The sequence below is a fragment of the Arvicola amphibius genome, chromosome 10 (assembly GCF_903992535.2).
Source record: "Arvicola amphibius chromosome 10, mArvAmp1.2, whole genome shotgun sequence".
Taxonomy (NCBI): Eukaryota; Metazoa; Chordata; class Mammalia; order Rodentia; family Cricetidae; genus Arvicola; species Arvicola amphibius.
Window position 1 is genome coordinate 120,824,757 of NC_052056.1, and position 131,120 is coordinate 120,955,876.

The 131,120-nt window shown below is 53.0% G+C and overlaps 2 protein-coding genes and 1 long non-coding RNA gene across 4 annotated transcripts; 1 reads left to right on the forward strand and 2 right to left on the reverse strand.

Annotated features, from left to right (window-relative positions):
• Positions 1-1,001: 1,001 nt before the first annotated feature.
• Trpv4 (transient receptor potential cation channel subfamily V member 4) lies at positions 1,002-38,006 on the forward strand. Of its 2 annotated transcripts, none has more exons than XR_005287181.1 (16): positions 1,002-1,081; positions 14,903-15,318; positions 18,957-19,129; positions 24,268-24,420; positions 25,300-25,440; positions 26,130-26,428; positions 28,509-28,688; positions 28,939-29,097; positions 29,340-29,432; positions 29,889-29,962; positions 30,977-31,142; positions 31,347-31,413; positions 32,777-33,093; positions 34,944-35,071; positions 36,668-36,868; positions 37,351-37,488. XR_005287181.1 is itself a non-coding variant. In XM_038345888.1 (16 exons), exons 2-16 carry the CDS (start codon positions 14,933-14,935, stop codon positions 37,506-37,508), a joined length of 2,616 nt encoding a protein of 871 aa, XP_038201816.1. In that variant the 5' UTR covers positions 1,002-1,081; positions 14,903-14,932; the 3' UTR covers positions 37,509-38,006. The 2 variants fall into 2 exon arrangements, 1 of the variants encoding a protein (XP_038201816.1); XM_038345888.1 differs by having other exon boundaries at positions 36,747-36,868; positions 37,351-38,006.
• A 12,023-nt stretch (positions 38,007-50,029) lies between these two features.
• On the reverse strand, positions 50,030-95,900 carry Fam222a (family with sequence similarity 222 member A). The gene is made up of 3 exons (XM_038346242.1): positions 94,917-95,900; positions 69,020-69,147; positions 50,030-52,486 (listed from the first exon to the last, which is right to left on the reverse strand). Exons 2-3 carry the CDS (start codon positions 69,099-69,101, stop codon positions 51,210-51,212), a joined length of 1,359 nt encoding a protein of 452 aa, XP_038202170.1. The 5' UTR covers positions 69,102-69,147; positions 94,917-95,900; the 3' UTR covers positions 50,030-51,209.
• A 412-nt stretch (positions 95,901-96,312) lies between these two features.
• On the reverse strand, positions 96,313-97,775 carry LOC119825186. Its single transcript, XR_005287185.1, has 2 exons — positions 97,617-97,775; positions 96,313-97,179 (listed from the first exon to the last, which is right to left on the reverse strand). It is a non-coding gene; the product is annotated as an uncharacterized LOC119825186 (long non-coding RNA).
• Positions 97,776-131,120: the final 33,345 nt, after the last annotated feature.

Below are 131,120 nucleotides of genomic sequence, written 5' to 3' on the forward strand. Positions count from 1 at the left end.
ACCTGGAGCTCCATATGGGGGCTCTTGCCTAATCCCTCGCAGAGCAAGAATTTTTAACCAGGTGTCCACATAACTGTCAATCACCAGCCTCTTAGCCCAAGCCAGGTATCTCTTGAATGGAAGCCTCAGTTTCTGAGTCTGCAAGATGGGTTTGGTGAGCACAGCTACTGCTGAAAAGGTAAGTCAGCCTCTTGGGTCCCTCCTCGGGTTCAGCCCCAACTTCAGGTGCGACAGGCCTCAGCGGCAGACTTCCTGTCAGGGAGGTAAGGGGTAGCGTGCACACCCCTCACCACGGCCAGACAGCTGCCAGTTCACTCTGCTGGAGACCAAGGCCACCCAGAGAGCGATATTCTTTCCCCACCCTGAGGCAGCAGCCTGTGGAGGCCCACCCTTCTCTCTGGGCCTGGTTCCCTCCTGTAAGTGGGCCCAGCGCTGCTCACCTCAGGCCCAGCTAACTAGTGAGTTAATTATTAAGACTTATTTCTGAAGTTTTTTTGCCATGTTGCTTCTCTTTAGGCTCCTCCTGTCCTTCTCTCACCCTGCCCCCCCCCCGCCCCCCGCCAGTTGTTTGCCCCTGAGTGCTGTGCTGTGTCCAGGCTGAGCAAGGCCCTTCCTTATGCTCTCCAGGGCAGTCCCCTCAGCTGAAGAAAAGTAAACATGATGAGAGTGACCGGTGTTTGGGGCTCTATGACGACCTGGTGCCACCAGAGCTTTCAGAGCGGGGACAATGAGGCACAGACAGGAAGAATCTGCAGAGGGTCGTGGCTTGGTAGTAGAGTGTGTGAAGGTAGCAGGGAGTCCTCGACAGTGCGGGTGCCTCCAGGGCTTTTCTACCAGCCGTGATGGACGTGAGCTGCCGGCCAAGCGGACTCCGGGGCTGGGCAGGCGATGGCCCGGGCGCAGGGACCAGTGATGAATGGAAGAGCGAGGCACCGAGCCAGGTGCCTGCGCACAGACCGGGGAGGACCCTGGGGTGGGCGGGCGCGGGTGGGCGGGACCACGCGGGGCGGCGCGGCCGAAGCGCAGCAGGAGGAGAACGCGGCGCGATCAGGAAGCAGCCGCGCTGCGCCCTCGTCCCGAGGTGAGTGGAACGGCTCCGGGGAAGGGGTCCGCGAGGTCCCGGCGCCCCCGAGCCGACGGGGACTAAGACTCGCTGTCTCCGCTGCGCGCGGGAAGCGAGAGGCGCCGCCACTTTGAGTGTCACCTGTGGATTATTGGGCGCCGACATGGGCCTGAGGGGTGCATATCTAGGTCACCTAGACCCAAGTCCCCAAACCGAAGGCCAGGCAGGGCCGTCACCTGCCCGGGACCAGCCCCACCTAGGGCTCATGGCAGGGATGGGCGCGGGCGGAGGGAGCTGTGAGCTGGCAGCTTCTCGGACCGCTTCTCGGAGTTTCAGAAAGATGGCTCAGCTTGGGAGGCTGCAAATCTTTTACCCTAGCTTCACCCTGGAGACCCGTGGCGCCTTCAGGGACAGAGAGAGACCTCCACACTCCCAACTTGGCTGAAAATACAACCTCAGACCCCCTTGAGGCTGTCTTCCCGTCCAGAGGGGCCCAGCCTAGCCATCCTCTTGTGCAGAAGAAAAACCCCAGGCTTGGGGTAAGGATGGAACCAAGTGGATCCAAACCTTTCCCCAGCAGGCTCTGCACAACGGAGCTGGGGCTGTGAAGTGGGGGTGGGGGTGGGGGGAAGTCTGACTCTTCTGCTGGCGGCTGGGGTAGGGGGTGGCATGAACCTTGAACTTCTAAGCACATGTCACGTGCGAGCTTTGTTTGGGGAGGTAAGAAACCCTGGCAGAGCTGAGTCCAGCTGCCTTGGCTGTTCGCCATGTGGGGATAGCTCTCCATGTGGGGACAGCTGCCCAAGGTGAGATGCCTGCCAGGCCCAGGCCCTGCCATCGCCAGTTTAGGAGCCCATCCTGGGTGGACTCTGGGCATGCTCTGCCCTCTTCTGCGGTGTGACCTTGGCCTAGTCCCCTAGCTGCCTGAGCCTTGGTTCTTCCTTGTTAATACAGTCACTGGGAAAGCACTCCAGGGCTGTTGTGGGGACAGAGGCCCTGGAGGAGTTTGCCCCACGGCCACAGTGGTTTGATGTTGGCCATTCCCTCTCTACTTGCCTTAGCAGAGGATCAGGAAGAAGCCATTTTCTTCATTCCTCCTGCTCTGCTGTGGAGAATGTGGGAACCTGAAGACGGCAGACCCCTCCTTTTTGCCTTATCTTTTAAGTCTCTGGGAGAGAGTGCTCCCCACAACTGGCAAACATCCCACTTGCTTTGCTCTGGCTCACTTTGAAGCCACTTGGGATGGTGTCTTTACATGGGTTCCTGTGAGTCCTGAAAAGGTATCTAGGTTTCTGCAGAAATCCAGAAAATGGCCAGGAAAGAAGGGATCGTCCTCTCTCCTGGGCCCCACCAACGCCCCTGTCCCCAGGGTACTCTGGAAGCTCGGTACCCATGGGTGCTGGCACTCAGGTACCTCAGCTTGGCCTAGCTGTAGCCGGAGGGGTGTGAACAGAGCTCACCTGCCCCATCCTCCTTCCTCATGTAGTGGTGGCTTCCAGGTGGGTACCCTGGTGCACCTGGGAGGGCTCAGAGGATGCACACTGGCAGTGGGTGTTGTTAAATGAAGAAGGAAAGGCTGGAGAGAGGAGGGCAGACCCAGACGATGTGAGGATGCCTTTGATCAAGGTAGTGACTGGGCCACACCTTAAAGAATAAATGCAGAACCAGAGGGGAGGGCGTTTGGAGGGACTGGTGCTAGCTAAGACATGTCTCATGTGCTACCCACTGCAGGTGTCGGTGTGTGGATCAGAGAGACTTCCATTTGGCCAGGGTGTGTGAGCCAGGCCAAGCCAATTTAGAAGTCCTGAAAGTTGGCGTGAGGGGTCCTGCTGTGTTCATTTGGTGTAGAAAAATCCCTTTAGCTGCAGACAGAGTGGAAATGATTTCAGGGCTGGCTTGGGAAGTCCGTGGGTAAGCAGGCTGGGGAAATCTGGTAGTCTTCAGAAACCCAGGGCCTCGCTGAGCTGAACCCTGACCCTGAGGAGATGCTGTCAAGAGGACCTTAGTGAGTGGGGCCCACGAGACTGGGCATCCTTACCTCTCACGGGCCCTGGCCCTGCTCTCTGCCTCGGGTTCTCCTGGTTTGACTTTGGGAAGACAGTCTAGTCTGTCTCCAGCAGGACCTGGGAGATGGTTCCTGCCTGTGACCAGATCTAGTGTCTGAGAGAACATTTGTTTCACACCACAGGTCCTCTAGAATGTTCCACATCGCTGACTCGGAGCACCTGTTAAAGATTAATTCTGCTCCCTGCAGATACTCGTGGTCCTGGTCCCTGTAGCTGCTGCTGTGAACTCTGGGTACAGGGTCAGTCTACCTGGGTCTGCAGGGTGAAGTCATTTCCCTTAGAGTTAGTCAGCTCACAAGAAACCTAAGTCTCAACTGTCCTTATTAATCCCTGCGACGGCCAATCCCTATTTGTTGGGACCTTCTCCAGGGATGATCTGAGAGTTGAGGAAGAGGTCCTACAGCCATAGGGGAGGCTGGATTGCTTCTCAATCCCTAACCCTGCTGCTTTCTGCTGGGGGTTTGGGAAAGTCGCCAGGTGTTTCCAAGCCTGTTTTCTTACCTGTGAAAGGGGCTCGCTCTCAGGTTCACTCTGCCAGGCCAGCCTAAGACCCACAGGCGGGCCCTGAAAACTCTTGGTCGCCTTCCTCACCCAGTGTCTTCCAGCCTGTCTAGGGCATGTTTCCTGGCATTCTGGGAGCCCTCGATGCCAGGCAGCAGGCAAAGCTAGACCTGTGTTGAATGACTGATGGAGACTTCCAGCCACGCAGCAGTGCTGGGCAGTAGCTGAGGGCCAGGAACCCTCAACTTTCTTGCTCTCCTGGCTTAATGTTTAGAAGCCAGGTTTGAGCTCCAGCTCCTCCAGCCTCAGTTTCCCCATCTGCACATTGGAGCAAGCACTCCCATGTGGGACATTAGAGCATGTGCCTTGTTGAGTCTCTGTGGATGTACTCCAGCTCAGTCACCATCTGTCACCTGGCCACTTCTTACAGCCTCATTCCCCCTGGAGACACACCTTACATCTGAGGACACTGAGTCTCAGAAAGGGAGAAAGCCATCTCTGCAGAGACAGCTGGCTCCTGGCAGTGCTGGAAGCCAGCATCTGGTAACTCTGTCCCCTTGCTGTCCCCTCTTGAGTTTGACCAGTTCCCAATCTCTGCTGTCAGCTCACACAGCCCTGCTGTGTGACTCCAGGAAGTGGCGTCACCTCTCTGTTCCCAGAGCTGCCACCCAGGAATTGCTCTAGATCAGAGTTCTGTCAGCATGAGAGAGACTTGTGTGACTCTGGCTGCCACCCCTGTCCTAGCCCAGCTTCCCCACCTTGGATGCCCTTGGGTCCTGTGAGCTGGACATTAGGCCACTTGGTCTTGTAAGTTGGCCACGCAGGAAGGCCAGGCCCTGCCTTTCTCTGTGACTCTTACTTCCGTCCCACCCTCGAGCTCATTCCTGACCGTGGCTTCCCCTTTCTGTCCCAGGCCCTGGCCACTCCTAGCTGTGTGAGCCCAGGGACGTCACCCCACCTCTCTGCTTATGTTCCCTCAATAGTAAGGGAGGGTCCCACACCACCAGGGCAGGCACACAGGAAATCTCCTCAGATCTGCTCCAGATGAGGTCAGGGGGTTGGAGCAGCCCCAGGAGGTGGAGTGGGGAGTGGGCAGCCAGGCAGTGGGAATTGGTGTTTTCCTTAGGTAGTGAGTAAGGCTGTCTCCCCCACCCACTGTCCTGCCTGCCCTGTACAAAGGGCTCCTCAGTCCCCCGGGCGACTGTTTTTCCTGAGGGTGGAGTGGCCTGGGGCCCACGCGGTTGACCAAGGAGATGACTGCCTATGGGCAGGTCTGTGTGCGTGCGTGCGTGCGTGCGTGTGTGTGCGCACGCGCGTTCATGTGTGCGTGCGTGTGTGTATGTGTGTGTGTGTGTGTGTGCGCACGCGCGTTCATGTGTGCGTGCGTGTGTGTATGTGTGTGTGTGTGTGTGTGTGTGTTTGTGATGGACCCATGGCCCTGGGGAGACTGGTAGGTGAGTAGCAGTAATGATCATGGAAGTAATTCTTCTAGGTAGGGAGCCCATTGGCCTGGCTCCTTCCTGTGTTGCCTTGACACAGAGTAGGGTTTGAGAATGCTTATGAACTGGGAACGGGAGGAAGGGAAGGACAGACATGTCAGCACCGTGAGGGCCATCGGAACCCCATTTGAATATAAACTCTGACCCTGAGAGCCAGGGGACATGGGGGAGTGTCCTGTCTAACTGAGCCTCAGTTCCCTTCTCTACAAAGTCACTCAGGATAAGTATCACACTATGGGAATGCTGGATCTCATATGTCAGACAGCCCTGTATACAGAAGGTGCTCAATAAACTACCTGTTTGTGGGTGAGAAAGTAGAAGTTGGGTAAGTAGTCACTTGGGTAGAGGCTCTGCTGTGGAGATCAGTTGTCCCTAAGAAGAATGACTAATGTCTCTGACTCCATCCATTGTGGCACCCCAGGGATGCCACAGCAGGTGGAGAGGTGGTGCCATCTAGCAGGGGCACACAGTTCCTTAGCTCTAGAGCCAAACTGCAGGCTCCAAGGCTGTCAGTTCTTCACTACCCATGATGCCAGCTGCCAGGGCATCACTGGGGGTAGGGGCTGGCCCTTGGAAGGAGAGCATCCTGACCTCACACACTGTGAGCTCGGCTGTATATGTCTGGGTGTCTCCAAGACTCTGGTGTGACATGGGAATAGGATAGTGGTACCTAGCTTGAGGAGTTAGGATGTAGATCAGAATTTGGGTAAAACATTCGTGTAAGACATTTAATGCTGGCTCTGTGGGTGGGGTTTCCAGTGAGCCTCCACCGTGATTCCAAGTAGAATCTCTGGAGATGACCCAGGCAGGGTCTTGATTGGATTTGTGCCTTGGGGTCCCTTCCTACCAAGCCCCATTGCCACAGGGCTGCTTTTCTGTCTATTCAGGACTTTGTAAGAAATTGGGGGAGCTCAGTCTCCCAGCTGAGAGCTGGGTGCTCTCTCTCCTGATTTCCTTCCAGAGGTCATGAGAGTGTGCAGTAGGCATTGAGAAAACCCTTTCCGAAGGTGAGATCACTAACCCAAAGGAGCCCTGGCATCGGAGCCAAGAAGTCTGGAGTCCAGTGCCCACCATGTCTCTGGGCTCCCTCCCTGCCGTGAGTTGAAGGGAGCTTAGGCACAAGGACACAGATAACCATTACTGATCACCGCTTTGTGTCAGAACTGAAATGATAGCACTTAATCCTCGCAGCAACCCTTGTGATGGGAGCTGTTACCTTTGCAGTGCTGGGGGTAAAACCCGGGGCCTGGCACATGCCAATCAAGTGCCCTGAACCACAGGTACATCCCCTATCTCTTTGAGATAGGATCTTCTTCACTCGGCTCAGGTTGGCCTTAGTCTAAGGATCCTCCTGCCTCACTCCCGGGTGCTGGGATTATGAGTGAATGCTACCACACCCCACTGTATAATTGAAAGCAGGAACGTAATGCACCAAATAATTATGGAACAATGATAGGCGCAATTGCCGCTAAGAGGCAGTGCGTTTTACCCCCATTTTACAGGTAAGAAAACCAGAGCTCGGACAGGAGTGCCTTTGCCAGCGACAGGAGAAATGCAGGATAGACTGGGCAACATTTTGAGGCTATAAAACCCTCTCCAGGGTTGTTTGTGGCTGGGACTACCCCCAGGACAGGAGCTGGCTGGGGAGAAGGAAGCCCAGGTTTTTAAACCCCTGCTCTTCCTGATCTAGAACCTGGCGTTGGTGGACCATGGAGAACACAGAGCCTTCCCGTCTCTGTGCCCCAGGCTCAGTGGTGCAGAGGTTTTATACGTGTCTGGTCCTCCACAGTGCAGAGAGGGACCTGAGGCTGGGGGAGGGCAGGGACTATCAGAGTCACTGAACTTGGATGGGTCCCTCGGGTCTGATAGGTCTAATCACATAGCACCCACTGGGCCTTTAAAGATGTTCAGCTCAGTGGGTTTCTAGTGTTGCTAACTGGATGAACGTCACCACTAGCTCCGGAGTGTGCCATCACCCTACAAGGAAATGGAGTCCCACAGGATGTGGCCTTAGTGTCCGAACCATATCTTTCCACCAATCCACGTGGCTTCTAGTCAGGCCAGCCCTCCAGAGCTGGGTCTCCTGGAGATGCCCCCATCCCAAAGAGTTCCTAGGGCAGTTTCTGTGGCACAAGCCAGCCCTCCAAGGCTTTTGAAAGCCTGAGCAGCTGCTGTAGCCACGGCAGCCTTGCCCTCTGTGGGGCCAGTGAGTCACCCAGCCTTGTCGCGCTTGGATGGTGTGAGCGTCAAGGGGGACACCCTCCAGGTGGAGGGACCCTGCAGGACACTGGGGCTCTGTCTGCTCTGGACAGACAGCCACTGTACAGCAACCAGGAAGTGGGCTGGGCTGAGACAGACTAGGTAAATACAGGCAGGGAGGGCCCTTCATGGTGTGATGTACCCCGCTGCCGTCTGCCAGGGGCTTGGGAAGCTGTGGGCAGCCACAGCCTGGCAGGCAGCAGGTCTTACTCTGCCAAGCTCCTGTTAGTTGCTCCTAGTGGCAGCCGTTCTGCAGAGGCTGCTGGAGTCCACCAGGCAGCAGGGCCCGTCCACTCATCCTTCCTCCACATTTATGCTCTCCTGCCTCCATTCCCCGCCTGTCCATCTGTATCCTCGTTATAGCAATGGCAGGAGGGTGGTGACCCTGAGGGCTCACGTGCCAGCCTGGCCTTCTCCAGCATACCCTGGCTGCGCTTAACTCACTGCGTGTCACCTAACTCCTGCGACAGTGCTCTGGTGAGGATCCTCCCTCCCTCCCCCCGTCGGCACCATTCACCCACAACCCAGGTACTATCTCAGGGTCTGCATGCTTCTTCCCCAGCCCTTTCACCTGAGTCCCCTTATCCTTGTAAAATAACTTGTTAAAGGCCCAGGCCTGGCTGGGAAAATGGCTCAGTGGATAGAGTGCTTGCCTGGCCTGGCTACGGAAAGCCCTGGCTTTAATCCCTAACACTGCATACACTGGACATGGAGTGCAAGCCTGTAACTCCAGCACCGAGGAGGTGGAGAGACAGGAGGATCAGAAGTTGAAGGCTGTTCTTGGATACTCAGCAAAGCCAGGGCCAGTTTGGGATGCATGAGACCCTGTCTCAAAAACAAAATCCAGCTCCCGTGCCTGTGCATTGCTCTGCTTCCCCCTCTAGGAGCCAGGAAGCAGCGATGCCACTTCTGGGCCTTAGCTTCCTCATCTAGAAGACGGGGTCAGAGCTGGTGTTTTGTCTAGTATCTGCTAACCTTAGAGTCCCATCCTCCCAGCCCCTTCCCCTCCCCCCCAGGACTGAACCCCATAGCTGGCATTCGTGGTCATGTGTGGTTGTTCATTTTTGTTTTTACTCTTGGTCAGCCACTCAGCTCCCAAATAATCACACATGGAGACTTTTTCCTGCTTAGGAACGTCTGGCCTTAGCTTGGCTTGTTTCTAGCCAGCTTTTCTTAGTTTAAATTATCCCATCTAGGTCAGGCAGTGGTGGCACACACATTTAATCGTAGCACTCGAAGGTAGAGGGAGGCGGATCTCTGTGAGTTTGAGGCCAGCCTGGTCTACACAGCTAGTTTCATGACGGCCAGGACTACACAGAGAAACCCTGTCCCAAAAAACAAAACAAAAATTATCCCATCTACCTTTTTCCTCTGTATAGTTTTTCTTTCCTTCTTATTCTGTGTCTGGCTGGTCCCTTCATTTGTCACTCCTCTCTCTCTCTCTCTCTCTCTCTCTCTCTCTCTCTCTCTCTCTCTTTCTCTCTCTCTCTCTCTCTCTCTCTCTCTCTTTCTCTCTCTCGATTTACTGATTTATTATGTATACAGTATTCTAGATCTCATTACAGATGGTTATGAGCCACCATGTGGTTGCTGGGAATTGAACTCAGGACCTCTGGAAGAACAATCAGTGCTCTTAACAGCTGAGTCATCTCTCCAGCCCCCAATCTTCTCTTTTTCTTCTTCTGTTTATTTTCTCTGCATGCCAGCCCCGCCCATCCTTTCTCCTGCCTCGCTATTGACCATTCGGCTCTTTATTAGACCATCAGGTTCACAGAGTTAGACAAATGCAGCATAAAAGAATGCAAAACATCTTTGCACAATTAAACAAATGTTCCACAGCATAAACGAATGTAATCTTCAACTAATATTCCACAACAGTCAGGATTATTTGAGGGTTCCCACAGGAGTCAGGATTCCCACAGATTGGCCGAGGAGCCCCAGGATAGAAAGGAAGAAGCATACAAGGTTTGTCTGAGATTCCAGGGTCTGTCTTCTGCCTGTGTAGCCCCGATCAACACTCACTCACCCCTGCTCCTTGCCCTGCATTTTCCGAATTCTGCCTTCTCTCCCATCTTAGGTAGAGGCTCTGGTCCAGACACCCTGCCTCTCCAGCAGCCTGCCCCCAGGACTCTGCTCCCTTGCCCAGCAGGCCCCTCGGGTCCCTGGTGGGGTGGAAATGAAGCTTTGGCAGATGTCCCACTATGTCCCACATGGTGTTAAATCCTAGAGGAACGGTGGCACCAGATGACTCCCTTCCTCAAGGGCTGGGTTCTGAAGGGAAAGAGGAGAGAAAGGAAAAGGTGATACCCACTGATTCTGCACAGGATGCCACCTGTCACACCCAGTGTGATATAAGGAGCTCATTTAGACCAAGGAAGGTTTCAGAGCGGTGATCTTTACTTATTTTTAAAACTCTCTCCCTCTCCCCCTCTCTCGCTGGGTGGTGGTGGTGCACACCTTTAATCCCAGCACTCGGTAGGCAGAGGCAGGTGACTCTCTGTGAGTTCGAGGCCAGCCTGGTCTACAAAGTGAGTTCCAGGACAGCCAGGGCTACACAGAGAAACCCTGTCTTGGAAAACCAAACAGTAACAACAAAAACCCCTTTCATTTATTTTAGTGTGTATGGCTATTCTACCTTAATGTATATCTGTGCACCACATGTGTGCCCAGTGCCCATGGAGGCCAGAGAGGGCAGCTAATCCCCTGGGACTGAAATTACAGTTGTGAGCTGCTATGGGGGGGCTGGGAATTGAACCTGGATCCCCTAGAAGAACAGCTGTCCCTGCAGTCCCCCCCCCCCCACCTCATGCTTTTGAGACAGGGTCTCAGTAAGCAGAACTGGAACTCACTGTGTGGACCAGGCTGGCCTGGAACTCACAAAGATCCCCTCTGGCTTCTTCCTCCTGAGTGCTGGGATTAAAGGCATGCGCTATCACCTTGTGTTCTTTCAAGAGGAGACTGAGGGGGTGGTGGTGGCTCAGGATCAGCACCACCGTGATGTTCAAGGCCCTGGGCTCCTGCCCTAGCACTGGAGGGAGAATAAATAAATGGGAAATGTTGATCTGAGAGTGAGCAGGAGCCATGGCAGACACATCAAACAAATGGCTGAGACAAAGGCCACCAGCCTTTACACCCACACTGGGGTCTCCTGTCCTTCATCCCTTTTCGTCTTCCCTAGAACAGCACATGCAGCTAACAGTTGCCCATTTGGAATGTGTTTATCCAAAAGGAAGGACGTAAGAGAAAGCAGCCCCCTGCCACCATCCCCAGGAGCAGAGATGCCCAGCACGCCCAAACCTGCCCCCGGATTTAAGCAGCTTTCCTGGCTCACATAATCAGGTCGGCATCTGGTAGAGTCGTGCCAAGGTTTCCACGAGGCAAGGCAAAGCCCTGGGATGATGAAGCCAGCCCCCACTTCCACCCTGTGTGAGCAGAGAAGACAGCGGCCCTTGAGCCCTCTGGCCACACTGCATCCTGGGATCTCAGTACTGGGCATCCTTGGTGTAGTCTGCTGTCTCCTGAAGCTTCTTTGCTTCTTCAGTCAGGTGCCAACTCACCTGGAAACCTCTGCTGTTGAGCTAATGCTGAAACCAAGTCTTCAGAGACCATGAGCCTCATAGGGCCTAGAACCAATCCTCAGAAAGTATGATGTCAATTTGCACACTTCCTCCACGCCCACTGTCCAAGGGGCCATGACCTCAGAGTGTATCATCTGGGGCCATGTTCCCAATGTCTAGGCCTCTCTGCACAGGCAGGAAGTAGGGGGATCTTGGCTGGGACCTGGATCCCACGTGGATCCCACAACCACCGCCCGGCTCCTTGGGCCACTCTTGAGCACCTGTGAACTATACAGCTTTCAACACCACTGGCCAGCTCTGCTGGTCTGTCAGTGTGTTGTTCCCCAAGGAGGGATTGCTTCCAGATCTGCTCACATTGGGATCCCCAATCAGACACAGGCCTGGCGCACAGTGGGTGTTCAGGAGGGTTTATAGCATGTGGACAGGCTTGTGATACTATCACTGGGCCTTGAGAGTTGTACCCTTCCTGAATCCATTCTGTCGAAACTGTCATTTGGGGGCGGAGAGGGGGAATGCTAGTTGGCCACATAAATTGTTGAAGTGGGTATCACTATGTACCCCAGGCTAGCCTTGAGTGTGGGCATCACCATGCCTGGCTTCGATGTATAGATTTTGTTTTCCTTATGTTTATCTGAGTCAGGGTTTGTTCTTAAATTCACTGTGTAGCAGAGGATGACTTTGAACTCTTGACATTCCCCCCATCCACCTCCCAAATACTGGGATTATAGACATGCAATACCATGTCTGACTGATATGTAGATTAACAACAACAAAAAAAAACACAATAAGGACCCTTGGGACTGAAATGTGCAGCCAGCACTAAGTGGTTGGTTGTGTAAGGGTGTCTGTCCTGTCCTTGAGTGCACACTGTCCCATATGTACGGCGGAGATCCCCTCCTTTAAGGACATCAGCAAACCATGCTGGCACGAAGGGACGGAAGGCCCGTGCTTGTTCCAGCATGGCACGTGTGCGAACATGGAGGAAGAAACAGAACATAGGAGAGAGGCCCCACCCCCAACCCCCCACTCCCGCCTCTGCTGCTGGGCCTGCCCTGCTTGGCTGGCAGAGGCTTGGAATGTGTAATAACAGCCTTCAGGGCAAATTAGAACAGGGAGTGAACTCTTCCTGGCCACAGAGAAAGAACCCAGCAGCATGAGGGGAAGGAAGGCTCTGTGTGTGTGTGTGTGTGTGTGTGTGTGTGTCTGTGTGTGTGTATGTGTGTGTGTCATCCTGGGTGACTGAGGGGAGAAGGATCCTCTCAGGGACCCTTTCCAAAGTCATTTGCTCCCTGGATGGCCTTCTTTCTCCTCAGCCATAAAATGAGAAAAGTTTTGTTTATCAGGGTCCTGGGGGTCTGAGTGAGGGAAATGCTGGAGGGGCGTGGCCAACTTTCCCAGGGGTGCCACAGTGGGGAAGGGGGAGTGTGGAATACAGCCCCGGACTGTGTCACATCCTGACAAGGAGCGGCATCATCAGGGTGGTCGGTGTCCTAGAGACACATGGCCTACTTCCTGTCACAGCCTATACCTCCCTTCCACAGGTAGAGAATGTGAAACTAGGGGGATTAGAGGATGATAAGCCCTCCCTCCCTGAGTGTCCAGGAAGCTCTACTGCCATGTTATTGGGGCTTACCTCCCTCTGCTCTTCAGGTAAACTCGGGCTGAGGAAGCAGAGTTCTGCAACCCGCTCTTACAGATCTTGGCTTTGCCACTAACCTATGTGGCCTCAGGCAACTTACTTCATGTCTCTGAACCTCAGTGTGTTTCCTCATCCATAACAGGATAATTGTAACAGTGCCCCCCTACGCGGTACCGCTTCTCAGCCTCCGCCCTGTTGGCTTTGGGGCCGGCTTTTCTGCAGTGTTGCCCTGGCACTGAATGAGGGTTCATGGCATCCTGGCCTTGACCCACTAGTAGTCCGTGGCTCACTCCCTGTACAGGAGGACAACCACATATGTCATCGAACATAGTCCTATGTTCCTGGTCTGTCATTTCAGGAGGCTTGGATGAGGGCACGTGTGGGAGACACTTAGACTCCGTATTCCCAATGACGATGGTTGATTTTGTAATCATTTCAAGGTGATCCAAGCTAATCATGATCCTTGTGGACATGCCAACATCATGTAACTGGACCAGGGCTGGCTAACTCCAGGTGTCCTGACTTGGGGTCTCCCCAGGAACTTGGATGCTGTCTGGTTGGGGCTCTGTAGAGGAAGAGATGAGACTTGGTGGCATGGTCACAGGGCTGCCCTAGCCAGGGGTGTAATGATCAGTAATGTTGATGGTTGATGGCACATGGCTGGCATTGCTTCTCACCTGACTTTAAGCAGCAGTCCCCTTAACACCCCTCCCCCGCCGTGCCCTCACCTACTCTCTGTTCCTGCAGAGCAGAGACCAAAGTCACAAGGCTCTATCACAGGGAGATGGCAGGACTTGTGGCCTCAGAGGCCTAGCTCTGAGTGATGCTTTGCATACATGGGAGACCCCACGAGGAGGCATGGTCACCCTAGTTTTACAGGTGAGAAACCAAAGCCCAGAGAGAGAGAGAGAAAGTCGAGTAGACTCGACCTCATTCCTCCTGCTGTAGGTGTGAAGAAGCTGCCATTGTGCCCATTATCCAGAGGGGAACACAGAGGCTCTGGCCCTCCAGTGACCTGCCCACGGGCACACTCTGGGTAAAAAAGCAAAGCTGACATTAGAACCAAGCCTGAGTGAATCCAAAGTCCAGCTTCTTTCTTCCTGCTGGCGTCAAGAGAGACGCCAGCCCCTGCCAGACATTCCTCCCCTCTACGTGCCCGGCTTTGCCCACACAGGAGGCCCCTTGCCATGTTCCCACCTGGGCAAACCTCTCCTGGCAATTGCAAAGCAAACACGATGGGCATCAGTTTGCTGCCCTTCTTAGTGTGGGGTCTAAGGACACACACACAAACTCCTGTACTCAACTGGCAAGAGAAAGATTCTAGGATACCCAGGTCCTAGCTGTAGGGAGCCCTGCCCTGCTGGCTCTAAGCGAGCTCACATTGGGCCTGAGAATTGGAAAGTCTTGTCTTCACAAGCCGTGTGTCTGCCCCGTGGAAGCCTCACTTTCTTCATTTGAGAAATGGGTACAAAGGACACCTTTGTCTCTGGTCTTTCATCCTGTGGAGACGCAGGATGGGTCTCTTCCCTGCCTGGGTGTCATGACCTGGCAGTTAATCTAGGAAAGAAAAGGAGAGAGAGAGAGAGAGAGAGAGAGAGAGAGAGAGAGAGAGAGAGAGCGCGCGCACACGTCTAAGGGATAGGGCAGACTTCTCAGAGGAGGGGACAGTTGGGTACACAGGTAGGCAGGAGCCCGTCAGGCTGAGGGGAGGAGCAATACTTAGCCCCAACATCAATTTAAATCTGGGAGCCTCCAAATACAGACCCATAGGAGGGGTCACAATGATGCTGGAGAGGCTGCAGGGACCACTACCCTGTGCAGTAGGTCCACATGGCTCCTCAGAGCACCTACTGACCAAGGCGGTGCTTCTAGACACACAGGGCACTGTCCCATGTCTTCTCTGCTTCCCTGTGAAGCTTGTGTCCCCCAGCTCACAGATGAGGAAGCTGAGGCTGTGAAATAAATGTTGATTGACTTAGTGTCGCACGGGCCAAAGGGGTCAGAATCCAGGCTTTGAAGTGACTCTTAGCCCTTCTTATCCAGCTAGTGTCTAGGATAACTGAGCTGGAGGCCAATGCATGTCTCTAGATTCTCAAAGAGGCCCCTGTAATGGCTCCTGCCTGGGGCTGGCCGCTGACCACATCTGGGAGTGGCCACCTCAGCCCCTGTCATTACAACGGTGGCTTTGAAGTTACTGGCAGCAGTGCTGTTTGCCCACGTGGGAGGGGGCTTCCTGGACCTCCACTATTGGCTGGGCTTTGCCTGACCCCCTTTTATCTCCCCCCTCCCCCCCACAGGCTGAACAGTGAAACAGACCTGGGACCAGCATGGCGGATCCTGGTGACAGCCCCCGTGTGGCACCTGGGGAGGTGACTGAGCCCCCTGGAGATGAGAGTGGCACCTCTGGTGGGGAGGCCTTCCCCCTCTCCTCCCTGGCCAATCTGTTTGAGGGGGAGGAAGGCTCCTCTTCGCTCTCACCGACTGATGCTAGCCGCCCTGCTGGCCCGGGTGACGGGCGTCCGAACCTGCGAATGAAGTTCCAAGGTGCTTTCCGCAAGGGGGTTCCCAACCCCATTGACCTGCTGGAGTCCACCCTGTACGAGTCCTCGGTGGTACCCGGGCCCAAGAAAGCACCCATGGACTCCTTGTTCGACTACGGCACTTACCGTCACCACCCCAGTGACAACAAGCGGTGGAGGAGGAAGGCCATAGAGTGAGTACTCCTGGCTGCCTGGTGGGGAGTCCCCCTGTACTGAATCCATCACCCACCCACCCACCCACCCATCGGTCCACCTACCCATGCATGCATGCATCCACCCACCCACTCATCCACCTACCCACCCACTCACCCATCCGTCCATCCACCCACTGTCGTCCGTCCATCCAGCCAGCCACCCCATCACCCAACCACCCACCAGTCTGTCCATCCATCCATCCATCCATCCATCCACCCATCCACCCACCCACCCACCCATCCACCTATCCATCCATCTACCCACCCACCCATCCATCCATCCACCCACCCACCCACCCATCCACCCCCCGTCTGTCTGTCCATCCACTCACCCACCCACTTACCCCTTCCTCCATCATTCCCCATGCATCTGTTTGCCCATCTCTCTGTTCCTCTGTTCATTCATCCTCCAACCGTACACTGGCACATCTGTCTTTCTACCTCCTCTCCATTACCCACTTCACCAATCCACCCATTCCTCATCTACCCATCCTTCTACCTATCCACCATCTCTCCATCTGTCCACCTATCCGTATATACATACATTTATCTACTCCCTTATATAACTACCTATGCCTGTCTGTCACTTCACATCTCTCTCTCTCTCTTTTTAATGTAACACTGGCTGTCCTGGAACACACTCTGTAGACCAAGCTGCCTTTGAACTCTCAGAGATCCTCCTGCCTCTGCCTCCCGAGTGCTGGGATTAAAGCCGTGGCCACCATACCCTATATTTCATTAGCCTTTTCGTCCACCAACCCATCTGTCCACTTGTCTGTCCACCACCACACCCAATAGTGCACTTGTTCATTGTTACCCACGTATGGATTGGCAGGAGGTCTGTCCACCCATGCAGCCATTTCTGCTTCACCGTCATCCAAATGCCCGTCCCTGCTTGTCCAGTCTGTGCACCTATAATCCACTCACTCAGATGCATATATCTCTCGTCATCAATCTATCTGTCCACATGCACACCCAGTTTCCTGTCCATCCGCCATTCGCTTCAAAATGTCTCTAGGACCTCCAGCCATCCAGCTGCCACTTCAGAAATCATTCATTCATTACATTTCTTTTGTTTGTTTGGTTGGTTTTTAGGTTTTTTTTTTTTTTTTTTTTTTTCGAGACAGGGTTTATCTGTGTAGGTTTGGAGCCTGTCCTGGAACTCGCTCTGTTTGAGGCTGGCCTCAAACTCACAGAGATTCACCTGTCTCTGCCTCCCGAGTGCTGGGTTAAAGGCGTGTGCTACTACTGCCTGGCTTCATTACATTTATCTTTTTTTTTCTTTTTTGAGACACGACACTGTGTGCAGCTCCGACTGGCCTTTCTCACGGTTCTCTTGTCTCGGCTTCTTGACTCAGGGTTACAGGTGTGTGGCACCACTCCACACTCGTTCACTAAAGGTTTGATGGCTGCCTGCTTCTTCTCCCTTCCTCCTTCTTCCTCTTTGCAAACCACCAGTTTGCTCACCCAGCTCCATTTTCCACTCATTCACACATCCACCTTCCCATTCATTCCCATCCGCCCATCACCCATCCCCAGCTGGTGTGCAAGCCCTCTGTCCCTGACCTTTAGGCTCTTAGCAGGCACTTCCCCAGGCTTGACCCCAGACTTGGACATCAGCCCTTTTCCTTCCAGGAAACCCCTCAGGGCCTCTGTGTGTGTCCTTGAATGCCCCTCTGAAGTCTAGAGAGGCCTGGAGCTGGGGTCCTCTAGCCCTTGCTGACGAAAGACTGGCTGCCATGCAGAATGGAGCCAGCTCGCCTTCTCCATCCTTGCGCAGCCGAGAGCTGGCTCTTAGTATCTGTGGACTCTCTGGTGTTTCTTGAGCACCACAACTGCCCAGAAGTGGAATTGGCTGATCCCCAGCTCCTTCAGTGAGTCAGACCAGATCCAGCCCCTAACTCAGAAGCACAGTCAACTTCAGGGTGGGTGGGGCAATGGCGGGTGAAGAAACTTGAAAATACATGATTCTAGATGGGAGGTGCTAAGGTTGGGCAGGGACCGGGGACAGGAGAGGTGGTTCTAGAAGACTTCTAGAACAGAAAGGTGGCATCTAGACAGTATACCCACACGGCTAGGAGGATGCCCCGGTCCTGGCTCTGTGAACAAGGCTGCACTTCATAAGGTCCCAAGTCCATGACTAGCACCCCCTTTCCCATGGCTCCTTTGGGCCCTGAGCAGAGAATTGAAGGAGAGAGAGACTGCCTGGCCCAGGCCTGCCTCTTCTAGCCCCAGGTGACTGCTCCCTGCCTTTCTCTTCTCCCTTCCTGGCCCTCTGCTTCCATCCCCCCCCCCCCCCCCGTCTTCTTACTCACATTCTCTCTATTGCATCCCATCTGTTCAGGGCTGGGCTGGATGGGAACACAGCAGAGCAAGGATCTCTGCCCTCATAGTGTCCAGGCTAGCCCTTTCTCTCCTAGAACTTAGCGCACAACCATTGCCCATTTAATGTTTGCCAAATGACTAAATGAGTGTCTTCATTTTCCTTAGCCCTCTCTGGGTCTTATCATCCTTCTGCCTGCCTCTGTAGCTCAGCCCTCTCCTATGAACATACAGACGACAGACACACGGCCCTCAGGAACGAGGGTGGCTGTAGCTAACATGGATTGCGTGTTTACTGTGTCATGGGTGCTGGACTAAGCCCCTGAGGTGATGACATGAGGGAGGGAGGGAGGAGATGCGCTCCTTCTCTTTTACTTTGTTCCTCCCCTGCTTTCTTCCTGTCTGTATCTACCGTAGACAGTGTTCCTCAAGGGCCAGGCAGTAGGTGCAGCCTTGCATGCTTCCATCCCCAGCCCTGGCTTCCATCCTCAGCTCTACAGAAACCAGGCATGGTGGCACACGCCTGTGGTCCCAGCACACAAGGACAAAGGCAGGAGATTCAAGATCAAGCTGGGCTGCGTCTCTCTCACAAAGCCAGCCTGAGCTACATGAGATCCTCCTCTTTTCCTCCCTCCCTCCTTCCCTCCCTTTTTCTCCCCCCTCCCTCCCTCTCCCCCTCCCTCTCTCCTCCTCCTTCCCTCTCCCCCTCCCTCTCCTTTTATCTCTCTCTCCCTTTGTGCCCTCTCTCTTCTCTCTCTCCCCACCCCCCACAGTGTTCAGTATTCAATAAATGACCGATGGATGGATGAGTAGGTGGAGGGAAATGCGAGTGAGAATGTGAGAGGAGGGGAGGATGGTGGACAAGTGGTGAGGTAGGATAGATGGGAAGCTAGATGAGTGGATGGATGGATGGATGGATGGATGGATGATGGATGGATGGATGGGTGGGTGGGTGGGTGGGTGGGCGGGTGGGTGGGCGGGTGGATGGGTGGGTGGGTGGGTGGGTGGATGGATGGACGGGTGGGTGGATGGATGGATGGGTGGGTGGATGGAGGGAGAGAGGGTGGGTAGATGAGTGGGCAACAGGATGAGCAGGCTTGTGTGATTTTCCTTCTGTTTTTCCACTCAACACACGGTAGGCCTGTTTATCCTTTCCCAGGTAAAGCAATTCTATATGGTTCTTCAGTTTGGTCTTCCCCTTGGGTTTCATCTTCCCCCCAGCCTCTGGCTCCTTAAGGAGGAGGCAGGGCAGGCAGAGGATAAACTCCTGGTGTCCTTCTTTCTCCCTCTTCTAGGAAGCAGCCACAGAGCCCCAAGGCTCCTGCACCCCAACCACCCCCCATCCTCAAAGTCTTCAACCGGCCCATCCTCTTTGACATTGTGTCCCGGGGCTCCACTGCTGACCTGGATGGACTGCTTTCTTTCTTACTGACCCACAAGAAGCGCCTAACTGATGAGGAGTTCCGGGGTGAGCTGCCCTGGTGGGCATAGCATTGCGGGGGCGGGGGGCGGGGTAGAGGGGTTAACTGCTCGGCTTTGGGCAATGCCTTTCCCCTTTCGCAGCTCTCTTTGGACCCCAAACATCAGCAGATCATTGGGCAGAGTCTGGGTACATCCTTTACCACATTACCAAACCTCTCTGGGTCTTGACCACTATGAATATTCATTCCTGTAGAAGAATGTTTACAGAGTTTAACCATGGAGACTCTAACACAATTCTACACTAACCATGGTGCCGTGGCTTCTCCATGGCATGGCTGAGTGTGCTAAACACAGGCAGCCAGGATCCCATGTCCCCAGGGGTAAGGGTTGGAGGTTAGCAGGGTGGTGGGTTAGGGTTCCTGCTTATATGTCTAGAGATCTGTCTCACCCTTGTAAGACCCTTCCCTGACCTGACTCCCTGGGCTATCCCCCCCCCCAGCCCAACTTTCCCTCTGCAGGGCCCGTTTGTCCTATTCACCCTCAGATCCCTGTGGACCCCATGTCTTTGCAGCTACCCTGGCCTCACCTGTAACCAGGCACGTGACCAGATGCCACCATGTGCTGGTACAAGGTCACTAGAGAGGACTGGCCAGAGGACCCCACGAGTCATTGCGAAGTGTGGTCCTTGCCCCAAAGCGGTGCCCAGTCTCAGCAAGTCTGACCTGGTTGGCTTGGAACTCAAGTCTGGGAAAGTTTGGAGAGGTGGTCACCAGAGATCCCCTTTGTTTCTGATACTTCAGAGTAAACTCGGTGCCAAAGAAGATGACCAAGGCTGGGGGTCACTTTACCCAGAGTTCTTCAGGCTGTTCTTTCTTTCTTTTTCTTTCTCTTTTACTGTTATAATTTACTTTTATCAACCTGATTTTTTTTTGGGGGGGGGTGGTTTTGAGACAGGGTTTCTCTGAGTAACAGCTCCGACTGTCCTGGAACTCACTGTATAGATCAGGTTAGTCTTGAGCCCACAGCAATCTGATTTTTAAATAAATTATTTATTTTATTATATTTTCTAAGACAGGTTTCTTCTTTTAATCTTTTTTTTTTAAAATATTTATTTATTATGTATACAATAGTCTGAATATGTGTGTATGTATGCAGGCCAGAAGAGGGCACCATACCCCACTACAGATGGTTGTGAGCCACCATGTGGTTGCTGGGAATTGAACTCAGGACCTCCGGAAGAGCAGGCAATGCTCTTAACCTCTGAGCCATCTCTCCAGCTCTTCTTTTAATCTTTTTAAAACATGTATTTATGTATATGGTGTGCTATCTGCATGTACACCTGCAGGCCAGAAGAGGGCATCAGATCCCATTATAGAGCTGAGTCACAATGTGGTTGCTGGAAATTGAACTCAGGACCTCTGGAAGAGTTGCCAATGCTCTTAACTGCTATGGCATCTCTCCAGCCCCTGGACCTGATTTTTACAAGGTCACAGTTCCCTTCAGATCTTTGTGTCTGTCCATTGCGAACTACTGGGTTCTACAGTGATGCCCGATCCTGTGGTAGGTGCCGGCTTGGAGTTGTGAGAGGCCATGGAGTATGTTGGTGGCACCTATCGGCCACATATCCCTCTCCTGTGCACCCCACACGTCAGGCAAAGGGAATGTTCTATGAACAGATCTGGTGCAAGGCCACTGTCCAGGGCTTTGGGTAGGACAGAGTTCCAAGGAGCTGGTCCTCCAAGCTTGTGATTTCCTCTGGGCTTGGGACTGAGATGGGGGACTCTTAGCCCAGATTGAAACCTCTAGACAGTATCAGTGTGGATTTGGGTGGGGACTTGGCCTGGCCTGAGGTTGTAGTGTTGAGGACAGGGGACACCAGCAGAGCTTTCGGGCTCTCTTAAGGACAAACTCTGTCTAGGGTTTTGGTACTGGCTTTTGTATTCATCGTTCATGGTCCACAGCAGCGCCCCCAGATTGTTCAAGCTTCAGGCGTCACAAAACCTGGCTCCTCCTCTGCGTGTTTTTCTGGCTGGAAGCTGATGAGCTCATTCGATTTTCAGAGTGGCATCTCTGTCCCCACGCCCTGCCCCCAATTTGGGTAGTTTCACAATCTCCTGTTTGTCAGTGGGCAATTTAAGGTTCCTGGCTCCAGCATGCGCCATAGTCAGAGCGTCCACCTGGTGGTCATCTGAGGAATTGCTTCTCTAGCAGGGCTTAGACTTGGATTCTCCATAACCACAGGAGAAGTATGTAGAAGCCCAGTCCCAGGACCTAGTTCCCATTGCCCTTGTGCCAGCTGTGATTGGGGATTACTTGAGGTGCCTGGGTGGTTCCTTTAGTGGGTTCTTACTGATTCAGCAAGATGCCATCCGGCAGCGATGAAGACGGAGGTAGAGAGGTGAGGGCTAGGGGTAGAGTGGGGCTGAAATGAGGAATCGAGGAGCAAGGCAGATAACAGCCCTGGTCTCAGGTGGCTCTCGGGCTTCCAGGTGGGACAGCCACAGAAATAAGTACCCGGTTAAAACCGTAAAAATGTCTCTACAGGAGGCTGTACTGGAATATTAGAGCTAGCGAGGGGAAACTCAGGAGGGTTTCCTGGAGGAGGTGAACCCCTGAACGAAGTCTGAATGAGTTGCACCAGCTGTGTAAAGGGAGGGAGGAGCATTTCAGAGTAGGGGGCAGTGAAGTGATGGTCAATACAAAGACCCGGTGGCTCACCAGGATCTCTGGGGTGACAAGTAGGTGAAGGAGGACCTCAGAGGCTGGTCACACCAAGGGAGTATCTTGGGCTTGTGAGAGGCAGTGCCTGGTTCTGGTGATGGAAGCAGAGATGACACTCAAAGGGTGTGAGAAAAAATAGGTAAAATAGACACAGTGGGGCAGGTGTGGGGGAGAAGGGAGGTGCTGAGGATCTCGACTGGATGCATTCTCAGAGACTGGGACTCTAGGGCTGGGGCGGGACCTGGGTTGCCATGGAGAGCTGGTGGTTGCCTGGTGATGCTGATAAAACAGGGGATCGACACTACCCTTAGGCCAGAGATGGGGGGGGGGTACATCTGCACAGCCCCCAGGGCTTTGGCCAGCATTCAGGGCAGCCCCTACTGGATGCCCGTGGGAAGCTGTAATCACTGATGCATTTGACAAACAGCTAGCTGGTGTTATTCGTGGTCAGCTGCCCAGGTGACAGGAGAGAGCAGCTGGAGAGAAAGGCTGTCAGGTAGCTCAGTCCTGGGGTCGGGCTGGAAGTTTCCCAGGCTTCCAGCTCATCCTCCAGCTGGGGAGGTGGCCCTACACTCTTTCCCATAGGAGACCAAGTGCAGCATAAGTTATGTACGGAGGGCTCATTGCTACCCGGGGTCCTGCTAATCACAATGTTGGCTGATTCATTGGTGTTCCTTTTATTGCCATCAAACTAGAGGGGAAGCCAAGACTTCCACTCTGAGGTGCCAGCCTGCAGAGCTGGCCCTCATCCCATGCTGTCGCACCTTGAATCCATTTTCCAGGCCTGATTTGGTGGTAGGGTGGAGGGGGGGATTTGCTTTTTATGATTGTCTGGAGAAAGATGCTAGTTCCTACAGCCAAACACATCACAGTGAGGGACAGAAACTTGGAATAGGGTGTTGGTGATGCAGGGGGAGGTGACAGGCACCTGGCAGACTCAGACCCCCAAAGATGTTGGACAGTTACGGAAAACGTTTATGCTTAACTGCATCTGTGGGACCCCCATCTGTGGGACCCCCAACACTCCATCTCTCTTAAGACGTCACTTCCTCTGCATATTCCGTCCACACTTTTGGGAACATTGTGACTCTTCCCTTCCCTCTTGGACACTAGTGTAAATGCTCTGCAGGACAGGAAACCCACGGGTGGGCTCGTGCTGTTTGGTATGTCCTGCTTTCAGAGCTGATTGAAGGGGAGACACTCGGTAGTGTAAGTACCTGCTGTGCAGACAAGAGCCTGGGTTCAGATCTCTAGAATCCTAGGAAAGAGCCGGGCAAGATGGTGTATCTGGGATCCCAGCTCTGGGGAGGGGGGAAGGGGCAGATTCTCCAGATCCAGCCTCCCTGATGGTCCAGTGGAGACCCTGCCTCAGAAGTAGGTGGAGAGCGATGGTGGGAGCACCCAGTGCCGACCTCTGGTCACCGTGCAGGTGGGAGCACCCAGTGCCGACCTCTGGCCACTGTGCAGGTGGGAGCACCCTGTGCCGACCTCTGGTCACCGTGCAGGTGGAAGTACATGTATACTTAGAAATGAAGGGGGAGGGGAACAGGGGGATGGAGAGAGGCTCTGCTGGGTCCTGTGGTGAAGCTGGATGGTTGGAGCTGGTGACTCACGCCTTTAATCCCAGCAATCAGGAGGCTGAAGCAGGCAGTCCTCTCATTTCAAAGCCAGCCTGTTCTATGTAGTGAGTTCCAGGATAGCCTGAGCTATATAGTGAGGCCCTGCCTCAAAACAACAACAAAAACCAACAAAAAGATGGATGGCTGACTTTTTTTTAACACACACACACACATACACACACACACACTCCTATACAGGCAGAGTCTCTCTGTATCCCCACCTGGTTGGTCTTTAGCTCTCTGTTTTCAAAGCCCTTTCCAACATTTCCTCTGTGGACTGGGGAGATTTCTCAGTGGTTAGAGCACTCGCTGCTCCTGCAGAGGACCTGGGTTCGGTTCCCAGCACCCACATGGTGCCTCACAACCATCTGTAACTTCAGTTTTAGGAGCTCTGATCGACCATCCATGGGTACTGCATGTACACGGTGCACAGACATACATGCAGGCAACACACCCATATTCATAAAATAAAAAATTAAATATTTCCCTCAAGTGCAGGGTACAGTGGCACACACCTGTAATCCAGCACTCTGGAAGTTGAGGCAAGAAGATGGAGAATTCAAGACCAGCCTGAGCTTCATAATGAGACCCTGCGTCAAAGAGAAATCTCCCCAAACATGATTAAGTCCACGCCAGTCTATAGGCTGTGGCCTGCTGTATGTCAGTGTGTATCTATTGCCGTAAGTTCATGGGCACCCTGAGCGCCATGAGAGACGGCACTGTGTCCCCATCAGGCAAGCAGAAGGCGTCTCAGAGGCATGGCACAGCTAGGCCCCGGATCCTGCTCCTGCCCCAGATTCACAGCCAGGCTCTGAGCCTTTTCCTCCCCCTCCCCCACCCCCAGAGCCATCCACTGGGAAGACCTGCCTGCCCAAGGCGCTGCTGAACCTGAGCAATGGCCGCAATGACACCATCCCAGTGTTGCTGGACATCGCTGAGCGGACGGGCAACATGCGCGAGTTCATCAACTCACCCTTCAGGGACATCTACTACCGAGGTGGGTCCACCTGGGCAGTGTCCGCCCCGTGCCGTCACTGAACGGACAAGGGAATGACGAGTGAAGGGCAGCAGCCAGCCCCTTGCCCTTTGCTATCTGGATTTCAGATTGAGAGAGTCTGAGTCTTCGGGATGCAGTACCCCATTGCTAACTGATGCCCATTATCTAGGAAACTGAGCCCTAGAGGCTATGGGGTTGGACACTCAGGCCACCGGAGGCTCCACAGTGTGCCATGTTGAGCCAGAGGTTTTAGGAGGCAAAGGTGTCATGCGCATAAATTCCCTGCTCCCCAATTCTGAGAGCCTAGGAACAAAAGCTGATGTTTTACTAAGATTGCAAAATGTCAGCAAAGTCTGTGAAGTTCATGGGGTCGGGGTAAGCGGGCCGGATAACCTATCCCTGCTCTGACCTCCAGGGTTGATTTGGCTAACCCAGTGGCTGGATGAGCATTCCCTTCTTCCCCCACTATGCCATGGGCATCTTTCCCTGGTGGTGTACCCCATCACTGGCCCTTGAGAAGCTTATACTCCTGCTAGTCTGATAGAACCCACAAAGACCGTGCATTTTACAGCAAGCAGTCAAAATTCTGAGGCGCAGAGGGCATCGTGCTCTCCAGGATTAGAGTTTGTGTCTCTGAGTTTTTGCCCCTGGAGCCCACAAATCATTTTTCCTGTGATCCTAAAAGTCTGCTTTAGCATACAGCAGGCACTGCTGGCCGTCATGCACCCCAAATCCCACGACAGCCTTTCCGTGATTGCTGGCCAAGGCTTGGCCTTGAGGTCCCTAGCCCAGTTTCCACACCTGGTAGTCCACTCTGTAGCCCTCAGCAGGCATGGCTGGATCCCTGCCATGCCAGAGCCTGGCTACCTTTCTCCCCAGGTCAGACTTCCCTGCATATCGCTATTGAACGGCGCTGCAAACACTATGTGGAGCTGCTGGTGGCCCAGGGAGCCGATGTGCATGCCCAGGCCCGAGGGCGCTTCTTCCAGCCCAAGGATGAGGGTGGCTACTTCTACTTTGGTGAGCAGTGGTGACTGAGGGTGGGAGACCGGGGACAGGTTGGCGTCTGCAGCTCTGGTGATTCTCCACACACTCAGAGCTGGGCTCTCACAGGTCCTGGCCCGCCCTGTGGTGTACATCCCTCAGGATCCTGCTCAGTGAGACCATGCCTCAGAGTGGGAACTCTGCAGAGTGTTCAGACAGGACCTAGGTTCAAATCCTCACCTTGCTTCCCCCTGGGCACGTGACTAACTGCATGAAACCCAGTTTTCCCGTCCATAGCTTCAGATCATTGAATGCTGAGGACTGTGGCGGGCTGTCAGTACCAGCACCCTAATATGCAAGCATCTTTTGGTCTAACTAACACCATGCGATGAGTGGGGTCTCACAGTCCAGAATGCCACCATATTGCCACAATTAAACCAATGAAATACTCTGAACATCACCCTGCTAACGCCATACATGACATGGGACTCAGAGCCAAAATTCCACAAAAATCCTGCCACCAGGAGTCCAGACCCACACAGCTTCCAGATTGCATGGGCCATGTCCCCAGATAGCCAACCCCCAACTTTCCTGCAGCCACCATGAGAAGCCCCAGGCCCACACAGTTGTGTGGAGCGGGTGGTGGCATCTGTCCCCATCCCTAGTGTGGCAGGCAAAGCCCTACCTTGGTCCCCTGTATTGACCCTCAGTTTCCTTGGCCCCAGGGGAGCTGCCCTTGTCCCTGGCAGCCTGCACCAACCAGCCACACATCGTCAACTACTTAACGGAGAACCCACACAAGAAAGCAGACATGAGGCGGCAGGACTCGCGCGGCAACACGGTGCTGCACGCGTTGGTGGCCATCGCCGACAACACCCGCGAGAACACCAAGTTTGTCACCAAGATGTACGACCTGTTACTTCTCAAGTGTTCCCGCCTCTTCCCTGACAGCAACCTGGAGACCGTGCTCAACAACGACGGCCTTTCGCCCCTCATGATGGCTGCCAAGACGGGCAAGATCGGAGTGAGTGAGCCCCCCCCCCCCCCCCCCGAGCTACTACTGGCATTCATGACCCCCATACCCATCTCTGCAGGCCCACTCCAGGAAGTAGGCAAGGCGCCTCCAGAACTTGATATGGCTCCTAACATCCAGTCAGGCTCCTCAGCTTTATCTAGACCCACTAAGTCATCCCCACTGGTTGCTCCTTGCCCCAGCCCTGTCAGGCAGGAAAGTCACTGTTGTAAACTGAGTCCCAGCCTCTGCCTTCCTTCAGCTGGGCCCTCTCTCTCACAGCACCCTGGAGAGAGAGTCCTAGCCTCGGCACTATGGATGCTGTGTGTGAGGTTGGCCTGTGCCCTCTTGTGTGTTGTGGGTCATCCTGGTGTTGATCCGCTGATGGTACTAGCACCCCCCTGCCATGCACTGTGACAGTCAGACGTGTCTGTGGACACTGCTGGACTGTCCCTTGGGAGGCGCCATTGCCCTGATTGAGAGCCAGGCCAGAGTAGCTTGCAGTTAGGAACCAAGCTGTGGTTTTCAGTGCTTCCCGGGGCCTCTGTGTGCCTCGGTTTCCTTTTCTGCTGGAGTGTTGCTATGACCGTTCAAAGAGGTGAAGCACATGCAGCTTTTAGTGAAGAACTGGGGGTGGCAAGTGCTCAGAAAGCCGGATAGGACTAACCACGGGGCAGCCTGTAACGCCAGTGACTTGGGAGGCTGTGGCAGAAGAATCAGAAGTTCAAGACCAGCCTTGGTACAGAACAAGTTCAAGGACAACTTGGGTAACTTAGGGAGGCTGGGTCTCAAAATAAAAAGGACGGTTGGGAAAATAACTCAGTGGTAGAAGTCTTGCCTAGCACATGTAAGGCACGGGGTTCTACCCCGGCATTGAAATCTGTCTGCCTGCCTGTCTGTCTGTCTGTCTGTCTGTCTGTCTATCTACTTGCTTATCTGTCATCGGTCATCTGTTAACTATGTCTCTATTGATCATCTGCCTATCATATATATATATATATATATATATATATATATATATCAACCATTTGTCTCTATCATCTATTACCTATGTCTCAATACATCAGCCATTTATCTCTCTGTATGTCTATCCATGATGATTTATCAGTCATCTCTCTACCATTGTCTCAGTTAGAGTTTGTATTGCTGTGAAGAGACACCATGACCACGGCAACTTTTGAAAAGGAAAGCCTTGAGTTAGGTGGCTTACATTTTCAGAGGTTTTGTTCCTTGTCCTCACTGTGTGACATGGTGGCGTGCAGGCAGACACGGTGCTGAAGAAGTAACCGAGTGTCCTACATCTTGACTTGCAGGCAACAGGAAGTGATCTATATCACTGGGCATGGCTTGAGCATGTATGAGTCTTCAAAGCCCGCCCCCACAGTGACACTTCCTTCAACAAGGCCACACCTCCTGGTAGTGACACTGCCTTTGGGAGCCATTTTTTTCCAAACCACCACAGTCATCTATGTCTCTATCAATCATCTACCACCTGTCAATCTATCGATCATCTATCACCTGTCAGTCTATTGATCATCTATCACCTGTCAATCTATCAATCATCTATCACCTGTCAATCTATCGATCATCTACCACCTGTCAGTCTATCGATCATCTACCACCTGTCAATCTATCAATCATCTACCACCTGTCAATCTATCGATCATCTACCACCTGTCAATCTATCAATCATCTATCACCTGTCAATCTATCAATCATCTACCACCTGTCAATCTATCAATCATCTACCACCTGTCAATCTATCAGTCATCTACCACCTGTTAATCTATCAATCATCTGTCACCTGTCAATCTATCAATCATTGTCTATCATGTTTAACATCTGTCTGTATATACCAGTCATCTGTCTTCTATATGTTTAGCTATCATCTATGTCTCTATCAAATGTCTGTCTACTATTTATTATCACTCTATCATCTATCTATCAGCTATCTCCCTATTATCTATCATGAATCTGTCTATCTATGTCTCTGTGTATCAATCACCTATTACCTATCATATATGTCAGGCAATCTATCATACATGTCTCTACCAGTCATCTGTCTGTCTGACAGCAAATGTCCCCTCTGTAGGTTTTTCAGCACATTATCCGGCGGGAGGTGACAGATGAAGACACGCGTCACCTGTCTCGCAAGTTCAAGGACTGGGCCTACGGGCCTGTGTATTCTTCACTCTACGACCTGTCCTCCCTGGATACGTGCGGGGAGGAGGTGTCCGTGCTGGAGATCCTGGTGTACAACAGCAAGATCGAGGTGGGTGCCGGGGCTGGGAGGGAGGCCAGGATCAGGGGTGCCGGATAGACGTTCTGTAAGGAATGTCTGATTCTCTGGTGCTATAGAATATGAAGGAAGGGTAAGTTGAGGCAGACTGTGCAGAACCTTGAGTGCTGAGGCCACCGGACTTCCTGTAGCTGGAGAATGGCTTAGGGGAGGTGAGGATGGGGGAAAGCCTGCCTGAATCCCCACCCTAGAAAGGCAGCCATGCCACCTCTGCCTTTCACAGAACCGCCACGAGATGCTGGCTGTGGAGCCCATCAACGAACTGCTGAGGGACAAGTGGCGCAAGTTCGGGGCCGTGTCCTTCTACATCAACGTGGTCTCCTACCTGAGTGCCATGGTCATCTTCACCCTCACGGCCTACTACCAGCCACTGGAAGGCACAGTGAGTGCTTGCTCGGGGGCCGACGGGCAGGAGCTGCCCAGGACAAGCCTCAGTGGAGGGGACTGAGGAAGGCTTGTGTGGGGAGGAAGATGTCCAGGCACTGAGGTGGCTCTGAGCCTGGAGGGGACTCTGGGGGAGATGGGAGAGGAAGATGCTGAGGACCCAGATGTTTGGGGTGGGGGAGCATCTGGATGGGGCCAGATGTTGAGAGCAGATGAGGACCTGCTGCACCCCCCTCCCAGCCACCCTACCCTTACCGCACCACCGTGGACTACCTGAGGCTGGCTGGTGAGATCATCACGCTCTTCACAGGAGTCCTGTTCTTCTTCACCAGTGTGAGTGGCCTGCCCAGTCCTTTCCCTCCTCCTCTCCCTCCTCTTCTCTAAATCCTCCTTTCCCTCCTCTTCTCCCTCCTCCTCTCCCTCCTCCTTTCCCTCCTCCTCCTCCCTCCTCTTCTCTAAATCCTCCTTTCCCTCCTTCCTCCTCCTTTCCCTCCTCCTCTCCCTCCTCCTCTCCTTCCTCTTCTCCCTCCCCTTCTCTCTCCTCCTCTCCCTGCTCCTCCTCTCCCTCCTCTTCTCTAAATCCTCCTTTCCCTCCTCCCTCCTCCTTTCCCTCCACTTCTCCCTCCTCCTTTCCCTCCTCCTCCAACCTAGGTTTTCTTTTCTCTCTTTCCTCCTTCAGCAGCTGAGCCCATGGTCTCCTTCCTTCACTCTGCCTCCTTCTCTGCTATCTCTTCCTCCCCTCATTCCTTCTGGCTCTACTCCTGTCACTGGCTGTTTCTTCTCTTCCAGATCAAAGACTTGTTCATGAAGAAATGCCCTGGAGTGAATTCTCTCTTCGTTGATGGCTCCTTCCAGTTGCTCTAGTGAGTAGAGCTGCCAGGGCAGAAGCTTCTGGGTGAGGATGTTCATCCACACAGTGGGGAGAAGTGACACTATCAGGAGTGATTTGTCCAGCAAGATGGCTGTATTCAAAAGGCTGGGCAAGACCAGGGCTTTACTATACCATGGAGAGAAAGCATTTTGACCTCTTATTCCAGTAATTGAATGCTAGTGTCTGCTGGTGTTAAGAATTGTAATACTGTCTCTGTTTAGTAGGGAGAAGTATTGCAATTGATTAGTGATGTCTGCCCACGTCATAACGTATGAAGATCACTGTATGTGTGCTACATCTTTTCCATTTCCTTTAGAATTAGAAAACAATAACATTTAGCCATGAAATCTCCACAGAACTTGGGATCAATCAATCAATCTTTCTTCTTTTTAAAATCATTTTTTAAATTATTTCATGTGTGCACACATGGACACACGTGTGCATGTGTGTGCACATATGCACACATACACAGACAGGAGTCAGAGGGGCACCAGATCACCTGGAGCTGGAGTTAAAGGCAGTATGAGCTGCCTGATCTAGGGGCTGTCAATGAAACTCAGGTCCTCTGTAAGAACAGTATGTGCTCTTAACCCCTGAGCCATCGCTTCAGACCTCTGAGTCTTTGTTAACAATTCCAAAGGCATGCCTTTGGGGTCCTGTAGGACCTCAGAGCCAATGTATCAAGCCATATGGTGGCGTTTTATGCCTTTAATTACAGCACTCAGGAGGCAGAGGCAGGCAGATCTCAGGGAGTTCTAGGCCAGCCTGGTCTACAGAGTGAGTTCCAGGACAGCCAGGGCTACATAATAGAAAGACCCTGTCTCAGGGAAGAAAAATCAAGCTGTATGGTTAACTGAATGCCAAGATGATAGGTACCCCTGTACTCTGTTGGGGTCTTGAAGCCATTGGGACTTCTCAGTGCCCCGAAGGGCTTGAGAGTGAGTCCCCTCCTCAGTCTCATTGTCCCCTCCCTGTTTCTGCCTCTCCCCACCTCACCACCCTGTAGCTTCATCTACTCCGTGTTGGTGGTCCTCTCTGCAGCCCTCTACCTGGCTGGGATCGAGGCCTACCTGGCTGTGATGGTCTTTGCTCTGACTCTGGGCTGGATGAATGCCCTCTACTTCACCCGAGGGCTGAAGCTGACAGGCACCTACAGCATCATGATCCAGAAGGTTTGGGCAGGGATCCTCTGCAGTCACAGCGTGCCTGTTCTGTGGCCCATAGACCTGAGGACAGGGCACTTGGGGACAGTGGGCCTGCTCCAGCCTAGGCCGGGACAGAGTGGGGTTTGTAGAAAGAGGTGGCACAGGGGAGTGGAGGGTCGAGAACCCCGTGTGTGCCCTTTCTTTTACAACATCCCACCCCTCCCTGGTTAGATCCTCTTCAAAGATCTCTTCCGGTTCCTGCTGGTCTACCTGCTCTTCATGATCGGCTATGCTTCAGGTGAGTGTGGGGGTGAGGGGATTAGGCCTATAAGGGAAACCATCATAGTTGAGGGCAAGAGGTGTCCCTGCTTGAGATCCCTGTGTGTGGCCAAGGTCAGCCAAGCTGCATTCTCCCCTATCAGCAAAAGCCTTCATCATCCCGGTACAGATGAGCAGTCTCAGGCCAGAGAAGCCACATAAACTACATGTGTTCAAAAACTACAAAATGCAGGGCCGGCGAGTGGGCAAAAGGGCTGTCATGCCCGACGACCTGAGTTTGATCCATGGACCCACAGAGTGGAAGGAAGCACTTGAATTCCGGCCGTCGTCCTCTCACCCCCACGTGTGCCATGGCATGTGGATGCCCTGCCCCCCACATAGGCACACCCAAATAAATGAGTGTAATGAAACCTTTTTTAAAGCCAGTAACTGCGGAAGTGGCTACCTCTGTGAGCAAACTAGAGCTGAAACTGAGAGGTCAGGTTAGGGTAGACTAGGTCATAGGCCATATATGGCACAAACAGCACACATTCTCATGCTACTCGTGTTTGTGCCCAAAGCAGACATGGCTAATGGATCACAGAGTGGTTTTTCTGTTGTGCCTAGATCAGGTCTCAGAACCCTTCACACACACTGTTTGAGCATCCGGCTACATAGTTTGATTGCTTTGGTCTGTGAGTTGCAGAGTGTTGGCCACACGCTTGAGATAAAGGCAGTGTGGCTTCCTGCGGCCTGCTGAATGTAGGGCCGCAGCTTCCCTGCCCTGGCTGGCTTAAGGGTAGCATAGCTGGTTGCTGTTAAACCCCCAGAGCTCCATCTGGGCTTAGCAGGTAAAGATGGCACCAAAAACAACTTGGGATATGTGCAGGCGTAAGGACCATTACAGAGTAGAGCCCCTGGAACAATGAGACAGGTGTGATCAGCCTTGGGCTTCACTTCTGGGTGGCGTGGAGGGGAAAGAGCGGCCTGTGTGGAGTCTGTCCCTAGGAATGCTTTCAAATTTGCAAGTGACAGGCTACACAGGGCTTCTAGGGACAGATGGTGTTGGGCCACCCCGTCCTAGGTGCTGTAGGATGTAGCTGCATCCCTGACTCCACCACTCAATGCCAGCATAGCCACCCTCCCATCTCTTGTAACTACGGATGATCCTGTCTCCAGAAGTTGCCAAATGTGCCCCGAGAGAAAATGAGGGAGGGTGGGTAGCTCCAGACTCCATTCTGAAAACCCCTAACTCCTCGGAGTTTGGGGGTGAGAGAGGTGCCCCCAAGGCTCCACATGTGTTTGCTGACTTGGCTTCCTACTGGCTGACCTGATGCTAGTGCTTGCCCCCCCCCATCTCTCCGGTGGGGATCCCCTCTCATTCCTGCGTGTCCCTCCCACAGCTCTGGTCACCCTCCTGAATCCGTGCACCAACATGAAGGTGTGTGACGAGGACCAGAGCAACTGCACGGTGCCCACATACCCCGCGTGCCGCGACAGCGAGACCTTCAGTGCCTTCCTGCTGGACCTCTTCAAACTCACCATCGGCATGGGCGACCTGGAGATGCTGAGCAGCGCCAAGTACCCCGTGGTCTTCATCCTCCTGCTCGTCACGTACATCATCCTCACCTTCGTGCTTCTGCTAAACATGCTGATCGCCCTCATGGGCGAGACGGTGGGCCAGGTGTCCAAGGAGAGCAAGCACATCTGGAAGCTGCAGGTGAGATGGGCACAGACGTTCCTCACCTCCCATACATGCACAGGCAGGTAGGGCCACTGCCCGTGTCTTAGAATTGCTTTGTTTTTCCCCTCTGTTTAGTTCTCTCCATTGCAACTGTGGTCCAGCTCAAGGGACCCAGCTGGCTTCATTCAGCATGATGTCACGACTTCTGCCAGCCACAGGGCATGCTCAGAGAGTCCCCTCCATTTTCAGTCCATTTTCAGTCAGGAATATAAATTCCTGGAGCAGAGCCACTTATAAAGACTAAAGGTTCATTTGGCTCATAGTTTTGGAGGCTGGGAAGTTCAAGTATGGTGCTGTATCTGCCAAGAGCATCATCCTGCTGTGGTGGAGGGCTGGTCTCACAGCTTGAGTCTCTTCCGGTACTGCCCCATGGGAGCTCTACCTAGGCTACATCTGATCTTAAATGTTGACTGCAATGAGTCAAACCCCATCAACATAGGAATTCCTGAGGGATACATTGAAGCCACAACAGACAGCAGGGGCATTTTAACAGGTTTGTGCTGAGCCTGTGCCAAGCCTTGATTCAAAAGATAGCTCAGGGTAAAGTGTTTGCCGTACAAAAAAAAAACTAAAGGACCTGAAGTCAGATCCCCAACCCATTTTGTAAAGCTGGATATGGGAGCACTATAATCCTGTGCTTCCATCGCAAGATGGGAGGCTGGGGTGGGAAAATCCCTGGAGGCAGGCTAGCTAGCCTGGGATGCAAGCAGCAGACAAGAGAACCTGTCTCAAACAAGATGGGAGCCAATGCAGCACCATAGGTCCTTTGACATGACATGCGGTCATGCCTTGGCACACTTGTGCCCGCACCCCATCCACATGAACCAAGTGGTCATGGCGCCCCCTTGTGGAGGACTCAGCATTCTCCTGGGGGCTTTTCTCTGCTCACATGAAAATCCTGGCCCCTCTGCTCAGGGATGGAAAAGCCTGCAGCTGGAGAGCTGTTCCCTGGTGGGGTTCTTTGGGATTCTAGAAATCAGGGACTTGGGCCATGCGCATCCACAAACCTGGAAAATCACAGTGACTATTAAGGTCACCCTCAACCCGGTCACCCTTCAGGTCTAAGTGTGAGAGACTCCGTATGTCTCTGCTCCTAGCTTTTCTGTGTGGCCGCTTCTCTGAGCCCAGGTCTCCCTAGACCACCTTATTTTCATGTAAAAGTGAAGCAGCCCTCCCCCACCCCCTTAAACCTCAGCTCCTGTCCCTTCTGTGAAGGTCTGGGGCCCAGGCATGGCAGCCCTCCTCCCTGCCTGGCAGTCCTGGGTGAGCAGGAGATACCGCACCTACAGGAGAGGCCCCTGCTACTCCCCAGACCTCAGAGAGTAGCCACTGCTGCTGTGACATGGGCATAGTCCGGGCCGCTCTGCCCTGGGCTATTTGCTCTGTTCTCCCACAGGGAAAATGGGTTTATGGAGGTGTTCTAGGTAGGAGGCGTCTGAGGCTGACGCTCTGCCCACCTACCTCAGCCATTCAGAAGAACTTTGTTTCAGCTGGGCGATGGTGGCACATGCCTTTAAGCGAATCCCAGCAGGCAGAGGTAGGCAGATCTCTGAGTCAGAGGCCAGCCTGGTCTACAGAGTGAGTTCCGGGACAGCCAGGGCCACACAGAGAAATCCTGCCTCAACAACAATAATAACAACAACAAAGAACCGTTGTTTAAAAATCATGCACAGTGGCCAGCCTTAGCTACACAGGGAGTTTGAGGCTAGCTTGGGCTACATGAGGCCTGTCCTAAAGAAAAAAGGAGTTTATTTGGCTCATGGTTGCTGTGAACCAGGCACCTGCTGGGGAAGTTTACCCACGCACCCGTGTCCTTCCTTCGGCAGTGGGCCACCACGATCCTGGATATTGAGCGTTCCTTCCCCGTGTTCCTGAGAAAGGCATTCCGCTCCGGAGAGATGGTGACTGTAGGCAAGAGCTCAGACGGCACTCCAGACCGCAGATGGTGCTTCAGGTGAGGCTGGGAGAGATGGCCCCAGAGGAGCCGGTCCCATGTGCTTCTGGGTTTCCAACCAATTGCACCCTGAGGCTCTGAGGTTCTAGAATTCAGTCCTTCAGGGGGGTCTTGTTCTCTCAGCCTAAGTTCATTCGACTGTGAGGTGGGCACAGTGGGGCACCGCCTCCTTGGGCACCTAGAACTTCCAGCTGGCATCCTGTACATGTTGGGATGTTCGTATGCCCAGAGACTCCATGGCGCCCCCCTGGGGGGGTGCTGGCGGAAATAGAAGGGGCTCATCCAGGTGCATTATGCTCTGTCTGCTGCCTGTGGATGAGGTTGTGTTGTGTCTGAAATGGGGAGGCTGAGGGAGCATCAGCTTGGGGGCTTAGGACCCCCAACTCATCTGTAGAGTGACCCATATTTCTGATGCCTTTACTCGGTTAGAAGGTAAAGTAGCACAGAGGCTTGCACGCTCCCGGGAGGGAGGCCCCGTCAGTTTGTTCATCTGTGGGATGGGGTGTAACAGCGCCCCCTCCAGAGGTCTAGAACCGGAGCTCTGACGGGTTTTGTAATCTTCGGAAGAGAAACCCCACGTCACACGCCTCGTCAGTTAAAAGTAACTGCAAATGCATCTCCCTTGCTGGGTCTCATATGGAGCCATTACTCCACAAATAGAGGCTGTGGGAAAAATAACAAGAAATAACTTCGAAAAACACAACTTACCCTGGGCCAGTTTGTTTCAAGAGACTATCACCAGACTTTACTGATGTCCTAATCAAAGGAGGAAACTGTGTCAAGGAATGAATAGAGAGAGTATGGTATAGCCATACAAAGGAATATTATTTGGCCGTCAAAAAGACTGAAGTTCTAATCCATGCCACAGCATGGATGAACCTTAAAGGCAGTGCTAATCAGTGGTTCCCAGCCTTCCTGACGCTACGACCCTCATGTCGCGCTGACCCAACCATAAAACTATTTTCCTTGCTACTTCATAACTGTAATTTTGCTACTGTTATGAATCATAACGTGGATATTTGATTTTGTGACGCCCCAAAGAGGTCACGACCCACAGGTTGAGAACCACTTCCTAAATGGAAGCAGCCAGATGTAAAAGACCATGAGGCCTAGGGTTCCGTTTATATTTCTAGAAATTTCTAGGACAAGCAAACCGTAGTGATGAAAGGCCACAGGAGCAGGGAGGGGGAAATAGGGAGCGTGAGTGCTGAGGAGTCTGGGAAATTGGTGACAGCTGCCCAGCCCTGCGGATACAGGCGACAGAGCTATGGGCTAGAAAGGGACTGGAGGGGGGCATGCTGGGAAGTGCTAGATCAGGGAGGTGACACGGGGTCGGGGACAGGAAACAGTATTGCAGGCTATGGTGATATTTTGTTTATGATCTAACAAATAAAGCTTGCCTGAAGATCAGAGTGCAAAGCTAGCCTCTGCAGTCAGCCATTCGGGCCATGCAGTGGCGGCGCACACCTTTAATCCCAGCACTAGAGAGGAATATAAAGTGGGATTATACAGGAACTCGCTCTCTTTTCAGCCTGAAGATTTCGTAGAGGTAAGAGCTCTCTAGTGGTTTGACTGCTTTGCTTTTCTGATCTTCAGGTTAAACCCCAATATCTGTCTCTGGGTTTTTATTATTCGCGCAACAGCAGGCTCCCCCCAAACTGCTTCTCTCTGCCAGGGTGGACGAGGTGAACTGGTCTCACTGGAACCAGAACCTGGGCATCATTAACGAGGACCCAGGCAAGAGCGAGGTCTACCAGTACTACGGCTTCTCGCACACCGTGGGGCGCCTCCGCAGGGGTGAGTGTGGCTTGGGGGGGGCTGGGCTGTTCCTGCCCCACATTCTCCTGAGCAGTTCTGTCGGTGGGAGGGGCCACCAGTGGGTCCCCTGCTGCATTGGATCTTGCCTTTGCAATTCCACCCCCAAGCCCTCTCTGTTCCATGATGCCAGATGGTGTGGTTTCAGGGTGACAGGAGATCCTAGACAGCCTCATAGTGGGGAAGTTTGTATTTTTTGTTTTTTTTTTTAAATTAAGCCTTAAAGGCAAGATACACTGGTGCAGAGGGTATGCCCCAAGGCATTCTGACCCAGTCTTCAATCTTTGTTCTTCCATGTATTGCTGTGTGCTCCTGGGTAGGTATCTTGACCACTCTGAATCCATTTTCACCTCTGTAAAATGCACGATAATACCCTCCTTACTGCAGAGTGTCCAGTCTCAGTGGTGCTTAACGCTTGCACAAGCTGTCCATCAACCCTTTCGCTCTCTGTATTCTCTGTCTAGATCGCTGGTCCTCAGTGGTGCCCCGCGTGGTGGAGCTGAACAAGAACACTAGCCCAGACGAGGTGGTGGTACCCCTGGACAACCTCGGGAACCCCAACTGTGATGGCCACCAGCAGGGTTATACCCCCAAGTGGAGGACAGAGGATGCTCCACTCTAGGGGCTGTTCCCGGGCCAGGGCACAGCCCAGCCTTGGCCTCGCTCCTGTCTACTGTCCTCCTGCATTTCTGCATTTGTCCTGTATCTTCCCACACCTACTTGTGACCCCAGAGGTGAGGGCCTATGGACACTCTGAGAGGCCCCAGGACCCTCTGATCTCCACCAAGGCTTCTGCCCTCAGCTCTGCCCCTCCCCATATGGGGGATGGGACTCCTGGCTACCTGTTCACTCCCATGGAGTCATCTAAGCCCCTCAGAGCCCTTCTACTTTCAGGGCTAAGCCCCCCCACCCTGGCCCTCTTGTGCCTTATTTATTGCTCTCCTCAGGAAAATGGCATGGCAGGACGCCACCCACAGCCAGACCCATGCCGGGGCTGAAGCTCACACAGGGACACTGCAGCCGAGCCCTGACCTGCTAGCCCTGGCTAGGGTGGGCCTTCTGTACTTTGTAGAGATCAGGGCCGTTGGTGCTCAATAAATGTTTGTTTATTCATGGTGGAGATGGTGGCAGTAAGGATGGAAGTGGGGGAGTGACAGGCACAGTGACACCAAAGTGGGAGGACGAAAACCCTGTGGGTGAGAACCAGGCACAAGGTGTTGGCGGCAGGGAGAAAACTGGTGGTGTGAACACAGTGGAGGTGGAGGAGGTGGTGGGTGTGATCCTGGAGGAGATGGGGGAGGTGGTGGGTGTGATCCCGGTGAAGGAGGAGGTGGTGGGTGTGATCCCAGTGAAAGTGGAGGTGGTGGGTGTGATCCTGGGGGAGATGGGGAAGGTGGTGGGTGTGATCCCAGTGAAGGAGGAGGTGGTGGGTGTGATCCCAGTGAAGGAGGAGGTGGTGGGTGTGATCCTGGGGGAAATGGGGGAGGTGGTGGGTGTGATCCTGGTGAAGGAAGAGGTGGTGGGTGTGACCCTGGTGTGATCCCGGTGAAGGAGGAGATGGTGGGTGTGATCACAGTGAAAGTGGAGGTGGTGGGTGTGATCCCTGTGAAGGAGGAGGTGGTGGGTGTGATCACAGTGAAGGAGGAGGTGGTGGGTATGATCCCAGTGAAAGTGGAGGTGGTGGGTGTGATCCCTGTGAAGGAGGAGGTGGTGGGTGTGATCCCAGTGAAAGTGGAGGTGGTGGGTGTGATCCCTGTGAAGGAGGAGGTGGTGGGTGTGATCCCAGTGGTGTGATCCCAGTGGAGATGGAGGAGGTGGTGGGTGTGACCCTGGTGTGATCCCAGTGAAGGAGGAGGTGGTGGGTGTGATCCCTGTGAAGGAGGAGGTGGTGGGTGTGATCCCAGTGGAGATGGAGGAGGTGGTGGGTGTGATCCTGGAGAAGGAGGAGGTGGTGGGTGTGATCCCTGTGAAGGCGGTAGTTTAGAGACAGGTAGGGATGGAACAGAGTAGTGGGCGGCAGAGATGAGGGAAGGAGTGTGATGCTGTGGAGAGTCACAGTGCTGGTCAGGGAGGAGACACTGGTGGGGACAGGGATGCTGGTGTGGGAGTAGCATTGGAGCTGTGCTGGTGGGACACTCTGCTCTCCTGGCACAAGGGAAGGTCCCCGTACACCTGAGGACTCTCTACAGAGGAGTCCATAGCTGGTGATATCCCCTCCGACCTCTGACCTCCTCAGCTCAGGTCCTGCTCTGAACAGTGCCTCCCATCCCTCCCTGAGGCATCCACAGGAGCATGGGTGTCTGGGGCAGCTGCAGTGGACAGAGTCCCGGGCTCAGGGCACACTGGCTTTCCCCCTCTACTAACCTAGACCATAGCATCTTGTGCTGGAGGGTAGCATGTCCTCTCTGAGCATCCATGTCCTTGTTGGAGGAGGTGGATGGTGGCAGAGGAAAGGATGAGGGTGAGGAGGAAGCCAGACCTTCACCATCCTTTCTGATGGCCCAATTCTCCTCTGTGTTGGGGCCAGGAGCCTGTGGCTGCCCAGCCTCCCAGGGTACCTTGCTGCCATATTCCACATCAGCACCCAGAGAGGGCGGCTACTTAGCATTCTCAACAGGAGTCCCAGAAACCATTGAAGGGACTTTGGGTGTCATGCCAGGCCTGAGCCCATCTTGTGATCAGGAAACAGGGTGACCAACCTGACTGAGCCTCCCCAGAACCACAGGATAGTGGCTGGAAGGGCCAAATGACAGGCCAGGTTGTTTTTCCCTTAGGCTGGGTATGGGGCAGAAGGAGCTGGGCCAAGTGAGGCTCTGAGCAGGGAGGGGCTTCCTGATCAGCATTGCTTAACTTTAGCTGAGGTGGAAATACCTGTGGACATAAACCCAGCTTCTGAGCTTGCTCTTCGGGTGGTCACAAAACAAGATGGCACCTGGCTATTCCTGAAGACACATGCTGGAGACACGGGAGGTGGGGAGTGTCTATCTTGGATGCTCCTGATTTGGGACAGTGATATTGAAAACATGGGAGAATGTTCCAGAAGGCTTCAGAGCAGAGAACTGGGCTCTAGCCTTGCCTCAGGAATTTTCAGAGTCCTGGGGACATTTGCATAAACCCCAGTTTCCCGGGCTGAGGAATGAGTGGATAAACTGTGCCATCCCTGTGTAGTGGAATATAATTCAGCCACTAAAAGGGACGAAGATGCGGTGACTCCTTAAGATTCCCCAAATAGACCGGGTTGTGGTTGTAGTGGTCACACAATTGTGTGGTTCAGATAGCCAGTCAACAGAAAAACAAGTATTTATCATCCCATGTGGCAGAAATCCCTCTGATGCTGGCTAATTCCAGGGCTGATCTATTAAGAGCCTGGTTCTACCATTCATTGAGGTTTTCAGTTTCAGCTACATGTGAGGCCCTCCGGGCTGTGCAGGCTTTCCCACAGGGACACAGTGTGCCCTGGATCCAGGCACCTCCAGAAGGCACAAGAGGATGCCTCTGTCTCGTCAGCCCATGCCAAAGACCCCTTTAGCCTAGCCTCTGCCCTCGGACCATTGACTGTCTAATGCTTCAGCCAGTCAGCAGACAGGAAGCAGTAACTATCTAAAGGTAGCGGAAAGCAGGGAGGAAGAGATCCCCTAGCAGGTTAGAGCTGTGTGAGAAAGAAGGACGAGGGAATCCAGGAGGCTTCACAAGCATCTACTATGGTTCATTTCCCCCATATCCTCTCTGCCTTTGGCGATGTCACCAAGAAAGGCTGTGGTTTGCCCCTTTGGATGTCAGTGTGGCAATTTCTCAGAAAATTAGGAAACAACCTTCCTCAAGACCCAGTAATACCACTTTTGGGAATATACCCAAAGGACGCTCAACCATGCCACAAGGACACGTGCTCAACTATGTTATAGCAGCTTTGTTTGTCATAGCCAGAACCTGGAAACAATCTAAATGCCCCTCAACCGAAGAATGGATAAGAAAAAATGTGGTATATTTACACAATGGAGTACTACACAGCAGAAAAAATAACATCTTGAATTTTGCAGGCAAGTGGATGGAGCTAGAAAATATTATTTTGAGTGAGGTAACCCAGATCCAGAAAGACAATTATCACATGTACTCACTCATAAGTGTTTTTTAAACATAAAGCAAAGAAAACCAGCCTACAAATCACAGTCCCAGAGAATCTAGACAACAAAGAGGACCCTAAGAGTTATACATGGATCTAATCTCCATGGGAAGTAGAAAAAGACAAGATCTCCTGAGTAAATTGGGAGCATAGGGACCATGGGAGAGGGTAGAAGGGAAGGGGGAGAGGCAGGGAGGGGAGCAGAGAAAACTCCACAAAAACCAATTAATAAGAAAATGGAAAAAAGAAAGAAAGGCTGTGCTTCATTTGAAGGGCATTAAAAGGTCACGCTTTAGCCAGGCATGGGGACACAAGCTTCAGAGGCAGGGGCAGATGGATCTCTGTGAGTTCAAGGCCAGCCTGGTCTACACGGCAAGTCCCAGGCCAGCCAGAGCTACATAGTGAGACTGTCTCAAAACAAACAAGAATTCAGGTTTACATAATGAGTTCAAGGCAACCATGGGCTACATGAGATCCTGTCTACAGAGGAAATAAAGCAATGTCTTTGATTTTTCAGTCTCAGGCTACCCCCACCCCCAAACTACCCCCCTTCTCCCAGCGGAAGCACTCTGGCTCCTTCAGCCCCTCCCTCCGGCAGCCATGATCCTCACTGTGGCCTGTTCTCCACTGACCGTGGGGTCAGTGCCTGCCTGACTGGTCACCACATGGGGTCTCACAGCTTGTAAATGAATGAAGGACAGACAGTTTGCCTGAGCACTGTCCCGACTTGGGCTGGTTCCACTTAAACCGGTCAGACTTGACAATAGTGGGCTCCACCTGTGGCCAGAGCCATGCTGTGGATCTTGACTTTTTTCTCCCTGTGCCGGTGATCTCTAGGACAGTATTTTTTTTTGAGAAAAAGCCAGACTCCCAGCATGGGCATTGCTGTGTCACCAAGCTGGGGTACTCTGAGAATTAGCTATTTCCCTTGGAATACCCAACCTATGGACACCTGTCCTGGCACATTGGGCAGTGATGTCACAATGAATCTCATAATTCGTGATCCCAGCCCGAGGCCTGAGGCCAGCCCATCTCCTCTACTGTTCTTTGAGGTTCCGGGATGGAACCCAGGACCTCGGGCATGGTAGGCAAGCACTCTGCCACCGAACCACACACCAACCTCCCTTCCATGCTTTGAACAAAGTGTAGGGTGTTTTGCTCAGGGGCACACAACTACCCTGCGAGTGCATGATGGAGGATTCCCATTGGCTAATAAAGAAACTGCCTGGCCCATTTGATTGGCCAGCTCTTAGGTGGGCGGAGTAGACAGAACAGGAAGAAGGAAGTGAGGTAGATGGCTTAGTCAGATGCTACGCCTCTCCTAAGTTAGACAGACCGCCGTGCCTCTCCTCAGAGAGAGAAGCCAGACGCGATGAAGCTCCAGCCCAAGATGGACGTACGCTAGAATCTACCTGGTAAGGCACCACTTTGTGTTGCTATACAGATTATTAGATATGGGTTAGTCAAGATGTGAGTAAGAGGCTGGAAGTAATGGGCCAGGCAGTATTTAAAAGAATACAATTTGTGTGTTGTTATTTCGGGTGTAAAGCTGGCCATGTTGGAGCTGGGCAGGATGAAAAGCAGGCCTGTCCGCAGCTCCACACTACAAGTGCAGACCTACAAGGCCATCCCACCTCCCCATGTACTCTTGCATCCCCAGTGGCCTACTCCGCAGGGGTCTCTAGTGTTTCTCATGGAATCTACATGTTAACAGGAACAAACCCCTCAAGCCTCCTTTGTCACCCCAGTTAAATCTCGTGGGGAAATCTTACAAAGTTGGCACTCTTTAAAATTTTTTTAAAATTTTTTTTATGTATATGGGTGCTTTGCCTGCATGTAGCCGTGTGCATGCAGTGCGTGCAGAGGCCAGAAGAGGGCGCAGATCCCTTGGAACTGGAGTTACATACTGTTGTGAGCCGGCTTTCGGGTCACAACAGGTCCGCTAGGACCTAGGATCACTGAGCCATCTCTCCAGCCCCTTTTTAATTAAAAATTGTTACCTTTGTTTTTGTGTGTGTGGGCGCACACATGCCATGGACAGGTGCGGAGCTCAGAAGACAGTGGCCATTTCTGTCCCTCTACTATGCATGCTGGGGACTGAATTCAGACCATCAGTCTTGGTGGCAAGCATCCCTGTATGCTGAGCCATCTCGCTGGCCAAGCCGGTAGCCTTAGTACTCCCCACGACATACTTTTTCTCCTGTGTGGGACAAGACATCTGAGTACAACCTGGTGACTGAGTCCTGCTGGCTTGCCCAGCTCGGCCTCGAACTTGGTCTGCAGCTCAGGCTGGCCGTGAACGCAGGACCCTAACTCAGCCTCCCAGCTGGAGGGGTTACAGTCCTTCACCGCCAGGCCAGGCTTATAAATAGGTCCATATGATTGAAAATGAATCCTGGCTTCAGGCATGGCTGGATCCAGGGACTCAGCTGAGGTACTCAAGCCCGTCTTCTGGGCCTCAGCCCAGCTTGTGGGTTTTGTCCCAGGACGGTTTTCCCAGGGTGTTGGCTCAGGTTTCCAACTTCATTCACCATTCCAGCCACAGATTCAGGGTTGCCTTTTACCGGACTGGCTCAGGACACGTGTCCATGGCTGAGCCAATCTCTGAGGGCAGGGAAGCAGACTGCTCTTTCATTGGTTAGCGTCCCTTTTCCTTGAAGGCGGGATTAAGAAGCGGGAGGATGAACCATCTCCCTCCCAGGAAAGGTCAGCCTGTAGCAGCTACGCTGTTTCTGCCCCGCGTCCCAGACTGGCCTTGAAACCTCAGTCCTGCCTCCACCTCCCAAGTGCAGGAACGACAGGTGTGTGCCATCGTGCCTCACTTCTTGTCCGCTCCCCTCTTAGCAGTTAAACTGTTTCGCCCCCTGCTGTGAGCTGAGCATAGTGCCTACACCTGGGCTTGACCAGGTGACGTGTTCACCAATGGGATGTGGGCTGCCATTTGTGGCCAGCCTAAGGCGAGGCTGAACACCTGCTGGTGCAGAGCCACATGCCCCGGGCAACTTTGCAGAGCTCACAAAACCCACAGATGCCTGAGACACGAAGGGGTTTGGATAACGCTGAGTTTTCCTGAAAAGGAAAAGATTTATTGTTATTATCTTGCCTGTGTGCATCTGTGCACCATGCCAGGGTAGTGCCCACAGAGGACACCATGCCAGGGTAGTGCCCACGGAGGACACCATGCCAGGGTAGTGCCCACGGAGGACAGAAGAAGTATGGAACTGGAACTGCAGATGGTCGTGAGCCGCCGTGTGGATGCTAAGAACCCAACCCAGGTCCTCTGTGAGAGCCGCTCATGACCCAGGCATCTCTCCAGCCTTTTGGTTTGGTTGTTTGGCTGGTTGGTTGGTTTTTTGAGACAGGGTTTCTCTGAAGCTTTGGAACCTGTCTGGAACTAACTCTTGTAGACCAGGCTGGTCTTGAAGTTACAGAGATCCACCTGCCTCTGCCTCCCGAGTGCTGGAATTAAAGGTGTGCGCCACCACCACCTGGCTTGGTTTTTTTTTTTTTTTTCATAATGTGGTCAGCTATAGTTAATGGATTCAGAAGCAAGCCAAGCCCCAAACCAGAACTCTGCGATATTCAAGAGGCCAGGACTGTAGCCAGTGCCACAGTGAAGGTGAGATTTGAACCCAGCACGATGCCCTCGTGGCCTCTGCCTTCCTATGGAGGCCCTGTCAGCCGATCCCCAGCCCCTGTTGCTCTCTTGGTGGCCTGTCCCTTCCTTCCTGGAGAGGTTCATTAAGGGTGAGCATTCACACAACATGTGTGACTGACGCTGTCCCCCAAGTTTAAAGCTCTCTGGGAAATAATGGATACATTAGAGATCAAAGCAAAGGGGCGGCCAATTGAGGCTGGGAGGGAGCACTCTGGATTTAATTGAACAGTTACCTCTCAAGGCTGTTACTATTGTTCAAATGAGTGCCAGGGGTTTTATTAGCTGTTCTAGCCAGTTTGTGGTCATGTGACCTCCATGCCAGGCCTGTGGCCCTATGGATATACCTCTGCTTTGATTGGGCGATTAAGCAGCTGGGGCCTCTGGGCCTGTACCCCCACTTCTGGCCTGGCAGAAGCATGGACTTGAGAGCCAGGAACCTCCCGAGCCTTTCATTTTTGAGGACGCTGGGGTTCCTGATGGTAATGAGGGGATCTTCCCAAGAGGGAGTGTGGGAGGTGAGAGAACTGGAGGACAGCCGTGGCCAGCAGAGGTCCACAGCACAGGGACTGAAGAGCCAAGGGATGTGGGGAGAGGCCAGGCTCGAAGTGCTCTTTGTGAAGGGAGGTTCAGGCAAGGGAAGCAGATGGCCAGGCAGAAGCTGGCTTTGTGTGAGCGTGAGGCTGGGCCTCCTCTTCCTCATACACCCTGCTCTGCACAGTACGAACCCCCAACACACATGACAATGGCATGGAAAAGCCCTGTGGCCCAGGGCTGATCCACAGTGGGACAAGTCTGATGGGGGAGTGAGACTGCCCCCCCCAGCTGCGCCTCACTGGTGGGTCTGGAAGTGGACAGCTCTTTTGTCACTAGGAAGGGACGCTGAGAGACCAGAACACGGGTTTGATGGTTTGAGTAAGAATGGCCCCCAAAGGGTCATAGATTTGAATGCTCAGTCACCAGGCACTATTTGGACAGGGTTAGGAGGGTATAACCTTATTGGAGGAAGCCTGTCACTGAGGTTGGGCCTTGAGATTTCAAAAGTCCATGCCAGGTGTTGTAGGAATTCCTTCAGTCAACACAGGGTAGGATGGTCTTTCAAATTTTCCTGCCTCTGAAAATGGTCTGTTAGATACTCAAGACCTTAGCCAAAGTTGGTTGCCTCAACATTGCAAATGAGACTTTGGGTGATTGCCCAGGTAGCCAGTTGTCTCTGTCATTTCCTGCACCTTTTGGAAGTTGCTTGATTGCACCTCCTGTTTACTCAGGTAATATTATTTCCCTTCTCAGGTCTTTGATGGGGTTGAAGACTAGATAGTCATAGTTACTTTGTTTTCTTGACTGAACCAAGACATTTTTAATACAAGAGTTAGACTTGTCAGGATAGGATAACTATTGAAATAATCTCTGCTATTTGTAGCAGACTGGATTTTTAGCATATGTTTCTTGCTTGATGTTGTCATGCTGGTTGTAGTTCTAATTTTTATATGTTATCTCTTCTTTTCCCTGAGACAATACCCAATATTTGTTCTTATTGTATATAGTCTTTTTAACATTTGTTTATTATGTATACAATATTCTGTGTGTATGCTCGCAGGTCATAAGAGGGCACCAGACCCCATTACAGATGGGTCTGTAATGTGTAAAGCCACCATGTGGTTGCTGGGAATTGAACTCAAGACCTTTGGAAGAGCAGGCAATGCTCTTAACCTCTGAGCCATCTCTCCAACCCCATGTATATAGTCTTATATTAGGCTTAGAATCCTCTTATTTAGACAAAAGAGGGAGGTGTTATGGGAACTCCTTCAGCCAATAGCCTTTTAGATGTGGTCCATTTGGGTGTGGTCTGAGGTACTATAAGCGCAGATAAAAGCATGCATGCAACCCCCCCCCTTTTTTTTTTACTAGATTTGATCTCAAGATTCCAGCACCCACAGAGGACTGTGGATCTCTACCCTTACTGTGAGTTTTCTTCCCAAATAAACCTTTGTTATACTCCATTCCAGGCTATTGTGGAGCTCTAATCCACAGTCTCTGCCTGTGGATCAGGTTGTAGGACTCTCAGCTACCGCTCCAGCACCATGTCTGCACGCTGCCATGCTCCCACCACGATGACAGTGGACTAAGCCTCTGAAACTGTAAGCCAGCCCCCAGGTAAATGCTTTTTCTTATAAAGCTGTGGGCATTCACAATAGAATAGACTAAGACAATGATGAAAAGGTAGGGAGTCCCTGACGACACCCTTGGGCTACTTAAGACTCAGCCAACCCCTGGGCTACCCTGCACTTAAATCATCCTTTGATTGTTAGAGAGAATACATTTTCTCTCCCATCTTAACGAGGGAAGCCGTGGTTTCTGTCACTCACCACGTAGGTAGGAAGTACAGTGTTTCAACTCCATTTTTTAGAGAAAGAAGTGAGAACCAATAAACGAACCCAGTCCAGGACACAGTGAGGATGTAGTGGAGGCAGGATTTGAACCTGAACCATCTTATTACAGGGTGCATTTTCTAGTAGTCTTCTTGGGAGTTGTGGGAGGTGGGGCCCAGGCCTTATAAGCAAGCACTGCACCAAGGTGTGTCTCTAGCCCCACAAGGATTTGTTTACAATTTAGTGTCTCAGGCCTTTGCTGGTTTGACACCAGCTGTGATCACAGAAGAGGACAGAGGAACACCTGGAGCCCAGAACTTGGGAGGAGCCTATGTTCTGTGAGGTGGCCCAGCTTCTAGAGGGTTTAGGATCAAATTGCTGTGTGATCTGAGACAAGTTGCCTTCCCTCTCTGGGCCTATTTTCCCCTCAGAGTAGGTGTTCTCATTTGTGTGTGCTAGGACCTGCCTGTAGCCTCAGCACTTGGGAGGCTGAGGCAGGAGGATCTCGAGTTCAAGGGTTCCTGCTCCAGATGTGTTCCTAGTGTCCAGGCAGCGCCATTGATCTCACCTTCCTAATAGGATGCTCGGAACCTAGAAATGGGCCCAGTGACTGCTGGTTATGGTGAAGTCAAATCCTTGCTCCCCTGCAGCTCACTATGAAGCCTGTGTTACAACTGGGGAAACTTGAGGCCCAGGGAGAAGGCACTCATTTTCCTCCAATGCAACATAACTTCCCTGAACAAAGTCTTGTTTCCTGGTACATTAATAGAAACAAAAACTTAAGTTCAGATATTGGCAGGGTCGTGGGCTAAAGGCTAAGCTTAGCAGGCAGAACTTTTCAGAGCCTTTAATATGGCATGTGACCTGCTTATCTCTGGGGTCTGGTTCCTGTTTTGGGCAGCGCTGGCGGTTGGAACCTAGGACCTGGTGTCTGTCCCAGTTGCTCTCAGTCCCTGGCTGTTCTCATCTGGTAAGATGCAGAAGATGGACTTTGGTGGCTCTGACATCGTGGCCGTGAATGTGGTACAGCATGCCTGACCACCTGATCTCAGCCCGGAGACATGGGAGCCCAAGGTAGTTCCAGGGGGAAGAGAGCCTATAGGAACAGAGACAGAGAACCATAGCTGGGATGGGAGGGTGGAGAAGCCGCTCCTCTCGGCTTAGTTGCCTAGCTTGCAACCCCGTAGCCCAGCCATGCAGGCCAACCCTATTCTTTTTTTTTTTTTTTTTTTTTTTTTTTTGGTTTTTTTCGAGACAGGGTTTCTCTGTAGCTTTGGAGCCTGTCCTGGAACTAGCTCTTGTAGACCAGGCTGGTCTCGAACTCACAGAGATCCGCCTGCCTCTGCCTCCCGAGTGCTGGGATTAAAGGCGTGTGCCACCGCCGCCCGGCCAGGCCGACCCTATTCTGAAGGCAAACAAAACCTGGAGTATTTCTGTTGCCTCCAGGTGTGCACAGAGCAGCCAGGAGTGGAGATGGAGTCGGGGGCTTCTCTCTAGGGGGCCGTGACCTCACCAGACTCACCTGTGCGCCAGCAGGAGCTCCTTGGCCCCCGAGCCTGCTTTGACTGCCCACTTCGTCACTCTGGTGGCCTGACCTGTCCCAAGGCAGTCATGTCAATCCAGGGTCACCGTGAAAGCATGGGTCAGTGCCACAGCATCTAGAATGCTCTTCAGGTCAGCCATCTCAGCTCCCGGAGGGGAAACCGAGGCCCAGGGAGAAGGCACCCAGCCACAGGGCAGACTGGTCTGCCCTCCTAGGGCCACTCCTGCTGCCTGTGTTCCCATCACAATATGCCATTTTTTTTAGGGGGATACCTAGTTAAGGGTAGTTGAGTGTAGCAGTTGGGGCTCAGAGCCTGTCCAGCTACCTGCTATGCCCGTCTCGGCTCTGGATGGCCCACTGGCTTTGGTTGCGGAGCTGCCATTGTTTTGCACGTGTTCCTCAGGTTCTGTGTCTTCTCTGGGAAAGATGTGACCCCATTCCTTACCTGACAGGGCCACTGAGGTCCTCCTATCACTTACTGATTCTCTGCGACTCGACCATGGCGGTCTTCCCAGCATTTCCCGTGTTGCCCGGTCTCCCATGTCCCCTGGGCTAGCAGATGTGCCTGGCTCGGGCAGGGTGAAATTCCCAGGGGAAGCCTGGTCTTCTGCACACGGTGACATTGAGATTATTCCCTTTGAGTAGACTCTGGGTTACTGGAAGGTTTCAGGAGACTGCGGCCCCAGCTGAGGGTCTGGCTGACTTGGGACGTTCCTACCTCTGCCCTAAGCCCCACACACTGGCCAGAGCTCCATGTGGGGCAGGAGGGCTGCCCCAGACTGGATGTCCCAATTTTTCTTGGCATAGATTACCTGACTGGGATCAAACATGGGCACAGTTGAAACCCTCATGCTGTGGGATTGGACCCCTCTTCCCGGCCCCAATCCTGCTGGGTGCTCTGAACTTAGATTCTACTCCCCACTCCCACCGTGGGACAGGTCTCATCTTTTTGTGTGGGCACCAGGCCCATGGCACTGTAAACTCAGGCAGGAGACCTCCCACCTCCCAAGGATGAGTCTCTGGCAAGGTTCAGTTGGTCCCTGGTGAATGACCTCCCAGTGACATGTGTCTGGCTCAGTGTTATCTGGGCTGGCCAGAATGATGGCAAGCCTGTCTCCAGGTATTCTGCCACCATTTAAGCTGGGAGGATGCAGACAGGAGCTGGGAGGGGCTTAAGATGGGGGATTCGGAGCCACCCCAGCACTAGAGAGCTACCGGAGCTCAGTTTTGATTTTGATTTTGCTTCTGTGGGTGGACCACTGGCCACCAAAGGTGACATAAGACATGGGGTAGCGCCCAGCTTGAAGAGCTACGTAATAACTTGGGCATAGAGCACCGTGCATGCCAACCCTCCCCCCCCTCCCCGCCAGGCTCCCTGGGGCGCCCTCCCGTGGATCCCCGAGGGAGGGAGCCAGCGAGAGTGGAAACATCTTCACAGCACACAGCGGAGACACCATCTGTTTTCTCGTTTTTTTCTCTTTCTCTTCGTTTTTAAAACAACATAGTGCAGCCTGCACTTCTCACAGTAGAATATAATGGTCAATTTTAGTATAAAAAAAAACATTCTCAGAGATTTGTAAATGCACTTAGTGCTCGGACAGGCCTTGGAGAGATACGGTACCGCTTCCGGAGTGAGCGCCTGGGGCTGGGCTGGGACCCAGGGATTGCAGGCCTTGACTTCTTGGGCTTATCTATGCCACCCCTCCCCACAGCAGTGCAGGTCAGGCCTGGGGGAGGTGTGCAGAGGAGCTGGATGGGGTATTCCAGTTATAGCCAGTAGGGTCACCCTCTCACTAGCTCCTGGGAGACCCCACACTTGAAGGCAAGATGGTCCACGTGAATGGAGTCTGAATTTACAGGCCCCTCGCTAGCCCGTGACATCTCTGTGCGGGTAGGGAAATGGTGTCCCTTCCTCAGAATGCAGGCAACTGTAACAGATACACACGTCTAGGGTGTGAGTGGAGTCTCCTTTGGGCACGGCGCCCTTGTGCAATGCACCAGCTGTTCCTGGCAGCCCTATGCGGTGTAGTGGAGGGAACAGAGAAGAGGCTGGACCAGGGTGGAGGGAGTAGGGTAGGGTGTGATTCCTATTAGGAAGGACGGGGAGGGGAGTCAGGAGGAACAGGGGGCTGGTAGTCCTGAGGCCTCTAGGAGTCTGGAGTCAGAGTGGTCTTCACCTAGAGTAGTTGGGGGGTGCACTTTGGACCCAGGGACTTTCTAGAATCCTTTCTGCTCCTTTTCTGAGAGACTAGGGGACTATGGGTAAAGACCCAGTGTGTGTGGCTCATGCTGACTGGAGCACCCCTGGTCTGAGTGCCTCTGCTGGAGCTCCAGAAGGAACTTCCTGTCTGCAGAAGGTCCTCTTTCCCTGCTTCGATGGAGGAAGGATGGGCCTTGCAGGCAGCCCTGGACCCTCCCTGCTCCCTAGGGCAGCAAGTTGGGGGTAGAAAGCCCTGGTGAGTGAGGTCAACCTGCCTGCCCACCGCAGTGCAGGGCGAACCAGCCCGGCTTCCCTGTGGACACACGGCCACAGGGCAGGCGGGACGGCCTGCTAGCATCCTGCCCTGTGCTGTGGCCTGCCAACCCTCAGCACCTTGTCCATCGGTCCATCGGTCCATGTGCTCGCAGAGCAGACTTTATCTGTAGACGGGTAAGCGGATGTGGGCATGCTGGTGGTCCAGCAGCCGGGGCACGGCCACTGTCTCATAGCCCTTGCCGAGCATCTGCTCCTTGATGCAGGGTGGCCGGATGTCATTGATGAGATACTCCAGCGACTGCAGGCTGCTGCTCAGGACCGCTGTGTTGCACACGCTCTTGCTGGCCAGGCCCGAGAGTGCGTCTGCAGGAGGCCCCGTTAGCTCCCTGGCAGCTCCTGGCCCCAGCTCTGTCGCTACCGCAGCTGCTGCTGGATTGTAGCAGTCGCTAGTAGGTGTCACCAGAACACTGTTCCAAGGGGCAGCAAAGTACTGGCCCACGGTGAAGCCGGTGGGCAGCCCCACACCGCAGTTGTGGGGCGACCCATTGGCCCTCTCGAATGCCCGCCCGCCACAAGTCTCAGGAGACTTGCTGGCTACGGTGCTGCTACTGTAGGCTCGGAGTGGCTGGGGTGGGGGTGGGGGTGGCTTCTGCGGCCATAGCAGGTAATCCAGGCCACCTTCTGCATACCCTGCAGGTTTGGTGGCCCCGGCCAGTGTCAGGGCTGGTGTGGCTCCCTGGCTCAGTTCTGCGCCTTTCCGGCAGTCTGGCAGACCTGCTGTGGCTGAGTAAGCCATGCTAGGAAAGCTGGGCATCGGGCCATGCTTAGCTGGACTGGGGTGGGGCACAGCCACACCCTGACAGGCGCCTGGGGCAGCGCCTGGGGCCTGGCACTGTTGGTTGAGCTGGTAGAGGATGCTATGGATGGAGGGCAGATTGGAAGGTGGCAGGGGCAGGCCCCGGCCCGGCAGAGGGATCACAGAGGTGGCAGTAGCGGCTGCAGGTAGGCTGGGCGGTGGGGCAGGTGCCTCGGGTGGCTTCGGGTAAGCCAAAGGCCCCAGAGTGCTGGGCACCGGGTAGGGTGCGATGCCCACTTGCACAGTGGCCGGTGACAGTTTAGTCCGCTTGCCCTCCACGCTCTTAAGCACACTTTTGGTGTGCCCAGCGGGCACAGCCGAACTAGAGGAGACGACTGCAGCCTTGACAATGGCCAGCAGGCCCTGGTAGCCGGTGCTGTGCTGAGGGTAGGGACTGTAGCGCTGGCCGCTGGTGTCATAGCCGTTGACCGTGCGGCTCAGGTGCTTGTGCTGCGGCACCCGGATGTTGGTGGGGAAGATCTTGATGGACAGGGGGCTGTTGGCCACCTTCTCGGCATAGGCATCCAGCTCGGCTGGGCTTGGGTAGCGGGCGGAATGCATAGAGCTGGCCACTGACTCGCCTGCAGGGAGACAGAGGCACAAGTGAGTGTCAGGCTGGTAGCCACAATCCCTCAGTCCCTGCCCAGTTCCCCTTCCCTCACTGGTTTTTCCTCTGTTGGTTCCACACTTCCAACTTTTGAACCAAAGCATGAAGTTCACAGAGGAAACCGCACACACGTACAAAGTTTAAATAGAGCTTGCCACATTTTTCCTCTTTGAGATAGGGTCCTGGGTGTGTTCAGGTTGGCCTCAAACTTGATGCATATACAAGAATGACTCTGGACTTTCCTCTCCCTCCTAAGAGCTAGGGTCACAGCTGTGTGCCCTGTTATGCAGCACCTGAGACAGAACCCAGGGCCTCCTAGGCAAGTTACCCTACCGACCAAGCATCCCCAACCCCAGCCCCAGCCCCACCCCCACTTCTGGCAGCACGGACTAGCTGTGCTGGCATTCCAGGCTGGGTGAGATGAAGCGGATACCGGGTACTCACAGTGGCTGGCCTGTTAATGCTGTGTATGACATTCTAGATTGTGAGACTTACCCACTATAGGTGGTCACAACTGGCCCTACCAGGGGGGAGGTGAGTTGCTGGTTCACAGACCCCTGCTGGCATCCTGAGCCATTCCAGTAAACCAGAGCACAGCCCAGAGCTTCCTCTCAGGCAGGGGCACAGGGAGGCACACAGGAAGACCTGTACTGGCGCTGGCAGGGTTTGGGTGGAGCCCTGGCTGTGTAGCCCTAGACAAGCTGCTTGGGCAACTTCAGTTTTCCCACGTGTGGAATGGGAACAATAATGGTGCCAGTCACAGGGTGACCTCGGCAGTGCTGAGGGGCCCAGCGCATGGGTCACACGGTGGATGAAAGGGGACTTGACTTAGGTAAGGGCTTCACCATGCTAAGCCTTCCTTTCCTCATCTATACAGATGTTGCTCCTAAGGCTGCCTCTGAGGGGGGCTGTGAGGACTCAGCAGGTCCATGTGTAGTAGGCGGTGCTGGAGGAGACCAAGTCTGGCCCAGGGCAGAGTCTTACCAGAGAGGGACACACCCATGAGGTCCTTTCAGTTGGAGGCTTCCTATCTGTCCCCCCAGAGCCTAACCTGAATGGCCTTGGTCCAATATTAGTCTGGATGATGGTTCTCTGTGTCAGGCAGGGTGGTGACTAGGTCAGCCTTCCCAGACACAACTGCCAGGAGCAGCTGGGAGAGGTCAGGCCAGCTGAGGCAGGGCCTGGGCACATCAGGGCGGCTTCTCACCATAATGGGCACGCCAAACAGTTGGAGACAGATGCTGGTCATACTTGTGGCTTCCAGTGGGTTGGACCTGGTGGCTGCCTCAGCCCACAACACACAGGACAGAGTAAGCACGATCCACCCAGCCACGGGCCGGCAAGGCCCAGGTGCAGCATGGCAGGAGGTGGCAGTGACAACGTGGAACAGGGTTTTGCGTTCCTCTACCTCTCAATCCGCTGGCCTAACCTGGGCCCAGAAGGTAAGTACACCCGGACCCTGCCCTGGGCCTCCCCAGCTCCGAAGTAGCCTAAAATAAACTTGGTGTGGAGAATGGAAATGCCACTTTGGCCAACGGAGGAATCTTTCTCTGCGACTGGATTTAAACTACATTATACAAGCAATTTCATGGGCACTTAGCACCGCTCTGAGAGTCCCGCAGAAAAGGGACCCGCTCTTCATTTGCCAGCCATAAATCAGCAGTTGCTATAATGAGCACAAAAAATGTCACTTTTATGCAATTTTACAGATGAACAAAACTGGTGAAATTAGCTGTGGAAACCTACCAGACTCAGCAAAAGCAGCTGCCGAGAGAGGAAGAAAATGATGGCCGTGTGTATTTGTGTTCCCCTTAAACTCTTCCCAGGCAAGTGTCTGCCACTGTGCTGTGAGAACTCATTTGTCCTCTGCAGTACGCTTTCATTCCGAGTTTATCTTGAGTATCCAATGAGCCACCAACTGTGAAAATGATTAAATCTACAAAATCTATCTAATGGATGGAATAAATTAGGTGTTCAAAACCTTAAGAAAAGGGAGGAAATGCCTGCTTCCTTGGTCTTCTCACCAAAAGAGGGCGCACCTGGCCCCCATCTGGCCAGCGGGCTTCCCGCAAGCAGTGGTGTCTGGAGGCGAAGGCTCGCGGGCAGCGCTGGCCAGGTACAGGCTCTGCACCCACCATTTTCTGAGTGGTGCGTGCATGTGTGTGTGCGTGTGCATGTGCGTGCGTGTGTGTGTGTGTGTGCATGCGTGTGCGTGTGCAGGGATGGCATCCCTGTGACGTACACAGGAGTATGACATGTGGCAGCCAGCCTAGAGTCCTGGCTCCCTAGTCATTCTGACCACCTGGTACTCTAGCCTCTGCCGTCCCCGGGTCCCACAGCAGGCAGGGCTGAACTGTATAATCAGCAAGACCCTTTGGAAGGAAACATGGTTCTCCCATGACACCCAGTCACACGGGGACCTTTGGAGAGGCCTAGGGGATGAATAGAGGCCTTGGCCATGGGAGTCTTGTTCAGTCCCAGCTGAGCCTCCTGAGGGACCCTGAGTAGACACTCAGCCAAGTGGCTCTTGGGTTTCCACGTCCCATCTGCCACACAGTGTTGTCAACTGACCCAAAATAAGATGACACACCGGTCTCCATTTTGTAGGTTAAGAGGTCAGAGGTCACAATCATCCAAGGGCAGAGCTAGACCGGTCTATCTTCTGGGTCACTGTCACCCCACCCCAGGTAGCACCCACCAGGGCTGGGTATGTCTGATGGCTGAGGGCCACCACCCTCACTAGCCATCACCCCCGGCTGCTCAGGCTGGTGTTGGTGAGCCTCTTCCTGGGCATGGTGACGAGGCTGCTGGGGTTTTCCATCACAGGGCCGGTTTAATCATGGGCCCCACATACACCTTTGAGATGGTATCCCCGCCCTAAGCCTTGGTCCCTAAAAGACCCTTTTTCTGGCTATCCTGGAGAGCTTCACAGCACAGCTTGTTCTGCAGCGGACCTGGCTTGGGACCTCGGCTACTTGGCTCCTGGACCCAGGTTGCAAAGTCCCCGCCACAAGTGCTCACACCATCTCAGGGTCTGGTAAAGGCAGGACAATGGGAATAGGGAAAGGTCCTCATGGAGAGGCTGGAGAGCTGAGTGTCAGCAGGCTCCTTAGGGGGAGGGTAAGGTAGAGGCTGCATGGCCCCATGGAAAAGCCCAGCAGCCACACAGCCACCCAGCCTGCCCTACCCCTGTTCCAGTTAGTCTGAGGAATCTCAGTGGCAGCTGTCATTACTGAAGGGACCATGGCACTGACTGCAGCTGGCCACCAGACTCAGGGCTCCCTCTAATGGTTTGTGCACAGCTGGGCTCCACTCCCATAGGACACAGCAGACACTTGAGCCTATCCCTTCTGGACCCCTGCCACTGCTGTCTGCTGCCTACCCACTGCTTCCTGGGCCCTACCATGCAGGCAGGGAGGAAAGGAGCCAGCACCCTGGATGGGATGATAGGCAGCAACAAGCCCCAGAAACAGAAGGGAGGCAGGTTGACAGGTGTGGTGGGCACATCTTCCCTAAGGAGCCATGTCTGGTCCCCCTCGTTTGATATGAACTGGATTAATGACTTCATTATACTGAGAAGATTGTAGTATGGGTGGGCGGGAACATTGCTAAGTGACTTTCGTGAGGTGACAGGGTCTCTCTATGTAGCCCTGGCTGTCCTGGAACTTACAATGAGATTCACAAAACTCACAGAGATCAACCTGCTTCTGCCTCCCGAGTGCTGGGACTAAGGTGTTCACCACCACCCACAGTGACTCGGTAAAAGGCCACATGACTGCCACTTGGACCTAACTGTGTGGAGAGGCCACACCGGTATCTCATGTCCAGAAGACCCTAAACACTTCTTCCACCCCCAGGAACATCACAGGGCAGCTTCTCACTGTCATGAGTATAGTGGTCGCTTGGCAAAGACTCCTGGGACGACATACTGCCCTGGGAATCAACAGTGAGGTCCGGCAGACTGAGTGGTGGACTGGGAGGGTTTGTGGCTTGGATGCAGAGCCTTTGAAGGGGGAGTCATACAGGATCTGAATGGTGGGGCCAGCAACCCAGAGATGGGTGTTGGAAATGGAAACATCCAGGCCCCAGGCCACTGTGGTCATTGGTGTGTACTCTACATGATCGGTTCCCCAGAGAGAGAGAGACCATCCATTATGATTGTGGTATAAAATAACCCCCTGAAGGCCCGTGTGTTGAAGGCTTGGTCCCTTACTGGTGGCACACTTATAGGGCTGATGGGGTCTTAGGGCACTAACGGATTAATACACTGATGTGTTCATCTCGAGCTGATCATAGGTGGGCCTGGCTGGAAATAAGACACCTGACTGGGGTGTGCCTTTGAGCAGGGGTGAAGGTGACAACTGAATACCAGTGGTCTTTTAAGTCCCAGATCTGCCACATGTGCCCTCAGGGTGCCCCTCCCCAAGCTGGTACTAAGTTGATTCCCACTGCTTGAATCCAGAGGGTCTTGGAAGCAGGTACAAAGGACTGGCCTTCCTTGGTGTCCCTGGCCCGTGTCAGCATTGACAATGATTTTTTTGGAGTTCTCGTGTGCTGTCCCCACTCGGCTCCTCTGTAACAGTCTTCACTAAGATGCACTGCTCAAGGCAACTCTGGTCACCTGACCTAGACCTCCCTCTGCAGCCTCCTCTCCTGTCAACAGGCCCTCAGCACACACAGGGTCAGGCACTGTGCCCTCGTGAGACAGCTCTGGAGGGCCCTGTGCTCCGAAAAGGTTAGACATGCAGGGTTAGCATCAAGTAAGGGTGACCAGGGCTGCCTCTCCCTGCTTAGCTCTCCCCCAATCCATCTCCATCCAGGAAGTCCCCATTAACGGCTTGTCTGGAGATTTAAAAGGCTGGCAGGAAGTGCCAGGCGAACTGTCGCTGCCATTAAGTTAATGTTATGGGCCTTTTACAGGTGCGTTAAATAGACGCGGTTATTAACGAGTATATTAAGCCAATTAAAACCAGCCCTCTGAGTGGGGTTTAATGTTGCCTCAGGGAGATGAGAGGGCTTCACTGCACTGCTGCCAGCAGCAGGGCGGGCAGGGAGGGGAGGGCGGAGCTCCACTGTGGGGAGCTAAGTAGTAGAGCTGGGTCAGGGTTACCTTGACTAAACAGACTCAGGCCGCCGGGTGTTCTCACCAGGATGGGGCAGAAGGCTGGGCTCCAGGGGACTTAAGCATGCAATGAGATGCCTCTTCAAGGAGAGTGGGGAGCCGCCATCCCAGAATTCCTGGTCCTGGGCTCCAGATGCCCTGCAGGATCTAGGCCTGTATCATTGAGGTGGCCCAGGGCTCAGGCTGTTTTGGGAGGTTTATACTGGGGCCAGCTTCACTTGACAGGAGAGGGCAGGCCTGCTCAGGAGCCCGGGGCTTAAGGGCCCAGGGCTCAGGGGCAGCACACTTAGAACTGTGCTCCCTGAGGTGGCCCAGTCACCTCCTGACTCACGGGAAGCTCAGATTTCTGAGTACAGGATGGCGCTGTCACAGGAGTGAGGGAGTGGTAATAGCATCCTCTTCCGTCCAGCCCCTGCCCTCCACAGGGGACCAGGAAGTCCCAGGGCACCACCCTTCATCTGCATTCCCCTTCACTGTGACACTATGCCCTTGGAGGTGGCAGCCTCCTGAATGCTCAATTAACGTGACACTAATTAGCTGGTGGCACCAGCAGAATGCCTAATGAGAGCGCTCCGGGCTGGGGGTGGGGGAGACGACTGGGCAGGGGAGAGCAGCTGTTCTCTGGTCTTTATTGGGAAGGACTCAAGCAGTCATGGGGATGGCTGCTTGGCACCTTGCTGGCTGTCCCAGGGACCCCAATCTGCTGCAGGTACTGACCCCTGGTGGTCAACGGAGGATTAGACCCTGGATAATTCCAGGCGCGCTCTGTTAATGGTTGGGGTGTGTGGTGTGTGTGTGTGTGTATGTGTGTGTGTGTGTGTGTGTGTGTCCTATCTCTTGGGGAAAGGTGTGAGGATTAAGTGGGAGACCATTCCGACATGTGAGCACATGGATAAAGCCACGAGATCTAATTACGGTACATCCTGCACCCTCCCCCCCACCACCCTCCTCACCCTCAGGCTGGCTGGAGCTCTGGGGTGGCCACTGTCTCACTTCCATCCTTCCCCACCCTAACTTGCCTGTCCCTCACGATTTTTCACTTGCCCTTCAGCCTGGCTGTTTCAGTCCATACGTGACTCTAGTCTGCACCATGCACACAAGAGTCAACCTGACTCGTCCTTGCCGTGCGTGCCAAGCCTCCTTCTCCGGGTCTCGTGCCCTCTGCCCACTACCAGTTCTGTGTTTCCATCTGCTCACAGTTCAGAAAACAAAATAAGCACCAGAGCTGAGGGTGCAGCTTGGGCAGAGCGGTTGTTGAGTATGGTTCTATCGTATGGTAAGGCCCCGGGGTTCTATCCCTAGCACCGGGAGAAACAAAACACAGAAACAACCCTTAATTCCATTTAAAACAGTATCAAAAATAATAGGGACAAATTTTAACAGAAGAACAAAGTGATCTGAAAGCAATAAAACGTTGTTCAAAGAAATAAAATAAATGGGAAGATATCCCATGTTCATAGACTGAGAGACTCAGGACGGCAGCTGGGCCTCCTTGCAGAAACTAAGAAGCGTCTCCTGAAATTCGGGAATCCGGAAAAGTCCAAACAATTTCTAATTCTGAAGCTTAACGAAGAGTTAAAACAATCAGGCCACTGTGGGTACCAGGCAGAAAGAGAGAGAGGCACCAGCAGGTCAGGGTACGAATTCACATATAACCACTCAGTAGGGAAGAGTGGCCTTTCCAGTGACTGGCGTTGAAGACAGCTCGCTATCTAGATACTGGTGATGAGAACACCAGCTACATTCAAAATAATGAGGCCGGACCATTTCCATATGCAAAGATCAACTCAAGAGTGTAGTCAGAAGCATACAAAGAAAGCTAAAATGTTCCAAAACCCTTTTATTTCTATGTGGTGGAGGAGAGCAAGCCCCACGTGGGCACGGGATGGCAACTCTTCCCACTGTGTGGATCCGGGGCATCAACTCAGGTCTGCAGACTTGGTAACAGCACCTCCACCCACTGCGCTGTCTCACTGGCCTGAAGACTAGAGATGTTCAGAAGAAAACACAGGAGGCAACACAACAGCACAAGTCATACAGAACCTACAAAAGCACCTGACAAGCCAGGCGGTGGTGGCGCACGCCTTTAATCCCAGCACTCGGGAGGCAGAGGCAGGCGGATCTCTGTGAGTTCGAGGCCAGCCTGGTCTACAAGAGCTAGTTCCAGGACAGGCTCTAAAAAAGCTGCAGAGAAACCCTGTCTCGAAAAACCAAAAAAAAAAAAAAAAAAGAAAAAAAAAAAAAAAAGCACCTGACAATGGACATGACGTCACCAGAATGAAAACAGTTTGGTGCTTCAAAGGGAAGTCAGGAAGTATGAGGAAGACAGCTGCATGGCGGGAGAGGATTCCTGCAACTCATGCCCGTGAAGCAGGACTAGGACCACAGAACACACGTGGGGTCCGGATACTCCAAGGGAAAGGCAAGTAACGGAGTTGAAACAGGAAATGCACAGACAGTTCCTCAAAGAAGATACACAACAGCCAAGAAGCGCATGGAACGGATTCAGAGCACTGGAGACTAATAAAGTCTGGGTGCTGGGCCCAGGCACACACCCCAGCACCCGAGAGGCAGAGGCAGATCCCGCCTCCAAACAAAACAAAACGTCATGGGGCTGGAACTCGGGTCCCCCGCACGTACAAGGTAGGAGCATGAGGGCAGCTATCTTCCCCAGCCCCACCACCAGGGAGGCTTTATTAGAACAGTTCTGCCGCTTCATATTAAATCACATCCGGCTGTGTGGCCTATAAGGTCGAGAGCGGCTGTTGGCACGCAAAGGCATGCAAAGTCAGGCAGCCTCTGTGGCAGAACACTGTTAGAGTCACACTCTTGCTCAAGTAGCCTTCTCCCGGATGTCCTATGTCTGACCCTGACACGTGTTCATTTTCTTTTGCTGTCTTGCTGGCTACTAGGACCCCCTGCCCTGAGCAGTTTTTTTTTTCTTTTGACAGAGGGACGGCAGCCCACGTAGAGGTCAGAGGACAGCTTACTGGAGCCAGTTCTCTCCCATGTGCCCCAGGAACTGCCATCAGCAGGCTGGGAAGCAAGCACTTTTACTTGCTGAGCCGACTTGCCAGCCCCTGTAGAAATAAATGCCAGCGGCTGGGGCTGGAGAGATGGCTCAGTGGTTAAGAGCATTGCCTGCTCTTCCAGAGGTCCTGAGTTCAATTCCCAGCAACCACATGGTGGCTCACAATGAGACCTGGTGCCTTCCTTGCCAGCAGTACATTGTATACTTAACAAATAAATCTTTAAAAAAGAAGAAGAAAGAAAAGAAATGCCAGTGGCTGGAAGCTCACCGGGGCAGATCCCACTTGGCAGATCACAGGGAATGCCCAGCAGTAGGGAAGGGTCAGTGAGGCTGAAAGTCTACCGCTCTTGAGTTACATGCCCTTCAGTGTTTCTCAGTCATGGCAAAGACCGGATTGGCTGCCCACCCGTGATGGTTTCCTTCCTTCTTATCCCTGTCATAGTGTCCAATCATTCCCCTAAAGTCACACACACGGTCTGTGTGGGGTCCAGCCAGGACCTGACCCCTTCATCCATCCATCTCGAATCCTGTGGGGGTGGGGGAGGCAAAGGTTCCGGCACAAGCTACCCACTGCTCTTGTGCAGCTGCCCATCCCCCCAATGCCCTTGAGCATAGCTGAGCCCCCCCCCCCCCCCCCCCGTCCCCTGAACCCTCCCTCACCAGCTACACATTACCTCCCTGGGACTCCGCAGAGCCTGTATTTTAGAACACAACTCTGGTGAGGGGCCTACAGAGCTGAGACACAGGGTTCTGGGGGCTGAGCAGGTCTGGTTTGGGACCTTAGGACTGTGGCCAGTTGGGAAGGCTCAGCTCTTAGGCCTAAGGGAGGGGAGGGGACACACACACTCTGTTCTTTTTTTTCAGGTCACTTTCTGCTAGAGATGTAATCTGTGACCATTTCTGGTCCCTTAGGTGTGTTCTGGGCACACGTGGCAGCTGGCTCTTGTCGCAGTTCTTTAAGTCAGGCTACTGTGATCCCCCTAGTACAGGAAAAGGACAGGGTCTCAACTTGGCTCCCTCACCCCCTGTATCTTCTGATGCTACCCATCACAGGTGGCCAGAGCTAGACTTTTTTCTATCCACTTTCTGTCCCTTTGCTTTATAGATGGGGACACAAGTCCCAGGAGACTGATTAGCTTGTCCAAGGTCACGCTGCCCATAGCCTGGCCAAGACCTTCCTACCTTAGTGGTAATCAGCATGGCCCAAAGCTCAGGCCAGCCTTTCCATCCTAAGTTCTGCTTGGGACAAAGAGAGGAGAGGGCTTCACACCTAACACCATACCTAAAGGAAAAAGGCAGGAGTCTCAGCCAGGCATCAGGGCGAGTCTGACAGCAGAGCCTGGAACATAATTCCCTCGTCTCCTTCCTTGTTCCCTCTTGGCTAGACCCCATGTCTTCTTGGGTAGGTACAGACCGGGAAAGGACCAGAGTGGGAAGAGGCGGGCCACGATGGCCTTCTGTGCTCTTCTGTTCCAGTCCCTGCCCAACCAGCATGGTGGCCCACACCTACGATCCCAGCACTTGGAAGGCAAAGGCAGGAGGATGGCCAGGAGTTTATGGTCAACCTGGACTACACGGTGAGACCCTATCTAACAACAACGGCAGATCCTGGGAGAGTGAGACCCTCCTACAAGAACTGAACTGACTAGAAATGTCCCAGATGCTCAGCTGTGTCTCACTGTACCATTACCCTGTGTCGAATGCACAGGCTGCTAAGGCCTGGATGCAAACAAAGACGTATGCTGTAAAGACCAGGTGGGGTGAAAAAAAAACCGTAGAAAAGTCACAATGCACTCACTGAGCAGCAGCATGCACCCCTCAAGGCCCGGAGACACCCCGAATGCAAAGCCTAAGTCCCTCTCTAGTGACAGGATAGGTGGAGGGAACACACTTGGCTGAAAAGAGCACAGGACTAGGAACACAATCACAGAGCCATGCCGCACCTGCTCTGCAGCCCGGCAGCGATGGAGGGGGAGTGGCTGCATCCGTGACACTGCGAAAGTCCCATCAGGACACGGCCTCAGCGTTCCTGAACCATGAACTTCCGGCAGACGGCTGGGCTGGACAAACTCACTTCCTCCAAAGATAAGCCACGCTGAACAAGCGTGAGACCTCATCAGAATAAAGCTCGGGCAAGGTCATGGTTGATGTCAAACCACATCCCCAGAGAAGACTGTCACCAGAGAAGAGATGGCAGTGACAGTCCAGTGCTTCGAGGAGAGACAGACTGCAGTGGAAGATGAACACGAAGCAACTGTGCAAGAGAAGAGAACGGGCCTCAAAGTGCAGGGGGGGAGAGAGGGAGAGCAAGAGGGAACGAGAGAGCAGCATGCACGCACAAGAGCGCAAGCGCAGAGGGGAAGGAGGGAAACAAAGCTAGGAGCCTGGCTTAGAGGCCGCAGTCCTGGGAAAGGGATGAAAACAGGTCAACCCCAAGACAGCTTGGTAAAGTAACTGGATACAGAGGACGTCTAAGTTTGAAAACAAGGTGCAGAGGTGGGGCGAGCGCAGGGCGGCATTAAGTTGCGTTTTCTTTAACCCTCTCAAGTAGAGGTACGTGGAGCATTTGGAAGGTAGGAAATCGTGACTATGGATTGCCCGCGACTGCCCTGCAGCACCCTGGAAGCCAGCTAACTTTAGAAGATGGAGTGGAAGGCTAACACGCTGGTGCGCGGACCCTACTTCTTGAGGACACCGAGAAACAGAAGCAGGAACTGGGATAACGCCAGAGAGGCCGAAGCGAGGGTATTGCTGACAACGGAAGGGACCGGAAGGGACCGAGGGCCCCGTGACAGCGCAGTGACATTCATGTCTTTACTAGACAGGACCAGGAGATGCCATGCGCAGCTGCTGAGGTTGCAGACATGAAGTCAGCTCCAAGGAGCAACCGCAGAACACACTGATTCCGTCATCTTCTTCAGGGAAAATGACACACACAACTCTGCCTGTAAAGTACCTGCCTTACAAACACGAGGACCTAACTTCAGTATATGAAGTCTGGCTGTATTTGAAGGGGAGGCGCGGAGACAAAGGATCCTTGGAGTGCCTGAGCATCCAGTTTTACCAACTGGCGAGCACTGGGCTCAGAGGGAGGTGATGGAGGGCAACAGAGGAAGGCAGGAGGCACACCCCGTATGTAGTAAAGGGGAGCGGTGTGTTAGGATCACAAAGCTTCGTCCAGCTCTACAGCAGGAGAGTCACACGGAAACACAGTAATCCAGAGAACTGGTGAAGGTGTCAAGAGAAATGTGAGCTCAAAAGCAGGCTGAGTATCTTAAAATCTCTTCAGGCCCCAAAGTGTTAAAACAACTTTTTTTTTTTTAAAAGGATTTTCTTTCCATGAAGGTTTACAGGACTAATATCTGCACATTAAACAGTGCCGCAGTATCATTACGGAGTCTACGAGAAGAAACTGTCTGGAACTCATTAGCAGAGGGCGTGTAGCTCCTTATCCTACCTGGTGCACAGAGAATGAGAGCACCCATCAAACCCTGAACCAGACAGGCTCCTTCTGAGTCCTCATCGGAAACACAAAGCAAAACCAAACCGAAGCTTACTTTGTACCACGAAGCGCTGCACAAAAGAGCTGGTATTTTGGGGGGTGATATGCCTCTAGACACAAAAACACTTCAATTAATTTTTAGAGGCATCTCTGATTATAGCATGCACACATGCGCACACACGTGTGCACGCATATACACACACAAATCTTACTTAGATGGACAGGTAGGGCTTGGGAAAATCAAGATGAAGAAAAAAAGTCAGAAATCAAAACTTTAAAACAACTAGAAAGTAAAATTCAAAATACAAGTCTAGACTTTGTGGCCTTTTTCTTTAAAAAAAAAAATAATAAAAATCAAGCTGTCAAGCATACAATGTCAAGCTCAGTGGGTAAAGACACTTGCTGCCAAACCTGAGTCCTGAGTGCAGTCCTCGGGCCCCACGGAAGAAGCAGGGAACTGACTCCTGTGTGTGTCCTCTGAGCCCCACCCCCAGCTGTGGTGCACACTGCTTCTCACACGCACACAGAGAAATGCCATTTTTAAAAGTTAAGTAAAAATCAAAAAACTTAAGTCTCTAACTCAAAAAATAACTTCAAAAAGCAGAAAGATTTTAATAAAGATAAAAGCATAAATCAATGAATTAGAATCCCCGAAAGGGTAATATTACTAATAAATACTATAGGTTGATCTTTGGGGCACGGCAATAGATCACATCATTAGCTAATGTAATCGAGAACGGGGACGAGGCTAGAGGATGGCTCAGCAAAGAGCCTGTGATCCTTCGATCCCACACAGGACAAGTGTGGTGACAAGTGACTGCATCCCAACACCGGAATGCCTGAGGCTCGCTGGTGGCTGAAGCAGCCAGCCGTGGGAACCTGGGGTCCTCTGGCCCTAGAGCTGTGCGGGAAGCTGCACAAAAAACAAAGAGCACTATCTGGCGTCAGGGAGATCAAATTACACCACACTGCTTTGCTCAATCCTATGTATCCTCATCAAAAAACCTGGATCAAATTATGTTTAAAATTCTTTATCAGAGACATTCAAGGAGCAGGAAAATAATTAAAACAATTACCAGAGAAGAAAGAGCAAACAGCATTAAAAGGCTGCCGGCCCCACCGGCACACACACGGGGCCCACCGGCTCACACGCCTGGCCCCACAGGCACACACACTGGCTTAGTTTTACCCTGGAACAGAGCAAGCTTTACAACAATTCCACTTAACTGTCACCAAGCACAGGAGTGAGGGAAGGCTGCAGGTGGCAACAGCCAACAACAAACCAATTGTTCTGATGTGGGGCATGGAAGTAAGGTTAGGGCTATATGACAAGACCCTGTCTTCAAGAATGCTGAAAAACTCTAAAGCAAGAATATTAAATGACAGATCCAAGCCTAAAATAACATCCTGAAGGTATGTTATAGAGAGCGATCCCCCACATGGACCACGTGGGGTTCAACCAGAATGCAAGGATCCTTCAACACAAAGGTGACATCATTGCTCACAGGCTCATAACCTGCACAGCCATCTGGAAATGTCCAAGCCCTGTTCTTGATCATAAACCTTTAATAAAAGGGAGACCGACTCAACTTGAACAAACACTCATTGCGCAGCCGGCATTTCCTTGGCAGAGCTATCTGCACGCTACAGTATTTGGAATGATACATACCACTATCGTCAGCGTTCCAGAGACGACAGCCACACAGTCCCCCTGCTCAACAAAACAAAGATAACATAGGAGCCAGACATGGAGGCCCGGGGCCCACATCTTTAATCCCAGCACTGGGGAGGTTGAGGTTAGCCTGAGCTACATAGCAGGCTCCAGGCCAGCCAGGGCTATGTAGTGAGTGAGACTCTGTCTTAAAACAACAAGCACACACAACCAAACCCAGCACGGTGGTGCACACCTGCAAGTCCAGCTCCCTGAAGGGAGAGGCAGCATGATGAATGCATTCTCACTTAGACAGCGAGTCTGAAGCCAGTCTGGACTGTACAAGGCTGCTCTCAAAAAGCATTAAATTCTCATTTTCACTGAGTACTGTAAAACGGGTGAGATTAAACTGGAAAGTCCTTTTAGCAGCAGGATGCAAGGTGGCAGGGGGCAGCAGCGTTCACAGGATCAGCCTCTCTAAGCAGGAAGTCCTGCATCAAAAAACACTCTCCTCTCCGGAAGCAAACTGGCCCACAAGCGTGCTGGAGCTAAAGGCAGTGGCTGCTAGAACATTCCCAGGGACACAGGAGGAGTGTGAACACACAGGTATGCCTTGGGGCACAGGAGGAGTATACAGGCATGCCTCGGGACACAGGAGGAGCATACAGGTATGCCTCGGGACACAGGAGGAGTGTGAACACGCAGGCAGGCCTCGGGACACAGGAGGAGTGTGAACACGCAGGCAGGCCTCGGGACACAGGAGGAGTGTGAACACGCAGGCATGCCTCGGGGCGTGGGAGGAGCATAAAGGCATGCCTCGGGACACGGGAGGAGTGTGAACACACAGGCATGCCTTGTTTTCGGAGGGAAAGAGCGTTATGTGACTCCTGGGATCCATCGGTCAAGGTGTGCAGTTGCACCATGAATGCCACCCTTAAGGAAGTGGGTCCTCGGGTCGGAAGGCAAATAAACAAGGATACCATGGAAATCTGGAGTGGGTTACTAAGGAGTATGAAGCTATCCGTGTTACCAGTGCTGCGAAGTGGCTGACCTTGGAGAACCAGCCACACCGGGCCAGCCCCCTGGCTCAGCAGGTTAAACGGCTGGCTACCAAGCCCAAGGGCCCTGAGTTTGATTTTGGGGACCCACACGATGGAAGGAGATAAGTGATTCCCACAAACCATCCTCTGACCTCCCCATGTGCCTGGCGACACGTGTGTATGTGCTCACACATAAAATAAATAAATGTAATTACAGAAAAAAACAACCACAAAAGAGCATGCACGGCGCGAAAGTCAGTTGTGACAGAACTTCTCCGTGGAGCTGAACTTCTCCGTGGAGAAGGGGCGGAGGGAGGCGGCAGCTGTCGCTGGGTCTGAGGCTGTGTGACTGCTGATGCTAATCAGCTGTGAGTCTGCCCAGAGATCACTGCTGGCTCAGTAAACTCACCAGTTTCCAACCCTCAGCAACGAGAGCAGCCGGCTGTGGTAGTGTGACCCTGTCCTGGCATCAGGAGGTCAAAGTCATCTTTGGTTACATGGTGAGCTCAAGGCTAGCCTGGGCTACACAAGGCCTTGCCTCAAAACAACAACAACGAAAAGAATGAAAACAAAATGGGGTGGGGTGGATAAATACGGATGAGCCTGGTGGACCTAGCCAGATCAGTGGCAAGAGATGTTGCTTAGTATGAATGAGGACCTGGTTCAGTCCCCAGAGTCGCCAAACAGAAAGGAAAGAGACCAGTACCTGCCTGATTCTGATCACACTAGATCTCAACCTCACACTTTAAACCAGTAAAATTACAAAACAATTTGTTTTAGTTTTTTTGATACAAGGTTTCTCTACATAGCCCTGCTGTTCTGGAACTCACTATGAAGACCAGGCTGGCCTTGAACTCAGATCTGCCTGCCTCTGCCTCCTGAATGCTGGGGAAATCTTTCTAATACTGTAAAAAGAGAGAACCCTTTTCAATCAGGGAAGTCATCTTCTTTTAAACAAGAGAGTGGAAGGAAGTTTGGGGAGATGGTTTCCCTTTAGAAAGTAGTCTGGGGAAGGGTCTCCTAAGTCTGACTTAAACCCAAAGCCACAAAGAGGAGCTCTGGTGAACTGGGGTAGAATCTAAGACAAAAGACAAACCAGGGGAGACATGCTGTTCACATGTCACATACAATGGCTCCCACAGGTAACAAAGATGGACAAAAACCAGCACCCCATCAGAAAACAGCCCAACAGACGCACAGGATGTTCAAAGCGAGGTCTAATACAAAGACACTGAATTTGTGTTATCTGAAATGAAAACTACACAGTAAACCCACTGCCCAGGGGCCAGAGCCTGTCCTGGTGGCCACGACCATGTGGGGAAGTGGTCCTTTACATGGCTGCACACTGTCCCAGGGTGTAACCCTTAAGGCTGCCAGACCACACCCACCAGAATGATGAAGGGTCTAAAACAAGCCCTGACGCCGTATCTCCTCTTCCAGAAGTTTCCCCACGCTGCATTCACACCTGGTGACAACACCGGGTTTATTGCCACCATCGCTTCTCAGATCAACAAGCTGTGGACAGTTTAAAGAGAGGGCTGCCCAAATAAATTATGGCTCATCCTCGCCAGAGAAAGGGACACGGAAAGAGGCAGCTCTCTGGCAGGTGACCTGGAGGATGGATGGCCAAGTGAGGTGCTGGACCGCAAGCATTTGCCAAAGCACATAAAACATCTGAGGGCACACAGGAAGTGGACACCAGCTGCCTCTGAGGGGTGGGGCTCCGGTCTCTCCTTCCATCCTTAGGAACGACGGACAAGAATTCTGCTTTCAGGGTAAACAAATAGTTGAAGCAGCAGCAACAGTGTCGTGTAGACAGCTGCTTCCAGGCTGCAGGGCAGAGGCCATGTTGCGCCTCACTGGAGACCCATGTCCCATCTCTACTTTCTGTCATGAAGTATGCAGTCCAGTCTGGCCTCCCTCCTGAGTGCTGGGGTCACGTCCAGAACTCTGACGTGGAGGCATGTGGTGGGTGTCTCCCTGGGGGATGAGCCCAGGCCTCCCAAGGTATCTCAGGGTAGAGGTTCTGCATGAACACCCCAGCAGGGGTCACGCTGGACACCCCAGCATGGCCCACTCTGACCTGAGGAGCAGAAACCAAGTCCCAGGAATCAGAGTGCACAGAGGAGGGAACAGGAGGCAGGGGAAGGGTCTCACTCACACTTGCGAAGCTCAAGGCTCTTGCTGGGGCAGGCCAAGTGTTGGCTGGGTGGGTCCTGAGTCCTCTGCAGGCAGGCCAGCATGACTGAGCTGGGAGCCCCAGGTGGGGCACGTTCTGCAGCAGGGTTCCTGGAAGAGGGAGACGAGACACTGGTCACCAAGAGCTGCTCCAAGCAACCTCCCACCCTCCCCAGCACCCCAACATCAGAGACCGTTGTTTTTAGACCTCTCTCTTCTGTAGTCCAGGCTAGCCTACAGCATATGTTCCCCAGCTGCTGGATCGGGGGGTGCCACCATGTGTACCTCGGGCCAGATGTTCAGAACAGACAGACATTCTATCTCCTTCCGATGGAGAAACTGAGGCATCCGTAGGTGCCACAAAGCCATCACAGGACAGGTTCAGAGGTGGCCCTCCACCACAACAAAGCTAGAACTCATGAGCCTCACAAACCCTTAGCTAGCTGGTGTGTGGGTCACAGCCAACTGTTTCAGACTCCCATTCCTCTGTCAAGCTGTGCTTTGGCTGGTGGCAGACCCCGGCTCTCTCATAATCCTGTAACAGATTTAGCCCTAGCTCAGGGGTCATCTCTGCGGTCCATACAGGAGTACTCAGGTAGAACCAGTAGGTACTGTGTCCCTGATACCTTAAGTACTGGTGTGGCACTGTTTGGGGTGTTCTCACGGTACCCTGGAGGAGTGTCGGGAAGGTGTACTGAGGAGGAGGCTTGGGGTGCTCACTCCAAGTAGGAAGGGTTGGCCAGAGTCACCCACAGCAGCCCTTAGACGGCAGCTCAGATGGGTCACCCACAGCCCGTTTTGCTTTTCACCTCACCAAGTCAGACGCCAGGGGTAGTGGGGCACAGGAAGTTCATGTGTCCCCACAATGCCTGCCTTCCTGAGCACTGGGGCCAGGACAAGCCAGTCCCCAGTGGGGACCCCCATTCTCTCTCCTCAGCCTGGGTACCCCGAGGTCCTTGTGCCCTCCCCATCACCACCCATCCCTGTCCCTCGCAGCCAGCCTGGGGTGCCTCCATCCTGCGCCAGTTGCAAACGAGGAGGGGCTGTTTAAGGGGAGAGAGGGGAGGTATTTAATACTAAACAGGTGTCTGAGGCCCAGAATTCTGCTGCTTCTGATAATGAAGTATTCATGAGCAAAGCCTTTTTCACCACTTTCTTAGGATACTAATTTCACAACAAGCTCCTTGTTACGGCGCAATTATTCCAATCTTGTGTTCCCCGAGACGGTGGCAGCCTCCCGTCTGTCCTGGCCTCTCGGTAAATGAAAGACAATCACATAACCACCTTTCATTATGCTCTATTTTACTTTCAGCAGAGGTACCCGTGAGTAAAGATTTCCTCTGAAAGGGACTTTTATTCATTTTCAAAACCAATTTTCTCCTATTACTGTCTATAAAAAAAAAAAGAAAGAAAGAAAAAAGAAAGAAAGAAAAAGGAAGTGGGGGGATGGATAGATGTGGGGGAGGGTGGGATGCTCTTCCCCTCCCCCAGTCCCAACACAGCGAGGCAATAAAAGCAGCAATATCCACTTCTCGGCTTTGATTTCTGGTAATTTTAAAATATGCCATTACAATCAGGCAGAAATGACACAGCTTAAGAAGGAGTGAAGTGCAGCTTATTGCGGGCTGGAGTCCTTGACGGCAGAAAGCAGGGAGGCTCTTCAGGGACCCGGGATGGGAGCAGGTGGCAGAGACAGGCCTGCCTAGGCTGCCGCCGCCGCCGCCGCCACATGCCACAGTCCGGCCTTGAGGCCACAGTCCACCCCATTTGCACGGAGTGTGCTGGTTTCCACACAATGCAGGTGCTCACTTGTGCACATGCAATATATACCTGTGTCACACTGCATCACACGAGTGGGGTCCCTGGGGATGCAGGACTGGTACACAAACAGGTGAGAGGCTGGTGGCGCCTGCTTGACCCCGCCCACTCCCCTCCCCGCCCCCTTCATCATAGCATCTGTTTCCTGCCACCCTGAAGCTCAAAAACCTGCCTATGCTCTTCTCTTCACAGGTGATGCTGGACTGGAGGGCGCAGAACCTGGACCCCCCTCCCGGGGGGGGGGCTGTCTGGCTACCACAAACCAGGCAGCCCTCGGCTAGGTGGAGAAAGGCCAGAGCCTAGAGTCCCCCAGTCCCTGTACTGGCTGGGAAGTGCTCTCTGGCTTATAAAAGCCATTTCATTATTCTAGGGTCCTAACCCAGGTGCAAAAGGCCAGAGTCCCACCTCACTCCAGGATGAAGGCATCCTGGCGGGCACCCACCCTGGCACACGTGCAGCTAAACACGGGCATGATGGGCTGCAGCTATTGACTGGGGGCAGCCCGCCTGCTGTGGTACTCCTGCCGCCCAGGGCCTCCTGTCTCCAGAGCTGGGATGTTCAGCAGCCCGAGGGCCATGGGGGCCACCAGGCTGGGGGGAAAGCATGACTGATGGCCGGTTCTGGCTCCCCTCAGCTTCTCAGGGCAGTTCTTCAGGTTCCACCTCTGGAGGACACCACAGCCTAGGACACCAGCTTCACGGGGAAGTGCAGGGGGCTTCTCGGCATCCACAAGTCTCCCAGATCACCATCCATTCTGCCCACCCCTGTGTCCTGCTGTGGGGACTGGGGAGGGATAGTTCTCAGATGAGCCAGGGGCCAGCTTGGCCTTTAAATTCTCCCAACATAACACAGCCTTCTCTGCCTGACCCAGCTTAGCCCAGCAGCCCAGTCTCTCAAGGCTGCCCCAAGGCCCTCCTTCTGGCTGCCTCAGACCTCCACGGCACCTGCTCTACCCTGGGCCTGTGGCACTGTCCCCAGCCATGTTAACTTAGGGCTGTTTCAGAGGGCTTGGCTGGCCATCTGGGTGTCCCTCACCACAGCCCTAACCACACTGAGTCAACTTCATGTCTATCCATCTCCGCTGGACCGTGAGTGTCTATGGGGCAAGGGCCACATGTTATTTGTTTCCATTGCCCCAGTGTCTGGCCAGGAAAGTAGATGTTGGGGAGAAGACTCCACACGAGTGTGTGCTTCTCTTAAAGAAGACCTGAGTGTGGTTTCCAGCACCCATGTCCCTCCAAGTCCAGGAGGTACATACACGGCACACCCTCACACGGACACGGCACACCCTCACACGGACACGGCACACCCTCACACGGACACGGCACACCCTCACACGGACACGGCACACCCTCACACGGACATGGCACATGTATACACAAAGCATACCGTCATACAGACATGGCACACTGTCACACGGACAAGGCACATGTATACACACAGCACACCCTCTCAGACATGGCACATGTATACACATCACACAGACATGGCACACCCTCACACGGACATGGCACACCCTTACACAGACATGGCACACCCTCACACAGATATACAAATAAAGTAAAGCTAAGGCATCCGATGGATGGTGCATCAAAAAATCTGGTTATTGTGAGATGAAAGCCCAGAGACATCAACGGTCTGGCACAAAGATACATAGCAAGCCAGGAACAGGGCTGCAGTGGGCACCTGAAACACTCATGCCTGCCTTCTCCTTGCCCGGCCTCACCCCATCTGCAGATGGTGGGTCCCTCAAGCCTCCAGCACAGAATCATCAACGTCGGGTCCAGCCGGAGGCCATCTGGAGAGCAAATCGGACTGTTTATAAAGCTCAGGCCTTTTGTGACTTTGATAATAAAGGGGGGCGGGGGAGGGGAGGGGAAATGTCATAAGCCTCAATGATTAGAATGCTCTGGCCCCATCCCTGACGTGGGGGCTGATAAGACGTCTTATCTGGGAGACACCCAAGGAAAAGGTCCGCTCCACCAGATAACACCCCCAGCTGTCAGTGTGCCCTTTCACAGCTGGACTGCAGATAAGGGGCCGTCACAGGGGAGGGAGGAGGAAAGAAACTTTGAGCCGAGAATTATGCCTGATGCCTGAGTGGCAAACAAGGAGCCAATGCTGGCTAAGGGCTGTCTTTAGAGTTGTCTTGGGTAAGAAGACGGCTTTGCTACCTTCTGTCATTGATCCCTCTGTGTCTGGCTGCAGGGGGCGACAGGGAGTCCCAAGAGGTGGGAGCGAGGCCCTGAACTAGCAAGGTGCTGGGTACTGAGGACAGCACTTAGTGCTTGCAAAAGCCCTCGGCATCCAGATCTGAGTGCATGCCGTCCCTCAACCTAACTGCCATGGCAGCCGTGGCTAGAGGCTGGTTTTAGCTCCCTTTCACACAGCAGGAAATGGCCACAGCGTGTCTGTGTGTGTGTGTGGGGGGGGAGCAATGTACACAAACTCAGATGGAGCCCAGGGGTGTCAGATCCTGAGCCTCAGGCCACTATATGGCAAGTCCATCACAGTTGGGAGAATCCCAGAAGCCCCCAGCTTCAGTCAAGCCCACAATCCGCTTGGGTTCTACCCTGAGAGGGGTTGGGAAGAGAAAGGAGGCACAGAAAAAGGCCTCCCTGGAGGCCACCCCCACATCCCACAACCACCCAACAGAACATAGCAGGTGTGCAGTGCAGCAGGTAGAACCCTGCCCTCCCTCAACCCACTCGGGCACTTGGGCAGTAACACGTGAGAACACTTTCTGGGGGCCATCCCTAGCCACATATGTAAGCATGACCTGCCACAAGGGCCTAGGGTACCACCCACTCAGAACTACCAACCCACCCCCCCACACCCCCACACCCCCACATCCCCCCTCCCAGGCTGTTATCCAGCATAAGCCGAAGACAGATTGCCCCAGCCTCCGATCCCTCGTAGGGAAGACACGCCCACCTGCCCGGCTGTGGCCTGTCCCTGGAGGAGGGCGGACGTGGAGAAAAACCTGGGTTCTGGGGAAGGTGTGAGTCCATGAGGCCCAGCTTCAGCTGCTTCCAGCCTCCATCTCTGCCTTTATCTAGAACCGCCTACGCAGCAGCACGTCCCTGCGGCTCTACTCAAGGCCAAATACAGGCCTGAAGAGGAAGGTCATACCAGGTCCAGCGGGGTGAGGAGTTCAGAGGAGAAAGGCAGCCCCAGGGAGCTATGGTGGCAGCAGTTAGGCAAGGGCTCGGCATAGAGGGCTGGGTGACCCTGAGGATGTACAGCGGCCCTGGATGAAACCAGATGTGGGAGCACGTCACCCTTTGACTTTTCAGAACAATCCACAGTACCAGCTATATGTGAGACCCAGGGCTGGGTTCCTGGCCTGTTATCATATAAAAAGATGCAGTTCCTATCCCTGAAGGCAGCAGAACCCAGAGTGGAAGGAAGAAGCCGGGAACACTGGGAGTTCACACAGGCTCTGCTTTACCTGTCAGAGAAGGCTCCTTTCTCTCACACTGTCCTGGCCATGCGGCTGCCCTCTGCACACAGGAAGAGCCCTGCAGTGGTGAGAGGCCCAGACCCAGAAGGAGACGCAGTTGGTGGTCCTGGGGTTAAAGCCTGGCTGTGTGGCTCTGAAGAGCACCATCCCCTCCACGATCCAGCCCTCAGAAAATGCCAGCCAGCCCACGGCAGAGACGTGCCAAGGGTCCCCAGCCTGCATAGACCCCACCGGGACTCCTCTCCGCCTCACTCTCCCTCCTCTGTGTCTCCCTGCCTGACCCCCTCGGCCTCCCCGGTCATGTTCTTGGTCTCTCTTCCCATCAGTCTCTCTTAGAGGCAGCCAGGGCACAAGCCCACCCCACCTCCTTCCTGCTGTTCCCTCCCCCACCCTGGGTTCCCAGAGCCCAAGGCCTTCCAGGGGACCCTGTTAATAATTAAATGTTAATCTAAAAAGCAATTTGAGCTGCGGCTGGGCAGATCTGGTTAGAGATTACATTAGCATGGAGGAGGCCAGGGTAATTTTCTTTAACCCCTCTCTCCATCTCTCTAGCCGGGGAATCTTCAAGTCACGGGGTAGGCGCTGCTGATTAAACAGGCCCAGGGCTGGGCTATGGATAAGGTACCTGTGAAAAGTGATTATTTCCTACCGCCAATTGGGCTGGCACAAGGAGGGGATTGTCACTCTTTTAAGGGTGGAGGTGGGGGTGGGGGAGCCCCTTGGACAGGAGCCTCGTCTGCAGGGATTACTTCCCCCACCGCACAGGCCAGAGGCACCTAAGATGCCCAGCTCCATGGGCTCTTGTCTAGCTCCATCCGGTCCTTTCCTGCTATTTCTAGCTTCCTGTCTGGGGAGGGCACTGGAGCCAGGGAAAAAATGAAAGCTAAAGTGGCAATCTCGAAATCTGGATGTAGGCAGAGCGCTTGGGTGGGCCTCTGTGCTGGCTGGTTTTACGTCAACTTGACACAAGCTAAAGTCACTCGGGAAGAGGGAGTCTCAACGAAGGAAATGTCTCCAGGAGACTGGCCTGTAGGCAAAGTCAGCCGTGCACTTTCTTTTCACTGATTGAGGTGAAAGGGCCTGGCCCATGGTGGGTGGGGCCAGCCTGGGCCTCTGGTCCTGCGGTGAATAACAAAGCAAGCTGAGCAAACCTGGAAGAGCAAGTGAGTAACTTCTTCCCTCAGCGATGGAGTCTGTTGAGAGTTGTAAGATAAACCCTTTCCTCCCCGCGTTGCTTTTGGTCATGGCATCACTACAGCCACAGGAATACTAAGCCAGCTTCTCCTGTCACAAGGCTCTCTCTCCTCTGCACAGACCCAGCTTCTGCACTTGCTGCTCCTCATCAGCCCCTCCTTCTGGTATAATATTCTTTGTTTGCTTGCTTTTCTTTTGTTTTTTGAGACAAGGTTTCTCTGTGTAGCCCTAGCTATGCACTTTGTAGACCAGGCTGACCTCAAACTCACAGAGATTCGCCTGTTGCCGACTTCCGAGTGCTGGGGATGCCAGGAGGAAGGCCTCCCAAAAATCTCATACGGAAGGTGGCATGTGCCACCACCACCCAGCCAATATTCTTTACAATGCTTCTTAACCTTCACTTGAAGCCCAAATTCCATGGGGCTTTGAAGATGTCCATGAAGACACACAATGCAGTGTGACTGACAGGTGGCTCCTAACGTAGATCCCAAACCTCCCTGTGTGGGTCACCAGTGCCTACACACAGTAGGTCCCTAGGCAAACATCTCCGGAGGGAAGAATGGGTAAAATGTGGGTCTTAGCAAGCGTCTGTGAGGCAGGGCAGGGAACTGCAGGTAGGCGGCTGGTCCAAGCCCTTCAGCACCACGGCCAGCTCCCAGAGCACAGTCCCAGGAAAGGGGCGGGGCCAGCTCTGGGAGGGCAATGATGCCGTAGTCCTGGGAAAACAGCCCTGTCTGCCTCTCTCTGAACATGCCGACTTCTGGGAACAACATATGAAGCCCCTACTGTGTGCCAGATCCTGTGCTAACACTGAGCTGTCACAGCTCCAAGGAGGTAGGAAGCTTAGTAGGACAATACGGTAGGAAAACAGGTGGCTACCGGATGGGGTTATACTACCCAGCCTACCCAGTCTGGGGGTGCCAGGAGGAAGGCCATCCAAAAATCTCATACGGAAGGTGGCAGTACTGTGTCCTGTGCTATGCGGCCAGGCGCTTGAGTTCTGTCCCTGAACTAATCGCAGTTTTATGTCTGAACTTGATTTGAGCCCCAATTTCTTTATCAAACTCCTTTCCACAGACTGGCAAATGGCTCAGAGGGTGGAGGAGGCAATCACCACGCCTAACAAGCTGAATTTGATCCTGGGAACCGAGAGAGGGGTTGTTCGTGGTGCCAATCATCTGTAATCCCAGCACCCTTTGTTGGGGGATTTGAGACAAGATCTCTGTAGCCCTGGCTGTCCTGAAACTCACTCTGTAGACCAGGCTGGCCTCGAGCTCAGAGCTCTGCCTGCCTCTGCCTCCCAGATTCTGGGATTAAAGACGTGTGCCACCATCATCAGACTTTAGGCACTTGTCCCCACACCCGGTCAATTCCAGCACTCTTCCAGTGAGGCTCAAGGAACATCTCAGAGGCTCCTAGACCCTGATAAGCCCAGAGTGTGCAGCAGAAACAAGGGTAACCCTGCTTTGACAAGAACAGACTCCCAAGTTGTCCTCTGGCCTCCACGCACATGCACATCCTCAGCCCTAGGTACACACACATGCACACACACACAGAACACAATTTTTTAAAAATTCCTTTCCACATTTATCTAGGTATGCACCAGGCAACCATGGGAGCTCCCCACAGTGAGAGCAACTGTAACATACTCAACAGCGAAGTACAGGCAGTGAATAAAGAGGGTAGGTTTGCTCCCAAGGGACTGACATCAAGACCTCAGCAGCTGCAGAACACACCTTGATGGAGTGGGAGTGGGGGTGGGCACTAAAAGAACCTAGTTTGTGTGAAGTCAGCCAGGCCCTAACCTCAGGGGATCTGCTTCAAATGCACAAGTGTAAACTCAGCACAGGGAGAGAATTGGTGGTACAGGGTTCAAAGGCAGCCCCAGTGCAGTGACAGGAGCCGTCATCATTACCGCTGTCATGACACAGCCACATAGCTGATCAGCTCCCAGAGCCCAGGATGTTCTCACCGAGCAGATGTGTGGGGCTACATACTGGGGGGGACCTCTTCCAGTCACAAGCAGGGTCCCTCCCCAGTTCTGACCTTCTGAAGAACTCTTCCTCTCTTCTACAGTATCATACCCAAGGTGGGAAATGTGGGGTCCTCCTTACGTTCCAGCAAAGGTTGGGAGAAGCCGGGAGTCCATATGAACTGTTGGCGTTGTGAGGGTATGGACCCGGAAGAAAGGCCCTGGCCCAGCGTTTTCAGAGGGAGGCTGTACATTTTAGAGAATCCGAATCAGGTGACCCTGGGTGTGAGGGGTCTCTGAAGAGGCAACACTGTATGCAAAGTTAAAGCCATGTAAAGCAGAAGAGCAGCCCAAGTCCCAAGCCCACAGTTTAAGGTTAAGCCAGGCAGCGAGAAGGAGCAATAAGAGCTGGGGTGGGGGGAGGTCTCTCTGTGTGCTCCCCATTGGCTCAGCATGTCACAGACATCACCACATCTAACACGCTCTACCACAGAGACGATTGCTTTGCACCTGAGGAAGCTGCATGGATGGGGCTGAGCAGGATGCAGAGCTGTCGGGTGATGGAGAAAAGCGGAGGGTTCCTGGGATGAGTGGGACCCTGGGAGGAGGCTGGCTGGCTGGAATGGTCCTAAAATGAGTGGTGGCAGGGGAGAAGCATCTGGGGCTGAGGGGCGAGTGGCGCCTTCGGGACACGGCTAGGATGAAGATGCTGCCCCATGGCAGCACTGCGGCTAGGAAAAGCGCCCGCCCATGTCCCCAGTCACAGGGCACCACAGTTTCCAAAGAACCCAAGAGCTGAAGCACCTGGTTCGAATCTCAGGTCAGCTGTGAGGCTGTTTGCCTTGCTGTCTGTGGGAGGGAGGTGCATTTCCCTTCTTTGTCCTTCCCGGAGATCATCGCTTCTAACTTCGGACGAGCGCCGCTACTTGTGTTTTTCCTAGTTTTCAAAATATTTGGAAAGGGATTTCAGTCTCTGGCTGTCAGGAGACAGGAGGCTCAGGGCAAATCACACACGGGACAGACAGCAGCTGTTGGGGAGAAAGGGCTGGAAGAGGGGCAGTCAGACAGAGAGGGGACCAGAAGCTCTGACAACCAGAGGCAGAGAAAGCACTGTGCCAGCAGGTCCCAGCAAGTGACCCTTCTGCCACAGACTTGGCCCTGTGGGAGCCAAGGCCCCAATGCTCCCATGGTGCTCTTCCCCTTCAGGGTCCAGACCGAGTTTTCCACCTACAACCCACCCCACCCCCACTGACTTCCAGGCATTTCTAATATCTTCCTCGGCACAGCCTGCACAGTCCCTGTTCTCTGCTTGGTCGTGCTGGCTTTCTTTCTGATCCTCCAGACAGGGCTTTTACGTTTCTGGTTTTGCCTCTCTGCAAAGCGCTGTCTAACAGAGCTAGGTAGGCTCCATTTGTAAGTATAAATTCTCTACAGCCAAGAGGAATTAAATTTAGCAGTGTACTCCGCTTAATCCCAAAGGTTCACAGCCAGACCTTAAGGCCCGGACAAGGCATGTCATGGTCCTTTCTGCACTAGGCCTTTGAAATCTAGAGACGGACTTGGTAGCCACCTGTGGACAGCACCTGGCTATGTTGTCCCCAGCCTGTCCCTGTCACCATGTTCTGCAAGTGGCGGTCCCCAGACAGCCCATCTCTTTTATTTCTGCCTCAGCTCCAACATCTTCTCCAAGAAGCCCTCTCTAACCGCCCTCACAGGGCCACAACCCATCAGCACATTTAATGATGCCCCGTGGCACTCTCAGGTCAATCTCTTGCTTCAAGGCTAGGGCACTGTCTGCCAGAGCACTGGCTCCGCTGTGTGCACGCTGGAGCACACAGTAGGTATTTAAGAGGGCAGAGGAGAGAAGGAGAGGTGAAGGGAGTGGGCCGGGAGCCCCTGGCTGCCCACTTCATTTCACATTCTAATGAGTGATGAGAGGCAAGAGGCTAAGGTGTGTAAGCGCGTGTACACGCATGCATGAGGTGATGTGTGTGCACATACGTACATGTCAACACATACACACACCCCTCCCCACAACTGCTGAGGAACAGAACCGAGGACGGGCCTCCTTTCAAAATCAGTCCACATGGAAAAATGGCTGTGACAGCACAAAGCCAAGACTAAATCAGCAATGGGCCGATTGCCGACTGACAGTTACAAATGATCTGATGTGGAAAAGACGGGATCAGATGTGTGCAGAACAAGGGCCACCCGGTGCCTGCACATGCCAGACAACAGGCTGCTTGGGGGGCAGGTGGCTCCCCAGAGCCTGGGCTCAGCATGTGGCCCAGTGAACTGCCTGCTCAGGGGGCCACTGTTGCAAGGCGCACATGGGTGCTCCTCAAACACTCTGTCCTCCGCCCCCCCCCCCCCCCCGCAAAGGGCACCTAGTGCTTAGCCCAGGGCACTGAGATGTGGCTGCTTCTAGCATTCATCTGACTTGTTACTTCCAAATGAAAGCAGAATGCTGCTTTTTATGACAGAGAAGAGGGTGTCTACAGCCCAGCTCTTGTGCCTTTCTCAGAGCTCAAGGAGAAGCAGGCTACTTGGCACCATTAGAGACTCCATGAAGGCCTTTGGGACAAGCCTATCCCCTAAAAGGGGAGGGAGGCTTCCAGATACAAATGTCACCCAAAAATCCGCCACTCAAAGTGCTCTGTGAGGTAAGATCCAGAGAGGCTGTGTGGCTTCTGCAGGGGTGCCCAACAGTTATGCAGTAGGGCCTCAAGCCAGGCAGGCGGGCACTGAACGGAAGGATGGCTGGGCCTCTATGCCCAAATTATCCAGGGTTCTTTCCTATGTGGCAGGGCTGAGCTGGCTCACCTAGCTTTCAGGGTCTCACCCACCCCACCGCACCACATAGTTCATCACCTCAGCCTGACAAACTCTGGCACAGTGGGCCACAGAGGGCTGAACACACATCTCCCATGACAGGTGGGACAGGGAGAGGAGGATGGCTTCCTCCTGGTTGTCACCTGTCCCTGGGGCTGAAGGGCTGGGAAGTCCAGAAGGAGGGGTGCGCCTTGCTTCCTCTAGTAGCAGCTAGGCAGAAGACCCATCCCTCAGGCCTCTCATACCCAGAAGGGCAAGCTACAGAGGTCGTGGAAGGAAATGATTCGTCCAAAGTCACCTGGTGGGCCTGGACATGAATCCATGCCTACTTGACTCTGAAGCCACTGAGATCACTGTACTAAGGGAGATCTTGAGCCTGTAGATGGCACTGGCTTCTACTGGCATGGGCACTGGGCTACTTTCGAAGGTCACTGTCCTGGCCCTACTTAGTTGCCATGATGTAGGTCAAGAGGCCCATGCCGACAGGGCCATCTAAGGCCAGTGAACTTACCCTTAAACAGCCAGCACAGTCATGTGCTGTGGGAGTCCCCTCTGTGCGCTGTGATTACCATTAACGAATAAAGGAACTGCTTTGGACCTGTAGCAGGGCAGAACTTCCATAGGCAGGGAAAACTAAACTGAATGCTGGGAGAAAGAAGGGCAGAGTCAGAGAGAAGCCATGTAGCCCACCCGAGACAGATGCCGGAACTTTACCCAACTTCACTTGGTAAACAAAGCCACGTGGCAATACACAAATTATTAGAAATGGGTTAAATTAATATGTAAGAGTGAGCCAATAAGAAGCTAGAGCTAATGGGCCAAGCGGTGATTTGATTAATACAGTCTCTGTATGGTTATTTCAGGTCTGAGCTGCCAGGCGGTCGGGAAACAAACAAGCAGCCTCCTTCAACAATCATGGTGTCCTACTGACCCAATTTCTATATCCACAAAGTACTACTACCATCTGTCCTGGTAGGTTCGACTCCAGGAAGCACAAAACAGCTCTTCAGCTAAAGTGCAAACTCCAAACTGACTTCCAATCCAGCTCTGCCACTACACCAGCAGGGAAGTCCTAAGTCACACAGTCCCTTGCTGCCTCGGTGGCTGCAGAGAAGACTAATCTGGTTGGCAAGAGCACTCGGGTGTCACCCTTGGCTCTCTGAGACTACAGAGATGAAGTCAGGGACCTGTCCATGGTGACAGTGAGGCACTCGGTCCAGCAGGTAGGCAACTCCTTAACTCCCAGAGAGAGGAGGGGGCCCCATGGGGTACGTTCGATGAACCTTCTTTTGGGAGGAGGCAGTTCAAGACAGGGTTTCTCCATGTAGCTTTGGAGCCTGTGCTGAAAAACTTGCTCTGTAGACCAGGCTGGCCTTGAACTCACAGAAATCCCCCTGCCTCTGCTTCCCGAGTACTGGGATTAAAGGTGTGCGCCACCACCACCCAGATCACTGAACTTTTCAAAGCATCTGCATGCAACAGACTACAAGACCCATAGAAGATGAGGTATACTCCAGGCAGCCTGAACCTCAGGCCTTGGCTTCTGGGAGCCACTATGCAGGACTGACAGCATCCTGGAAAGGAGGGCCACCTGACCAGACATCTGCATACTCCAGGGCTAGGGTAGCCTTGGTACAAAGCAGAGGCTGGTGGGGCTAGAGAGCCAGGCGGAGTTCAGCAAACCATGGCAGATGGGGAACCACCACAGAGAAGGTACCAGGAATGAAACTTCAGTCCTGTTTTCCAACCTCGCTGGATGTTCTAGGAGGAAGGACGGAGGCAGTCACATGCTAGTCTTGAAACTGTAAATCCCCTGCCTCAACCTTCTGAGGGCTGGGGCTACAGCTCTTCCAGCCTAGACAAAGGGTCTGAAGTCCAAAGCATGGGCAGAAGGGGGTTGTGTGGGTCATATGCAAGAAAGGACACAGGCTAGAGATACCAGGGTCCTCGGAGGCCAGGTGAGGCCCCTATCCATCACCTGCAGACAAGAGAGCGCCATGCTAAAGGCACTGGGATTCCCTGTCAGTCTGGAGTTCTCCCATCTGCCAGAAGTGCAGGCTTGGCAGGACCACTGATCTCTCCGTGCTCTGGCTTCCCCATCTCTAGAAAGAGATTCATGACAGACCTATCTTAGAGACTGGGGAGAAGAAATTTGGTTCACAGCAAATATTAATTTATTAAAGAAAAAATGTAAAGGGTTGTAGGTATGGCTTAGTAGTTGAGAGTTTGCCTAATGTGGTCTTGGGTCCAATACCCAGCACTTAGATAAAAGAAACCAAAAGGCGGAAGCCTAAGGTCGCGTCCAGCCAATATGGGAATGGTTTGGTCACTGGGGCATCTCCTGCCTTGGTCCAGGTAGGTGCCAGGAAGAAGGGTGGCAGCAGCGGCACAGCTCAGCCTTGCCAGGGCACATGCCAGCACGAGCGTGTGCGCGCGCACTTGTGTGTGTTGCTGCAGCAGCTTCTATGCAAACATGTTAATTTGTTTTCATTTTGTGTTTTTTTTCCTTCGCAGGATAATTGGGTGAGTTTGAAGTCTTGGCGAGGCTGCTGATTATAGCTGTTTGGGTGGTGCCCTCATGGGGCTTGGGCCCTGCCTCCTGCCTCTGGTAGAGCAGACGCAGTGGGGTGTTTCCTGGGGGCATTTGAGGGGACTTGGGGCGGGTTCTGAGGGCTGGAGGGCTGACCTGGGACCTCTGACATGCTCCCCGCCCAGACAACACGGCATCGCTGAAGCGTGTGCGTCTCCCTGCGCACAGCTTTTCTTTGTGTTGCTGACTGCATGCAATTAAAAAAAAAAGAAGAAGAAGAAGAAAGAGAAAGAAATGTGGCTGGCACAGCGGTGCATGCCTGTCATTCTAGCATTTGGAGGTTGAGGTAGGAGGATTCCAGGAGGTCCAGCACAGCCCTGGCTACGGCGAGTTCTAGGCCACCCTAGGCTACAGGGAGACTCCGCCAAAACAAACAAAACCCAGAAAATTAGCTTCCCACTCTCATCTCTTAGTCATCAGAACCAAACCAACCTGACAGCTCACATTTCTGAGGGCAAGTGGCTGTTGTTCTGGTGGGAGGTGGGGGCCTGTGTGTCCCACTCCGAAGACAGGGTAGTGGCTTGGATCTGAGTTCCCCTAGGAGCCCAGGCGACTTTAGTCGCCCTCCAGAATTCTGAGTCTTCTCTCACCTGGGATTCCCCTGCCTTGCCTTGGGATTCAAAGCCAACGGTTGGATAGATATCACAAGAATTGGAGGCCTCAGAGTCCAAGCTGAGGTTGGGGCTCTTTGTCCTGTGGGTATCCTGCACTTGACCCCATCCTTGGACTCACAGCATTGACACTGCTGCTTGTGTCTGCCCACATCTCATAGAGAGGGACCAGTGTCTGAGGCTAGGCCATCTGTGGTTCTCATTTCACCAAGGGCATCCTGTGTCAAGCTGTAACATCTGACTACCCTATCCTATCAGGGTTTATAATGGCCTGGCCCCATGGTGGCACACAGTAGGCCCACGGCAAATGAGGTGATTGGTGGTGGAGGCTCTGAATTAGGTGGTGGTGGTGGGAGATGGTAGACTTCCGGCTGGTCCTGGAGGTGGTGGGCAAACCTCTGAGAAGGGGTGGCAGCTGGCAGCACCCTTCCCCCGCTGAGAGACGCAACAAAGGGGCCTCTATCTCTCTCTGAGCATTTGTTCCTGGCCTGGCTGGGCCACACCACCCTCTCCCCGCTCTGCTGGTCGTCCAGCCAGCTGAACAGACACAAAGGCCAGTGTGTCCCCGAGGAGCCAGCCTGGCCCCAGAAGACCCTGCGCACAGGGAGCTTGAGGCTCAGAAGGGTCCAGGGAGGCTGTGTGGTGTGAGGCGAGGCTTCCCATCCAGGGAGGGTGTGCAGTGTGGGGTGAGGCTTCCCATCCAGGGAGGGTGTGCAGTGTGGAGTGATCCTTCCCGTCCAGGGAGGGTGTGCAGTGTGTGGTGATCCTTCCCATCCAGGGAGGGTGTGCAGTGTGGGGTGAGGGTCCCATCCAGGGAGGGTGTGCAGTTTTGGGTGAGGGTTCCCATCCAGGGAGGCTGTGCAGTGCGGGGTGAGGGTTCCCATCCAGGAAGGGTGTGCAGTGCGGGGTGAGGCTTCCCATTCAGGTGAGATGGGGAGGGGACAGAGGACAGAAAAGATTCTCAGTTTCGAGTTCCAGCTTCCGCACCTCCTAGTCATATAACCCTGGGGGCCAGGGCTGAACCTTGGTTTCCCTTCTGTAGAGAGGGGTCTATGACAGTGACATATCCAGCCACCTGGGCTGTCAAGAGTTCAGGGAACTGTTCCCTTGGGGGACAGAAGGTAGGCAGGGTAGCAGCCTCATGGGCTTACGCATCCATGGGTATCTCTTCAATTTTACTCGGGAAATTGACAAGTAAACCAAGCAACCCCCTCTCACCCAGCAAAGTCCCAAACTGAGGGCACTGACTCTCAGGCCAGGCTGAGGTCCTGTCTTTAGGTGGTGGTATGACAGTGACTGCTGTCACTAAACACCTACTGGACACAGGGACCTAGGGCAACTGCATCTCTTCCCAGTCCCACAGCTGCCCTGAAAGGGTGGCAACAGGATAGTACCACACTCAGAGTCGAGCCCAGCAAGAGGGCTCAAATGCCTCCCTCCCTGCCTGTATATAAGAGGTTGCTCACCCTCAAAGGGTCTACAGTAACATGAGAAAATCCACTCATGATGTCTCCAGGTCCAGCAAGCTTGACATCTTGACCAAGGGAATATTCCCCAAAGGCCCAGGGTAGGAACTGAAGCCCACAGGCCGTGTCCCGGTGCCCGGCTATGTAGGAGGCCGGCAACCATTCCAGGCTTTGTAGGTTGTGATCCCACAGATCTTGGAGACAGTCTTCAACAGGATTTTATTTTCTTATTTCACTTCTTAAGACTCTGAGGACCAGAGCCCTAGAGAACCTGCAGCCTGCAGGGGGCGGGGCCAGAGATCCAGGCCTCTCACCTGCTCATCGCCCCTGTTGACCCCTGGAACTCTGATCCTTCTACACAACAACTGTTTCCCTCCAGCCCGCCTGAGCTAGGGCAGCCAAGTGAACAGCAGAGCACCGAGTAATTAAGACGACGCACCATCCGGGTGCCTGGGAACACTGTGGAGTTTCCCTTTTATGTTTATAGCAATTGTATGAAAATGTGCGACACGGAGCGGCACCAGCTGACAAACGAGATGAGACAGACAGGATTCCGGGCCGGCTTTTTTCTGGGCCTGATTGGCATTAATTGTGAGCGTTTACAAAGCACAACTCGGCGCCTGACATTTGCTTCAAGCGAACGTTTCCCTTCTAATAGTTTTAATGATTACATCGGGAGCTGGTGATCACCACAGGGTGGGGGAGGCTGTCTGGAGCCTGACTTCCCGGCTACCTGCTGCAGAAGGGCTGTGCCAAGTGCCAGGGTTTGGGCACAGGAAGGAACCACAGTGTGGGCCTAGCTGCTGGCACCTATGGTGCTGCCAGTTTATAACACTGGTGAGGAGATACTGGGGAGTCCCAGCGCTGGGGAGGTGAGCAGAGAGGGGTACTGGTCTGGCTTTGGCTGGAGGCTCAGCTCCTCACGGACTAAGAAGGACCCTACAATTGCTAGTTGTCTTACTGTGTGACTTTGGCCAGATCCCTTCCGAGCTCCCGGCTTGGTCCCCTTATCTGTCAAGAGGGGTAGGAATTCATTCAGACCAGGATTCTGCACACAGCTCTGGCCTGTCTCCAGATGTATGACCTTGGAGAATCCCTTAATCTTTATTCTATTTCCATTACCTGAACTGAACTTAAGGTGGTTTCTAGACCCTAGGGAAAGGGGGATGGGGAAACCCGGAATTCCCCACATCCAAGGCCCTATACAGCTTCCTCTCTGGGGAAAACGCTGCGAATCCTTGACTGACTCACCAGCTGGCTCACTCATCCACAGGCACTCGGGAACTTGCTCGCTCACGCGCTAGCACACCCATTCACTGGTGCACTCACTGGACTGTTTGTTTGCTCACAGACCCGTGTGTTCACCCACTCACATGCCTGCCCCCTTACACATGTGTGTCTGCTTGTCATGCAGTCACTCATTCACATACTCACCCAGGAATTCCCAAAGACATCAAGTGCCCCATCAGGAACCTGGGAAGGCAGCAGGGGACAGGGCTAAAAGCGTCTGCAGGGCCTCCTTGACAGGGCTCATGGCCGCACATGAAGAGATGACAGTTCTAAACGCACTTCATGTGTAGAACGCTGTCATCCTTAGCTCTAATTTACAGTTGAAGAAACTGAGGCACAGTGAAGGGGAATCAGAGGGCATCAGAGGCGAAGCCTCTCAGAAGTTGCCAGACCAGCCCCTTAAGCCCCGAGGGGAAGTCCTATCTGGGGTGACCCCCCACCCCATTGCCTTTCTGCTGTGGTAAGGACTCGAATGCACAGCCAGTCAGGGCATCAGGGCAAGAGCCCCAGAGGACACGGCAATTAGTGGTGCTCTGTCAGCCCCACTACCAGGGTTCCGTTTCCTAGAGACCCATCCTCTCACACACTCACGGCTACACGCTAAGTCTGGCCAGAGGTCACACAGAAGCCCCCACCAGGTGCATGAGAAGGGCATCCATGACACACACAGAAGCCCAGAGATGTGAAAGAACACAGTGGGGTTGGGAGCAGCTGGCTGAGCACTGGCCTGCCAGGTTCACTCTACAGGAAGTTCCCAAGATGAACCCCACTTCTGTACTGGCTTCAGCCGAAAACCTCTGACAATATTTTGAAGTAGTTTGGGATTGCAGTGGGGAGAGAGGGGAAAAAAAAAGAGGGGGATTCTTTTTTTCTCTTTTGCATATGGTGGCACAGATGGGCCCATGATCCGTAAAAACTGTCTGCAATTAAACTCCCACTTTGCATGGCTGGATATGTCAGTCGTCTGAACCATGAGTGGAGGGCTCCACACTGACAGACAGGAGCTGTGGGGGGTGGGGGCGAGGCAGATTCCACAGGATGGGCAGCAGCCCAGGAACCTAGGACTGGGGCCTGATGGATGGCTGGATGGATAGGGAGTGACAGTGACCATATCAGCTCTTTCTCTAGGTATTCACCTTGGCGTTTGCCAGATAGCCAGAAAGCTGGGTGAGGGCTTGGCTAGTGCTGGGTGCCTGGCTTGCAGGGCAGTTAGGTGGAGAATGTGGCTAACCATGGTCACAGACCCCGCCAGGAACCAGGCCTGAGACCTGGGACAGGTGGGAAGACAGGTGCTACTTGCCACAATGAAGGTTCCTTAGCCACGGTGTGCAGAGGCAGGGCCAAGGAGCCAGAGCCTGCAGCCCAGTTGGCAGGGGGGCGGAACACAGTGCCAAGAAGAGCAGCCAAGGGTCAGGCCCGGCGTACTCTCACTCCCGGAGGAATTGCTCCAACCTCCACTTAGGGGAAGCAGGTAGGGAAACCAAGGCAGGTGCCAAGACACTTTCAAGGACCCGAGTCGGCTCTGCCACACTAACGGGTTCTGCATGTGTCAGCCTCCTCCCAGGCTTCCTCCTGCTACCCTGGACTCCTAGTTCCCCAGCTGCTGCCCCGGGATGCTCCGCTGTTTGGGTTTTAACAAACGCCTCGTTTGGCTTTGGGACATCCTGAGATCACTAATAATTGTCCCATGATGAAAGAAATAAGGTCCTGATGGACCTTTTCCTGCCCACACCACGCTGCGAGAGGGAAGTCATAAAAACAGCTTGCTATCTCAGCTATTGAGGCTCCGGACTAGATGTCACTGCTAATTGGGTATCACACCCTTGTCTTGTTCTCTCAGAAGCTAAATCAAGAAAGCGCCACTGCTGTGGACTAATTATATCTCCGGCCTGCAGCCTGCAGCCTGTCTCTCCCTTTATTGAGTTAAAAAATGGTCACGAACCTTCATCTTTCATCCCCCCCCCCTCCCCAAGTGCCGGGCCTGCACTGTCCTCCGGGCGAGGCTGTTCAGGTGCACACTGCGCAGAAGGTCAGTAAGAGGCCTCTGAGACAGGCAGAAGGAGAGCTGGGAGGGCCCCTGCCCCAGGTACCTGCTTCATCTCCTCCCTCCCCAGCCACTCCCGTCAGGAACGCTGGGCTCTCTCCACTTAGCAGCTGAACCCCCTGGGTGCTCAGGAGCATTTCTTCCCTGTAAGCACACATGCATTTATTCAACCTACATGGATGTCTATCTATGTACTAGGCTCTCTTGTCTACAGCTTCTAGCAGCCCAGAAGCAGGTAGTACCAAGCACACAGCACCCTGGCTGGTAGGGGTACTAGATACTGAGATAGTACCTCATCACTCCTCCACTCAAAGCTGCCACCACCAAATGTCAAGGACAGCATCTGGCTCCTTCCAGTCCAAGTCACTGAAACAGTCCCCCAACCGCCGTGCCATCCCTGCCTCACACATCACCAGTCACACCCAACTGCCATGCTATCCCTGCCACACACACCATCAGCCCATACGGCTTCAGAACACATGTCAGGCAGCTCACTTGGGGGTCTGTCACATCTGTCGGCCTGAGTCCCAGGTCTGATGTGTGTTAACCTATACTGCTAGACTGTGCTGAATGAACTTCAGCTTCTTCATCTTTGAAATGGACCAAGTCCTTCCTAGAGGCCCAAAGAGGCTTGTGGGTCCCCGGGGGTGATGAAGCGTGTCCAGGAAGGACTCAGTAAACACTAACTGTAAAGAAACTCTAGGCTACAGGCGCTCTGGGACTGGCATGGCGGGCAGTACCTGCCCCTCACACTTACACAGTTCTGAAACAACCCCTATACTCAAGGAAGGCCCCCACAATCTCCAGCTGTGGTCCCGCGGCCCTCGGATGGTGGGGGACCCTGAGCTCCTTAAGGCCAGGCAGCCGACCTGTTTTAGCCCATAGGCTCTGATGACTGATGGGCGCTGGCTGCCCAGAGCGCTGGAAGGAGCCCAAGGTCAGAAAAAGAACGAGGCCGGGGAAAAGGGCAGCGATTGATTGGCGATGTCTGCCAAGGACAACCTGGCAGAAGGGGAGTCAGGCCTGCCACAGGACTTACCATCCTTGACATTTTTAAGGGACGTGCTTGCGTCTGGGGAGAGATGGGGGGCAACTTGCTCAAAGCTGTGCAAAATGTGAAGAAATGGCTAGTCTAAAATAGGTCCCTTGGCTCCTGCTCAGGCATTTCCTGCCCAGCCTTGCCGTCCACACAAGAAGACCCTGCTCACCTGCTATGTGGCCCTGGCCTGAGAGCCCCCCATTCATCTCACTGAGCCTCACCTCTCCACTTGAACAACAGGGATAAAACTGCCCTTGGCGGGACAATGGGGCCTTAAGTGAGTATTTCAAAGGCCAAGGCAGGAAGCTCCGTGGAGAAGATGTTAACAGTGATTCCCACAACAGGCAGAGGAGTTTAAAGAGGACCAAAAAGCAACAGGACCTCCTCTTCCGTGGAACCCTCCCTGCTCTAAGTGCCTCCTCTGTCCCAGCATGCTTTGGGAGAGCTGGAGCCCCCAGGAGCAGGAACAGGGCCATCTCACCCCAACCTCTGGCTTGCTGGCACAGTGGTGGCACACAGTGAATCCCTCTCCTGGGCAGTTAGGCCAATCTAGAGCCTGAGGCCTTTCCCGCAGTACTGGCCACCTTTTGTCTCCAGGGCCAGGAGCGGAGAAGCCCTCTGGCTGGGCAGCAATGGCCATTTCCTGTTCACTACCCACCGGCTCTCATTTTAGCCAGGCCTCACAGGCTTCCTTCTCAGGTGGACTTTGGGCCTACCTGACAGATGAGGGGCCTGTGGTCACACAGGTGGTGACGGTGTATGGCCTCAAGCAGCAGCTACCTCTGCCTCCATCGGTGCCAAGCTTGGCGCTGGCTCTGCCAGACGGCCGACTGGAGCCAGACGTGAACCCTGGAGTAGACAGCTGATGGTGGCACTCCTTCCTCACAGGGAGGCCCCTCTCCCCTCAGATCCTGGGTCATTAAGTCTCTAAGAGCCTGTTCACTGGCCTCACCTCCTGACCTTCCAGGCTATTGTCCCTGTGACTCTATACACTAACAGGAGTTGGGGCGCGGGGGGGGGGAACAAACAGTTGCTAGAGATGGGGCAGAGGCTTGTTTGGAGCTGAGGTAACTGGCCAGGACCTGAACCTTGCTCATGCATCCCCACAGGGTCCTCCACACACAAACCTTTCCTACCCACAACCCATAGGAGAACTGCTATTGCCAATAACCCACCAGGAAACCAATTTATATGGGAACACACATACCCAATGAGGAGAGAAACTAGGGTTCCACCCCAGATAGGCCTAAGGACCCCAAGGCCCCTGCTGACCTCCCTAGTACCTAGGCCATGAGGAAACCCCTCTCCCCTTGGACCACATGGGCCCCTTAGCTTGGACGTCGAGATGATCCCTTCCAACACCCTAGTAGTTTCTCTCTCTTCACCCACTCTCCCCTCTTAGTAGCTGTCCTTCCATGCCGATGATGCTTCCTCTGCCAGCAATACCCTCAGGCACCCTGGGGTTGTCTGGAAGCCCTCCCTGAACAGATACAGCCGTTCACTCCTGGGGTCCCCTCCAGCCTTGCTCACACCCAATCTATCGGAAGGCCTCTTCTTCCTGAGGACAGGGCAACAGTGGGCACACCAGGGGTCTCTCATCAAGACTGAGACTACGCATCTAACCAGGCGGACTAGAGACAGGGCAAAAGAATCAGCCCAATTACCCCTCCTCACTGCCCATGTCCCCACTCCCACCCTGACTACAGGAATCCAGTGCCCCCATCACCTGCCACTCCCCGGGTGTGTGACCATAGGCATGAACTTATCCTCTGAGTCCCCAGTGAAATAGATCAAGGGACTGAGAGGGACTGAGCTATCTATTGGTCATCCGGCTCCTCAAGGCCTCTATTTCTCCATCTCGGAAATGGCACTAACTCCACCAGGGATGGCTAGGAGAGCCTCATCAGCCACTGTCTTGGCTCGCCTTTTGTTTGAGGCTCGCAGTAGGCCCTCAGCTGTTTCTCAACTAAGCAATCAGTGGTCCAGGTGGAAGGAATGCACGCGCACACCCCCGACAGCCTCCACCCCTTCACAGAATCCCTCTCCCCACCCCCAGCCCGGGCAGACAAAAATAGTCATTAGGCAGATTTCAAAAGATGTCAGTAGCTTATAATTATAGTCGACAACCTTCTGAGATAAAAGTGATTACCTTGGATGCAAATCGCTTAGCAACCAATCAGGGCGGCGGGCGGCGCCCGCGGAGGTGACCGGCCGGCAGCGCAGCCCTCCTCCCTCGGCCGCACCACCGCACAGGCGGCGAGAAAGCGCACAATAGCTCTTGACACGCAAATGGGTTAACACAATAAAGGCGCTCCGGCCGGTGCTGGGGGAGAGCGGCAATTCCCGGCCCGCGGGAGGTAATAAAGCGGCCCTTTTGTGCGCACCTCTTCGTTCTCACCCCCGCCCAGCCCCAAGGAATCGCTGCCTGATTGAATTACGGTTCATGAATACGAGCTGCTTGCCTGCTTCCTCTAACTGGGGAGGGTTGGCAAGGCAGAGTGGGCAGGAGGGAGGTTGGGGAGGGCGCCCTGGCCAGGCCCCAGAGCCCCTTGGCACTCAGATGGGAGCCACGTGTGCTCACCATGTGGGACCACCACATGGGGGCCCTCTTGCTGAGGCCCTGGAAGGGTAGGGGGACCCCAGCCCAGAACTGGGTCTTCTGCTTCGGGCTCCAAGACACTGTGCGAGCTGGAGATTATGCTCACAGCAGGTATAAACTGCATTTATGGAAGACTCTCTGTATGCCGTGGCCTACAGTGAGCCGTCACGGAAGCCCCGCCACGCCCCTGGGAAGTGGGTGCTGCCTGTGCTTCTTCACAGATGAGGACACCATGCAAGTCAAAGCCACGCAGCAGGGTCACACAGGACTGTCCCAGACCCAACCATGCCAGAGCATGCTTCTCTGCAATAAGGTTCTCTGGGGAGCTTCAGGTTTCTTATCAAAAGCATCAGGCAACCAGGCAGGGCCTGCACCTAGCCCAGAACAGCTGAGAGGCTCCAAAGCTCAGGGCATTGGACAATGTGAGGAGGGACCCTTATGTGGAGGCTGTAAGGGTGCCGCTCCTTAGCACACCTGCGTTGTCACCTGACAACTCCAGGGCCACCCTGCCCCATTCAACCCACAGACAGCTCTGACACTCCTCTGGTACAGCCTGGATTGATCTATTCGCCCCTTTGGGTACTCATGTGCCATCTCCCTCAGCTATGCCCCTCACCTGCTGCTGGGCCACAAGCTCCACCCACTAAAGTGCTGTTGCCCTCTGTAACCCGGCCTTCCACCAGCAGAGCCTGCCAGGAGCTCTGGGTGGCTAAGGTTCCTGGGTGACCCATGGCCATCACACGCCCCTCTAAGCAAGCCCGGGGGGGGGGGGGTCAAGCAGATGACACGGGAGCCGGCAGGTGGGTTTCATGCAATACATTCCTCCTCTCGGGGCTACAGAAGGGCCCAGCGGGTGAGGGCAACAGGCTGAGGTCACCAGGCCTAAGAAGATGCCACTGTGCTCAACTGGTGGTATCTCACCCACGAACCCCGTCTGAGGGCAGGGTGTCACCCTTTGTGCCTGTGTGTGAGGTCCTGCAGAGCCTGGCTGAGCACCTACAAAAAGACCATCACTTCCTTGGCTCGAGCCTCTGGTTTCTTATCCGCAAAATGGGTCACGGCACAATCCAGGCAGCAGCTGAGATGCTGCAAAATGCCTGGCACTCAGGAAGACGCTGGGTAAACTGGCACTCCCCCTGCTTGTCGTCTGGCGCTCACTGCCAAGCCCAGGGAGCCGAGGGAAAGGAACAGAAGGAGTTGCCCAACTCTGACAGCCTTTCCCTCCGCCTTGGCTGAGGGAATGTAAATACTACACAGAGGGCCTCCAACCACCCGTGTGTGTATCTCTGGCGCGCACTCCAAGTTTGTTTCTAAACTGGGAAGTGTCAAGAGGCCGTGCAAACAGCCCTGTACCCACAGCCTCCCCTGCTCCCCCAATCTGCTGTTGCTGTGCTGTCCTCAGAAGCTTGTGTTTAAGGTAACTGCTTCCGCTGGAAATACCAGCGCCCCATCAAACCCCAAAGCGCGCTCCCCGGTATTTATTGACCTGTTCCTAGAAGATCCTGGGAGGAGGATGGGAAATGCTGTCGGTCCAGAGAGACCAGGCCCGGCTTCTTCACTGTCACCTGGCCCTCACTGCGGGAGCAAAGACACCAGCTTCTCCCACCGTTCCTAGGAATCTGACTAGCTCTGTTTCACCCATATCTGACCCTGGCAGTCTTTGCTGGGACGGGCATAGACAAGGCAGCAGGACGTGGCCTAGGAGTTCTCTGAGCTGCACATTGTACAGAGCTGCTGTTAGCGTGTGGTGGAGAGAGGGGGCTCTTGCCGCCCTACCCACCCCCATGGCCCTGGCAGAGATGGACATATTCAGACCTTGGCTCCCACCTGCCCTGCATTTGCTTAATAAGCACCCATCACACTGCTTGTCAAAATCATCTTAAACACCAGAAGGAGAATGGCTTAGGCAGGCGTTCCAGCCAAGCCAAGGCCCCTCACCTTGGGGTTGAACAGCAAGAAGGTTCCCTGGGCAGACACAGAGACCAGCAGACACAACACTGACCAGGAAGGTCACAGCTCCTCTCTCTCTGGCTTGGAGCAGAACATTCCCATTTTCAAGAGAAACAGCCTGCTTTGAAGGCTGCTGAGCCTGCTTTTCTCTGGGGACCCTGGGAACTTCGGCTGCTGGCTACACGCTGGGGATCACCGGGGCCTTCTTTTGAGCATCCTGCTTACAAGTGGGAGGTTGTTCTTCTGGGAGTTATGGGCTCCCAGGAGACACAGGGCAGAGTCCGGAACACCTGTCCTTAGGGCCAGGAAGCATCAGCAGGGCCAGCTGGCACTGCCTCCCTCCCCCACCTGAAGTGTTGACTGAAGACTGAGGTCATAGGACTGCGGTGGACAGGACAGAAGGAGTTGGCCTTCACCTTCTCCTGCCCGAGGACGTGCAGCCCTGCTCATTCTGGCTCTGGCTCAAGGCTAGCTGCGTGTCACCACCATCTGACATCAGAGGTCTGGCAGTGATGTCACACGCAGCCCGCTGGGAACATGCTGTCTTTGTGAGTTATTTGTAACAATAGAGTCACAATTGTCTTGCCTCAGAGGACACGACCCCCAGACAGAAGTTTTGGGGCTCCACACCTCTAGCTTTTCAAGATCTCAAAGGTTGCTTTGTAGCCCCTCCATGCTGGTCCACCCTGGACGTCCCCATCAATCCCTACAAAACTACAAGAGTTCCCCGGGGATCTCCAGAGGGCAGAGCCACTCACTACCTTTGTTAGCTTCATGGGTAGAGTGACCTTTCCTATGGCATGTCCCAAAGCCAGCAGAATACCCACCAGGAGTCCCCACCCTCCACTACAGCCAGTTCAAATAAGTTATGTGGGCAGGACAGGGGCGAACAAGAAGCACTGTTGCCTCTGGGCGCTCAACAACCGAGGGTCCCTTGAGGACCAGTCCAGACTGCCCGACTGCCAGAGGCTGCCCCCAGCTCAAATCCAAATCCCCGTGCCCCTTAACTCACTGTGTGTTAGCCAGGCAGGCGAAAGGTACCAAGTCTCAGAGGCCACGACGCTCCAATCTCCGGGTTGCGGCCATGCAGGAGTGATAAAGATTGCCCGAGGAAGCCGATGCTTTTCTTCGGGTAGGAAGGGGAGTTGTCGGTGAGGGCGAACCCCACGCCCGAAAGCGCCTTCCGAAGTCGGGGAAAGGGGTTTCTCTGCTCAGCACCGGTCGCGTCCGCCCAGGACCCTAGCCGCTCGCGCGCTCAGGCGGCGCATCCTTGCCGGAGACTGTGCTCCATACGTCCGGCGGGAGGCGCTGCGCCTCCCTCCGGGGCCCGGCTCACCGCGGCAGCTCTGCCCGCGCCTCTCCCAGGGCGCCCTCTCCGTCCGCGCTGGGAGGCCGGCAGCCGCGGCCCCTCTCGCCAGCTCCAGCTGCAGCCTGTCTTTGTTGCTTCCTCTCGCTTGCCCGCCCGCCCTTTGCTTTGCAGTTCCCGGGTTTGCCCGGGGGTGAAGAGTCCGTCTCTTCGGAGGATTGCACGCACCTGCAGCGGCTCCGGCTCCTCGCCCGGCGTGCACCGGCCCCCGCAGGTTGCAGAGAGCAGCACCGAGGACGCACCGGCCCCTCCTCCTCCCGCTTCGAGCCCCGGGTGTTGGGGGAGGGGAAGCCGGCGAACAGCGGCAGTGGCAGCCGCAGCGAGAGGCAGAGGCTGAGATGCAGCCTCGCGGGCCTTGGCGCTGAGGACCAGCAAATCCAGCTGGCGCAGGGCAGACTCGAGGATGGAGAGCCGTGCACCCGGCGTGGGGCTCGAGCGCTGCAGCAGAGGCGGTACGCCGGTCTCTCCCGCACCCGCAGCCCCGGACGGCTCGCGGCGCTCCCGGGGCTCCTGGGGCTGTAGCCTCGCACCTCCCGGCACCCTCGCCTAGCCTCGGGCCCGGCTGTCGGCCCGGCCTGGCCGGCGCGCGCAGCCTCTTCGCCGAGCTGCCTGCCCGGCAGTGCTGCCCGCTGCTCCGCTCCGGCGCGACTGACAGGCGCGAGCGCCTGCTGCAGCCGCTGCGTCTCGCCCCCAGCCCGCCCCCCGCATCACTGCCCAATCAGCAGCAGCCGAGAGGCGGTTACCACGGTGACGCGGCGCCGCGTCCTCCGCGAGGCGGGGCCGGGGGCCGCCACGCGCGCTTTTCGCGGCAAAATTCAAAGGCCGGCAGGGCGGCTCTCCAACCTCTTTCCCCAAGCAGGGACGAGGAGGGGCCTGCTCCTGAAGGACTTCAACTCCCGGCATGCAGCGCGCCTAAACCCGGCGAAGGTGCACGGACTGGGAGCGCAGAGCATGCTGGTAGTTGTAGTCCCTTTTTTGAGGACCTAGGGTTGGAAAGTGTTATTTGTTGAATGGTTGAGGGTAGACAGTGTGATAAGTATACTATCTGCATTATTTTGTTTACTCTTGGAGCCGACCTTATGAGGAGTGTGTTAAAGACAATAAAAAATTGGAATCCACAAGGATGCACAAGGGTACACAAGTGTGCAGGGCCCAGTGTCAATCCTTAGGACAACACACACACACAGCACACACAGCACACTAACACACCTAACAAAGTGCATACTATCCCTAATCTTCAAAGGTGTGAGATCAGCATTATGACGTACATTTTACAGTTTGGTGCTTGTTCTCAGTTCGCTGAAGAAACTAAGATGACCAGGTGTGCAATGTCCTGAATGTCTCGTTCCACGGGTGTTTGGGGCTGCTGGTGGAGTTCTGGCATCAGTGCTGAGATCTGTGGAACACAAACTACATGCTTACATCTTTGTAAGCTACATCCCACAGAAGTATACCATGACCGCGGGAGGCAGACATCAGTATTCTCTCAGTATATCTTCAGGCTGGTCTCAGATTCCTAACTTCAAACAACCCTCCTGCCTCAGCCTCCAGAGGGATGGAACTGTGGCACAAGTCACCATACCTGGTGAGGCATCACTTCAGATAGGGAAACTGAGGCACGGTGTCACCTAAGTCTAAGAAGCTGTTTCCGTTCTTATTTTGCTGACAGTCCGTTCTCCTTTACAGACGGGGAAACTGAATCCTGGGAGAGAGAGTTTCCTCCATTGTGAGGAATCTGTCACAAAACAAGTAGACATCCAACTTTGCAGGCAGAACCTCCAGGTTCCTATAGATAACCCCACCCAGTGTCCACCTTTGGCTTTATCGTAGTGATGTCTGGGGTCCCCCAGAACCTTGCTTGCTGTTGACCTTGGCCATTTATCTTCAGGGCTCGGTGTCTGTTCCCTGTCTGTAAATTGAAAAGACAGGACATTTTATTCCTCTGTGCATCAGGCTGGCGTGAAGGCACACAACAAATTACTGCCCAGAAAGAAGAACACGGGCGTTCAATAATCGTTAGCAGTGGTCCTCTGCTCTGGAGGGTTAGTGAGTGTATCCAGGATTCTGTGTGGATTCTAATCAGGCCTTAGCCTATTTTTAGGAGCCAACCAACCCCTTCCCAGAACCTGGGAGAGGCACTGGCAAGGGACCTCCAGGGCAGGCCCAAGTAGGCCACCCGTTCCTTATCTAGGGCAGAAGCTGGCCCGGTTTCGGGTCTCAGGGCAGCACGGTGAATGAGGTTCCCAGCAGCTCCAGGCCTCCATACTTGTTCTACTTCTTAGTGGCTGCCTGGTCTTCTTCCCCTCCTCGACTGCTCCCTGAGTACTGGTGGGGGTGGAGATTTACCTGGAAACACAATCAGCTGCCAGCTGCTTCCCCTCTAGGCCAGCTGCCAGAGCAGCCCTGACGTCAGGGTGAGTTGCCCAGGCGACTTGAGGGCTGGACCCAGGGCAAGGACAGGTGGGAAGACCAGATTCAAGCCGGGACAGGGTGGGAGACAATGACAGCCGAAGTCTAGGAGAGGAGAACTTGGGGGTGAAGGTGAAGCAGTGATGAAGGGGTGAAGCTACATCAGAGATTCTGTCTGGGCAGGTCGCCGTGACAGCCCCTTATCCTGGTGTGTGCTCCTCGGGTTACATACCCCTTTGCCTTCGCAGCAAACCTGTACGGTGCCGTGTAGAATTACCATGCGAAGAGGGCCACGCGACTCGCCCAAGGTCACCCAATGACAGACCTGAAAGCCAAGCACCAGAGCCCTCCACCTCGGCTTATCGTGCCCCTCCCCTCCAGCCACTGATTGACAACGTGTAACCTTGACAGTGCGTTTCTTCTCTTTTCTGAGCCCATTTCCTGCCAACCTCTCCCCAATGTGGGTCAGTAGTTTCCGAAGGACCTGGCGTGATTCCAAAACAGTGTAGCAAAGCCGCTGGGGTGACATCTGAAGGGACCGCCTGCTCTAATGGTCAGGAAGTTTGTGAGGCGCTAACAGAGGGCTTGGGGGGGACGGACAGTGGGCTCAGTTAGTAGAGAGATAGATAGCTTCCAAGCAGCTGAAGGTCCTGCAAGATCTCAGCCTGGGGCTCTAGTGTGTCCCCAAACAGACACTCACAGAAGACCACCTCGTTGAGGTCATAGTCCTGGCCTTTGCTCTAAGTGGTAGCAATAATAACATGTGATTGGAAGCCCTGTTAGAATTCCTTTGCTACACTCTCCAGATCCCCAGGCAGGCCAGCCCTTAATAATGGTTACTGGGGGACCAGATCGTGGCCACTCCCTCGGCACTCCTGTAAGACCCTACACACCGATCTTGTTGGAATTCTTTTCACACGTGCCTCTTTCAGCCCAGGGTCTTCGTACACGCTGTCCCTCTACCTAAAGGGTCTTCCCTCCCGGCAGCCAACTCTTGCTCTTCCTTCAGGTTGCAGGTAGTGGGCTTCCTCCTCCGGCAAGCCTTCTTGACTTCCACTTAACATGGGAACAAAGTCTGCGGCCTTCATGATATGTCTAGTCTGATATTTGTCTGTTTGCCTGAGCTTGGCACTCCCCAGGGCTCCCTAGCACAGGTATATAAACAGTTGGTACTCAAGAAAGGTTTATTGAGTTCATCTTCCAATTAATGAAAGAAGCAGCCCAGATTTTTTTTTTTTTCCTTTTTTCTTTTCAAATAGTTTTGCTATGTATGTAGCCCAGTCAGGTCTTAAGGCAGATCTTCCATTTTAGGCCTCCTGAGTGCTGGGATTGTACCTGTGAGCCATCCCATCTCCCTCTCCCTCTCCCTCTCCCCCCCCCCCCCTCTCTCTCCACCTCACTCTCTCTCTTTCAGACAAAGTCTCACTATTTAGCCCAGCAGGCCTGGAGCTCCTTATTAGACCAGGCTATCCTCAAACTCACAAAGATCTGCCTGTCTCTGCCTCTAACTCTCCACCCTCCCCAACTGCTGGGACTAAAGGGGGCTCTGATTTCTTATTTTGTAGAGGATGAGCATGAAGAGGAGGGGGGAATGGAGCAGACTGGTAGGGGTATACCTCCATGTGATTCAGTTCCTCTTTGCCTGAGTTTCTTCCCTCTGTGAAACTAGATTCATGGTCCCACGTGGGAGGTTAGTCCTGCTCTCAGTACAGAAGCCCGGTTGTCCCATTTCCACTGCTCGTTCCCTCTACATTCAGCATGTTCTAACAACTGTCCTGTGCCCGACCCTAGGATCTGTAGTGACGGATGGAGACAAGGACCCTGTGGAACTTAGGTTTCCTGTGGTCCTTGAGAAGGTAGCTAGGAGGGTACCAGGAAGGCGCTCCTGGAGCAGGTGCGGCCCCAGCACAGTGCAGGTGGTGCAGGACACACACCGCCGGTCACTGACAGCCCACTGTGAGCAGTGGGCAGGAGCAATAAATAGCCAGGGGGACAGGTGAGCAGCCTCAGCAGGGGACAAGGCCCGTGCAGAGACCCTGACTGCTTGATCTCCAGCTGGGGAGCTGAGTGAGTCCAAGTGGGTCAAAGGCTGAGCATGGACAAGTCGCCCTGGATTCTGGCAGGGGAGCAGGCGGCCTCAGCCTCCCACCCCGCCCCCCAGTCGCCTCACCTGCCCTGGTTGCTCTAATCTAGGCCACAGCCAGGAGGGAGCCGAGCCCCCATTGGTGCACACCATGTAGGTTTTTCAGAGATAATTTAATCAGAGCTATTAATAAGCAGAAAAGAAAGAGCTCTTTATGCTTCTCAGGGAGAAAAGGGGAGGGAGGGAGCCCTGGTAACCTTGTCATTCGCCCGCCCCACCCCCCAGTACCTGGAGCCCCTGGTGGGGGGGAGGGGTTGGCAGAAGGGATGAGATAGCAGACCAGGGCGCTGGCAAGCCAGAGAGTGTAATGAACAAGCCCAGGACTTCTCAGGGATTGACCCCTATGGAACGCCCCACCCTTGTCCCCTCTGGCCCCTTCCTGAATGCCACACCCTTGCCCCTCTCCCCCCACAGTTAGGCAGAGACTGCCCTTCTACCCCACCCTGCCTGCCCCTTTAGCTCTTTGCACCTCTGGCTTAGTGTGGTTCAGGTCCCAGCTCAAACACACCTGCCTCCTCTTCTGAGACACCCTCCCCTACCCCTGTGATGGCTAGTTTTAGGTGTCATGTTGATAGGATCTAGATTTCACCAGGGAGAGGGGTTTCAATGAGGGATGATGATCAGGTTGGTCTGCGGACATGGACAGGAGCTGGGTGAGGAGGGGGTGGACAGGACAGGACTGTATTGAGTATATTAACTAAGATAGGAACAGCTGCCCATTATGGGAGGCACCATCCCCTTGTCAGCGGATCCAGGATCTATGAAGACTGGAGAAAGCAAACTGAAGGCTAGCACTTCTCTCTCTTCTTTTCAGTGATGTAATGAGACCAGATCACTGTTGTCAGGCTTTTAAAAGTCACAATGGCAGAACAAAAAGAAAGAAATGCATGTGACAATGGCAATCATAGCCCTTTGAGGGGGTCACTGTGGCCAGCCACTGCCCCCAGTACTTTTGAGCTTTGATCTGTAAATCTGGCACGAACCATGGAGAAGACACACTGGTTGGGTTACAGATGTGGGCTTTGGTGACCTTGGTCCTTGCTCAAAGGTCAATGGAACATGGGACTGGGATTTGGACCTTCCTGGGTCTTTTCCAGTCAGTGTTTCTAACTTTGCTGGAGGCTGTCAGTAACCAGACACAGAGACTGGAAGTGAGGGTGGCCCCCCTGGTAGGTGCCGGCCTTTACAGGCCAGGCCTGGTTCTTGGTGACTGTGAGTGGCAGAGAGATTTCCAGGGGATTAAAGCCAGCTGCTGTGCCTCCCCTCTGACCAGGGAGGCCAGTGGGTCCTAAGCCCTCCTGGCAGATTTCCTTTTGTATAAAAAGTTATTGACTTATCAAGGTTAAAATACATTGTGTGCAGGCCAATAAAACAGGGATACGGCCGCATCCTGGCTGTCAGTGCAGCACGGTTTTCATGGCAACAGGCCCTCTCCGCACATTAAATGTTCACTTGTGCAAAGTTCAGGCGTTACATAAACAGGGACTTAACAGCAGCACTGGAAATCAATGTCTGGCCAGGCATGGCCTGGGGAGATAGCATTGATTGGACCCTTTGTCCTCCTTGATAGACCGATCCCTTCCTGCCCAGTCCTCACCAGGGAGCCCCAACCCTGGGCTCTGACCCAAAGCACTCCAGGAGAGGGCCCCTCCCCTCCCCTTCCTGGCTGGGATCCAGCTGTGAGGGGCTCTGTTAATCTGTTTTATAAAACATTGTCTTTCAGAGACCTTTCCACTGCCTTTGAATGTGCGGTGCCCAGTTAATGGAGAAGACATTCTGCCACTCTTCAAATATTTCTATGTTGGTGCCAGGCCATAAATACCGCAGACACCAACCAATATGTGCCCCGCTGGGGTCCGACAGATGAGGGTTTGAACCCACGCTGGCTGTTTGACCTTGGGTTAGTCACGTCATTTCTCTATGCTTTCTGTTCTCTCACACGAGAACATGCGGTTAGTCCACTGGGAAGAACTTCCAGTTTTGGTCCTCAACACTGAAGAACAATTGTAAAAGGATAAAGTGGTCAGAAAAGCTGCAGGATGGTTCAATGGGTAAGAGCACTGGCTGCTCCTCCAAAGGACCTAAATTCCATTTCCAGCTCCTGTATGGCAATTTACAGTCTATAACTCCAGTTCCAGGGGCTCTGACGCCCTCTTCTGGCCTATGTAGGAATCAGACACATGCGTCCTGGACAGACATACGTAGATGAAATACACGTAAAAACAAAAACCCAGCATCAGCCTCAGGGGCCTAACAGGAGAGAACGGGAAGCCCAGAAGACAGAACTCACATCTCGGCCGTTGGCTGTGTTGTCTTAGGGAAGCTCTCCTTCATTCTGGGCCTAGGCAGCATTCACTCTTCTGGAAGGTTCTTGCAAGAGCCTTGGGATTGGGTTAGACTCACAGAAGGTGCCAATATAAAGCTATCAAGCTAGACATAAGCACACATGTGTAATCCCAGCACCCAGGACACTGAGGCAGGAGGATCATGCCTTCCAGGTCAACATGATCTATACTATGAGGCCCTGTCTCCGGAAAGAAAAATGAAAAACAGGGTTGATGGAGGATTCTCATTGGCTAATAAACAAACTGCCTTGGCTTTTTGATAGGGCAAGATTTAGATAGGTGGAGTAGACAGAACAGAATGCTGGGAAGGGAAGTTAATAAATCGCCATGCCGGGCTGGAGAGATGGCTCAGAGGTTAAGAGCATTGCCTGCTCTTCCAAAGGTCCTGAGTTCAATTCCCAGCAACCACATGGTGGCTCACAACCACCTGTAATGAGGTCTGGTGCCCTCTTCTGGCCTGCAGGCATGTACACAGACAGAACATTGTATACATAATAAATAAATAAATTTAAAAAAAAATAAATAAAAAAAAAATAAATCGCCATGCCTCACCTCTCTGGGCCAGACTGCCGTGCCTCTCCTCAGTGAGACAGATGCGATGAAGCCAGGTCAGACATGCTGAATCTTTCCTGGTAAGACACCACTCATGGTGTTACATAGATTATTAGATATGGGTTAGTCAAGATATGAGTAAGAGGCTGAAACAAATGAGCCAGGCAGTATTTAAAAGAATACAATTTGTGTGTTGTTATTTCGGGGCATAAGCTAGCAGGCAGCCGGGAGCAGGCGGCAGGAAGCCGGCCCGCAGCTCATCACTACACAGGGTTCATCAGATGGCTCAGTGGTTAGGGACACATACTGCTCTTGTAGAGGCCCTGAGTTCATTTCCCAGCACCCACATCAGGTGGCTCACAGAGCCTGTAACCCCAACTCCAGCAGATCCAACACCTACATACAAATATCCCGACACAGATATACACACATACTAAAAAATAAATCTTAAAAAGCAAAACAAAACAAATTTAAAAAGACACATTGACTCTGGTCCTTTTTCCAGATTTCTAATTTTAGCTCTGCCCACTTTCACAGGCTAGGAAATCTCATGGCTTTCTGTGAAAATGGAAAAGGCTAAGCTAAGGACACAGAATTGCCAGGTCCACTTCTGGACGGAGCCCAGGTAGACAGTAAGAGCTCAACAGATGTTTGTAGAGAGGCGTTAAACTCCTCAGGACAGCCAGTGGGTTTCCCTTCCCTGCGATTGGACCTAAGGTAGCCCAGAGGGGGAGGATGACTCAGTGTGTCGGGGGTACCCAGTCACAGTGGATGTGTACTGAGACAGCAAGCTGGTTGCCGAGGACCAAGCCCCTTCTGGGTGGATTGAAGGCTGGGAGCAGTGCCCAGCGGGGTATTTCTTTTCTGCGCTGGCTTTGCCAATAATGTTGCGTAAGTGCAGTGCTTGGAAGGGCTGGCTTCTTCCCTGTCAGTTCTCCTGCCTGCTTCAAGGCAGAGAGCAGAGCAGGGACAAAGATGGGTGCACCTGCATCCCTGAATGACCACGGAGGATGGCTGCCCTCATGCCCACCATTGACCCTGGCTTTCTGCCCATCAAGGTAACCGGCGCTGTGTGTACCAGTTCCTCTGACACCCCAGCACGTCCTTCTCTGAGTGAGCTGCTAGGGTGTCCTCCTTTGATAAGGCCACTACAGTAAAGTATTAATGGCAGATGCTACGTGGTGGGTGTTTTAGGCTCGTTGTAAACGTCTTTCAATGTCTCTGAGTGACTATTTCCAGGACAAAACACTTGGAAGGGATAAGCACTTCTTGCACTTCCAAACTCTTTCTAGAAATGTTAGGATTTTGGGAAGATGCCTCGTGGGTGGAAGTTGGTGGCAGGGCCTGGCGAGGGTAAGGAAAAGGAAGGCAGATGAGCGCCACAGCACTCTCCCCCCACCAGCTTCCTCAAGAGCAGGCTCAAGTTCATCATGAAACTTGGCATTTGGTTTCTTTTTTCTTTCTTATTTATGTAATTTGTTTATTCACTTATTTATTTTTGGTTTTTCGAGATAGAGTTTCTCTGTGTAGCTCTGGCTCACTGAGCTCCACCTGGTCTGTCTCCTGAGTGCTGGGATTAAAGGAGAGTGAACCAGCTGTTTGATTTCTTTTTACAATTTATTTTTATTTTATGTATATTAGTGTTTGCACCACATGGGTGCAATGCCTGTGGTGGCCAGAAGAGGGTGTCAGATCTCTGGGAACTGGCGTTAGAGAAGGTTGTCATTATTCATGGAGGTGCTGGGAACCAGACCCAGGTCCTCTGCAAGAGCCGCTAGTGCTCTTAGCTGCTGAACCATCTCTCCAGCCCTGGCATATGATTTTTTTTTAAAGGAAAGAATGTTTACAGGGCTTGGGGATGTGGTCCCATGAGTAGAGTGCTTATGTAACACACACAAGCCCTGGGTTCAAGACTACTGAGCATATATGCCATTCATGGTATCATATGCTTGTCATCACAGCACACGGAAGCAGGAGGATGGCAAATTCAAGGTCATCTTTGGCTGCAGAGTGAGCTTGAGGTCAGACTGTGTTACCTGAGACCCTGTCTCTAACAGTTAAAAAGCAAAGCAAAACAAAACAAAAATACATCAACCCAGTTATTTCACTAGTAGGGAAACTGAGGCCAGAGTGAAGAAGAGTGTCGCTCCAGGTAGCTACTCAGGAATTCAGCCCCTCTGGGGCTTCTGTGGGTTCTCTGAGAGACACCACCCTGGGGACTGCGAGGGGTGCAGAACCCTCACCAGCTGCTGCGTGCGTTAACTTATGTGATACTTGTCCAAAGCATCCTGGAGGTAGAGAGTGGCAGTTGGGAGGTGAACGGACATGGGAGCGGACGTGGTGAGCTGTCTCCTGGAGGGAACTGTCACCCTCCATCCTGATGCACCCTTTTCTGTAGCTGCAGAGGAAGATGGACGAGGAGGTGAGGCAGGGACATTCCTTTTCTCCTGCAATGGATTTCGACCCAGAGCAGACACCTTTAGGGCCATCAGGGGCTGAGAGAAGAGGAAAGAGGAGGTCATAATGCCAGGGCAGGTGTGTCAGTAAGGTCAGGTTAGCAGTGAGGTGGGTGTGTAAGGACTGGTGGCAGGAGGCTGGGTGTATTCTGTGAGCCAGGCTCCTAGTTGCTAGCTCATCTCTCATCCCATCCTCTGCTCTGCTGTGCCAGGTTCTGGGTGCCTCTCTGGAGCCAAGATAGGCAGTCACTATTCCTGCCATGGGGACCACAGCACCCATCAGAAGGTACCATTCCACCCCAAGCAAACAGTGAGCCATGTGACCCTGAACAGGTCGGCCATCTCTCAGGGCCTCAGTTAAGATAAGGCTAATCACACAGGGCAGGGAACTCTGACTGCTCTTTGGACTGGAGAGGGAGAGGGAGAGGAATTGGGGGAGAGGGAGAGGGAAATGGGAGGAGGGGAGGAGATGGAAATTTTTTTTTTTTTTTAAGACAGGGTTTCTCTGTAGCTTTGGAGCCTGTCCTGGAACTAGCTCTTGTAGACCAGGCTGGCCTTGAACTCACAAAGATCCACCTGCCTCTGCCTCCCAAGTGCTGGGATTAAAGGCATGCGCCACCAATGCCCGGCAGAGATGGAAATTTTTAATAAATAAATAAAAATTTTTAAAAAGGGGGGGAAAAGATAAGGCTAATCACAGTTCCAGCTGATAATGTGTGTTCAGTTAGGCACAGAGCTTAGCATGGAAAACAGCGACCCCTTCCCTAGACTTCCAATGACAAGAGGTAAGACAGGGACATGAGTTCGAATCCTAGCTTTATCAACTATTAGCTGTATGGCCTTTCCCTCTCTCAGCCTTGGTTTCCTCTTGTCTAAAATGAAGTAGCCACATGGTCTGATGGCTGTGATGTATTGATTTTATGCATGAAAGCCTTAAGAACCGTGGTTGGCCCATAGCTAACGCTCAGTGAGTGTTAAGGACCGTCATTAGTGCCACGATGGGCAGAACTAACCCGCTGGTGAGTATTAGCCTCGTGACGAGGGGAACTTGGAGACCATCTAAACCCAGCCTGATACCTGTGTGCTAACTGGACCCACTGGGAGGCAGCGCTGGAGGGTTGGCTTGGACTGGGCTGAGTGAGCTCGATGCTGCTCCTAGTCACGATGCTGGCTGTGGTGGAGGAAGGGAGGAGAGAGAAGTGTGCTATCCAGAAGCCAGGCCCCATCCCTGGGGAACCAAGGCTTAGGATGGGACTAAGACTTGTCCAGGGCCACACAGGCCAGTGGAAACTGAGCCTGTTTCTCTGCATCCTTGCCAGGCTCTGGTCTTTGTCATTTGATCCTGTGGAGAAGTCATTATTTCCCCATTACATTTCCCAGCCTGCTTTCTGGAAGAGAGTTAATTGATTTAAACTTTTCCAGAACGAATGCCCCTCCTCCTCACAGCTGTTATGACTGTGTCACGGAAATGGCTAGATGGCATCCGTGATGGCAAACACAGAGGTCTCTGGAGAGTCGCGGGGTAGCGGTGGAAAGTGTGGCCTTCCCTGGGGCCGCCTTGGGAGCAGCTCATGAAGGTGGTGTTGGCTCCGTCAACTGAGGCTGCCTCCTCTGAACTACATACTATGTGCTATGCAGGGATCCTACATGAATGGTTTACTAATGGGGAAACTGAGTCACGGTTAGCCCCCCCCCCCCCGCCCACCAGCACTGCCAGGCCCAGGCCTTGAATTCCTTGTTTATTGCCATACACAGTCACAGATCAGAGAGTGTGGCTAAGGCTCTGCTTGGCACGCGAGGAAATTAAGGCGCCGAGGGCGGAGTGGTTGCCCTCCAGTCCCGTCAGAGCCAGGTCCTTTCACCCTGCCAGGGCAAAGAAGACGAGAGGGGCTCAGAGCCCTGCCGGCCTAGGCAGCCTTGCCAGTCGATTCATCTTCCTGCTGCAATATTTATTTACGCACCCCATTTAATCAGGATATGCCATAATTAGCGGTGGATTTGTGCCTCCTGCCCGCGGTGTTATTTATGCGCGGGTCCAAGCAGCCACTTTCCCATGTGGCGTGTTTGCTGGGCCTGGATTTCAATCATATGGGGCCAGGGTGGAGCTGTCCCTAGGGACCTCACAATGGCACTGCCCCCCACTGCCCCCCTCAGAGTGACAAATGAGGTCTGTGTGGAGTGAAGCTGCTGGGCTTCTGGGGGGGGCTGCTGGCTGGGAGTGGAAGGGGGGGTTGTGCCAATCCCAGGATCCCCTCACTGTGGTACTGCCCCTCCTCCAGTACCAAACAATAGCCTGGCACCCCAGCCCAATAGCCATATGTGAGATGACACCTTGAGGCTGCCATAGTTTGACTGTCCCAGCATAGGTGGCATTGTGTATAACTGAGGATCGCAGGTGTTGGGGATCCCAGGCCTTGAGTTTGGGGAGCAATCCAGTGCCTGTAATTCCTGAAGCTGAGAGCTACCTTTGGGGATCAATTTTATTTCAATTGTTTACTTACTTTTTTTTGCCTTTTTGTTTGTTTGTTTTATTGAGATCGGGATCTTATGTAGCCCAGGTTGGCCATGAACCTGGTCATGGTCACCTGTCTCTGCCTCCTGAGTACCAGGATGATGGGCACTGGCTACCACACCTGCTTATGTCTAACTTTAGTTAATGGCAGAGCATCTGTAACTCCAGAGGACCCACAAAGGACACCCTCAGTCATCACTGGAGGCAGTCTGGGCAGGCTTGGACTCTTGGCCTGGCAGGGAAGGGAGGAAGGGGAGATAAAAATCAACCTTCACTGGCCTGCGTTGGGCTCTGCCCTCCCGTGCTCTCTGCCTGCTCCGGTATAAAATCGGGAACAAAAGCAGGAGCTGCCTCCCAAGACCTCAGAAAGTCTCCAGCATATAACGGTGCTCAGTAGTTATGCATGATTGCTACAATTTGACAGTTGTTAAAAATTCTTTTTGGGCCGGGTGTGGTGGTGCATGCCTTTAATTCTGGCACGTTGGAGGTGGAGGCAGGAGGATCTCTGAGTTCGAAGCCAGCGTGGTTTACAAAGTGAGTTTCAGGACAGCCAGGGCTATACAGAGAGCCTCTTGTCTGAAAAAACATTTTAAAAAACTTTTTTATTTATGTTTATGTATGCCACATGTATATCGGTGCCTGCTGAGGCCAGAAGAGGGTGTCGCATCCCCTAGAGCTGGAATCTGTGACCTATTTGCTGTGGGTACTGGGAACCAAACTCGACGGCCATCTGGAACAGCAGGGAATGCTCTGGGCTGATGAAATGTCTCTCCAGCCCCAGGGGGCGGCTCATTGTTGAAGTAACCTGGCAAGTCAGATACACAGCATCTCACAGCCCCGGAAACTGCTCACAGGGTGGCCTTGAGACCTTTGATTTCCAGATGCCCTCCATCAGGGTGCCCCCAGGAATAGCCTCTCCTTTGGCCAGTGAGCATGCAACTCTGAGCTCTCAAGGTGTCTCAGCTACGAAGGCCAGTCCCTGTGCAGGGACATGAGCACTGGCCTGGTGGGCAGAAGGTCCTGGCAGGTGTCACAGAGAGGACAGATCTTGGAACAGCTCAGATTTTTCAGCCTGTAGCTAAGCACTGGAGACAGCTGACCAAGGCCTCTGGAATGGTCAGTCATTCCCAGGGGGACTACAATTGTCTCTGCCCCAGATGGGACAGTGTTTGTCACCGTTCCTCCTCAGGGGACCACTCTGCTTGTCCAATGAGGACAGCAGGAAACTGACTTTATTAGATATGGGGGACTCTCCTTCCCCCCTTAATTTGTGGACATGAGGTCCTAGGTTGAGCAAGGGGAGGTGAACCACCAAGGGTGCAAAGTCTAAACCCTTGAAGGCTCAGTGAGGACCCCTAATAGAAAGGTCTTGGATACTCACGTCCATTAGGACTGTCTGGATCCAAGATGACTTTACTGTGTGGTTTTCACTCCTGAGGCTTCCTTGTCTCAGGGGTCACCGTGGGCATAATAATATCTACCTGGGGAAGGCAGGGTGGGGGGCACCACCTATGAGGGGTCATAGATGCCAGACATTTGGGAAATTCTCAGAATAAGACAAGGCTTGTGTCCTACAGTGTCTTCTCTTTGTTAGTCTGTTCCCTCTGCCTCAGTTGACCTGGCTGACTTCTCATTGTCTGTCCCAGGTCAACTGTCACATCTGCCAGAAAGTTTCCTTGCTGAGGTCACCTTGGATGTATCTCCTGCCTCCCAGGGCAGATGTGGCACCCTATTGTGTGGTTAGCTGGGGTCAGGACTGCAGAGGGACTGTCCCAGCCTCTGTCTCTGCCAAGAGCCAGAATGCTGGTGGCTTGTGTGCTATCATTAATTCTCAGCTCCAGTCATTAATTCACTCCCTTGGGGTGGCTTGGGCAGGAAGCCTGGTGGTGGTGGTTAGCAGGGTGCTGGGCTACTGTCTTGGTTGTAGCAAAGGAGGCTGATGTGGCACCAGCCCTACCTGGTGGTGATCCAGTCCAATGTCCCCACCCTCTCGTGCCATGGTGTTTCTCATCTTTAAATTGGTTTGGTGCCACCCTGAAGCCACTTTCCACAACTGAGGATGGTGACCTTCAGAATTCCCTTACCAGGAAGCTGCAGTGTTCAGATTCTAATGTCAACAGCTCCAAAAGTTCACACTCAGATCATGGGCCTTGTGTTAGGATGGCACAGGGGAGTGTTTGTCAATTGACTAAAAGAAGGAAGAAGTGAAGGAACAATTTCATGGAAAGGCCAATTCATATAGGGTGTCTATGGAGGGGTGGTGGGGAAAGGATTTCTGAGTCTAAGCCCAGGCCTCTGGACACTTGTCCCCCTCGGCCTCCCACAGTGCGTGCCTTCCTGGGGCTCAGCCAGGAGGAGGAGCAGAGCAGCAGCAAGGGCTGACTTCCTGTATTCTCTCAGGCTCACACTTATTGTTTGACTTTATAGGCTTCTCGCCTTTATGAGGGTTATTTGTAAAGCCTGGGGCTTCAATGTTCAGCATCAAAAAGCAAACTCCTGTGTCAGAAAATGTCACAGGGATTAGAGGAGCCTTTGAAGTCCTTTCCTGGCTGACAGTGGCTGCCCAGCAGCCCTTACAAAAGGCCTCCAAGCCTGTGAGCCCCAGCCAGGGCCTGGCCCCCCTGTGGGGTGGAAGTGGCCCCCCACCAGGTGGGTGACACTTCTCCCAGGCCCCCTGCACACCCTGGGTCATCTGGACCTCCAGATGTGAGTAACATCTGTCTTTCATGGTTATGGACAGGCTAACCCTTCACCTTCTATGTCCCTCCCTGAGCCTTGGCCTACGGCTAGTCAGGCTTTGAAGGGGACACTCACTGGTGGGCAGAGGACTGGACAGGCAGCAAGAGAGAGAGCGCAGCTTCCAGCACCTTCCAGCTCCTCCTTCCCACCCTTAGAGCTAGCTATCCACCCTGGACCCTTCCTCCTCAGAAGTCAGCTGGGTTCCAACTGGGAGACTCAGGCTTAGTGCACATGACCGGTGAGGGAGCCAAGCAGACCCTTGGGGCATGGCAGTGGCTCCTGACCCTTCTGTGTTTCTGTGGTATAAGTTGAGTGTGTGTGTGTGTGTGTGTGTGTGTGCGCGCGCGCGCGCGCGCACATGCACGCGCACACACGCATGAACATACGCATGTGCACATGTGTACATGATCCACGCTCAGATCTACCACTCTCACCACCACACTATCTCTGGGACACTTTCTCTCCTGCTCCCTCTCAATCCCAGGATCAGAGCTGAGCACAGGGCAGAGGCAGGCCCCAGCTCGCACCTCCAGGTTGTGGACCTTCTAGAAACTTTCGCTCTCTCTCAGGAAAGCCCTCCACTGATTTTCTAAATGGGAGCCTCACACTAAAAGGGAGCATCTGACCCCCCGAAGCCTCCTCCCTTCTCACCCCTTCTCCTCCCGCAGTGCGCCTCCTCTAGGGAGTCATAGCCCCCCTCTTCCCTGCCTCATTGCTCTCACTAGGCTTGTGTGCAGCTCTCTGCTCACTAGGCTTGTGTGCAGCTCTCTGCTCACTAGGCTTGTGTGCAGCTCTCTGCTCACTAGGCTTGTGTGCAGCTCTCTGGGTTTTGTCGTTTCCCGGAAGAGTACCGGTCTCCACTAACGTTAGACGGTTTTGAAAGGGAGTTGGTCTTAAGACCAGCTCTGTAACTAAACGGAGCTCCAGGGGGTAGCACTGGAGCTTAGGTTGCCCCAGAGATTAAGGTTGACTTGCAAATGATTATTTAGCTAGAGAGAAGAGGGAGGGAGTATGGGGCGCTGGGGGTGATGGGAAGAGGGCAAATATATTGCATCACACACTCAGGCCCCACCGAGGCCAAGGCAGCCTGTGCTCACCCGACCCAGGACCTCCAGAGGAGTGACAAGCTGCTGTCTAGCCTCAGAAGAGGGCGCTAAGCTCGGCCACTGGCTAGGAGCAGTCCAGCAAGCCAGCCAAGAGGAGGCCCTGCAGTGCTGGTCCCTGGGCAGCCCCGGGACCCAGATGAGCCCTTGGAAGGGAAGTTCTAAGCAGAAGTCGGGGCTCATGACCAGGGAGGTGGAACACCCAGAGGGACCCAAGGGTCCCGGGGCTCTGGGCAGGGTTTCAGAGCTCCCACTACAGACGTCATCTTTCTTTCCCTTTCCCAAGTACCCATGGTCCTTGACCCAGAGGATTCCCTGGGGAGCGATGACAGGCTGGGGCTGTGGGTGCGGGTGACAGAGGGCACCGGGCTGCAGGAAGGATACATGCCAAGCTACACAGGGAGACCCCGTCTCCAAATGCCAAGCTCAAACTGAAAGAGCAACAAAGATATTTCTGTTGCTTCCAGCCTCCCTCCCAGGAACCAAGGCCACACGCTCTATCATCAACAACAGGGAAGGATGGTGGATGGGTGGGTGGGTGGAGAGAGGGATGGAGGGACGTGCAGATGGATGGATAAATGCATAGGTGAGTGGGTAGGTGGATGAATGAGTGATGGATGGGTGGATGGAAGGATAGTTAGAAGGATGGATAGATGGACAGGTAGATGAACAGAACAGCTAATTTTTGCAGGAACATGCTGGGCAGGTGTTTCTACCCGGCCCTTGTTTTTTTATTTTTATTTTTTTTTTTGTTTTGTTGAAAAAAGGTTTCCTTATATAGTTCAAACTGCGCTGAACTTGGCATCCTTTGGCCCCATTTCCCACACTTTGGGATTACAGGTGTGCACCACTGTGGCCAAAGCTGATGTCATAACCACCCACAGTGAAATAAACCATAACCACTCGTAGTGCACCCTTGGTCGGATTTCATGGCATGTTGTCTGTTCACACGCTCCTTTTTCTGGCTTAGTTTCACAAATCCCAGGTAGACTTCAAACCTATAATGTTCAAAGAAGACTTTGAACATTGTTCTGCCTCAGCCTTTGGAATTCTGGGATTACAGATTGTCATCACATCCTACTTACTTTTTGGGGGGGGGGGACAGAGTCTCATGCAGCCCAGGTTGACCTCAAAGTTGCTATGTAGTCAAGGCTAGCCTTAAACTGGTGGTCTTCCTGCCTCTGCTTCCCGAGTGCTGGGATTACAGGTGTGCACCATTACAATATTCTCTCTTCCCCACATAGTACTAGAGATGGACCCCAGGGCTATGCCAGCTAACTGAGCAGTCTGCCCCGGGCGTCTGTGGGGACTATCTCTGGTAAGTATGGGGACACTGTTCCATGAGACCTCCACTCCCACTCAGCTCCTCGCCCACTAAACAGTTTCAAACCAGAGTATTTATACCATAGAAATTGGCAAGCGCTGTGAACCGGGCCCTAGTTTACTTTTTGTTAATGTCCTACATTTAGCAAGCCATGGAGAGAACATTAATGTGTGTCATGTTTACATGTGATGGTATTTTAAAAAAACAAAAACCAGGAAACATTTTCCCAGTGTTTAGAAGAGAAGTCTTTCCCACCCGAGTGCTAACTTTCTCATGGTTTCTCTTTTGATTTATGCTAATACTCAAATGAAAATATGAAATGGAAAACGGACTTGCTCCAAGCTGACGACCCAAGTTCAGTCTCCAGATTCCTGATGGTGGAAGTCGAAAGTCAATTACTACGAGTTGTCCTCCAACCTACACACACAATGTAATACAAAATTTATTTATTTTTTGTTTTGATTTTATTTGTTTTGTTTTTTTAAGACAGGGTTTCTCTGTGTAGCCCTGACTGGCCTGGAACTCTCTAGGTTGGCCTAGAATTCATATGCCTGTTTCTGCCTCCTGAGTGCTGGGATTAAAGATGTAAACCACCACCAAATAAGAACAATCCAGATGATATTCATACTTGCTCCTGTTGAGCCACCAATGAGCTCCTGCTCCTGGGGTGAGCCAGACCCTGGTGACAGCATTTTACTAAAATCAGTGGAATCCATGGAATTTACCACCAAAGCTTACCCGGTTTCTTACTATTGTTTTAAAATTGGGTGCTAATGCCGGGCACACTGCCGGGTGCACCACCAGGCATAGTGACCCACACCTTTAATCTCAGCACTGGGGGCCAAGGCAGGTGAATCTCTGAGTTTGAGGCCAGCCTGGTCTACAGAGTGAGTTCTAGGACAGCCAGGGCTACACAGAGAAACCCTGTATCAAAAAGGAAAAAAATTAAATAGATAAATTAATAAATAAATGAGTGGGATACTAGGGACTCATGCTGATAGAATACGTGCACCTTCCTCCGGTTCCCAGGAAGTGGGACTGAGCCAGTGTGATTGTTAATAGTTGGAGCACAGCAGGCAGGGCACTTGAGGGGGCGAAGTTGGACATACAGAATTCTAAACACCAGGCTCAGAGAAGCAGGCTGTCTGCTTTAAAGTAAACTGGCACAGAAGCAGTAAAGCTGAGCTCCTCAGAGGGTGTGGAAGGGCCTTCTTTGGGCTCCCCTGTCCCTAGGCTTCTTCCCCCTTCTTGTCTCAGGGTCGCCTTGGGGTGGTTTGGGGTGTCCAGCCTGAACTCCCACAAGCAGATTCATTTGTCAGGTCTCTGAGTGCCAGCCAGTGGGCCAGCACTCTGATAAGTCGCTGTGACAGGGCAGATTGGGGAAATCTATCAGCCTGGAGGCTACGGGGGAAGGGAAACTGGGCACCTAGAGGTCATGAGGCAGCCTCAGGGGCATGATCCTGTAGAGGGAAGGATTCTGGGGACCATAGGGCCTACCCATCTTTCCATAAAATGATAGCCCCAGTGTGTAGCTCCGGAAGCTGCACCCTGCCACCTACACCCACACACCAGGGGCTAGAAGGGTGAAAGACAGGCCAGATGGATCGGGCTCACCCCAGGGATGGCTGAGCCCAGCAAGCATGACCCACGCCTCGCCTGGATCTCACCTGTGTGAAGCCAGCTCTGCCAGGCAAGTGGGTCCTGCTTCCCAAGTGGCAGCATAGAAGCCAGGCAATCTCAGCTGGGGCGAGCACGCTTGCTCTCCAGAAGTTGAGGCAGGAGGATCAAAAAGTGCAAGGTCATCCTCGGCTATATGGTGATGCCAGCCTGAGCTACCTGAGATCCTATTTTAAGAAAGAAAGAAAGAGGAAAAAGAAAGAAGAAAGAAAGAAAGAAGAAAGAAAGAAAGAAAGAAAGAAAGAAAGAAAGAAAGGAAGGAAGGAAGAAGTGAGGGAGGGAGGGAGAGAGGGAGGGAGGGAGGGAGGGAGGGAGGGAGGGAGAGAGAGAGAGAGAGAGAGAGAGAGAGAGAGAGAGAGAGAGAGAGAGAGAGAGAGAAGAAAAATGATTTCTGAAAGGCTGTAGAACAGTGACCCCAGACTGGTGAAGCCGATGTAAACCTCAGCTCAGGGACCTTAGGCAGAATTTCACATTCATTTCCCTCACAACCCCAAACACTTCCTAGGGTCCCTAAAACACCTTGGAGAGGATCAGCTGGCACTGGGTTGACTTCCCAGCTCCATCTGTAGCTCCCTGGGCTGGACTGGGAGGCTGTGGATGGGCAGCATTGGGGAGTCAGCTAGACTCCATCAGGGAGCCTCTTTCTGATAGGCGTGGGTACCTGCCTAGAGTGGATCTACTTGCTCAGTTTTCCACAGTAGCCCAGGGGTTCAAAGACATAGCAGAACCTAGCAGGGGATCCCAGAGAGCTTCTGTTTTCAGAGCATCAGGTTGCATCTCCCTGGGCTGGAGGAGATAACACAGGGGCACTGGTGCTTCTGCAGGGCTGGGTGGGGCTAGGTGGTGGGGAGCCATTGTCCTGAGGAAGTTGAGGCTCCTAGAAGCTCAAGGTCCTTACCCAAGGTCACAGGGCTCAATGGACAGAACCAGGATGAGTGTGTGTATGTGTGCACATCCAAGCAGTGTTGAAGATGGAGCCTGCTATGTTCCATGGGGTTGCTCAAGGGATTTGAACCTTGATTGTTTGATCTCCCGGTTTGCTGTAGATTTGAGTGTGTCCTTTCCCTGATGGGTGGAGCTCCTCCTGCTTATGGCTTTCTGTAAAGACTGACCAGGCTGGTCCCATTTGTGCACCAGAGAACAAGCCGTGTGGCCAGTTCTGCCTGGCCTGCCTAGGTCCACAGAGCTCTGGAGGGGCTTCACTTTGTAAGCTGCTCCTGCCAGCAAATGCCACCGTCTGAGTGTGGATTTTCCCTAGTCCTCAGATTAAGTCAGATCAAATTCCAGCCCTGCCACCAGCTCCACAGATCACACAGCCCTCAGAACTCGTCGAGGGTTGACGACAGAATCCTGTGTGAGTGCAGACGTGTACGTCCAGGTGGCAGGACAACAGACAGCCGTGGGGAAGCCGTGACCACATGTGGTGGAGCGTGTCTGTGGTCCCAGCATTCCAGAAGCTGAGGCAGGCGGATTCAAGACTGGTTCTATTCTGAGCTCCATAGTAAGACTTGTCTCAAGAAAGCAGGATGCTCCCTGGGCTCATTCTGTGTCATCTAGAGTTTAGAGTGGTCCAGGAAACACATAGGCTTTAGCGCCTACAAAAACCTCTCAGAAGTTTGTAATTTTATTCTTTGAATGTTGCTTCTAGTAAACTATGCGTAGGAAAACTGATTTGTGTTTTTTGTTTTGTTTTTGCCACAGCTACTAGGAAACTCAGCATCAGTTTAGACTAAATTGCTGTTGACTATAACCTGGGTTAATCATCCTGTTCATAGGTTACCACAGGGGAACTCAAATCCTTTTTAAAATGCCTTTTAAATTATTTATAAGGGAATACTGACCTTGCAAGAATTAGAGAAGGGAGCCTTTTTTTGGGTACAGATTCTCACCTCTGTCTAGCAGCACAGGCCTCCCCCTCTCGCTCTCTCTGATGAGAGTGAGGTGCTTCTCTGCTCCCAATAGCATTTATTCTTAGACCTTGTATTGTATTTCTAATTTTAATGGTATAATTTTAACTAGGCAGAGATTTTTTTCTTTAATGTCAACTACTTCAAATCATCTTTTGGAAGCAATCCAGGCAGCTACATAAAACACCCCCGATCCTCAGATGTACACATACCCCTTCAAACGCATGTGCACACACTCACGCTGGCACATCTGGTCTGAAGGCTTGCTGCTTCTGGGATGTCGTATGTCCATTTCTTGCCCCCCGCCTAGCGCTGTTGTGCTGGTGCCTCACTCCAACCCTGACTCCTGAGAACTCGGCCAGTTTCCCTCTGTGCTGCCAGAGCTTCCAGAGCGAAGAGAGTTGAAGAGGCTATACGCTGAGACCCCAGCCATTGTGTGAAGTCCTGGAATCCGAAAGACTTTTCCAGTCCAGCTCTCTCTCTTGCTAGGGAATTTGACATCTCTGGTTCTCGCTTGCTCTCTTTGAATGATGGGGAGAAATATCAATATCTACCTTCTAGATCATTGCAAGACAGCCGGACATGCCACGTGGCAAGCCAGCAGGCAGGGCAGAGCCAGCTGTCCCTGTCCTCACTACCATCTGCAGACAGTGACCTCAGGCGCTGGTTCTGGGAGTTTGTGGGCAACCAAGAGGTAAGATAGTTTTAGTATGGACCAAAGGGATGATCAAAGCCAGGAGGCAGCTTCTCCCGGTGTGCCCGTCTACCAATTTACCAACCAACTGCTCGTTCCTGGTTTGTTTTCTCTTGCTCTGATAAACACCAGGACCCAAAGCAAGTTGGGCAACAAAGTCTTCATTTGCCTCACGCATCTACATCTCAGTCCATCACTGAGGGACGTCAGGGCAGGACGCTGGAGGCAGAAGCTGAAGCAGAGGCCATGGAGGAGTGCTGCTCACTGGCAGCGGTCCACACCTTCCTCCACTGTTTGTACAATCCAGGACCACCTACCTGGGGTAGCACCACCCACAGTGGGCTCCATCCATCCTCCCAATCATCAGTCAAGGACAGGTTCCACAGACCTGCTACAGGCCAGCCTGAGGGAGGTTCCCTTCTCCCAAGTGACTCTAGTTTGTGTCAATGTGACCAAAGCTAATGGGCACACCCTCGTTATCAGTCACGCCCCTTAAAATCATCCGTTCACATCCGTCCATTAGTCACAAACCTTCTGTTAATCCACGTATCCACTTCCCATCTCCCATGCACCTGTCCACCCACCCATCCTCTCTCTTCTCTACTTGCGTCCCCTTACTTCGCACCTTCCTAAGCCACGCAGGCCCTCCCCACTGCAGAAACATCCCACAACCCCAGGCATACAGAAAACAAAACGGAGGGGGAGGGGTGTCAAATCACTTACTCCTGGCAAGCCTTGAGAAAATTGAGTCTAGTAGCTGGAGAGACGGCTCAATAGTTAAGAGTTCTGACTGCCTTTCTAGAGGGTCCTAGTCCAATTCCCAGCGCCCACACGGGGGCTCACAACCCCCTGTATCTTCAATTCCAGGGACTCTGACATCTTCTTCTGGCTTCTGTGGGCATTAGGCACACACAGTATACAGATATATATGGAGGCAAAACACCCACACACATAAAATAAAATAATTAAAATTTAAGGAAAATCTTAGACATTCTAACACAATACAATACAGGAATATTAATTTGACACATGCTAAGTATGACGGCAGAAAAATGCTGAAAATCTTTGTTTTCCATAATTAAACCGTGACGTTTTTACAAGTGCAGACAACCTTTAGTAAAAACAATGCATTTGATCTCATACAGTCTGAAAGCTGAGCCAAGGGACATCAGGCGGTGCTGGTTGGCATTGTGTGGGGTGAGTGTGTGCACGTGTGCATCATCAGTGAGTATCCCATGCAGCCCTAACCACGGCTACAGTGAAATCCTGAGATGCAACACCAGCAGGCACAGCAGCAAGCCCCTTGGTTCTGCTATATGCTTGATTTTGAGTTAACCTTTGTCCCCTACTCTCAGATACCTTTCACTGTTGCCAAATTTTTCACACACAACCCCCGCCCCCACGCATTGAATTATTTTGAGTGTCTGCCGTCCTCCCTTCCAGACTGGGTTGTAGGAACAGCACCGTGGGAAGGGCTGTCTCTCGGGTCCTCTTCTGAGTGGCTCACTACTCGTGGCATGAGCACAGGAAAGACCTGACAAGTCCTGCAGCTGAGGTTTCTGTTCTTGCGCTGTGACCTCGGATGACTTTGCCTCCAGAAACTATTTTAAGAGGATTGCCTGTTAAAACCCTGTTGGAATGAGATTGCCTCAGAACAGATTTAGGAGGGGATACTGATCAGCCGAGGGGAAAAGCAGTCAGTGTCATTCAAAAAGCACAGACAGAATAGAGCGCGGATCTGCTGGGGCGGGAGGGCGACAACACTGACCATGAGAACACGCTGGCACATGGGTAACACGCCATAAGTAAGGGCAGCGGTCTCCTTGGCAGAGTGATTCTGGACGTTTCTCTCGACCTTCTTCCTTGAGGAGGAGGTGCCAAGTCTGTCTGTAAGTCTGTATTGATGGCTTCCTATTGAAGGGGACGAAAGGAAAAGGACAGAGAGGCCTCACACAGAGGAGTCTGAGGAACATTCCCTGGGCTTCATGGTGAAGGTTCTGATCAATGTGAAAGACAGGGTCTGTGGTGGTTGTAATTGGTATGTAATTGGTCCCCATAATATCATAGGAGTGGCACTATTAGGAGGTGTGGCTTTGTTGGAGTGGGTGTGGTCTTGTTGGAGGAAGTGTGTCACTGTGGGGGCGGGCTTTGAGGGTTCCTATGCTCAGGATAACGCCCAGTGTTTCAGTCGACTTCCTGTTGCCTGCAAGACTAGGACTCTCAATCACTCCTCCAGCACCACCCCTGTCTGCGCGATGCCACACACCCAGTCACGGTGGTAATGGACTGAATCTCTGAAACTGTAAGAGAGCCACCCCGATTAAATGTTTTCTTTATAAGAGCTGCCTTGGCCATGGTGTCTCTGCACAGCGACAAAAACCCTAACTAAGACAGGGTCCCTGGGTCCTTTGTGAACAGCACGTCACCTCTGTGGTCTTCCTCCCCGACATAACTGGAGGAGCCATCTCCCCACACGGTCCTGGGTGTTACCCTGTCTGGTCAGAGCCCCATAATGATCAGAGTGGTCACCGAAACAAGGGAAAAGCCGGGGAGATGGTTCAGTGGAAGCATGTTCGAGCATGCGGAGCCGAGTTCAGATCTCCGGCACCTACATAAAAAGCCAGGCAATCCCAGAACAGCGGCGGTGGACACAGGAGGGGTTGGCCTCATCCACTGGTGAGCTATGGGTTCAATGAGAGAGCTTGCTTCAAAAACCAAGGTAAAGAGTGGTAGAGGAACCTGATGTCAACTTCTGGTCTCTACAAGCACAAGCATATCTACTCGCACATACGCACACACGCGCACATACACAACATATGTCCCCAAACTAACAAAACCAAGGAAATTTCCAGAAACTCCCAATTAAGACGATACTAAGGAAAAGCTACTGTTAAGTGGTATATAGCAAAGAAAGGAGACCATGGGTTCAAACGAAGGATCTCTGCTCCAGTTAACAGGGATCCGGTGACGCCTGCTCATCCCTTGTGACGTGGTGTGCACTGAGGCTAATGTAAGGGGAAGTGGTTTAGTGGTACAGGGAACTGTCTGTTCTGGCTACATGATGCTCTGTAAATCTGAACTATTTTTCCTGTACATATGATCCTGACCATTACTTTGGAGTGGGCATACCTCTGCAGCCCCAGCACCCAGGAGACTGAAGCTCAAATTCAAATCAGCGTAGGCTATATAGTGAAAGCCTAGCTCAATGAAAAAACAGTCAAAAAATAGAAAACAAGTACAGCCAACAAGCTTAGAAAAAAAAACAAAGGGCAGGTTTTAGAAGGAACCAGGCTAGGTGGTGTGTCCCGGAATATCTAGGAGGGAAGAGGACCCAGGTCCCACCTGCACTTGATATGTGACTGTCGCTGAAGGTTTGTGAGGGTCATATTCCTCATATAAAAAGAGGGAGATGTAAAAACCCCTGCTTTAGTCAGGCAGTGGGGGCATACACCTTTAAGTCTCTGCACTCGGGAGGTGGAGAGGCAGGTGGATCTCTGTGAGTTCAAGGCCAGCCTGGTCTACAGAGTGAGTTCCAGGACAGCCAGGGCTACACAGCGGAGCCCTGTGTGTGTGTGTGTGTGTGTGTGTGTGTGTGTGTGTGTGTGTGTGTAGGAGGTCAACCTGCATCACTGGTCTTGCTAAAGTGAGGAGGTTTATATAAAGCACCAGACACGATGCTCTCTGGGGTAATTCCTGTCCCTGAATTATTTTGACAGAGGAAGGCCTCAGAGAGTGGAGATCCAGATGCCAAGCTGTGAAAAGCAGAGGGTTTTGCACAGGGCTAGGGGTCAGGACCAGCTTTTCCCAAAGCAGGGAGGAGACCCACCTCTCCTGTGCCCACGACATCTTCAAAGGTTATAGAACTAAGAGAGAGTTGGGAGTGGGAGGGGTGGAGATCTCAAGGTCAAGTCCCTGGCTTCCTTCCTAGTCCTGGCTGTCTCTCTGTCTGCCAGGGTCTCGAGCTAAGTCGTGGATAATTCCTCCCCGTGAGCACCTGTGTCTGTAAGCAAATGAGCTGACAGGTGGTGGCCCGGATAAACTATGACCTGCTCAGCGGGACATTTGCTTACCAGTCAAAGGCAGTCCATCCTCCACTGCCACTGACCTCCTGGAGGCCTGCCCCATGCAGCAGTAATCACTGTAGCCACAGGCAGGTGAGAGGACAGGCAAAGCCACAAGTGGGAAGGCCCCCCTCTGAGCCCCTAGGTCGCCAGCACAGGCTTGAGGATGCCTGCATCTCCTACCTGTCGGGCTTGCAGGAATTTGAAGACAGAGAATGTCTTCTGGCTCTACCACAGAAAGCTGTGCAGTCTGAGGCAAGTTCCTTTCCCCCTCTGGGCCTTGGTTCTCAACTCTCTCAAAACTGACTAGTTGCAGACTGGGCGGTGGAAGCACACGCCTTTAATCACAGCACTTGGGAGGCAGGGGCAGGTGGATCTCTGTGCGTTAGTTGTCAGCCTGGACCCTGGTGGGTTTGTTGCAAAGAATCATGGGAGAAATTAGGCAGAAATACGCAGTATTACAATGCAGTAGATCAGGCGGTATTTTTTAATGGGCCAATAGCTTTGGGGAATTACCTTCATGGCTACAACATCTATTGTCAATCAGTGAAGTTTCCAAGCTGGCTACCATGTGACTGGAAAAGTACCAGCTGGGGAGGTGTCAGAGCTTGGTGGAAAGAAACTGGGCCCGTCACCTTCGGCCTCGGAACCACAGTAGGAGCATCTCCGGCGCAGTAACATGGCTTAACAAGATGACATTGGCGCGTGCCAGCCTGAGAAATGGTGCTTTTCCCGCATGGAAACGGATGAGCCAGTATGACATTTCCGGTTTCCTAACTTTCTGATCAGTTCTTTGGGGGGGGGGACTTCAAAAAGCCCCGCGGTCAGGGAGAGTGGGGGCTCTGTGAATGGCATCATGGCCCCCACCCCCTCCCCCACAAGGAGATCCTCTAACCTGGACTTGGAAGGAGACCCCTAGGGAAGTGCTCCAGCCAGGGCTGTGGGGACTGCGTGATGAAGACAGAGCCATTTGCTAATGCCATGTGGCTGCTGTGACAGTCTGTTAATGCCATTTACAACGCGCTGTAATTATGTCTCACACATGCTGCTGGGCGCAGCCAGCAGGAACATTCCCTGGGAGGGGCTGAGGAGAGATTCCTTCAGCAGAGAAGGGGGCTGGGCTTCCCCAGGAGGCTGGGGACCAGAGTAGTCTAGAAGCTATAGTGTAGGGGACCAAAATCCCCCTTCTACCTAACTCCAGGAGAGGGTGTCGTAGCCACTGGGGCTCTCAGGGACGGTGCCCGGGAGTTGGGCATTGCCCAGCCTGCTCAACCTCACTGTCTGACATCCAGGGCTCATTCCCTGCTCGAACCTGTACTTCTTACTCTGATTGTTCTTGCTTCTTTCCGGGTCTCAGGTTCCCCTTTGGTAAACTAAGGTTAGGGACAGGGTGGCGGGAGAGAGGCCAAGCAGCAGTCCGCGCCCATCGTGCCCATCTGAATGCGCTCTGCACTGTTTACTGGGGGCTGGGAGATCCTGGAGCCCATGCTGAGGCATCTAGCTCCCAGGGTCAGGTTCTTATTCTAAGCTGGGTAGAGTGGCACGTGCCACCTGGGGGCTGAGGTCTAGCCTGGGCTACTCAGCTCAGATGATTTTGTCCTCTTGGTGCTGGTGGGTTCCTGGGGTCTCTGCCCAGGGCTCTGAGGTGTGCCAGAGGCTGCAGCCTGTGGCTCAGGGGCATCCGTGCTCCAAGCAGTACCTCTCTAAGCCGCCCCCTGTTCTCTCTCGCTGCCTTTCATCCTGGTATGCCTCCTGTTCTCTGCCTCAGGTGGAAGGAGCCCAGTGCTGGATCCAGACACACTCGCTCACTGGTAAACAACTTGGCTCCCAGAGCCTCAGTTTCCCCTTCTGGAAAGTGGATCATCATCAGAGTTAAACACATCCTGTCCGACACACAGCAAACACGCCCCCATTTTCCTGCCTTGCTCCCCACAGTTACTTCTTCTTCCTCTTCTGCAAGCCTCTTGTGGGAAGCCCTCAGGAGCGGAGAAGCCGATTTCCAAGTCATTAGTCCCCCAGTGTCGGGCTGCGGGATGGATTTTGATCAAGAGCAGGGTGACATTTGGCAAAAGTTGCTGATGAGGGATTGAATGATTAATCGTCATGACAACCGGGCTGGAGTAATGACAGGGATGCGATGGTGCCCGAGTTAAACACAAAGCGGCCCGTGAGCCGGGGCGGTAAATTACTAGGCATGTCACTGCTGCGCTTTTGGAGAAAGCGGCCGTGCGTTCCTAATGAGAGGTTAACTGTGTCCCCAAAGTAATTACCGCCGATTGAAGAGGTGGCTGGTAATTAGAGGATTAGCTGTGATGAGCCTCACCTGCATGGTTGCCTTGACGATGGAAGATGGGTGGGGCGGGAAGACAAGGAGGGTCTGGACCCTTCCCCAAAGCAGGTGCCAGAAGACCCTATGATCCCATCTGCCTTGGTGTCGTCCACCAACGGGCAGGCTGGCAAAGCTCCGCAGTAGGGCCTCAGTCTTCCCATCTGTAGACTGAGGCCTTGGGCCCATTCAAGAAAAATGCAGCACAGAAGATATGGTTCTGGCCTCCGCTAGAAGCGTTCAGACAGCTAGGCTGGGACCCAGGAGGTCACATGAGCCCGCCTGTCTGTGTGACATGGGACAAGGGAATGGGCACTGGTCTCGATTTCCTCTCCTTTAGAAGGGAAAGGACAGGTCTGGGGAGGTGCTCCGTGGGTATACTTGCTGAGTTCAGATCCCCAGAACTCACAGAAAGCCAGCCTAGCAGCTCCCCCTGCAACCCCAGCACTCTCCGGAGAGATGAGACTCTAAAAGCTCGGGAGTAGTGGACAAGAGAGAGGTAGGCGGTGAGGGCCAGCATCCAAGGTTGGCCTCTGACCGCCACTTGTTCACGGTGGCCCATGTGAGCACCACCCCCTCCCCGCATACACACAGAAATAAAACTGCGGAATAATTGTGGCACTGGCTGATAAGAATAGTCATTGAGGAGCACGGAGCACAGTGCCAGGCGCGGGCAGAGTCACCTTCCGGAGGCAGTCTTTCTCTCCAGTGACCGGGGGAGCTGGGGGAGGGGCCGCCTCTGCTGGTGACCAGGCTGAGAGCCCTCCTGCCCTCCGCGTGTATGGCGACGACAGGAGGGAAGAGATATCTAGTTCACGTGCTCTACATCCTTCGTCAAGTCCCACTGACTCTCTGAGCCCTTGATTCCCACATGCTCGACCATTGGGAGAAGCAACGAAATACTGAATCTTCGAGACGCATGCGCTGTGCTGCATCCTCTCTGGGCGCTTCATGTTACACAGAAGCCACGAAGCAGCGTTTTGTTTTAATTTAACTAATACAAATTAACTTTAGTCTCTCTCTCTCTCTCTCTCTCTCTCTCTCTCTCTCTCTCTCTCTCTCTCTGCTGTGTGTGTATGTACTGGTATGTGTACGGGCAATCATGCCATGGTCTGTATATGGAGGTCAGAGAACGTCTTTGTGGAGCTGGTTCCTTCACCCTGTCTTTCTGTGACTTCCTATGTAGAACTCAGCTCGCCAAGCTTGTGAGGCAAGTACCTTTATCTGCTGAATCTTTATCTCCCTTGACCCCAATTTTATTTTTTTAATTTTGTTACAACTAAGTACATAGAGATATGCTGAACAAACTCCTGTACCTCTGGTTGTTTTATTTGCTGTTTTGTTTTTGTTTTATTGAGACAGGATGTCTCGATGTAGTCATAGCTGTTCTGGAACTTGCTCTGTAGACCAGGCTGGTCTTGAACTCAGAGATCTGTCTGCCTCTGCCTTCCGAGCGTTGGAAATAAAGGCATGCGCCACCATGGCCCAGCTCCCGTGGTGGATTTTTGTTGTTCTGCTTCAGGTTTTATCCTTTCTATTTTTTATTTTTTGCCACAAGTTTCATGTAGCCCTGGCTAGCCTCCAATTCCTCTGTAGCCAAGGATGACCTTAACTTCTGGTCCTCTTGCCTCTGCTTCCAGGCACACAGCATCTGCTGTGGTCAAATCCAGGGCTCTGTGCGTACTGGGAAAGCGCTCTGTCAACTGTCCCATATCTTACTTGCCCCTTCTTTCAAAGCTCAGAGAGGGGAGGTGGCCAGTTCAGAAAAACAGCTGCAACATGACAATCAAAGTTGGAGAATAGGTCCAACCAAGTTCCTCCAACTGTTTTGCCTAAGAAGCTATAGCTCCATATGGGCAGCACTTCAGAAAGGGATGCCCTGAATTGTCTCCGGCCAGTTTCTATGACATCAAGGGGTGGAGCCCGCCCAGATGTCTGGGGCATCAGTAGACTCTCCACCTATAGTGTGGGGTGGGATGTCTAGGTTGGGGATAGTAATGAAGGCCTCAGATTGGTTCCCAGTTCAGCTGCTGGCAGCGTCTGGCAACCGGGTGCAGGCCTCGGTGAACCTGTGGAGAGCAGGGCTTAATTATTCCATCCATAAATGATAAGCCTGCTCATTTCCAGGCCTTCATGATAAATTCATGGCCTTATTTAATGTGTTCGTTGCCGACCTTCCCTGCACGGCAGGGAGACGGCACATCCTAGAGGGTGAAACGGGGGATCCTTATGGGCACCTGGGGCCACATGCCACCTCCCCTGTCTCCAGGAGGCTGTGGAGGCCTTTGTGCTGGGCACCTGGTAGGCACAATTTGAACGCCTGATTCTCTTTGCTTGGCCCTACAGGGGAAGCCCCAGAGCACCTCAGTCAAAGAGTTTGATTACAAGAGATCCAAGTTTGAGTCCTGCCTGCTGCTCCTGCACTGGGTGACCTTGAACCTGGGGGTTTTCTGTTTCTTGCTTAGGACTGTGAAATGGAATGAGAATGGGCATGTGTCACCTGTTATCAGGGTCATGTGTGACTTCACTTGATTTATTTGGGGGCTCTGCTTAGGTCCTGGCTCCCCTGGAGGACACCCAGCAGAGGTCCTCAGGCCCTGCTTCTGCACGGAGCAGCAGAAACGAGCCCAGCCTAGAAGGACCACAGCTCTCAATGCCACCTCACTGCAGCACCACCCCATGCCAGCGCTGGGGTGGTCTCGGTGACGCTGCACGACTCTGGCCTCAGTTTCCTCATGTGTCACTGTAGTCAGGTGGAAAATTGCAGTCACCATTTGGGGAGGGCAATTTCTAGAAACTTGACAAAGCCCACCGCCAATCTAGGTAGTTGAAAGACTCTGAGGAAAACCACAGAGCTACAGGACCTTAAAGCCACCAGAAATCTTGGAGGACCTCTTCCAGCCTTGAACTTTGCCAGTGAAGAAGTTCTAGCATGGCTGCCATGTACTGACACCTCCTGCATACCGCCTGCCATCATCGTTTCTCTCCCACAGTTCTGATTACTTTTCTTTCTGTGACAAAATGCTTGACGATAGCAACTTGAGAGCACAGCCCTTTTAGGTGAGGAAGTCATGTGATGGCAGGGAAAGCAGCTGGTCACACTGCACATGGAGGAAGTCATGTGATGGCAGGGAAAGCAGCTGGTCACACTGCACATGGAGGAAGTCATGTGATGGCAGGGACATAGGCTTCTGGTCACACTGCACTACAGTCAGGAAGCAGAGAGAGATGAATTCTGGTGCTTAGCCCCCCCTCCGTGCTTTGACTGTACGGATGGATGTATACATGGGGTATCTGCATGCATGGTGCCTGCAGAGGTCAGAGCAGCCCTGTTCACATTCAGGGTGAGTTTTCTAACCAACACACCATCCACTGTCTCTATCCGTTCCACCACGCCCAGATGTGGGCCAGCTGTGGCTCATCACATTCTACAGAGGACAAGAGCAGATGTGCTGAGGTCCTCCTTGTTCCAGCTCCTCCCATGCAGCTGGACCATGGGTGTCTGATGACTGTTCACATGTGTTCTCATGTTTATATGAAGGCTCTTCTCTAAGAATGGAGCATCTGCATGTGTGTGTGTGTGTGCATGTGTGGATGGGACCTGGTTGTGTCTCATTTCCTGACTCCAGTCAGTGTCCCCCTGCCCTTGTGCCTCAGAACAAACATCTGGTTGGAGAAGAGAACGTTTTGGCCAGGAAAGGTTCTGGCTTGTACACTTAAAGAATTAACACAATTGTCGTTATCATTTGCATGGGACTGAAGTCACTTCCTCCTCTGCAATCCTGTTAGGAAATAAGGAGACTGGGCCCTCACGCAGCCTATAGCACCAGTCACCTCCAGTGGGGTGGTTCTGCAGGGTGCCTCATCTGTTGCCAGGGCTGGTGCCTCTCTCAGCCTGTGGCTGAACTGAGCTCTGGTGAGTTTTCCTCCTCAGTCTAGGGATTGACAAACATTGCTTGCCATCTGCAGCCTGGAGAGATCGCCCTTGATGCTCCAGGAGGGGGAGGAACAGGCAGAGATGGCAGAGGAAGGGGGAGGGGGACTGTGTGTGTGTACACGTGCAAGTGTTTGCAGGCTTTCATGTGTGCTTTGAGTCCACAGGTGGGGAGAATATGTTTAATTTTCCCTTTAATGAAACAGCACATTGCCTGCATATCAGACATGTGGATAACACGCTCTGTTCATTCATTTCGTCCTCACAACAACCCTATGAGATGCGCAAAGTGGAGAGGTGACCGGCTCAAGGTCACACAGCTGCTGAGAGTGGCAGAGCTGGGAGATGCCATCTGGGTAAGTGGTTCATATTCTCGACAGTCACCAATCTGGGGTCAGGAGGCCCAGGCAGCCTACCTGCTGCTGCCCATAGCACAGTAGGCACATGTGAGGGAATATGCACACAGTGCACCTGTCTACACGCATCTACACTTGGATATGCACACATGGGTATTCTGCTTGCTCATGTACATCTCCTGTGTGTGCATGCTAGTCTGTAAGTTTGTGAGTGTGTGTCTGGTTACAATAGCTGTGCCTGGGTGTATGCATACCTAAGTGTGTACACAGGTCTCCAAGAGGTTGAGAAAGCTTAGCTCAACTCAGCTTTGCTGTCACTTGGTCCAAGAGAACTCTGAGAAAGCCTGGGAACTCACTCCTGAGATCTGGAGAAAGGGGACTTCCTGGTTGCCCTTGGCCAGGCCTCCAGGACACATTAACAATAGTTCAGCAAATCCCAAGCGTAAATAGGGCAATCAGGCCCGAAAATGCAGACATTCATCACCCAGATACAAATTACTCTGCAGCTGATGTAATTACAGGAACTTGGCTCAATGCATGGAGCACCTCACCCTGCACATTGCTTTGTGTTCATCCCGCCCTTTCCTGAGGAGCCCCCACCACCTGACCTCACAGGGTCCCATGGCAACGGTCCCAGCTGCCTTCAATATCTTTATTCTGTTTTGATAGCAGAGCTTTAATGTCAGTAGCAGACGGGCTGTGGGTGAGATTCCTGGGGTTTGCTCCAGCTTGGAAATGATCTACTGTGGATCTTGGGAGACCCTTTCTGGGTTTCAATTTCCTCTTCCATTCAAAGGAAATAAAAAAATAGTGTGGTATTATAATCACTGCGTTTTGCAGTTAGGAGTGCCTGGGTTCAAATCCCTACCAAACAAACCCTGAGCTGGGTGATCTTTGGTAAGTTTCTTTCCCATGCTGAGCCTTGGCTTCTTCATCTGTGTAGTGGGTACAATAGTGTCTATCTTATGAAATTTTTGTGAAGAAGGAAATAATTTTTGCCATTTTAATTGTTGAATTTGACTCATTCACACTTATTGCGATGGTGGTATTATAATATCGCACATCCATGAGTCAGCAGTTAAGAGCACTTGCTGCACAGTCATGAGGACCAAGTGTGGATGCCAGCACCTTTGTAACAAGCTGGGTGTCTTGCATGTGCTTGTGATCCCACCTCTGAGTGTGGCAGAGACAGGAGCATTGATGGGGTTTACTGGTTTCCAGCCAAGCTCAGAAACTACAAGACTCAGGTTCAGAGAGAGAGACCTTACTCCAACAGATTCAGAGAGAGACCCCACTCCAAAAGGAACAGGTTGAGACTGATGGAGGAACATGCTTCACATCCTCTTCTGGCCTCAGAGTGCATGTGTCACATAGACACACACACACAAACACAGAGACACACAGACATACAGACAGATACACACGCATATACTAAATCAGTATTTTAAAAGATAAATCTCTCTGGGAAGTGGTGGCACATGCCTTTAGCCCCAGCACTTGGGAGGCAGAGGCAGGTGAAGCTTTCACTCTTTCACTCTTTCAGACAATAACCTTTAAGATACCAGCCCACGTGGGCGTGGTCTCTTATACTATAAACGCGGCTGTAAAGCTTGCACATGCACACGCACTCTCTCTCTCTCTCCCTGCTGCTGCTGGGTTCAGTTCCTGTTCCACGTTCACGCAGAGGACTGTGATCTGAATAAAGAACCCTTTATTATACTCAGTTCTGAGCTAGTGTGGGATTACATGTCTATCTTCATTGGGCACCCACATGGATCCCAACTCCACACCTGCTGGGAGGACTGGCCTAAAAGGCCCCAAATTTTCATGGCCCAGAAGGTCTCCCACCCCTGCCTACCTGGCTTGATTTCACCTACTAAGTGTTTTTTGCCAAAACCCTGCCACAGCAGAGCTACCGTGCAGCAATGTGGCAATTTCCTGGGCTCCCACATGCTCCCCCTGCCACTTTCCCCACCATGTGGCAACTTTGCAACTTCCAGTTTGTGTTCTCAGCTCGTGAGCTCTGGGCTCCTTGCTCCATGTAAGGAATTGATTTAATTGCTCTTAATTTGTCAAGCAAAGCATATTTGTATGTATTTAACCAGGCCAAAGTGGTGTGGGACTGTTCATGCTGCTGCCAGTCACATGTCTTCACCACGTGGCTGCAACCACAACACCTGCTGGTCAATAAGATTATTACACCTATAACAATTTATTGAAATCTCACAACAAAGGTATTAGATTAATAAATAAATCAATAAATTTGAAGGATATATAATTGCAGACAATATTACCATGCAGAACTTTAATAAGCTTTTGATAACACTATGGATGTACTCTGCAAGGCTTATATGGTTTTTCTGATACAGCCATTTATTGGATATTGGGACTTAGTTTTGTTTTTCATATTATATCCTTAAGAACATGGTTTGATAACAGAGCCAAGAATCAGGCACTTTTAAAATGATACAGTCTTTACAGACTAATAATGAACAGCTAGATGGCAGGATTAACACCATTGAAAATCAAAAGTTAGCTGAAAAAATTAATACCATTGAAAAGGATAATATCAATTTGATAGACAATATTCAATCTGTGTCAAAGGGTACTGAGAAATTATCTGAAAGAATTCCTACTGTTGAATTTGACAATCAAAATCTGTTAAAAAGTTATGATATGTTAGCGAATAGAGTATCTCTCCAGGAAAGCAATCTGCACACTATCCAAATTATGTCCCAGGATGAGATGTTATCTTTAAAGGAAAAACTTCATACTTTAGAATCACATGTGCAGAATAAGGACCAGAGGCTAGGTACATCAAGGAGATCAATAGAAATATATATAGGCAAAGAGATTTGGGCTTTACAAAAGACAGTAGTAAAAAGATTTGAAATAATTGAGGAAATTATCAGAGCTGATGAGCAGGGAGAGAATGTACAAGGACAGAATTTAATGGCGCCAATACCTATCAGAGTCAGAGATGACTTACCCAGGGCTTTAGCTTCCTACCCTGTAATCACCTCTGAAAAGGCATCAAGTTCTAAATGCCCAGAAAGATCCAAAGAATGTAGATGGAAACCTATAGGTATGAATAATCTAAAAAAAGAAAAGAAAAGAAAAGCAGGGAATAGTACCTTATGGCTTGCATTTACCATTTGTTAAGAAGATGGTAAAGACACAGGCTTCCAGCAATAAGGCTACCACACACAATTGGCTTCAATTAGTTTCAGTGATCCTGGAAGATGGGTCACAGCTACTACGGAAATGCTATTGGCAAGAAGAGGCAAAAATTTTAGAATAACAGGGAAAAGC

What these genes read in the sequence shown, in the direction of transcription:
- Trpv4 (XM_038345888.1), top strand. Translation starts at nt 14,933, where the DNA reads ATGGCGGATCCTGGTGACAGCCCCCGTGTGGCACCTGGGGAGGTGACT. An exon ending in GGCTCCTTCCAGTTGCTCTA is followed by an intron (nt 29,963 to 30,976) that starts GTGAGTAGAGCT and finishes ACCACCCTGTAG; the next exon opens with CTTCATCTACTCCGTGTTGG. An exon ending in ACAGCATCATGATCCAGAAG is followed by an intron (nt 31,143 to 31,346) that starts GTTTGGGCAGGG and finishes CTCCCTGGTTAG; the next exon opens with ATCCTCTTCAAAGATCTCTT.
- Fam222a (XM_038346242.1), bottom strand. Translation starts at nt 69,101, where the DNA reads ATGCTGGCCTGCCTGCAGAGGACTCAGGACCCACCCAGCCAACACTTG. An exon ending in GAGCCTTGAGCTTCGCAAGT is followed by an intron (nt 52,487 to 69,019) that starts GTGAGTGAGACC and finishes GTCTCCCTGCAG; the next exon opens with GCGAGTCAGTGGCCAGCTCT.